This window comes from Nelumbo nucifera, chromosome 4 (assembly GCF_055504915.1).
Source record: "Nelumbo nucifera cultivar China Antique chromosome 4, China Antique-T2T, whole genome shotgun sequence".
In the NCBI taxonomy this organism is placed as follows: domain Eukaryota; kingdom Viridiplantae; phylum Streptophyta; class Magnoliopsida; order Proteales; family Nelumbonaceae; genus Nelumbo; species Nelumbo nucifera.
The window spans coordinates 87,653,391-87,775,670 of record NC_142652.1 but is presented as its reverse complement, the minus strand read 5'-3'; the positions used below and the strand labels follow the sequence as shown (position 1 = coordinate 87,775,670).

Sequence of the window (122,280 nt, the reverse complement as noted above, 5' to 3'; positions counted from 1 at the left end):
AAAAATATAAAAAAAAACAATTATAAGTATCAATTAATATATATATATATATATATATATTTATTTATATAGTGGGACTATGTGATGTATGAAATTTGTTACACGAAAGTTAAACAATTGAAATATATAAGAGTATATAATTATTTTATATTTTAACTTTTTAATAACCAATCTAATCAAATATAACTTGAATTGGTCAGTTTTATAGTATTTTCGGTCACCTTTAGTCTAGGCATTTCCCAATTCAAACAAGTTTGTCAATTTCAATTTGACCATAATATTTTATATTTTAAATATATATATATATATATATTTTAATACAGAAAAGTGAGAAATTTCTCATATTTCTTAGCCTAAAATATTTTATAGCATAAATTATTTTTTAATAATATCATTGTAATTTATTAAATTTAAATTTAGCTTTTAAGTTTAAATCTTGTGAACAAACAAACCAAACCGAAAATAACCCAAACTGATACAATCCAAGTTGTTAGATTTTCACTAATTGGGTGATAAACTCCTTACCTAACCAGATCAATTTGGTTGGCGGAATAGCCTGCAACCGAACTGAACCAATCATTGAACACTCTTAATTTCAACTAAATTAATAATCTAATCTCAAATAAATAAAATTAGTTTAGTCTCCAATAATTATTGAAAATTTATAGCAAAACTACATAATTATTGAAAATAAATTTATAATGAAAATACAATAGATATCTAATAAAAATATAATAATTACAAAAATATAATATTATTTAATAAATAGTGTAATCTCAAATAATAGTTTAAACTCTAATAAATATTAATTAATAAATTATAAAAATACATAATTACTAAAAATAAATTTATAACAAAAATACAATAAATTAAATTTCAAAAGTTAAATAATAGTTGTTTAATCTCCAATAATTATTGACAATTTACTGTTAAATAATAAAACAAAAATAAATGTATAAATAATTATTGAAAAAATATTTATCAAAAATACAATAAATAGTTACTGAAAATAAAAATATTAATTTTAGTATATATATAAATATAGAATGAATATACACTATTATTGCAAAATTATTACTAATAAATATTTTTTTAAAGTTATTTTCTATAATTATTAATTGATATAAGTGAAATTAGTTATTAACAATGCTATTTAGTTATTTAAATAAGATTGTTATTTAACTTTTTAGAATATTAACTATTTATTGAATTTAATAATCCATAAAATTATAATTAGTACTATTATTACATAATTCATCATTAATTTTGTAAAATATTAGATTATTATTAATATGAATATTATGAAATCTATTATAATTATATTTCTATTTTTAAGAATTTTTTTAAAATTTATTACATAATTTCGTTATTTTAACTATTTAGAATTAAGTCATGTTAAATATTTTGTTATTTAAATATTTAAATAATATGTAAAATATTTAAAATTTTTGTTATTTGAATTTTATTTATTTTAGTGTTATTAAGTAATATTAAGTATTTAGCTATTTTTAATGTTTTTTTATTTAAGATATTTAGTTATTGAAATATTTAAATAATGCTTTATTTTTAATGTTACATTTTTATTATTTGAATAGCATTTAAAATTGAATAATTCGTAAAATTATAATTTATATTGCTACTACATAATTTCATGATGAATTTTGTAAAACATAGAATTATTAATAATATGAATATTATTAAATCTATTATAATTATTTTTTGTGTTTTGCATAAATATTTTAAAGTTGGTATATAACTTCGTTATAATATTTAAATAATTCTGAATGTTTTTAATTGTAACTTTCTTTAGATAGATGTAGATAAAAAGTGGGGGAGAGCCGGAGAAGATAAATAAAAGTTATAGATAGTTTAGGAGGGAACCTCTCTACTAAACTAGAGATAATTTAAGAAATAAATAGGAGTTAGGGATAATTTAGGAGATAAATATGAATTAGAGAACATTTAGGAGAAAGTGGGGGAAATTGGTGCCATTACATTAGAAAAGTGAATCACTCTTTCTTTATGGGTTGTTAGAAATAGTTAAGCATATGTTATTTCCTTATTGGTTTAATGGGTAACTATGTGGAATTAAAAAAATAAAAAATAAAAAATAGACAAGAAAATTAGGAAGGGGTTTGGAGGAAGGAGAGGCATGGTGACGTGGACTGTCATGCATATAACAATTTGAACCTTGCTTGTGGGAGAGAATTGCTTGTATTCTATAAACAATATAAAAAAAAAAGAAAGAAATAAAGACATAAGAAACCATCCATTGATCATGATTTAGAAGAACTCAGGATTAGCTAAACTCTTTAGCTATTCAACCAGTTGTGGAACCAATGATAAGACTCTCACATCTAGGGGTGTTAATAGTATTCGAATTCAAGATTCGACATAATCGAATCGGATAATTCGTATATTTAATCGGTCGAAGTATTGAATAGCTAATCAGATTCGAATTCAGATATGACTTGATTCAATTCAATAAATATACGAATTTGATCGATTACTTAATTCTTATATAAAATATTTAAATGTTTTATATAATTAAATTATATAAATAAAATATATTTTATATATTTATTAATTACTTAATTGAATTCGAATTCGAATTTTGTATGATTCAATTCGAATTCGATCAGTTTACACCCTTATCCACATCAGTGATAAAATATATAAGACCCACACTAATAGGTTAAACAAATGTAGATCGCATATATTTTAAGACAGATATGAGTCCTATCATTGGTTCCACAGCCTGCTGAACAGCTAAGGTGTTCAGCTAATCTATCTCGATTTAGAAAGCTTAGAATATACTGAAGGAATATATTAATGAAGAAGCATCAAGGTAATGTAAGGTTGATACGTATCTTGGCACACGGCCTAAGTGGAATGGGTATATTGGTCGATACCCCTCTTATTATTTTATTTGAATTATCTTTTGCCTTTCACATGCCATTGATTCTCATCAGATTCTCCATTCAAATTCAAATTTGCTCCCATATTTAAACTTTTTCTTTTCTCTCTCATTCATCTCATTAAATTCAGTACAAAAATTATGAGTGAGAAGATAATGAACTTTGACCCTTTAGATAGGGGTGCAAGTTGGGCGGGGCATCCCAAGCTTGAATTTGCCCAACCCGGAATTTTATATAGGCTGGGCTTGGATTTTTGGTCCTTGGGCTGGGTTCAGGCTCAAGAAGTTGGGTTTTTTTTTTATTTTTTGGGCTGGACTCAAGCCTAGCCCTTAGGTAGCCTGAACCCAGCCCGAGCCCGAGCCCGACCCAATTATATATATATATATGTGTGTGTGTGTAAATGTTGCATACATATTTACATGCATACATAAATATATATGTATATATATATATTTGCATAAATACATTTATATATGTATAATTTTAGAATGAATTCATTGACCAACCCGAGTGCATCAAATTACAAGGCGGGATGGGCTCGGATTGAGAAAATTGGGCTAAACCTCGAGCTCAGGCCTTAAGCCCAAATTTTAGGGCCGGGCCTGGGTTGACCATAAACCCAGCCCAACCCACCCGACTTGCACCCCTACCTTCAGGTTAAAACTTAAAAGTGAATAAGCCCCCACTACACCATCCTTCACTTGAGTCTGGATCTTCTCCTCACAGCATGTTTCAGTTGTACATCGGGAACATTTCCCTTACTTGTTTGTTATTATTCATGGGAGATATTCTCAATATACGGTGAAATGTGACTGTAAGGGTGTGAGGAACGCTCTGTGAATAGCAGATCCTAATTCCTTTCACTTAGGTACTGTTTAGTACGATCGCCATTTTTTTTTAGAAAAACACTACTAATTGAAAGCTGTCCAATAGAAAAACTTTTTTTATTTGATTGATATTTTATTACTATTTTTTTGAAAAATATTGTCAACATTTTGTCTCAATTTCTGTGACAGCTGTTTTTTTCTAGAAAATGTCATTTTTTGTATTTCTTGTGGGGAGGAATTTTTTTTTTTCTTATGTGGCCCCTATGTGTCCTGAAAACCAAGAAAAAAATCGCATCAATACCAAACATGGCGTTAATTATCATAGTTTTCTTATAATTAAGATACAAATTCATATTTTAATTCTTTTATCATTTTTCAATAAATCCCAAATATGTTATAATAGTTCATACTTCACATAAACTGTCAAAATGTGTTTCTCATGTGTGTAGACTTTATTTGTAGTTATCTAAGACTCAAATTTAATATTATTAATTTTTCTTGGATTTATTTGAGTTTCTCTAATAGAGTCATACTTATCCTAATTTTTTCATGGTTTCCATGTATATCCATTCATTTCTCATAATTGTCTTTCCAATACTTTTAACATTGACCATAAGAGATAGTTAAGTTCAAATAATTAGTACTAGATCAAAAGACATAGGTATAATGATTAGTTGAATGCAATGGTTATTTAGCGGGCTGTGAAAGCAATAATAATGCCTCACACCAGTCATAAATACTATGGCTTCATTTGGATCCGGTGTATAATGTTATCAATGTAAAAGTGCACTAAGCCGTATAATAGGTGATCGTTACATTTTGAAAACCATGATAAAAAAGTATCGATGTAGTATTTACATCGATAATTGATGTAAAACTTTATGCTTGATGAGGTTTTACATCAATTCACGATGTAAAACTCCACTCCATCCAAACGCCAACAAATCCAAACCGGAGTGGAGTTCTACATCGATCTTCATTTACACTCCTTCCAAACGCCAACAAAACCAAACCAGTATAAACTTTTACGTCATTCTTGATTTACATTGATTCCAAACACAGCCTAAGCGAGAGACTGAGTGGTTGTAGGCCAAATGCATTTAATGACCGGCATAGGGCATTAATCATTGATTCTACAGCCCGATATACAACCATTGCATTTAGCTAATCCGGTCTCGGTATATCAACCATAAACACAACCAGGGGCAGAGCCATGGGGGACCCAGGGGAGCCATGCACCCCCCCCCCCTATGGTTCAGAAAATCTTATATAGTTTTTTATGTAAAATTTTCCCTCCCCCACTGTCCAACTCAATGATTGGCCCCCCAATGAGTCCATCTATATTTCATTTAGGCTTTGGCCCCCTTATAAAAATTTCAATCAAATCCCTTGGAAACATTGGAGTCATCATAGCTGATTCTCAAGAGCTACTTAGAAAACTATAAACATGCATATAAAAAAAAGGCCATCCAAGCAGCAAACTTCATCAAGGAAACAAAAACAAGTGCCGTGTCAATAAAAACAAGGGGTTTTTATTGTTTAGTCCACCCCTAAAAATCTTAGCTCCACGGTACAGTTGGGGTAAGTACCAGCTCGGAATTGATGTCAATTCACGGACGGGTATGAGTGTTATAGGTGGAGGTACTTATAATTTTGAATTGTTGTAGGTCTGCAATTAAATTTAGAATTCTGAGGTGGAGTGCAGTCAATTTATCCCTAAAAACAATACATTTTCGCTGACATGACAGTAGTTTGTCTTTAAAAACAAAATCATTCACGCTGGCCAACACCCCTTTAGGGAGCGTTCTAGGTTCTACAACATGATTGTTTTTTGTTTTCATTTATTTATTTTTTTTTTAAATTGTCACATCAATAACAAATAAAAACATGTTTTTGAACTATGTTTTTGTTTTGAAGTTAATTTTATTTAAAAAAATAAAACAAGTTCTTAGAAACATCAAAATAGCAGTTTTTAAAACAAAAACAAATTTTACAGTATAGAAATTATATGATTTATGGGACATCATATTAAATAATCAGATAAAAAATGTTTCCGAAACCAGAAATCAAGAACATGTTTTTAGTTTCAATTTTGAAAACAAAAAACACATACACAACGAAGAACATGTTTCTTCTAATTTATTTTTGAAACAGACAACAAAAAACAAGCAATTCACATTGTAGAATGCTCCTTAATGAGTCAGGATCTACAAGTAATGAAACAACATTAGGTACACCACCTGTTGTTAAAACATGAAAAAAAAAATGCATTTTTGCATATTGTTTTCTTAAAAGTTCACATGTGTTGAAGATAGGTTCCACAAAATGGTGAAGTGCCTAACGTTGTTTCCTTACTAGCAGATCTGGACTACTGAATGCATGGATAGTTCTGATGCTCATATATTTTGTTGGTTCAAGCAGGAGTTCGGCTTCAGTCAGGGCAAAGCCCGTTCGAGCAGCCTTTACTGTCTTGCATTGAGAATATCCTCGTACTTATGTGCTTTATTTCATGGGAAGATATTCCCAATGTACAGTGTGGGCACAGGTTTGCCCTTATGGAAACCGATCTCTTCAAACGGCTCTGTCTATAGTGATGGTGTGTTAATCATTTACAAAATAGCCATTATTTAATGATATTTTAGCTAACAACAAACACTGAATTAGAGGTAGTATAGTAAATCTGTATTTTTCTTTTATCATTTCACAAACCGAACCATAGTGGAGTCTATGGCACTCCACACTAATAAAGACAAGAACGAGATAACTAAGAGAAAAACTAGGGCACAAGAGAGGAGAATTAGGCTTGTTCAATGATCACATGGCCATGGGAAAATTTTCCACTCCTTGAATTAAGGATGCAAGTATCCTTGATAGTACTCCCACTGATGAGCATAAAACCAGTAATGTAATAAGGCTTGAAATTGGGTAAATCAATACCCTTCAAATTGCATATTAGTTTTTATCATTGGAGTGCTCTAAGAAGGCAGCCTTAAAGGGAGAAAACTTTGGCTGTCCACGTTTGACAGCCTGTTTTGTTCATAGGCTCTCTTCAAATGGCATGTCAGTTCATATGATCATGCCTTCAACATCGTTACTGTTGCACAGAATTCATATGGATTAATGTATCAGATAGAACACAAGCTGTCAAACATAGACAATCAAATTTTTTATCCTGTGGAGGTATCAAAGTCGAGGGAAGCTTTAGATATTGTAAATAAAGTCAAGGAAAGAGGCCATCATATTACATATATTTCATTTTTAAGGGAACAGGCCACTTATAGGCAGTGACTTGGTTAAGAGGATCCACATCTCTGTCTCTCTCTCTATGTATCTATCTATTCATCTATTTCCTGCAAATTCTTTAAATTAGTAAAATCATCATCTAAGCCTTGTCCCAAGCTATATGGGGTAAGCTACATGAATCCTGTTTGCCATTCAATTCTGTTCAGTGATAAATTAGAAGTAAATCAAAACTCTTTATTCATTAAAAAATTTCACATCCCATCAATGTGCCTAAAATCAAAATCGAAATTAGGTAAATATCCTTCAACCTTCAAGTGTTTAACAAGAGCATGGAGTGTCTCATAGATCTCATCAGACTGCATATGAGCTGTGTCTTCTACAAGAAAGCTGTGGACAACACCATCTATTTCTGTCCAACTACGACCAGAAGGCTTCTTAATACCCTTCTCCTTAACCAATCTCCTCACTCTTGCAACATCCTTCCACTTGCCTGCAGAAGCGTAGATGTTCGATAATAAAATACAAAAACCCAAATAAGGATCCTTCGATGAAAGCATCATTTCACCAACCTCACTGGCCAATTCAACATCCCGATGGATTCTACAGGCACTGAGTAATGCACCCCAAATTATTGAATCAGGTGGCACTACCATGCCTTTTATCAATTCCATTGCCTCATTTAGGTACCCAGCTCGGCCTAGAAGATCCACCATACAAGCATAGTGTTCAACCTTGGGACTCAGCCCATGCTTGTTAACCATCTTATCAAACTGAGCTCGTCCCTCCTCCACCAATCCTGAATGGTTGCATGCTGATAGGACCCCAATAAATGTGATATCATTTGGGTTCGGTTTGTCCCTCTCCATCTGTCTGAAAACAGCTAAAGAATCTTTCCCATTACCATGGTATGCAAGCCCCATTATCATGGCATTCCACAAGGCTACATCTTTCTTGGTTGTCTTGACAAAAACCAAGCAAGCATCGTCTATGCTGCCACATTTCGAATACATATCAATTAGAGCAGTTGCAAGAATCTCATTTAGTTCCAAGCTGCTCTGACCCACATAGAGATGAACTTCTCTTCCAAGTTCTAGAGCCCCCAGACCAGCGCAAGCCGACAAGACATTCACCATTGTGATCTCATTTGGTTCCACGGACTCTGTTTGCATTGCATAAAACAGCTGGATTGCCTCTTCTAGCAACCCACGTTGAACATACCCAGTGATCATGGCGTTCCAGGAAACCAAATTTTTACAAGGCATCACGTCGAACAGTCTCCTAGCCTTCTCTACATCCTCACATTTTGAATGCATATCTACGAGAGCAGTGCACAAGATGACATTTAAAGGGATCGCGTTAACATCTATGAAAACTGAAATCCATCTACCCAAGGTGAGATTAGAGACGCTTGAACAAGCTGAGAGAAGGCAAACCATCGTTGCCGAGTTGGGTTTGACGTTGTCGTCTGAAACAAGCATCCGGAGGAACACACTCAACATCTGCTCAAGATTCCCTTCTTTTCCATACCCATTTATCAGACTAGTCCAACAAATAACATTCCTTCTTACTGGCATCTCTTCAAACAACTGCCGTGCCTTTTCAACCTCACCCCCGTGAACATACCCAGACATGATTGAATTCCAGGAAACTTCATCTTTCTCTTGCATTTCATTCAACACATGGTGAGCAGAGTTGATACGGGAGCACTTACAGTACATGTCAATCAATGAATTATTGACATAGAGGTCAGATTCAAAGCCGAATTTAACAACATGAGCGTGTACCTGCTCACCTACTTTGAGCAAGGATAGGGTGGAGCAAGCCTTAAAGACAAATGGGTAAGTGAAATTGCTCGGTCTTACGCCATCCCGATGCATTTTAGAGTAAAAACATAGAGATGCTTGAGGAAAACCATTGTTAGTGTAACCTCGAATCGTAGAGTTCCAACAGTAATCGCAAGGGAAAACGATTTGGTCGAAGACAGAGCGAGCATAGTCAACATAACTGAGGTCAACTAGCTTCGCAAAGCTGGTCGTGGAGGTGAAGACTCTGCACAATGATTTGGGCGTGGATTTGATAGATCTGAGTGACAGTGGCGACGCTGCGCAGGAGGGAAAGAAACATGGAAGAGAACGCACGGTGACAAACATATATCCCTTAACCGCTGTAACTGAAAGAATTTCAAGTGAAAGCTAAAGTCAGTTAATGGCTTCGACTAACGACGCAGCTGGAATTTGCAGAAAGACTCAAAAGAAGTCCTTCTTATAATAACTAATAACTTGCCCGGGAAAATTTTAAAATTAAAAAAAAAAGGTCCCAAACGGATCGGAACCAGTAAAATCTAATCCATCGAAAATTTGCATCCGAATCTAATCTCAAATCTGATCCGATTTGAAGGCCTCGAATTTAAATTCTAATCCTAACCAATTTGGGTCGTATTTGGATTTAATCGCTTTAATTTTTTAAATACAAATACAAAATAAAAGATGCAATTATTTTTCACTTTTATATATAATAAATTATGTAAATATAACATATTAAATTTATTATATATAAATTCATATATAATATATACAAATATGTTTTTTATAATTTTAAATATAATTATATAAATTTTATGTATTAAAAATAATAAATATTATAATATATAGTTGAATTCTATTTTTAATTGGATTGGATGGAGTCAATTCTGATATGATCAGACTACATAAACACGTCATCCAAATCTAGGATAATCACATATTTATAGGGCTTCAAACAGATCTGATCGAATTGAATATAGAATTTATTTATATTTGAATTCAAATAAGATTTTATACGTTGAATTCGAATAGAATTTGGATTGAATAGGATATTGAATAGTATTGATAAATTAAACTAAAAATGATTTAAAAAACATTTAAACCAACTTTATTGATACATGCAATATAAATTTTAAATATTTATGAACATTTATATTTATATATTAAAATGGAATTTGCCAGGTTGGCACTTTCCTGCTTTCTTACCGGTGTATTCTAGTCACTTTTTTTTGGTTTCTTCTCAAAGGCACTTATCTTTTTGTTTTTTGTTTTTTGTTTTTTGTTTTTTTTTCAAATTTTTTAATTTTAAAATTGACTAAAATAACTTAAGTGAATTACCTTAACATGTTTGGGAGTGTTTAAGTTAAGAATAAGTGCTTATTCGAATAAGCACTTATTTGCATTTGGCACCCAACTTTTTCAAGTGCTTATTTTTTAAATTAAACACTTATTTTTATATTGGGTGTTTGGTAGTCTTTTTCTCTAATAAGCACTTAAATAAGCATTTGTTACTATTTCGTCCTTCATACGAAAGCACTTTTAAAAAAGTATTTTTGTAAAAATGCTTTTATAAAGTGTTTTCATAAAAATACTTTCATAAAATGCTTTTATATAAGTAATTTCATAAAAGTGCTTACATAAAAGTGTTTTTATAAATGTGCTTTCATAAAATATTTTTATAAAAGTGCTTTCGTAAAATTACTTTTATAAAGTTCAACTAGGGATACTTTTATAAGTGGTATTTTAAAATTCAACTAGGGATAATTTTGAAGGAAAAAAAGTGCTTATTGTATAAGAACTTTAAAAAGTTGGAATTTTGGGCTTAAAAAATAAGCCCTTATTTTTTAAAATAAGCACTTATTTGGTCTTGTTTCCCAAATACCAATAAGTGCTTAATGGCCCAAATAAGCACTTATTTTGAATAAGCACTCCCAAACATGGCCTAAGACTTTTAACTCTCCTCATAAACTCACCATTCTCCCTCTCTCTCTCTCTCCATTAACTCTTTTAATAATGTCTCCTCATTGATTATGCCATTAACTCTCTCCTTTAACAACTATGCCACTAATTTTCTCTCATCTCCATTACTCTATTAAATTTCACAAAATTCATTAACTTTATCTACATCTATATCAACTTCAATTTAACTATAATTTTACATATATTACATTAAATTGTCATTATTAGTAAAGATTAATTATATTGAAATTGAGATATTAAATTATATACTATTACGCTAATCCATTTAAAATTATAATCCATTTATATTCCATTTGAAAATAATAAAAATTAATTAACAATAATAAAAATAATTTAATAAGTTACTTTAATAGAATAAAATAATTGTTAATTATTGTTATTGATAAAAATATTTTTATTAATATAATAAAAAGATTTAATTAATAAAATGAATAAGATAAAAAAACTAATATCAATTTAATTTTAAATATAAAACTGATATAAATTATCTAACAATTATTAGTTTTATAATTAATTTTTACTAATTTAGAACCAACTTAAGTTCTACTAAGAAATAAAAACTTAATATAGTTAATTAAATTTCATAAGAAATTTAAACCTAACAAAAACTTAATATACTTAATTAAATTTAATTTTTGCTAATTTCAAAATTATATAAAATGTTAATTTTAAATATATTTCAAATATTTTAAAATCAATTTAAGTTTCATTTAAAAATAAGGGAAGTTATAAAAAAACTCCTTAGGTTTTCTAACAATCCTATGAAACTCCCTGGTGTTTTGACCTTAACAAAAACCTCCACTATTGTTTTGAAAAAAGTTGCATATATCTTCTTTTCTTCAACATTCCTAACAAAAGGTGTTGATGTAATGCAGTAATTTTACTTCATTTCAGCCTTTTTGTCTTACTTTGTCCAAAAAGACAAGGAGAATTATTTTTTGAAAGTTGTTTGGCAAAATATATTAAATGAAGGGTAAAGTTGAAACTTTAAAATGTGTATAATAATGCATTAACAAAGATAAGAATATTTTGGCAACTTTAATGTTTTTATTACTGAAAAGCCAAGGGAAATGAGGTATTTACACTTTCTTTTCAAAACTATAGGGGAGGCCATTGTTAGGATCAAAACACAAAAGTGGGTTTATCGAATTGTTATTTAGATGTTTTTTTATAATTTTAACTAAAAATATTACAATAATAATAATAATAATAAACCAATAAAATTTTCTTTTTCAAAAAATATAAAAATTAGAATTAACATACAAAAAAAATAATACAAATTTATCTAGAGAATAGGAAATTGGCCTCTCATCGCAACTTAGATTGTGATTAGATAAACTAGACATAACCCAAAAAATAATACTTGAATTGAACTTATATGGGCACCACTTAATTGGAAATTTCATAGAGCTCCATCCTCAATTTTGCTTATAAATAAAGCCCATGCATCGCACAGGTCCTAACTAGTATATATTTAAATCAAATCGGATAGGATATTATTGGATCAGTTAGGGGTGGATCCATATTCGATCCAATGATAATCAGATCTAATTCCAATTCGGACATCGAGATACCGTTTGCGACCCTAAGATCTTAAATGCTTCGCCAACAAAGAACATTCATATCAGAAAGCTTGACTCAAAAAAAAAAAAATGCTTAAACTGGAGGATCCTAACCATCTTAATAACTTTATAGTAGGGTCTTCTGGTTTGCACCTTGTGCTCTTTTAAGCTGCACATTACGCTCATAAGGTGGAACCTTATGATTATATTGGCTTTGTAATCCATGGTGTTGATTGATGACTTAGTGATTTGGTTTCATTGCAAAGATCAGGTTCACTAAGAATGGGCAAAATCAGGAAGGCAAACATTTTTGTGCAGTTCACACACAAAAATGTTTGCCCTCCTGATTTTTCCCATTCTTGTGCAGTTAAAGATAAAAATTCATTTGCCACTTATGGAATTTGTGCTTTCTCTCGAACTTTTTTGAATGTATATTTTTTATTTAAACCAAGGTCAAAGACTATCTGTGCGCAAGTGGCTAGTAAAGCCAAATTGTTTAGGACTAGATCTTGTTGGTGGGGATCTCCACTGGGCTGGTTGAACTCTTTTGTAATGGTTTCTCTCTCTAATATATCCTCTTTTCAACTATCAAAAAAAAAAAAAACAAACAAACATTTTTGTGCAGTTTATTTAACAGAGTTTGTATACTTAGAAATCTCAAAATCACATAATACATTTAACATGTCAAGTTTTCAACTTTGATCTTTTCTCTCAAAGAATATAAAAACTAAAACCAGCACAAATGCAACCAAAATACAACTAGTCCACCCACACCAATTCATATGTAGTTGGGTTCATTAGGCAGACGGGCAGAATATGGGCAAGCAATTCATGCATGGAAATAGTAATGAGAACTGAGAAGCATCATACGGCTTGGTGGTACAGAGTAGAGAGCACCATATAGTCCTTGTTATGCAATGGGATCTCCTGCAAGCAAAAACTTTGCATGGACATCCAGCTGCACATTAGGAACATCTCCCCATAAATTTAACATGGGCATCCAGCTGCACATTAGGAACATCTCCCCATAAATTTAACATGCAAGACTAAAGTAAGGGAGATATTCTCGATGTGTGGTTGGATGCCATGTGTGCAGAGTTTTTGCTTCCAATAGGCCCGGGCTTCTTTGTTACTGATTAACAAATGACTTGTCTGCTCTGTAATATAAAGGACGTAAAACCAACAAATAAAATGAGTGAAAATAAAAAATCAGAATGTTTCTTCCTTTGTCCTGGATAAAACAACCCCAATTACACTGTCCTTTTCTTTGGTATACATTTGCATTTACAGTTATCGGATCATCTGATAATTGCCATCCCTAGGATTAGTTGATTACCACTTTCCAGCCTTTTGTTGTAATCAAGCTTTAGCCTCCATGTCAATTTGAACATGTAACTTGAATATGAACAAAGAAATCGTAGCTCCTTTCCATATTCCTTTGCAATTTATTTAGAAGAACATCCACATTTTCCTGTATGGAGAAGAAAAGTTACAAGCACTCAGGATTCCGTTGGTTTCCTTGAATCCAAACACCAACACCTGTAGCTTGATCTTGAAATCTTGAAAAGTTCATCTGGGGACATCTTCTCTAGTTGCTTGGGCTTCCATGAATCAAAGCTTTTTGTATAGATCTGAGTATACTGAGTTAAATCAGGTGTCAAAGTTCCTTCCATTTGATGATCTTGAGCACTCATCCTCTTGTAAAGCCTCATAGCAGCCACACAATCCTCGTATGGGTCATGTACTCCAGACTGAATCTCAAATCTGTAAAGCCATAGATCCATGATTAAGAATCTATTAGGAACTTTAGTAGCAAGAACTTTCATGCATAATATTTTTATTTGGCATGTAATGGTCACTATGTTCTATATTTAAGAATGATAGAAAAACCATTTATGGCTAAACATTTTAAGAATGATAGATTCTTCCCATTAGAACTGGTGACTGATCACTTGGGTGGAATCAGAAACTTATTTTTGAATGGAAGAATTGTAAAGTGCATGAGTACAAGGACACATCTGGGGAATGGACAATGGCAAGCTACAAAAACTTGTAAGGTTACCAACTAATAGGACTCGATTTAAATTAGCAGCTTCATGTCTTCTTCCTGTTGTTTATCTGGTGATTTCTTCTAACCCCCTTATATGTCTGACTTCCTACATTTTTATGGAATTCTTTACCACTTTCATTCCTCACATTTTCCCCCTTAGATGACCATGAGTTTGGTTGCTACAAAAGTTAAAATCTGGTAAGTAAAGAACAGATGAGAAGAGTGACTTGCCCTAAATATGTCTTTGTGAGGTACTTGAGTGAGTGGCTGACCAGATTTGTTTTCATCAATGGACGGTATTTGGCAGTATCCCTGCATAAAAGTTAAGGATGTCTTAAAAGTAAGAATAAGACAAAAAAAAAAAAAAGAAAGTAGATCTGGTAAAAGGAACACCATTCCTCTAAAAGATGCTATACTAAGCCATGAACTAAAGAACCTGAATAATGCACAAATCAGGCAAGTTCTTGTTCATTTAACAACTTGTATAAAATGTCACATCCTTCTTGTTGAGAAATGGGTCACTTGTCTAATGATAGGTATTTGAATTAGGGGCCAATATATGTACATGAAAATAAAGGTCTATTGATGATGGTAAGCTTCATTTTCATTATCAATTCTATAAAGACCCAATACATTCTCATTTGATTGGACTTGCCCAATCAATGCTGGGGGTAGTGTTTACCTCAATAAGTGGTCAGGGTAGTTCATTCTCAGGCAATCCAAGTCATGTTCTAGATCATGACCCACAAGAAGTCTGGCTTTCCCCCCTTCCATTCGCATTCTCCATATGGCCTCCCCATTGTACAATATCTCCTGAATCTTCTCTTGCACTTGGTTGAGTGGCATTGCATCTCTTAAATGCTCTTCTGTTAGGCCAGTTATGTCATATCTGATGGTTTCAGCAGGAAAAAAAAAAAAAGTGAAATGAGATTGATAAGCAGACCTACCAAGATTATCACTTGGTGGAATCAGACATGATAAGATACTCATAAAAAAACAGACATGACAAGGGGGGGAAACCTATAATTGGTGACAGGAATCAAAGGTTGCACAAAAGAATGGAAGATCACTTTCTCATTTTCATCAATGAGGCACACCCTTGCACAAAGATCAAGTGATCCATCACTTCCACCACCGACCATCTCACAATCCATAGCAACCACTTGAGGACCTTGGCTCGTATTATCAACACTGGGCAATCCTGAATTTTCCATTTCAGAATCCACGGAAGGCATTCTGAGAGGCCCCTATAAAAATTTGAAAGACTTTAAGGGCATTGACCAGTTTACCAAAATTGAACAATAATTTAATACATAAATGGTCACATCAAACACACATACATATAGGAATACTAACCATGGGGATTGGTCAAACTCATCTTTGAATATGTCACATCATGCAGGACACAATATTTAATGAAATAAATTCTTCCACACCATAAATTGTTGAAGAAGAAAATCAAATCCATCCCCAACTAATTTAAGTCCTTTTACTTCCATCTGTAAAATTTGTAATCATTGTACATGTGATGTGCTGCTGTTAAATCCATGGTTTTCAAAACCAGACCAGACTAGAAAACCCAGGAACCGGTCAGGTAACCAGTTCCATTTCACCCTAAAACTGCTTTTTCTGGCCAAAACCATTGATTTGGTCAGCGACCCGCTGACCTGGATGGTCGAACCGTCAACCCGGACAACGGTTTTTGGCCGTTTTTATTTTTTTATTTTTTAAAGTCAGAATGGGTCATCCATTCAAACTGGACGGTAGACCGTTCGACCAGGAATCGGTCCCCAAAACAGTTCCCTGTCCAGTCTGGTTTTAAAAACCTTGGTTAAATCTTTAAGTGTTGTACTTTCTCTCTATTTCTTTTGGCAAATATTTTATAGTTCAAAATAAAACAAATTTTTAAGAAGCATAAAAAACTAAAATTTTCAATTAGAAATTTGTGATTTTACTCATCAACTAATAATCTATCTATTGAACTTACAATGGGAGCAGGGGAAGAAAAGATACACATCTCTTTATGTGCGTTGAGAGCATCAGGGCTCTCAAAGATGTTCAAGCAAATATTACAGCCTTGGGCAACGAATAACCTCGAACAATTGGCTTTTGGCAATGGACCTTGACAAGATATGAAAGAAATATAAACAAAAGACATGAATATAACAATTAGAATTATTATGCCCATGACAGGCATTAGTAGTTCAATAACTCTAAGGCTGCATGAAGACAAATAATAACAATAGTTACTTTTGTTTGCCATTAGCATTGTTATTATGTGGCTGCAGCAACCACCAATCAGATTATAAAAAGGCAATCAGTTCTCACCTGTAAGATGCTCCCTCAATGATTCCAGTGATTTGCAGTGCTTTTTACAAGCCCCACACTTGGGCTCATGGATTGAGTGGTATGACACCTTCATGTGCTCAATGAGATGCTCCTTTTTCTTGTATTGCTTGAAGCATGCTGAGCATTTGTGCCTGTAAAAAGCCATTGGAGTGAGGGATCTACAGATAATCACATTATTGCCCAACTGTTCAGTTAGGGAAAAAAGAAAATAAATAACCTTTCAAGAACCACCCGACTTTATGGATGCATGCTTGTACAATTTAAGTTGGAAATACATCACAAACAATGGTTTTTGATGCAAAGAAACAGAGGATAAGGATAAGCAGAAATTTTTTTACCACATGAAGCCTCTTATAGCATGCACAGGGAAACATACATAGACACCAGGGTAAGTCCCAATTGACATGTGTGTCTATGGAAACTTCTTCCCCTAGTTGTCATACAAGGGTACCCACTAAACATGAAATCAATACAGAAAATGTTGAAAGATCATTATATTAAATAATATACCACATCTCTCAAGCTTGAGCAGCTACTGAAACAAAATAAACAAAAAGGGAGAAACGAAAGACAAAAGTGTGGCACAACTGTTCTAAAGGAATACTTTAAATAAAAATAGGTTTAGACCCAAATTACTGTTCTACACACAAACAAGTTTGCTAGGATGGAGACTGATGAAGGATGATTTGGCCCGACCTATAAAACGGCGACACGTGGACACTGACTCAGCATAAGCGACAGCTCAGCATTGTGGTCCAGTATGGCTAAGTGATAGGCCCATAAAGCAGCTCACTACATGGTAGCGGGGGAAAGGAGGGGCTCGCCACAATGCGAGCTCCGGGTCCCCCGAGCTACCTCAAGGGATATTCCGAGGCAAAACTTAACTTGCGAGCTAAGAAAGCCAGCTCGCCCGAGCTCCCGAACAAGGCAAGTCATCCGAGGACCAATTCTATTAAGGGTACTTCTGAAGTATTTGAAGCTCGTTGCAAAGTAGCTCGCGAATGGGCCACACGAGCATTCCTCAGGAAGCTTCTATTTAATAGGCCGTACCAGTCAGACTGGGCCACGTCCCTAACTGACGGCGCAGTCCCTATCCTTTCGACAGTCTGCGCCCACGTCTCTCAGTAGACGGAGGCGTGCCTGTCACTTTGGGGACGTGTCACTCGCCCGGGTAAGGAGTACGTCACAACGGCCACCTGCGCAGCCCTGGTAGGTAACGGCTGTGGCAGGGACCCAGTGGCGGTTATGCCCGATCTCGCAAGAGCGCTCTTATAAAAGCCCTCAGGGCAGAGGAGAAACTTCTTCTTGAGACCTCCAACCTCTCGAATATAGTGATAAAGCGCGACCTCCACTCTTAGCTTTCATTTCTCTCTTTACTCCCCATACACAGTACTAACTTAAGCATCGGAGTATTCCCACCGGGCAAACCCCCGGGAATCCTTCCTTTCATATACTCAGGTGCCTCTCGTTGCCAACAAGGAGCCAGTCAGCCGCCAACTAGGAGTGCCCGGATCGCGCCACATCATTTGGCGCCGTCTATGGGAATCGCTTCAAAAGGCCTTCCCCTTTAAATTCTTTCAGTTACTTCTTCTTCCTTGAAACAACCCAGCGCTCATGGCTTCCTCTAGCAACGTCGGACGAAGCACGGAAATGGGTAACTCCAGGGAGCAACCCCAGTCTCCTACTATCTGTATCGGACAGTTCACCATCCCCCTCTCAGCGGACGGAATCCCCAGCTTGAACGTGCCTCTCACAATGGCACCTGTCATCGCCCCACTCCCCGCTACAGTCAGAACGATGTTCACCGAACCCTTGATCGTGCCCCCAACGGCTAGCCCGAACCAGCTAGAGGATCTGATGCAGTGCATGAAGGCCATGCAGGCCCAAATGCAACAGTTCCAACAACTTCAGCTCTATCAACAGCACGTGCTGCACCAGGTCTCCCAGTACCAGTATCAGCAGCAGTTCCCCCAGCTGCCCCAACCCCAGCTTCAATAGCCTCAGCTCCAGCCTCAGCACCTGGCCTCGCAGCAAGCCAAATCTCGCCGCCAGAGCGAGCACTCCGGCTGAGGAGAGGCCCCCCAAAATCTCCCAAAAAACCAGGCCCCCCCCACGGCAGACGGGAGAGACCGGCTACCCCGATCTCGCCGTAGGTGGACAGGTCGGGAGGGCCCCGGCTCGGCAGGTCAACGTCGCCTCGACAGTCAAAGTTCGGAACCCCAATCCTTGAAAACCGGTTCGAGATCCTGGCAACAGACTCTAAGCAGGCCCCTTCTGTCCGCAGCCATCACCAGCGGACCGGGCTACTCCCGGTGCAAACCATTCTGGACAGCGCAGAGGTGAGCAGCACGAACGCCAAGCCCACCAAGAAGCAAAGACGCCACCGCCGAGCTCGCCGATCTATCACCCGCGATTTGCCCGAGCTCATGGGCAAAGAAGAGGTAGGCTCGGCCGAAGCCAAGGCTCCCCTCCTCTCGGTTTCATCCCCCCTGTCCTCCGAACTCTTGGTAGTCCCGATGCCCAAGGATTTCAAGCTTCTCCCTCTTGACAAGTATGACGGGTCGTTCGACCCGAATGATCATGTAGACGCCTTTCAGTCACAGATGCACCTGGCGCGAGCCAGTGAGTCATGCATGTGTGTGGCCTTCTCCACTACTTTCAGGGGAGCAGCCCGCACATGGTACCGAAACTTGGCACTTGGGTCGATAAGAAGTTGGGCGCAGTTCGCACAAGCCTTCACGTCCCACTTTGTCACCAGCAAACGGTGCCCGCGGACTGAAGAAAGCATCTTCAACGTAGCCCAAAGAGAGGGAGAGTCCATCCGAAGTTATATCAAACGGTTCAACGACGCTTGTATGCAGATACCGCGCCTGGACCCCTCTGTACGCCTAGCAACGGCCAAGAAGGGCGTAAAGCACAAAGAGTTCAAGTGGCACATGGTCGTCGACCAACCCGCGACCATAACCGAGTTTCTAAAGCTTGCGGATAAGTTCATAGCCACTGAAGAGGAGATCAACTAGAAGGGTGAGGGCGTACCCAAAAAAAGAAAGAGAGAAGGGGAACCTTCCAGTCAAGGGGACACCCGAAGAAAAAAGGAAATAGTTCGGGGTGCAAAGCCGGGTCAGTTGTTCCGAGTTCCCGCACCAGACCGAGATGACTACACCCCACTGAACGCAAAGCGGGCCGAAATCCTGATGGCAATCAAGGACGCCCTGTACGTGAAGTGGCCGCCCCGTCTGAGGGGGAATCCCAATGAAAGAAATAAGAGTTTGTATTGCAGTTTTCATAAGGACCACGGTCACAGTATCGAGAGTTGTAAAAACCTCCGCAATGAGATAGAGGAGCTCATCCGTCGCGGATATTTGAGAAACTTTGTACAAAATAATAATAACAATAATAATAGTAATAGAACAGGTCGGCAAGGGAAGAACGGTAAAGACGCTTCCGAGTCCAGTGGCAAGCCGGCCGAACAACCACAGAGATAGCCTCCAGAGGAGAGGCCAGTTCGGGGAACCATCCACATGTCGGTCGTTGCAGGGTGCACCTCAGCGGCAGCTCGGACGTCGGTTTGCGAGGTCACTCGGGAGGAGCAGAACCCCCCAAAGCGGCCGAGAACAGAAGAGCCAATTTTCTTCACAGAAGACGATGCGTGAGGGGTCCATTACCCCCACGACGACACGTTCGTAATAAAGCTGAGAATCAACGACTTCGAGGTTAGGCGCATACTCGTCGACTCGGGCAGCTCGGCCGACATACTCTTCAAAGCCGCGTTTGACCAGCTTCAGTTGCAGAGAAGCGATCTGAAGCCCGCAGACACTCCTTTGGTAGGCTTCAGCGAAGAAGAAGTCCGGCCCCTTGGGAAAATAACATACCTGTAGAGATCGGCACATGGCCTTGTGTGGTCAGATTCGAACACAACTTCCTAGTGGTAGCGACCCCCTCTCCCTACAATGCCATAGTAGGTCGACCGATCACCCATGTCCTACGGGCGGTGGTCTCCACTTACCACTTGGCTATGAAGTTCCCAACAGACTTCGGTGTGGGAGTAGCGCGACCAGCTCGAGTCCCGCAAGTGCTACGTTGCCGCCCTAAAGGGGAAAACCAAGGTGACCGATTACCTTGAACTGGAACGACCCAAGGAGCAAGGCGAAGAACGAGCCGCGCCCACGGAAGAAACGGTCGCGGTCCCGACCACAACAGCAGACCCAGCTCAGACGCTCCAAATCGGCGCTTCCGTCCAAGAGCCCCTACGATCCGAACTGGTAAGTTTTTTACTTCAAAATTTAGATATTTTTGCATGGTCTACGGCAGAAATGCCCGGTATAGACCCCAGACTCATAACTCACAAGCTGAACACTGATCCTGTAGTTAGGCCCGTTAGACAGAAGAAACGCAACCTAGCCCCGGAACGGTGGAAAGCAGTCGACGAAGAAGTCGAGAAACTCCTCGCGGTGGACTTCATAAGAGAAGTCCACTACCCAAGCTGGGTAGCCAACCCGTCCTGGTAAAGAAGGCCAACGGCAAGTGGCGCATGTGCGTCGACTACACCGACCTGAACCGGGCTTGCCCGAAAGATTGCTTCCCGCTCCCCAAAATCAACCGTTTGGTGGATGCGACCTTAAGGCATGAGTTGCTAAGTTTCTTGGACGCCTACTCGGGCTATAACCAGATCAAGATGGACTCGGCGGACGAAGAAAAGACTGCCTTCATCACTGAATTCGGTCTGTACTGTTACAAGGTTATGCCCTTCGGGTTGAAAAACGTAAGGGCAACCTTTCAAAGGCTTGTAAATAAATTGTTTGCGTCGTTAATCGGCAGAAAAGTAGAATGCTATGTAGATGACATGGTCGTCAAAACCCAATTCTCACATGAATTAATATAAGACTTGCATTCTGTTTTTGGAATTTTGCATAAGTTCAATATAAAATTGAATCCAAACAAGTGTGTATTCGGTGTAACCTCGGGTAAGTTCCTAGGATACATCGTTAACCGGCGAGGCATTGAAACCAACCCGGATAAGGTTAAGGCCATCTTAGACATGAAACCGCCCCGGAAGCCGAAGGAGGTTTAGAGGTTGAATGGCCGCATAGCCGCCCTAAGCCGTTTCATGTCTAAGTCGGCGGACCGCTGTCTGCCGTTCTTTAAGGCAATAAAGAGCAAAGGGTTCGAATGGACCCAAGATTGCCAGCTCGCGTTCGACGAGCTCAAGGAATACCTTACTAGCGTGCCGACCCTAACCCGGCCCGATGAGGGCGATGTTTTAGAACTCTACCTCTTGGCAAGCGACGGGGTGGTCAGTTCGGTACTAATAAAGGAAGTAGATCGGGTCCAACGACCCATCTATTATGTTAGTAAAGTATTGCAGGGAGTAGAAACGAGATACCTGGAGATGGAAAAGCTAGCATTCGCATTGATAATTGCAGCTCGGAAGCTTCGCCCGTACTTCCAAGCTCATACTGTTATCGTTCTTACCGACAAACCTCTGAGGCAAGTATTGCTTAAGCCCGAGGTCTCCGGTCGGTTGACGAAGTGGGCCATTGAGCTCAGCGAGTACGACCTCCAATACAAGCCGCGAACTTCCATTAAGGCCCAAGCCTTAGCAGATTTCATAGCCGAATGCACATTCAGCTCTAAAGTTCCCAGGCCGATTGAGCGCGAGGCTCCCACCTCGGGTGAGCCCGAAGCTCCCGAGTCGGTCGAGTCCAAACCCCATGAAGTAGTAGCCAGTGTGGCACCTCTCCTAGCTCGGTCAACCGCGAGCTGGGATGAGGAGCCCTGGATCCTTCACGTAGATGGCTCCTTGAACCAACAGGGTAGCGGTGCCGGAATAGTTATGCACGGCCCAAGCGGCATGAAACTGGAATACGCGCTACGCTTCGAGTTCGAGGCATCTAACAATGAAGCAGAATACGAGGCGTTGATAGCCGGACTAGCCTTAGCCAGAGAAGTAAAAACCAAGCACATCGTTATCTGCAGCGACTCCCAGCTCGTGGTCAACCTGGTCACGGGCGAGTATGAAGCTCGCGAGCCAACCATGGTCGCTTATTTAGCCAAAGTCAGAGAGGCCCTGCTCAACTTCCAGTCACACTTCATCAGACAGATCCCTAGGTCGGAAGAACACCGAGGCCGATGCCCTGTCCAAGTTAGCCAACACTAGCGACATCACCATGAGAACCGTGTACATAGAGGACCTGTCTCGGCCTAGCATTCTCGGAGGGGCAGAGGAGGTCGCTCCCGTCGTTCAAGCAGAGCCGAGCTGGATTGACCCACTCATGAGCTTCTTGTTACACGGGACCCTCCTTGCAGAGCGCAATGCAGCCAGAAGGGTGCAACGTCAAGCAGCTAAATACGTCATGATAGACGAACGGCTATACAGGAGATCCTACACACTCCCCTACCTGCGTTGCTTGCGACCTACCGAAGCCGAACTCGTACTCCGCGACACCCATGAGGGTCTATGTGGCGAACACTTGGGGAGCAGGGCCCTCGCCCAGAAAGCGCTTCGACAAGGGTACTATTGGCCAACGATGAAGGCAGATGCCATTGAACTAGTTAGAAAATGTGATAAATGCCAGAGACATGCCAATGTTCACCACCAACCCGCTGCCGACCTCAAATACCTCACCAGTCCGTGGCCCTTTACACAGTGGGGCATTGATCTACTCGGGCCATTCCCGCCAGCAACGGGTGGAAGGAAGTTCTTAGTGGTAGCAGTGGACTATTTTACCAAGTGGGTAGAAGCCGAACCCCTCGTAACAATAACAGCCCGAAATGTCCAAAACTTCTTTTGGAAGAACATCGTATGCCGCTTCGAATTACCTCGAGTATTGATCTCCGACAACGGCAAACAGTTCGAAGACATCAAATTTCAAGACTGGTGCCGAGACATGGGGATCCAACAGAACTTTACTTCAGTCGCGCACTCTCAGGCAAATGGCCAGGCAGAAGTCATGAACAGAGCCATCCTCCGTGGACTAAAGGCACGGCTGGATCGAGCTAAAGGATTGTGGGCAGATGAACTACCCAATGTCTTATGGGCCTACCGGACCACGGAGAAAACCGCCACGGGAGAAACACCCTTCAATCTCACCTACGGCACCGAAGCAGTGATCCCCGCAGAGATCGAAGTACCTACGTTGCGCCTAGAAGCATACAGTGATCAAACAAACAAAGATGAGCTACGCACCAACCTCGACCTACTCGATGAAGTAAGGGATCTCGCGTACATTAGGACCGCAGCCTACCAGCAGAGAGTAGCTCGGTACTACAACGCCAGGGTCAAGAAGTGGAACCTCCGCATTGGCGACCTGGCCCTTCGTAAAGTTATGGTACCTGAACCCGGCACTGGCAAACTCGGGTCCAACTGGGAAGGTCCTTACCGAGTGAAACGAGTGCTCGGGGAAGGAACATACGAGCTCGAGACCCTCGAAGGGAAACAAGTACCTCGAGCATGGAATATTGTCAATTTAAGGCAATATTATCTGTAAGAAGCGAGTAGGCCACGAGCTACTCCCAAAGCCTGAGGGCTAGAATACCGAGCTAACATGACCTCGGCACAAGAAGACCCCAATCGCCACTTCCGCTTGGGAGAATCCAAGAGCGGACTACGGGTCCCTCCCTAAGCCTAAGGGTCAAAACACCGAGCTAACAAAGACCTCGGCGTGAAGAAAGACAGCTACCTCAATAGCGAAGGCAAAGTATGAAATATTAAAGGCGTAAGTAGCTCGGGTTCAAACCCTACGAAGCATAGCTTGTCTCGATACGTCGGTCGAACTAAGGGATAACCAACCAATGCTTAGTTCGGACATACGTAGTAATCACTTCGCGGTATGCCACGGAGGCCCTAAACATGACCAATAGGGAGAACGCCTACCGAAGAGCCCTACTTTGGGTAGGTAACTTCAATAACCCAAATGATGAGATCGCTTTAGCAAAATAAAAGGAGTTCATCATACTCAGAAGAGGGGAGAGACTTTCATTGTCAAAAAAAAAACAACCAACAACAAACAACAAACAAATGCAGTAAATGAAAATAACAAGTGCAGCAACCGAGCTAAACAGCTCGGGAAAGGTTTGATCATCATGGGGCACAACCGCCCAACCGGAAAACTGGTGAAAGACCGGGTTTACGGCACCCGGAAGCCATAGAAGCCCAGAGAAACGCCACCTCAAGGATCCGCCTCCTCATCCTCCAGAGAATCAGGCTCCTCTTCATCCGCTTGGTCTGCTGTCTCGGGGGACAGACCCTTCATAGTAATGTCGTCGAGGTTAAGCCCGGAGAACTTCTTCCAGCCACCGACAGAGCTTAAACCCTGAGCGGTACGAACCCGAGCCATACTCCGCCTGGAGGTCATGAAATTCCTAGGAGTCTTTAAAATCCCAGATTGCTTTCTCTCGCTCAACCTCCACCATCTGATCAAAGTTTCGGGTCCGATTCAGAAGAGTGGACTCCAGGTCCCGCACCTGTTGCCTGAGGAGCTCCCTCTCCCCCACCATCCTCGACGATTCCTCCCTATAGCGTGCGCTCTCTTCAGTAAGCCGAGCGATTTGAGCCTCCTGGTCATGAACGAGCAGCTCCTGAGACTCGCTCCCCTTGCGAGTGTGATGGAGCTCGCCCCGGATCCGGTCGAGGGCGTCAACGCGATGGATGCGCATCTGGAGAGCCATGGCATGGATGGCGGAATTTACCTATCGACGAAAAAGACGATCAGAAGACAGCGAAAAAGGGCAAAACGAGAGGGAAAAAGGGAAAAAGGCCACTTACCACCATGCAGTGGGCAGAGGCGAACGCAGAGAGATCCCCGGGCTCCATGTTTCCCCACTGAGCTATCTCGTCATTATTGATTCCCTTCCGACTCCTCCGGCGAGCTACCAGATAATCGTTTACCCCTTCCCAGTTTCCCACTGGGAACCGGGGGTAAGGACGGGGTTGAAGGGGGTTAAAGGGGGCCTCCCCCGGCAGAGAGGGCTCGCTTCCCCCAGAGTTGACCCCACAAGTCCCCACAGGAGGGGGCATCGGAACCTCAGGCGGAGGAGAGGGCAGGACCGGCTCGGCAAACCCGAACTCAGTGCTTCCCGAAGGAGGGGTCCGATCGGGGCGCGTCCTCTTCACCTGGCGTCTCTGGCTACCCGAGAGAAGGCGGCGCGAATCGGCACTAGACATGATGGCTGCCAAAAGACCACAAGATATTAGTCCAACAGGAAGCAAAATGCATGTGTACACAAGTCACAAGACACTACGCGACCTAAAAGGCCGACCTACCTGGGCTCAAGCCTGCCTGCACGAGCTTCTCCTCGGCCAAGTAGTCCGAGAAAAGGAAGCCTACCGACGCCCAGGACAGCATCGTTTTCCGAATCTTAGGGTTCAGCTCGGCCCCGGGGTCCTGGATGGCGCCCCTCCAAGCGGTGGGAAAAGGCCACCCTTCGGGGTTACAGACCACAAAGTAGTCCCGCTTCCAGGCGGGGATCTTATTCGGCAGCTCGTACAAGAGCTTGTATCCGCAACGGGGAGAGAGGTAGTAAAAGCGCCTCTCCGGAGGAACCCCAGGAGCAGCATTCTTTATACAAAGGATAGAGGCGAAAATGTCAAGGTCCAAAGGGAGGCAGTACTCGTGACATAGGGATATAGTCCCAACCATGTTTCGAACAGCGTTGGGGTGAAGCTGGTCAATAGTGATGTTGAAATGGTTCAGCACCTTCACTATCAAGGGGTGCAGGGGAAGACGCAGGCCAGCCTCGAGCTGTTCCTGAAAGATCACTATGTCATTGGGACCATGCTCCCAAGGGAAGTTGCCAGTAGGGAGGCTGTAAACCAGGTCCCCAGGAAGGCGAAAGTAGCGGATCAGAGACCTGAGTCTCTCCGCTGTCATTAAGGAAGGGCCAAAAGTATCAGGCTCCCTCCCCCTAGAAGTGGACGCCATGTTGCCAGAGGCCTCCCGAGCCTCCGGGATATGCTCCCAGGCTCCCCCCGAGCTCAAGGGAGCATCATCATCTTGGCTATCGCCCCTGTGGTAGGTATGGCGTGGGTACCCAGACATGGCTGACGGCAATTGGGACTCACCAGAGTAGACGGAACAGAGCGGACTGAAGAACTCGAGTAGACTAGGCGAAGTACGCGACCTCAGAGTCCAAAGCAAGATGGCGTGGACGGAGATAGGGCCGAGGGGGGCTCCCCATTTATAGCCCTCGCCCTCTCAAACCGACGGCCCGGATCAAAGCAGATCCAACGGTTAGCGGGCGCCCTAACCGCACGCCTTCTGAAAACCAAAGGCGATTGGCAGTACATCTTCCACGATTAAGGTAGTCGCAGCCGCACGACATTCGGAATTAAAGGCCACCTCAGCACGTCTTCGGAATCCGAAAAGTCAAAGAAGTCAGAAGATCTCCTAATTCCCGCAAATGCATTTATTGAAGACAGTCAATCAAGTTTGAATTTCGGTCAAATCAGTCCATCGCGCTTCATAAACTCCCCGCGCTAAGGCGGTACTCTTAGCCCAAGGAGTGGGGGGCAATTGATGAAGGATGATTTGGCCTGACCTATAAAACGGCGACACATGGATGCTGACTCGGTGTAAGCGACAGTTCAGCATTGTGGTCCAGTACAGCTAAGTGATAGGCCCATAAAGCAGCTCGCTACATGGTAGCGGGGGAAAGGAGGGGATTGCCACAATGCGAGCTCCGGGTCCCCCGAGCTACCTCAAGGGATATTCCGAGGCAAAATTTAACTTGCGAGCTAAGAAAGCCAGCTCGCCCGAGCTCCTGAACAAGGCAAGTCATCCGAGGACCAATTCTATTAAGGGTACTTCTGAAATATTCGAAGCTCGTCGCAAAGTAGCTCGCGAATGGGCACACGAGCATTCCTCAAGAAGCTTCTATTTAATAGACCGTACCAGTCAGACTGGGCCACGTCCCTAACTGACGGCGCAGTCCCTATCCTTTCGATAGTCTGCGCCCACGGCTCTTAGTAGGCGGAGGCGTGCCTGTCACTTTGGGGACGTGTCACTCGCCTGGGTAAGGAGTACGTCCCAGCGGCCACCTGCGCAGCCCTGGCAGGTAACGGTTGTGGCAGGGACCCAGTGGCAGTTATGCCCGATCTCGCAAGAGCGTTCTTATAAAAGCCCTCAAGGCAAAGGAGAAACTTCTTCTTGAGACCTCCAACCTCTCGAATATAGTGATAAAGCGCGACCTCCACTCTTTAGCTTTCATTTCTCTCTTTACTCCCCATACACAGTACTAACTTAAGCATCGGAGTATTCCCACCAGGCAAACCCCCGGAAATCCTTCATTTCATCTTCTCAGGTGCCGCTCGTTGCCAACAAGGAGCCAGTCAGCCACCAGCTAGGAGTGCCCGGATCGCGCCACATCAGAGACCATTAGAGAAAGAATCTTTTCCTACACTTTCTCCTGGCTTTTCTCTCTTCTGATCAGTTCAAAGGTTTCAGCTATTCTGATCTTGAAAAGAAATTTATTAGAGATTGTACACTCCTCTCACTTTGACAATCAGCTCGGACAATCCAGCACTCCAAGACCAGACCTAGATTTCTTACTGAAGTTTGATGGCAGAAGTAGATCATCTCCCAACCAACCACTAGCGGCTGGCACTGGGGGAATTTTTTTAAACAGAGACGGTTCTGTGATTTGGGCTTTCAGTGGCCCAGTTGGTTCTGTAGATGCTTCAGAAGCTGAAATCAGAACTTTGGTGATGGGTCTGAGAATGGTTAAGATCTCTTCATCTGAACTCTGTTCTCATTAAGGGGGATTCCAGAAATGTTATTAATTGCGCTTCCCACCCAGAAAAGGGCCCTTGGAGGTTGGGTCATTTCCTCATTGAGATCAGAAATAACCTCTTCTCTGCATTGCGACTGGCTTTAGATGGATTTCTAGGGAGCTGAACTTAATTGCGGATCTTTTGGCTAAATCTGGGGTGGATAGAATTTTTTTGTATAGTGCTAATGGTTTGCCCCCTTAAGTGGGGTGATTTTATAGTTGTGAGACCCTGATGGTTGTTTGTACATCCCCCCCTTTGCCCCTTTTGAATATAATAGTTATCTTTTCTCAAAAAAAAAAGGCCAAGGTGATAGGATAGACACTTGTACCCTGAAATAAGTATAATAATTGATACCTAATCTATGGTTCTCAGCTACAGACAGGGCTTATGGGAACAGATGGACATAAGGGAACTTTAGCCTTTTATGATATAGTTATCAATTATTATATTTATATTATAATGAAAGAAGAAAAGGGCATAAAAGATAATAAGGAGGTGGAGCAAGGGGAAAAGATAACCCACCAGAAAGATAGACTATTAGTACCATAAAAACAGAAATTCAAGATAACCCAGAAAATTAAATCCAGCCCCCTGCCCCTGGCCCCCCTTGTCCAAAGCCCGTAGGTCAAATTTTCACTTTGAAATTAAGGAATCAAGGTTTCAAGTTTCAACATGCTCCTTTGTAAAAAAAAGGTCATTATCAATGTTGATCCTACTTAACTGGGGTCTTTGCCTCTTTAGGAGGGATGGACTGGATACAGACCTAACCTTTGGGTTTTTTTTTTCACAAAGTGGCTGCTCACGGATCAAACCTGTGCTCTTATACTTAGAAGCCAAAGATTTTACCATTGCACCAAACAATGACCCCTTCAACATATTCCTCATCGCCATTAATAATAATAATTTCTGCATCTTCAACATATTCCTCATCTCCACTAACAATAACAATTTCTGCATTTGATTCCTCATCTCCACTAACAATAACAATTTCAGCATTTGATTCCTCATCTCCTAATGACATAATTGCTTGCCTTCCTTGTTGCAGCCTGATGCTCCTCTTCCTTTAACAAATGAAAGTATTCCTTGGATTTAGCATCTCCCAAGGAAAAAACTACCAATTTCTTTGCTAGAGCGACATGCCTATCTAAGGCCTCTGAGCTCTCATCCCATTCAGCAACTTTTCTCACCCTATCCACCTCCACCACCTCTTCTTCCTTATGCATCATTAAACCAATGGTATTAACTTGATTAGATATAGTGCTCTCACTTTATCGTTCAAAGTCCCCAGTGGGTATCAATTACTCCTCTCAAATTAACAAGCTCCTTCTCGTCTGAAGTATATCAAATAAATATACTGTTTAAGGCCTCTGGGTTCTCAATCATCCAGCTGAGTAGCTTTACTGGATTAGAGCATTTCACAATCAATAATAAATTTTGGTTAAAGATAGAGATAATAAAGTGAAAACAAGGAGAATAGTAAATGAGGAGATTAGTTGAACTACAAAACAAAGAAAAACAAGTCTCGAAGTTAAGCATATAGCAATTCTATAAGCAAAAAAGAAAAATGAAGACTATAAACGAGCATAAAAGTGGTATTGAAAAACCAAGTAATTGACAAAAAAAGAGAGAAAGAAATAAGAAGTCCGATAAAATTTGAGTAACAGAAATCCTAACCTTACAGTTACAGACAGGGTTTTGGGAGGATCTTCTCCGGGACCCAGATCCATGAAACCCAAAGCAGCCCTGCAACCACCTGAATTATAAAACTGGAAATGGCGGGAAGAAGAACAACGTCCTCGTTAGGGTTTTTATGATTTTTATATTTATACTACCACAACTGGGATCACCATTTGCCAATGCCACTCCCATACTAAAATATAATAATAAAAATGGTTGATGATATCAGAGAATCAAAACTGAATAAACGATTTAGATACCGATTAACGTACATTTTTATGTGGAGCACTAGAGCACTTGAGCTCTTTCTCTGAGTCATCACGTAATACTTGTAGCGTTTTACATCGCTTTTTTTGTCATCTCCTGTTCGATGCGCGTAGGGGTGGATTCGAATCTATCCGAGCCGAATACTTGTTTATTTTAGCTCGCTCGTAGGAATAGAATCAAGCTCGACCTCGAGTTCGATTCGAGTTAGAGCTCGCTAGTTTGAGCTCAGTTCAATTCGAGTTCGACTATAAGTGAAGTTTTTATGAAAAAATAAAAATTATATATATATAATTATTATTTTTTTTTTAGACAAAAAATTAAGAATTATAAAAATTATTTAATATTATATATATAAAATAATTATAAAATTTATTTTTATTTTACATACAAGAAAATAAGAAATATAAAAATGATTTACTATTATACATAAAAAATAAAAATATTATATCAATAAAAATATTATTATATATAATAAAATTATTTATTATATATATATGTATGTATGTAATAAAAATTATTTATTTAATACTAGGCTCGCAAGCCTCATGAGCCGAACTTTATTGGACTCGATTAGCAAACGAGCCTATATATCGGGCTCGAATTCGACTCAAAGCTTGGTTTAAACCGAGCTGAACTGAGCTCGAATAGCTCATGAAAGGCTTAACTCGTGGGCACCCTTAGATGTGCCTCCTTAACATCGCTATCTTACCATGGGATCACTATCAGATCGCTTAAAGGAGCAGAAAGGAAATAAACAAAAAGGGTGGTGACGTGGGCTAAGTCTAGGAATTGCAACGGGGTGGGGTAGTGATAGATAAGTTCCAAGCTTTCAGCGATTAAAGCACTAGTAAAATAATAACAAATCAATTAACAATTATAAACAATTTATGTTTCATGTCTCAAAATGCAAATTTCTCAAATAATTCAGATAATCAACTATGAAGAAAGAAAACATGTGAATAATCATCCATATAATTGGATATTAGATTTATGGTCATTTAATAGTTTAGAAAAAAAGAAATTAATTTTGTTAAGTTTTTTTATCACTAAAATAGCATTACTATTATAAGAAACATCTACATCCAAACAAAAGTCCAAATAAGGAGGTGGAACTCCCTCCCACAAAATGAGCAGGCATATTACTTGTTCTAATAACATATTTTACTTTTAAAAACAAAAAAAGACCAATAATTTTGTCTAGTAGGGCTGTAAGTTAGACTGGGTTAGGTTGGGTTGAGGGCAACTCTAGCCCAACCCTAAGTTCTAAACCCCAACCCAACCAACCCTAACCCTAACTAAATTCCTTCGACCCTAATCCAACCCAATCCAACTCAAAGTCAATTTCGAGTTGGGTTGGGCTCAGGTTGGGCCCAACTCAACATTCTTCCCATCCTTTAAAACCTTATAGAATTTCTCAATTTTAGATCTTAACTCAACTTTTACTACATATATTAATCCTATGTTTCATTAGTATTTGTTTATTGACGTTATTTTTTTTTGTTCTTTTAGTACAAAATTCAGAAAAACAAGTGTTAGAAATGACTATAGTTTATTATGAGTTATGACTTACGATAGGTCTTTCTTGGGCGGCAAACAACATAGAGGAGATGAAGAATAAAATTTTCAAAAAACATAAAATAATGTTATTAAGGTTTTGATATTTTTGATTAGGATTAAGTGGATTGATTATCTTAAAAGAAATACATGATATTATGTGGTGGGGGCTATACAAATATCATGCATCTAAACAAATCAATGTATGTTATATATTACATATAACATATATTTATATATGACATGTACTATAGAGTCGGGTTCAGGTTGGGTCGGGTTGACTAAGGGGTCAACCCTAACCCAACCCAAAGTAAAGTCAGGTTCATGAATTTCAGCCCTAACCCTAACCCGAACATTATATCCAAGAGAAACTAAGAATTTGCATTGAACTCTTCTAAAACACTAAGAGAAACTAATAGAACTTTATTTTCCTTATTGGTTTTTCATTTTTACTCTTTTTCTATTTGTTGGGCTCATAATTATTGAAATGCTTATTTCATATATTTTGAATTATAAAAATGCATATATATATATATATTGCATGTAATCACTAGATAATCATTGATACTTGAGGCTTATGCCTTTTTATGCCTCACACCTTGAGGCTTAAGACTTATGCTTCATTCTAACAAAGTCTTAAGCCTCACACCAAAGTTATGAGGCAAAATATGTGCACCTCACCTCAAGGCCAAGCCTTTTAAAACAATGGATTGGATTAAATGGGATGTGAGCCAAATACAAGTTTGATTTGTTAGTCTTAGGATCCAATTCAAATTATGTGTTGAATTAGAGATGTACAACGGAGTGAATCGAATTCAGCAAGGTTTTAAAAATTGAAACGGAACCGCTGTGGCCACTGGTTTTCTGGGCCAATAGTTCGACCATCTAGGTCAAGTGGTTCAGGTGGGTTTATTATATTGGAATATTAGGGAAAATATCCATTGCTTGTTTAGTCTTTTACATATGTGGTTGTTGGTAGTGGCACTTGACTAAGAAAGAAAGAAAGAAAGAAAGAAAGAAGAAATAAAGGAAAGAAAAGAAAGAAGGAAAGGAGAGAAAGGAAAGAAATAAAGGAATTAAGGAAGGAAGGAGGGAAGGAGGAGGAGGAGGAGGAGCATCTGACGTTCACCGGTGATGGCAACAAAAAAATGCAACTTCAGATATCTCTGGTCTCAAATATGAGATCTGAGAACTAAGATTTGGCCTCTCTCTCTCTCTCTCTCTGGGATGATCTTAAATCTGAGATCATTTTGTCTCAGGCCCTCATATCTCAATCTCCTCTTCTTGTTAAACTGTGAACCATTGTCTAGGTCGAATGGATCAATGGTTTGATCACCCGAGTCAATGGTTCTTTGACTAAATCAACAGTTTTCTGGCCTGTTAACAGGTTAAGGGTAAAATAGAACCAGTTGCCTAAATGGTTTCCAACCAAATGGTCTGACTGTTCAGGTCAACAATAGTTCGAAAACATTGGAATTCAGATAGGAGTATATCTGATTTTGATTCAATAACGTACATCCTATATCCGATCCGGTTTGATGTTCGAATAGATCTCACAAAGATTAATCCAAATTTGAATTCGTTAAGGATGTCGGATATGTAAGTCTGGTTTGATTCGATTTAATTACCCATAGGTCTATAAATACTAACAAATTATTAATAGAAAAAAAGGAAAAACAGTGTACACAAAAGAAAAATAAAAAATCAAATGGGGTTATGCATGTCTTTTTATAAACACCATAAATTGTATAAAAATCAATATATATATATATATATATATATATATATATATATATATATATATAGGGCTGATTCAAATTCGATCCATTTTTTTTGAACAAATCATATTTTCTTTTCCAATTCAATTTGAAAATCCAACCTGGGGATAAAATAGATTCAAATTGCATTGATCCATTTGCACCCTACACTCATGGAAGTAATTATCACAAATATTAAATTGAAATTAACTTATATTATATATAATGAATAAAAATAAAACAAATGATTAAGCACATAACATTTAAACAAATTTTATTAATAGATTATATATAAAGAACAATCAAATCTAATTATATTATATTGGGTAGGAATGGATCCAGAATCAAATTCAAACAAACAAATACCATTTGCAAGTTAACTTGGCACATCCATTCCTTAAAAGAGCAGGATCATATTCCAGACAGAAGAGTTACAAACACTATGAAAACCAATCAAGAGCTAACATGCGATTGTAAACTGAATTGGGTTGGATCAGGTTCGGATTGGACCCACCCAAGTTGCAGCCCAAATTAAGGTCAAATCCATTTGATAATTTTTGTAGAAGAGAAAAATGGGAAGGAGTGCAATTTAATAATTTTAGCAATAATTTTAATTGTGAACAGATTCACTAAATCATGCTTTTAAATCCTTGACCTATCACTTATATAGATGTCTCATGAGTTGTCCTCCGCCAATGCTCAGATTTATATAGAGGTGCAATCGAATAGTTGGGGTTTAAAGTTTGAGGGCTTGGTTCAAGTTTGATTCTAATCGATTTCAAATCTTAAGTAAATTCAATTAGTTATTCAAACTCAAATTTAACCAACATAAATTTTGGCTCAAAAACCTCATAGGCCTGACTGGATTATATATTACAAAATTAAATTTTATATTATAATTTATAAAACATAAAATATATTAAATTTTTGAGCTTTTGAGCCGAACTCAAACTCATCACATAGCTAGTCAAACGAGCTCAAACTGAAAAATAGAGTTTGAATTAAATTCTCAAACATATTTGTATTTTAATTGAACCGAGCCAAGATATACCAAATTTCGGCTCAACTTGATTACACCCAATCTATATATTTCTAGCTTCAGAAGACTGGTCTACTCTGGTGTCTAGATTAGCATTTCGTTTGCTGATTTTTTCTTAAGGCTGCATTTGGAAAAGATGCAAACGGAGTGTAAATCTCGGTTCAGGGTAAATTTGCACTCTGGTTCACTTTTGCTTGTGTTTGACAACACTGCATTTTTACATTGACAAATGACAGATCAATGCATATTTACATTGATAATAAGATGTAAAAATACACCAATAAAAAAGAAGCAAATTTGCATTTAAGTGGGCTTTTGATAAAAAAAAGCATATGCTTTATTGGAATTCGTGTTTGCATCCATTACAGCTAAAAGTCTGTTTGGTAAGAACGTAAATTTGTCAATGCAAAACTAACCCAACTTTGCAATTTATATGAACCGTTTTACACTCTACATATATGCATAGTTTCGAAGCGCAGCCTAATGTTTTTTCTGAGTATCACTGAATGAGTTTACAAAAGAAAAATAAATAAATCCTTGATCTACCCTTTGCAACCCAGCATGTATTGTAGGTGGATGACATTGTTAATCAGAAAATCTATCAAATAGACAACTCAATTAATTACCCGCATTTTTAAGTGATTAAGATGATTTTGGGCAGGCCATATGACCAAAAGCAGAGTTCAAATAGTCAATATCATCCAATTGCAGTATTTATCCTGTGCATTTGGGTCCTCTTTTTCTGATTTGGTTTGAGCCAAATCTCAGAAAATTTAGAAGGTATATCATACTCGAGGAAGAATTTAAAGAAAATTTTACAGTAAGTAGTCATTACAAAATTTTGATGCCTTGTTAGCAATCTCTTCAATAACTGGGGAGTAGAATCCAAGGGAAGATTCAAGACTAGAAGTCTTCGTCCAGTTTGAAAACATAGTTTCCTCCATCTTGTAGGCTAGACATAACAGAAGACTTCTGATAGTCACCCACCCTTCTCTCAAAGAAATTTGCTTTTCCTCTGCGCAACCAACCAAATAAACCAAAAGATGAATACCAACTTAGAAAAAAGTTACAGTGAAAACAAGGGCACACTGGTGCATCACTACATATAACCAGCAATTGAAATAACAAGAAAAAGAAACTATACAACAGTTGTTGGGCCAACCATACAACCTTTTCAACCTACAATTATACTAATTGTGAAGCCTTCATCGCTTGACATGGAACTAATTCTTGAACAGCTTAAAATATGAAGCCAAGTCTTGAAGAAGCCTGCAAATCAGGAGCTTATGACTGTCCTATTGGTAGAAGGCCATCCAAATGGTGGTCCACCAGTTTAATGGCCATATCAAGATTCAAGAATCTGATCTCTAAGCATGGTATAGGACATTGGGTGAAGCCATCTCAAACCAAAAAAAAGCCAACATAACCACTATGCCTATGTTATAATCTCCATCAAATCCAGGGGAAAACTATAAGTTCTCATTACATGACTGCAAATAAGCTTCACCAGGAGTTTGAACATGATGTAATCCCATGTATATGCAAACATAAAAACAGATGATTCAGATATTAATTTAGTGGTTTAAAAATCTATATTACCCAGATACAGAAAGGACGAAGCTGGACATGGTATCTGATACAGAATTTACACCAAAAATTGAAATATCCAACATGAGTCGGCACCCTTGTACAGGTATCATAGTCAAAAAATCAGAAGACTATACAGAAGATATATTTGAAAACTCAATACTCACTGCAAGGAGATAAATTCCATCCAATCAAAAGGATTTTCTACATTGTACTTTTTCTGGTACCCTAATGCAACCTGAAACATTAAAAACAGTTACAGCTAATACATAACAGGGAAAAAAAACTCCAAGTCAAAAATCAAAGGTCAAAATATATGTGAAAAGATTACCAGTAGGCGATCGGCAACAAACTTTATATAATGGCTCATGAGAACTGAGCTCATGCCAATTAATGCACATGGGAGAGCTTCACAAACAAATTGAGTCTCGATTTCTACAGCTTCATGCACAATATGATGAACTCTTTGCGAGCTTAGTTGCTTCTGTAACAAGCTGTAAGCAAAAGGAATTAATTTTTTATTTTCATTTTCTTTTTTGGTGGGGAAGCTGGGATTGAATGCATGACCAGAAAGAACAAATAAGCACCGCGTAGAGCAAGCCATGTAGCAAATGTGAAAGGTAAACAAAGTCCACCTGTACAGAAGGCAAGCAAAGTCGCAGTGGAGACCCTCATCTCTGGAAATAAGCTCATTTGAGAATGTCAATCCTGGCATGAGTCCCCTCTTTTTCAGCCAGAAAATTGCACAGAAGCTGAGAAGAACAATAAAAACACAATATCCTTGTATTTAAAAAGGTAGACACAATACAAGGCCATTAGTTTGTAAAAGTAGGAGATATCATGAAGGAGAAAGAAGCTTACCTTCCTGAGAAAAATATTCCTTCAACACATGCAAAGGCAACAAGTCTTTCTGCAAATGAAGTGGAGCTGCACATCGGAAGTGGCACAATGGGAAAAAGGAAAAAGGTTGAACTCACAAAGTTTATCAAGCCAGTTAACCAGTACACAAAAATTTGATGCAAATAAAAGACATAAATGGTCCAAACCTAGGCTCTTGATAGAGCACAATGGCAGGACAAATTTCATGTAACCCCAAATAGTTGGGATTAAGGCTGAGTTGAGTTGGATTAAGTAATTCCAGATCTATTTGGGGGACTCTTTTGCAGGCTCAGTGCAGCTTACCTACCAAAATGGAACAGGAAACACAAGTTGAGTTTCCAAATACCTAATGTGATGGTATAAATAACATTTTATTAGAATGAAATGGAAGCCACCATGCAAAAGTCTTGATGAGATAAAGTGAAGTTTATTTGATCATTTCTTCCTTTTTTTTTTCTGCTACAAGGAATAGGAATGTTCTGCAAATGTCCTCTTTGATGTAAGATAAAATGTCAAAAAGAACACTCAGAAACTGATCATAGTCCAATGTTCTGACAAGATAACAACCTCACTGTTGCATGAAATTTAGGCGTTAGAATAGTGCTTCTGATTCTTCTGTTTGGCTATATGCCATATATTAATATGTTATGTTTGTGCCTTGAATTCTTTGTGGCGACCCGCTTGATGAATTCGCTCTGAATTAATTTGAGAAAAACCCGAAGGCAAATTTTCATAGTGGTTTGTGGTGGATGCGTAACCACAAATCACCATTGGGGGTGCGGGGGGCGCAGTCCCCGCGGCGGTATGGACCCGACCCATATTCATCTTATAGGTCCGAACTGAATACGAAAAGTTATGTATTTCGGGGGTTTTCTCTCTTGTACACAGAGTCTGAGTCTTGGGTGTATTTAGGGCTTAGGGTTTTTCTGTGAGAGCACAACTTTATATTTCTTCTCCATTACCTACTTCATAGTGGATTTTTGTTCCTCCTTCGCCCGTGGACGTAGGCTATAAGCCGAACCACGTAAATCTATGTGTACTCTGTGCTTGTTTCTCTTTATCTCTGTTTTACTTTCATTTTGAGTGCCATTTCGAATTTGTTTTCTTGGGTTTTTCTGCAACATAATATATAGTTGAGGGGAGATTTATGGGTATACAGTCCTGGCAACTCTTACTAGAGAACCAGAATTTAATGAAGCTAAGTTAAAACAGTTTTAAATTTTAATCCAAATGAAAATTGGAGGACCTACAGTCAAACACACACACACACACACTCAGACCCCTGTGTGCAATTGGGATTGACATATAGTATTTAAAGGGACATGAAATGCCAAAGAGGAAAATCCTGGAAGAATGAACTGCCTGAGGCATCTATCTGAGCATTTGCCTGTGAGTGGATTAGTAACCTCAATAATATTATACAAGATAATTTCATCTAACACTTTGTAGATGTTATATGCAACAGGACCACACTTTGCACAAGCAAACACACATGCATATAGAGAATGCTGATAAGGAGGAAATGTATATACAAAATATACAGAAACTCAGAAACTCAGAAAAATAAAATAAAATCAAGATGAAAACAACAGAAAAAAAAAACTTTATTTAGAAAAGATTAATTTAGCACAAATGACAGAACAACATGGATATTAACTCAGTATACACTACAGTAAAAATGAAGAAACAAACCATCCAAAAAATTTGATGCAAAAATCATGCAGATAAAATATTCAAATTTGACTGCAAGAATAAGGTTCTAAAATCAAGAATATCATATTTACCATCACTAAGGTTGACTTCTTTACATCCTTTTCTTTAACCATATCAATATTTACAATGTGAAAATACCTTTGAATCCAATCCAAGGCCCACTTAGCCTTTCTAGCAACAGAAGGAATGTTTTCAATGGCATTGAACAACCTGTGCTTCTCCTTTGGGTCCTTGATGTATGTCTCCAAAAGTAAGCTGTACATCTCTGGAGAAAAAAAATCATGAAAAGGATCCAAAATCAAAATTTGAGCATCCTTGACAGAAAAGAACCCACTCACATCACTTACAAATCACTACCAGGATGAATGTTCTCCATGGCAATTTGAAACCCATAAAATGCTCGAGCCTGCAGAAGATGAGAGGTATTGCCATTAGCTTGTTTCAAGCAAGAAGCACAGAAACTGGCATCCACATTCAAGAATAAAATAAACTTTTTATGGAGAAGAACAAGCTACCACAATAAATTATAGTATATGACATAAATATTAAATACACATTATTTGTATTTATATTATTGTATAAAGAATAAAATGCTATTCCTTGTTAATGGCCAAGTTTTTCCTATTCAATAATTGAAAAACTAAAAGAAAGAGAATTCCAATTGCTATTGTCCCAAAAGAGAAACTTGTTTTTCTGCTTTTACATCGTTTCCTTCAGAAATGACTGTATGATCACCAAATTTCATATTGACAAAAGAAAGAAATCCAAACCTCTAATGCTCCAAGATGTAAATTTACAGAACATAAAATTGAACTGGTCAAACATGGAAAAATATGGCATTATCATTCTACACTTCAAAACGTTGTAAATATTAAGGAAGAACACTGATCAAGATATAGTTATCTTATCGACTATATATTAAAAATATAAAAACTACCAAGGTAAAGAGAGGTTGCATGGGCAAGGAAATGGCCTCTGGAATTTGAACATCTTTTAGAAATCGAGCGGCCAAGTTCTCCAACACGATGCCATCAGATGCAGCAAAAAATGCTAGTACATGGCTTATGAAGTGTTTCTCAGAATCAGACAGAGCCTTCCACTGTTGAATATCATGGGAGAGGTCAACTTCTTCGGCTGCAAGCCCATTAACAAATTATCAGCAGAAAATTTTGAATGATATGGAAATAAGGAACGTGCAAGGACTGGCACACACACAGAGACAAAGATATCTTCCAAGAATAGAATTCAGTTAATCATGAGAGTGAGTGACTGGAGAATCCTAACTTCAAATGGGTTGATCACTTTCTCAATATGATCTATGAAAAACATGCTGGCCATAAAAGGGACAAAAGTATAACAGAAACATTTGAGGTGAGTGACTGGAGAATTCAGTTAACCATAAGGTGAGCGATTAGAGAATTCAGTTAATCATAAAACTGAGTGACTGGAGAATTCTAACTTCAAATGAGGTGATCACTTTCTCTACAAAATGTATGGAAAACATGTTAGCCATAAAAGAGGCAAAAATATAACTGAAACATTTCAGGTTGAAAACTTTCCTTCTCTTTTTACATAGGAAAAAAACCAAGCTTCAAGGAATCGAAATTCTAGGAGCCCCAAGTCGACAGAACTGTGAAAAGACAAAATCAACCAACAAGAAAGGAAAGAGAAGTATGAAACGAATAACAAGCTAAGAAAATCAGAAGGATGATCGTCACTATGGCATGAGAATAATCATAAACACAAAGGTCTTGGCACCGTCGTGACAGGGGATTCAAATTATGAAAAAGAAGGACAAGTTCTAACTAATGAAATAGATGATAAACAAGAACAGAATAGTACGAGAGAGAATAAACCGGAACAGAATAGTCCTAACTTATGAAATAGATTTCCCTTTTGTTGTTTTTAGGGAAAGTAAAGAATATACAAGAACAGAATAGTACATAGTTTGTTACGCGAAAAAAAAAATAAGTACAAAAGGAACGAAACGGATAATCAACAGAAACGTCTAGGACGAGAGAGAGCAAGGAAGACATTGACCATTGACAAAACATAGATGGACTCAATTCCCAAAACAAGAAATACAGGAAAACACCCCAAACCACAGAATGTTATACGTGTGTGCAAGTGAAAGAGAGAAAGTAGGGAAACGAACAGATTATGAGATTACGGAACGAATTCGAAATACATTAACAGATAATTAAAAGTGAAATTGAACAGAAGAAAGATGAGAAAAGAAGCCCGAATTCCCATACAACAAAGATAGAACATTGGAAGACAGACAAGGAGACAGGGATAAAGAATACCAGTCCAAAAACTAGCTTCAGCTTTCTTGTACATCTCCCAGAGCTGTTTGTATCTAACAGGGAACATACAAAACCTCTGAGACTGTTCCATCAGAATTAGCTCCTCTTCTTGTTGCTCACAGTCTCTTCCTCCAGTTTCCAGGGAACCCATCTCCCAGAATTTCGCAAATTTCTCAGAATTCTATCCCTCTCTGTACCTCTGTCTCTTGTAGTAAAACGGAGCAGTAACTCTAACCCCTACCAAAACCCAAAAAACACAAACACCGATGACAAATAGGTAGAACGAAGATGCGACTCGTGAAGTTGAGATCTTTTATTTACGAGGAGAGAGGTCCCCGTCCTCCCTTCACAACAATCGTGCACCTTATTGGATAATCTATTACTAATCTCGGATAATCGCTTTTTCAGACGCGCCCGTGATATCACTCGCTCCAATGTGCAGCTAGCTAAGTAGTAGCTATTGACGACTCGGCTAAAGATAAATAATGAGGTGGCCATGCAGAATTCTAATTTCCGTGAGCAATCAGCCCCCCACCAGATTGCCCTCCACAAGTGTGTGGTGCCACGAGTTAGCACTGGATAGCGAGTGACATGGGCGGAGTCTGAGCGCGATTGTCACTTGCCATTGGTTAAGAAGCATCTCTTTCCCTGCTTCTCTTCCGTCAATTTTACTGAATAGATCACTTGCGCAGGCTGAAGAGTGACGAGTGAGTGATGTAAATTGGTTAGACGAATCGTGTTAAAAGCGCCACGTGTTTACTACATCACCCTCTATTCTACTTCAAAGCAAGTTTTGATACATCAACGACGGTAGGAATGCAAACGGATCGGATCGGATTTGAATCGGGGTATTCGAATCCCATCCGATACTGTTCATACCAAATCCGATCGGATTCGAAGACTGATAAGATTCAATTTGAATTCGAATCTTATTGGTAAGTCGGATTTGGATCTGATCCGGTCTGACTTGTTTTCTTTAAAAAATAATAAATTATTAAAAAAATAAATAAAATATACTAATTTAAATAAAGTAAAAACAAAAAAATATAAGTATTTTTTAATTATTTTTATCATATATATATATATACATATTTTTTGTAAAAAATAAATAATATAAAAATATATTTATAAATAAATAAATAACATATATATGTGTATTATATATATTTATATTTATAGTATATAATGTATATCAGATAGGATAGGGGGTGGTGATCTGAATTCGATCCAATTTTTTATGGGATCATATTATCCAATTTGATCTAAAGATCCGAACAAGGATGATTCGAATTCAACCAAATAGGATTGGATATCGGATCAAATCAGATCATGATCTGATCCATTTGCACCCCTAAAATGACCAAATCCCTTTTTGACTAAGATAAAGCAAGTAGGGCTTTTGCCGCATGACCCATCATGTGTTGTTAGCAGCTTTTTGTTGCGGTGCAAATTTATATTGATATAAATGCATGAGAGTGCAAATACACTCAATGTAAATTTTGGTTTGTTTTTGCTTTAGATTTGATCTTGTCTTCTTTGTTTTTAAAAAAGTGAATAAGAAGTAAAATGGTGGATTTCCCTCCTTATATACAAGAGAAGATAGTCCGACTATCAACGCCTTATACTCAGCTTTATTGTTCGAAGTTCGAAATGTGAATTGGAGAGTGTACTCCAGTTTTACTTAGCTAGGTCCATAGAGGATTAGTCTAACTCCACTTACACGCTGGTTGGAAGAGTTGTCCACATAGAGGATCCGGGGCTCCTCGTTCCAGGCTAGGTCGGGTGCCACACTGGTAGTAACCTCTGAGGTGGTCACAGGCTCCACAACTTCAAAGGTCGTCGTGCTGAACGCACACTCAACGACGAAGTCTGCCAGGACTTGTGCTTTGATCGTTGGGTGCGGATCAAACCAGATGTCGTACTCACTGAGCTCGATTGCCCATTTTGTTAACTTTCCCGAGACCTCGGGCTTCTAAGAAACTTGCCTCAGAGGTTAATCGGTTAGGATTACAATGGTGTGGGCTTGGAAGTAAGGGCGTAGTTTGCGGGCTGCTAGCACTAGCGAGAAGGCCAACTTCTCAATATTTGGGTACTTCGTCTTGGCAGCATGTAGGACTTTACTTACGTAGTAGACAAGTCGCTGCACCCTGTCTACCTTGTGAATTAAAACCAAGTTGACTACCTCATCACTTGCTGAGAGGTAGAGTTTTAGATTGTCTTCGAGTTTCGGCCTAATCAACAAGGGCGGTGAACTTAGATACCTTTTTAGCTCGTCAAATGTGAGTTAACACTCTTCGGTCCACTCAAAGTTTTGCTTCTTTTTATGGCTTTGAAGAATGGAAGGCACCGCCTAACCGACTTAGACATAAACCGGTTTAGGGCAACTGCCTGTTAGCCTTTGGACCTCTTTAATCGACCTAGGGAGTCTCGTATTTAGGACGACCTGGATTTTGTCTAGGTTGGCCTCGATGCCACATCGATTCATTATGTTCCCAAGGAACTTGCCTGACATGACCCCAAAGATGCACTTGATAGGGTTGAGCTTCATGTTGTATTTTCTTAAAATATCAAAAACATTGTTTAGATTGGAAATTAAAGAATTTGAAAACTGGGTTTTCACAACCATGTCACCAGCATATGCTTCTATTTTATTTTCAATTAATTCAAAAAGCACTTTGTTTACAAGTTACTGGTAGTCGCTCCAGCGCTTTTTAAACCAAAGGGCATAACTTTATAGAAGTACAAGCCCGTTCTGGTCTTGCCCCCCTGTGACCGCTCCATTAGCACGTACGTTGTTGTTGACAGGGGTGTTGTTGGAAAATGCCATTAAAGGTGTAGCTAGGGAGAGGATGTGAGAATACGACTTTTGTGTAGCATTCCCACAGATGGCGCTAATTGATGATGTACGATCTGGTGCTCCCAACTGTCTAATAGCTCGGACGCCGGGCTGAGTAGGCCCTGTAAGAGAGAAGTAATCAGAGTGTCCAAGTTGCTTGACTTGGGGTGGGCACTCCAATGCTTAAGTTAGCAAGCTGGTATTTGATTGCAAGAGAGCTAATTCGCACGTACCTTGTGAGGTTAGAGGTTAGGCCCTTATATAGGTGAACTGACATGAGCCTCATGAATCGCATCCGGGATCTCCGACCTATTTGGTTCGGAGGTGGTTTCATGCCTGGAGGTGGACTCCACGTAAGCGAGTAACGTTTGTCTAATCCCGCCCAAATCGGGTGAGGGTACAACCAGCTCTTTCAACGTGGCATCGTGATTTCAAGGAATTTGGAGGTGATTGCCCACTTAAGAGGGAGGTCACTTAACACGTCAGGCAAGTCGCCAACTAGAGTCATGACAGGTCGGTGGAAGCAAGTTGCTTCTTACGCAGACTTAAGGTCTTGCCTGGTTGTTCGTAGTTCGGCTTACCGAAGTTGTACCGAGGTCGTCAGGGCGGTTGTGAAGTGTCCAATATGCACCTGGGGTCTACTTACGTGGTGTCGAAGTGTCACTCTACAGTTCTGCAATGCCACGTGTCATGATATTATTGGAGGACCAAATTACCCCTCATCAATTACAAAATTCATTTTCATCCATTCTTATAGAAGCATTTAGCACCTATTTAAAACTATTAAAAAGAACTAGTTTGTTGAATTTGGTAGGCAATTGTGCAAATGAAGAGCTTAGAACTTCAAAATAGAAATGGAATCTAAAATTAAAAATATCTAACAATCTCATTGATAATAGTATATTCAATAAATATAATATATTAATAAAATCATAAAATATAGTAAAACATCACAAAATCGTGCGTTATACTGTTTATTTTCATTTTTTAAAGAAACTCTATGCAAGTAGTCATAAACTACTAGCCTAGGTCTCAAAAACCGTTAGCATAAATTTTCATCAAGTGGCCAGTAGTTAATATCCATCAGCATATGTTCTCATAATATATTGTTGGCCATTTGCTGGTAAAAACTGACTGCCAACACAAAGTTTTCCTAAAGAATGAAAACGAATAATATAAGGCACCATTATGTTTCATTAACTGAATTTTTATGCCATAAAAAAGCTCTCGTATGACTCATTTTTCCTCATTCTTGCTTAAAGTGACTACGAATTAAAAGAATGAGGCTTGCAGTAGCGAACCAAAGTACCAAACAAGTCATGGCCCAATGCTACAAAAATTGGACCAGACCTCAAATCATCAAGCATAAGCATGAACCCCTTTTGAATCAACTCTCGGTACAGATGGATCTACTTTAATCCGATTTAAATTCAAATCCAATTCATTTAAGTAAGATTCAAATATTCATTTAGCCATACTAAAGATTAAATTCTATTAGAAAATATGATCCACTTATCAATCTTGGCAATTTCAGATATTGCATGCTCCGATCCAATTATAATTAAATTTTAATATTAAAATTTTATAGAATTAAGTTGGATCAGTGGTTCAAATAATCTTATTTTTCCTTTATAGTATATAATTTTTGTTATATTTTTAATTTTATAAATTTATGCTAATTCTATATAAATTTATAGAAACTTTTATCATGTTTTGATATATAAACTGATCAAATTCAAATCTATGTTTCACATATCCATGGGATATCGAATCAAATTTGGATCCCTCGGATTCTTATCAGATCATATTCAAACATACCCCCTATCCAAAATTCAATATCAGCCCTGATTCCATCAAACCTATCATATTCAGGCTCCAAATGATTTTCTAGAAGGTGCTATCTTGGTTGCTTGTAAGTAGGGGTGTCAATTGGACTGGATTTGGTCCAATCCGATCCAGTCCAGTGCAAGTCCATTATAAATGGATCAGGTCCAATCCAATCCAATAAATATTTTGGACTGGTCCAATTCAATGTCTGGACCATCTAATATGTTCAAATTCATTTTAATTTAGATTTGTTTCAACCCAAACCCGGTCCATTGATACCTATATTCTTATCTTATGGACAGACCAGGTACAATCCAATCTAATATTTTGGACTGGATTGGTCCAATTCAATATGTCTTGTTGGTCCGTCCAATCCATCCAAATTGATTTTAGAGTGGACCGGGCCATTGACATCCTTACTTGTAAGGTTTCCAGCTGGCTGTTGCAGAGACTTTCAGATCCAACCTTCATTGTATTGGGATTTGGGGTTGGGGATGACCACTCCCTTTGTATGCCCCAAAACCCCATTTGCCTACCAAAAAATAGCTTCTCCCTCCACAGACCAAGTATTGGTAAGTGCAGTCTGATTCCTTGCTGAAGCTGACACCCTAAAAATGAACAGAATGCAATTACATTTTATGTTTCATGGTCCTTCCAAGTAGGGGTGTCAATGAACCGGTTTTGGGTTGGATCCCATTTAATTAAACGGATTGAACAGATCAATAAGACTATGAATTGGACCGGCCCAGGCTTAATGGTCTAAAGTATTTATTGTATTGAGTTGGACCTGGTCCACCTGTAATGGATTTATATTGGATTAGGTCAGATTGAACCAATATTTGGCTATTGACAGAAGATAAAATTACAGGTGTCAATGAACCAGGTTTGGATTGGAACCAATCTAAATTAAAACCAATTTAGACAGATTAGACGGTCCCAGACATTGAATTGGACTGGTCCAAAATGGTCCACAGTATTCATCGGATTGGATTGGACCTGTTCCATCTGTAATGGACTCACATTGGACCAGATCGGATTGGACCAAATTCCAATTGACACCCCTACTTCCAAGTTCCAATATTAGTCCAAAATCATGTGTTATATGCCCATTCCATGAAGGCATAATAAGAGCTTGCCTTGAACACATCAGACTTCAATGTTGCATATTACCATTTACCAATTATCTCTAGAACAAAAACGCCACCCAGAAATAAATGCATAGTACCAACGGAACCACCTCTTAAGAAACTTCTAAGAGATCTACGAGTCCAGCAGCAATTTACTTCTTATCTCAGCATCTTTTCTAGTGTGAGACATACCAAAAGCATGGACATGAAAAGGCTGATGACACTCAAAATCTTATCCAGGAAATGTACGCCTTCATTAGCATTGTCACGGTGTACGCCAATAACCCTTTCAGTCTCTACCAATTTGGCCTCAAGATCCTTGTTCTCTCTCTTAAGCTGTAAAACCACAATAGTAAGTGGGGCTTTGCTTGAAAAGGTTTGAATTCTCTAACTGAGATCAGCTTTTGTTCTTCACCTTGTCAACAGTTCTTGTAAGCTCGTCCAGGGCTTGGTGCAATGAAGAAACTGTACGAAAAGTAACATCTTCATAAGCTGATTCAATTTCTTCAGCTGAACTAAGATCAGAGAAGATCCCCTCTATTTTAAACAACTCCTCCAGTAACTTCACATCTTCAGCCTCTAGTTTCTCCCTTAACTACCCAAAGAATAATTTCTCCTCTTATTGAAAGGAAGAGTGTTCTTGAAATTAGGAAAAATAGAAGTTCATAAAACAAATTAAGTAATTTCACTTTACCTTCTTCAGTATCATCTCATATAACTCATCTTTAACAGGACAGATATCCAGATCCAATTGCTTCTTTTCACATTTATCTCTATTATAGTTAGCCCGTGGTGATGTCTTTATGTGTTTTGCCCTTCCCAATTGCCAGCACATCAGACATTCCATTTTGAGTTATGAAGATTGTAATGGTAAATTTCCAATGGAATTGAATAACTGACCTTGCACCAAAGCGAAGAGTAGACAAACTTTCTGATGCATTCAAGGTGCTTGGTGAGCAACAACATAGTAATGCTGTTCTGGAATTGCCACCCTGCCAGAAGAGAAAAAGGTGGCCTTCAAGAGAAAATTTGTCACAATTTGGCGAGACAGGATTGAGGTGAAGGACTAACAAGAGCATCTTGTAGAATTCGTGTGAGTTTAGAATCACGATAAGGAATATGGTTAGCTTTGCCTGGTGTTCCGCTAGTCAGAGCATTGATTACATTGCCAAGGGCTGAGAGGGACTTATTGATGGTCTTTGCTTCTTCAAGGACTTTCCCTTCAGCTCCAGTTTTCTCTACCTTTTCGGAGCCAGCCAAGTCAACAAGAATTATCTTTCCAGTTTTCAGCCTGTTAGCAATTGAAAAGAGCTTAAATCAGAGCTATCTAAATCTCAATACTAAAAACAGAAACATTAAGATCAATATTTTAGAGACAAACCTCCTCTCTCCAGTGCATTCTTGCTGAATTGTAAATATGTAAACACAGTGACTTCTGCTGCTGGCCATGTTCATTTCTAGTATGTTAAGGTCTCATGGCAGGACTTGAATTCTATTAGTAACCAATCATAAACTGTGTGTTTAATCTCCTGGAAAGAGATATTATTTAAAGTTTAAATGAAAAAAAAATAAAAACAAAGGATACGTGTCTCTCCAACTGCCCTATTAGCAATTCCATTCTGCATTCACAAGATTTAGATTGAGGATCAATAACAGTACACAGAGAACTAAGATTAACAACAAAAATGTAGCTTGCATCTTACACATAGGTTTTGCAAGGCTTCTTCAGGGTCTAAAACAGAAACCTGAAAGTAAGGAAAGTTAGAAATGCACTAAAACTAAGGTGTCTTATAATCCTATCACTTTTACAGTACTAAAACTTCATTCAAAGGACTTGCTTAGTCAATCTCAGTTTCATAGTTGGAAATACAAGTAGTTAGGTAAATTACTCAGCTAAGTATAAAATTCAAATTAACTTGAGAAAACTAGAGAAATCAATCAGTGGTAACAAGTTTTATCAATTTTGGTGTTCACATAGGTTCAACCCTGTATCAATATTTAGAAACAATTGAGCACCATATCAAAACCAAAACACAAAATACCAGCTTTATCACTACATTTCATATTCACTATCAAACTGCTATTAAAATATCAAAGCAATACTTTAAGAAGCTTTAAATGATACAAGTGACACTCATTCTCTAGACTTGCTCACCTCAGTTACCCCTGACAAATATATTCCTTGAATTTTATCCTCCTTAATCTGTAAATTGTCCTTAGATAAATCGAAAAGATCTCTGTGAAAAGAAAACAATCATGATCTAGGAGATGTCAATAGACTACATTATGAATGAAAAATTAAAATTTGTTTCACATGTTAAGGAACTGCAAAAGAGGAAAATTCATTCAAGAAGATGGAGATTGTTACAAGATCATCTTTTAAGAATAAAGATCTCTCAGATATACAAACCTTACTTTCTCCATATAGATCTCCACCTAGAAGAGCCAGAGAAAAGGTTTATTAGTTACTCGGTGTGATAGGTGATGACATTAAAGCATCAGCGTGTTTCAGCTTATACCATTGACAACTTGACCGTGTATACTTTTTCAGAAGATCTGAGACAATCAAAAAGTCCCTCCACAACTCGTGGAAGTAGTCCTTTCTTCTTCTCATTGCCCTCTAGGATGTTCGGCCCCTGATCAAGCAGGGAAACATTGCCTAGTATCAGCTTAATCTCACAGCACAAACTGCAATCTGTTGAAAACATCCATGTTTATGATCTGATAGCATCACCTCCATACTATATGTCTTCCCTGCTCCAGTCTGTTTTAAATGCATAGTTCAAAGATAAAGTCAGTAATTGGAAGATTATATATTGCTCAGTTTCCTATGATCGGAGTTATGAGAAATGCTAAGAAAGTAAGAAATATGTTCTACTAATATGAACCATCTATCCCCATGTATGTTCATATACTTGGGGAGACAATATAGCAAAAGTTAGAGAGTGAACAATCTTCAACTTTATGCAAATAAAAGACAAATATTATATATATACACTTTGAAAATTGATATATGAAATTCTTTGGGATCAAAATTATATTCTTTATGATGAAATACTATGACTAGAGAGAAACCATAGAAAACAAAATGCAGAAAGACCTGATATACAACCAGGCCTGCTACTTTCTATAGCTGTGTTTTATCTGCAGTAGAGAATAAAATGCAGGATTGAAATGGAAACTGGAATCCACAGCCTGGCCGCAAAAAGTACATTGCACAGAATCTGGAAAATTGGTAGATTGTTAGGCACATTTTCCTTTGATTTGGCAGAAACAAGTTTCCATAGTGGAGCTAATCATTTGGTTTCTGTTGATTTCAGGCAGGATGGAAACTGGTTTTCTTATCTGGCTCCCCAAATTTATACACAGCCCAAACAATTTTTTGTTCCATAAAAAATGGTTCTAAAGATGACTTGCAAAATCTTTATATATCTAATACTCTATTCAGTTTTATTAGGAAAAAGGAAAGTAGAAGGGTTTATTATCACAAAATATGTTTCAGTTTTTTTTTTTGGTCCAACAGATTGCAGGATGAGTGGGTGACAATGTAGAGGATAACATACATAAAATCAATAATTTTGAGATAAGACGCATAAATGCATTTACTTGTCTCTACAAGTCTTTTGCTTCTTTGTATGACATGTGCATGCATGCATGTAATGCAATAAATTTGATTTAAGCATCATGGAAAACTGCACTTTACAAACAACTGCAGACCAAAAGTGGATAAAGGGAAGCAAGCACCACAATGAACAATTTCTGCTCAACAAATTGTATAATACCTGTCCATAAGTAAGGATTGTTCCATTAATTGCATTAACAGCATCTGTTTTGTGAAGATGAAGTTGAAAGAAAAAAAAAATGCACAAATAAGTTGAGCTGCTTCAGGATCAAGTTAAAAGAATTTCTCTTAATCAATAGAATCAAGTCAATGGATAAAAAGAGAAAATTTTAGTTCTCATGGTCCATGGTTAAGAAATTGATCGTCATAAGATCAGATAATTGGAGGTAAGATATATATTACCAGTTAATACCTTGGATTATAGGCAGAGCAAGGAATTCATACACATCCGATTGCTCAGACTCCTGACAGAACACCCTGTCAAAACAGAATAGATGATCTTCTTCCTTCTCATCCTAGCAGATATCAAGCAATTGTCATAAGCATTAAATTGCATAAATGATAAAAATGAAAAAAAAAAGAATGAACGTTCTGGGTTCTGGCAAAGGGCAACCTTGAAAATTAAAGTTCCGGCATCCAGAATATGGATGCAAATAGAGTCGTTGTGATCTCTTTTCTCTTTTGAACTTAAAGGCCTGAAGCGAGCACAGACAGTTATACTTGACATATCTCTATCCTTCCCGAAAACTCGACCTCCGGGGGAATTGTCAAAGCTATGACAAAATCAAACAAAATGCTATATTAGCGAAGACACTTCTCAGCAATGAAAATAATATTATCAGTATGGATTTTTAATATTTTCCCAACCCTGTATACCAAACACGCAGCCTTTCATTTTTCTGATTTTTCTGCTCTTCTATCATCATCCAGGCATTTCATTACTGGGATCAAAATTCATTTCCAGAACGATAACATGATTTCAATTTCCAGATTTACAAGCTAGAAAGAAAGGAATTTCCCAATGCCACCACATTGATATGTAAACGTTAGATTTGAGTAGAGGTATAACATCCAAATTTGAAGAGAATACTGTTAACAGGAAACCTTCATAATCCAATGGCAGCATAAAACATATAGGTTAGGAATTAACTTATGACTCTTCAAAACCAAGCGCAGAAGTCAGATCGAGTACGATAAACGAAAAGCTTCGATGACTCAATGAACATCTGAAACACCTCATTTCAGATTGTTAAAATCCTGTATATCACAATAATAATTCATAAACGGAAACAAGACTAAGAAACCTGATCAGGTCGCTAGAAAGCTCAATCTCCGCTCCTATAATGACGTTAGGGTTTCGCGGATTGTTAAAATCTGAGTTGGCGGGAATTAGAAGACGAGGAAGAAACAGCTAGTGAGAGTGAGAATCTAACAGTGAAGTTCATATTTGTACTTTATTTATAGGCAACGGAAAACATTCGACTGTCTACGCTGCACAGCCTATGCTGCCCTAAGGCCTCCTCCCTGTTTGACACGTTAATTCATAAACTATGAGCGAGAGCTTTGGCCCTGGCCAGGCCATGATGGTGGATGTCCAACTTGGGCAGGCCCAACCCGAACCCGGACCGACCCAACCCGCAATTTTATACGGGATGGGCTTGCATTTTGGGTCCTTGAGCTGGGCCTGGGCCCAAAAGTTTATGCTTTTTTATTTTCTGAGCCAGGCCCGAGCCTAGCTCTTAGGTAGTTCAAGCCCAATTCTACCTTATCCTAAGCCGAGCCCAACACGCATATGTGCATATTTGCGTTTCTTTTGGGAAATCATAAAAATATATGCATACATTTATATTGAATTCTTGCGTGGATTGATTGACCAACTTGAGCCCGGCCCAGGCCCGAGCCCAACCCAAGTCTATACAAATTTCAATTGAGGCTGAGTCTAGGTTAGACAGTTTGGGCTTGACCTCAGGCTCAAGCCTTAGACCCAATTCTTAGTGTTGGGCCTGGTTTGAACTTAAACCCTGGACAGCCTATTTGACTTACATCCCTAATATTAAGCCACTTCGTCCAACATTCATAAAATTAACGAAAAAACAAGGAGATGCTGCCTTGTCATCCACACTGAAAGTTTTTTTCACCTTCAGCATCACCGTTACTTTGGCATCGAGTACAAATGGTCCAACATGTCATGTAAAAGTACATATAAGCATTTCTTTAAGCACAAAAACAAAGGCTCAGTTTGGAAGCAGTACAAATACAAATTTGTAGAGTGAAAAACCTTATATTTTGTATTTATTTGTATTGTAAATATTTGTATTTGTACTCCTTCCAAACTCGGTACAGGAATGAATATTTGTGATACATTACATCTCGATGTTAATCAATCACATTAAATATTAAAACGTTTTTTAATGATTTTTATTGATTCGCATTTACAGGGTGTATGCAAGGTTCAAAGTATCGACACGTATCGGCCAATATGTATCGTTATGGGATCCCTCCGATACGCCCCTATAGTGGGTGTATCGGGGGTCTGACCGGTTCAGTGTGTGGAGGCGACCTAAACTAGGACTGTTCACGGGTCGGGTTGAGTCGGTTTACTAATGTTTTTCCAACCAACCCGACCTGGTCGGGTTACCTAAAACTGAAACCGAAACCGACCCTGTGTTAAGCAAAACCGACCTGATCGGTTTGGGTCGGTTTCGGCTCTACTTAGTGGTGACTTAGTTGCTGTAAAGTTAGGTTGTAATTAGGATAGAGACAACTTAGTTAAGTAGGAAGTAAGTAGGTTGTAACTACTAACTAGGAACTAACTACTAAGTCGATTCAGTTCAGGTTGATTTCAGTTTTCACACATGAAAACTGAAACCGAACCGAATCACCGGTTTATGATTTTTTATAACCCGAAACTGATCGGTGTTGAAAAAAACCTGGCCGACTCGAGTTGGGTCGGTCTGAGTTGGTCGGTTTGATCGGGTTGGGTCTTCTTATGAACAGCCCTAACCTAACTGCCCCCCACCCCTGAACCTATTTCGAAAAAAAATAAAAAAAAAAGTAAAAAAAAAGGGTATCGATTTGCCCAATACGCCCCTACCGGTGTATCGGACGTATCGATATTTTGAACCTTGGGTGTATGTACTTACTAATCATATTAAACATTTTAACAACAAATATATCAACCCTAATATATCACATTGTCATTGATTCGCATTTCTTTGCTTCACGGTACAATATATGCACTACAGACAGCATTTGCTAAAAAAATATGATTTTGTATGACTTCAATTTTCCATACCAACCAAGGATGATGTATAGGGGGGCAACTTCGGCAGATTGGACTGAGTTAAGCAACCCAACTCAACTTCGGTTCATGCAAAACTCGATTTACAAGCCACTTCTGAGATTTTAAACACAGGGTTTTTTGGTTGGTTTTTGAATTTTGACTATGTAAAAACCTAAAGCCGACCTATATACAGAATTGGTCCTTGAAAGCTTGAACAAGTCACTTGCTTCAGCTATTAGTATCTCAGCAGTTCTGTTCTACGGTTAAACCCAAATTGCATGGCTTTAGGCTAACAAAGGGTTTTCTATTTTTTCGATGGTAAAGGTTTCCTACCAAGTTTTCGGCCTGAATAGCGCAATGACTTAAATCTTAGGGCCTTTTTGATTTATGAGAATAAGGGTCTAGAATCAGAATCAGAACCAACTGTTTGGTTGAGGAAACAGCCATTCCCTCCTCCCCACCCCCACCCCAACCCCGAGCTGATTCAAAATTCCCATCTGAATCAAACAGGCTATGGAAAAAGATTATTCTGATACTAACTCCGATTCCGATTCTAGAAATGAACCAAACGGACCCTTAGATATTCTTCTCCCTACCTCAATTATTTATGGGAAGAGATGAATATCATGGGTCCTCAGAGACCCACAAACAAAACAAGATTCTAGAAAATACATGATTTGGTTTACAGTTTACACATCATCTATACATGATCCATTTCCAGTTGGCGTATTGCCAATGTGTTGGGTATTTTGACCCAAATCATGGACCTGCAATCAGTGGGTCCCCTAGCCTCTATAGAGAAGTGAATTCCTCACCAACAACTGTTACATTCCTATTGGCTATTACAGTAACACCCTTGGAAAAATAACAAAAAGAAGCTCCTTGAAGTGAAGAATCTATTCATATGTATGATCTCAGCAATTAATAAGTCTACAAGTATAATATCAAAATCAAGTGTCAAACAAACAAACAGAACCACCAGGGGAACGTCGCATCCCTCCCTTTCCTTGTGCATGGCATAAATGGCACTAGGAAACAATCAGCCACCACGAGCTTCTCTCCTTGTCGCATCGTGAAGCAGATCGATATCAACTCCGTCTGGAGGTAGTTGAACATATCTAACCACCGATCCCCTTATGAAGCAGTTTCTTACTGAAAGCTGTGAAATGAGATACCAAACATAATCAAACTTCACCCAATACAGCTGGCAGAGATTGGTAAGACAAAGAAACAAAAATACCCAAACTTCAAGTGCAATGAAGTGACATACTTCGCGTAGGATTCAAATTTGGGAATCAAATAGTAGTCTTGTAATCTAAACAAATCCATGCTTCTCAACCCGAGTCTATCGAATCTAGTCTGCTAAACTCAACCAGTTTTCCATGTAAAGACAGGTAGACAAGGGTAGCACTTGATCTACATCCAAGGCAATATGTTACCTCTTAATTTTGTTCCCTTTTTCTTCTTTTCCTATTTTTAGTGTGGGGGCACAACTGTTTAGTTAGGTGCTAGTTTATGGCATTATATACCCATTGCCCGCCACTGAAATACATTTATGAGACTTTCTATTTCCCAAAGAAATGACACTTCAAATCAAAACTCTGTATCACATCAGCTATATATGCATGCATGATTGAATACATAGATGTAAATAGATAATGTTAGACAGTTTTGTATGCCCTTAGCTTCAATCAGAATGATGTACTTTATGAGTTTATTGTAAATAAATAAAAGTGCATATTTGATTCATGTTCCCTTGGTATATTTTTGTGTAATACCCTTAAATTGGACACTTAATGAAACTCGTGTTAGTTTAGAATGTTCACAGCCAGTGGATCGGTCTGGGGAGACCTATCCTGACAAGGCTGACACTGTGGTGCCACCAAGTCAATTGGGGTGGCCTGTCTCAACTGCCAGGGTGAGACCCTAGGCACATACAGTGTAAGATTAATTGAATCTTTGAACTGGACCAGATTTTCAGTATTGCCCTGGACTTTGGAGATTGATGGGCAAAACTAGAAAGTTACACCCAACCCCTAGACTCGATTATGATACTGCACTAGGTGTCGGATTGGGCTGTCTTTGATATACCATTCAGTGAGATCCTTAGCGGGGGTCAAAACCTGGGTATGTTGAGATTGTTTGAGAATTCATCTGAGTGGGTGATCATAGTGACAGGATCAACCCCTTTGTCGGACAAAGGTAATGATCGGGAAAGCACTCTCACTGATGGAAACCAAGACTACCGGCAACCGATTTCAACCGTTGAGATTTGTTTTGCAAAGTATATTTTATGAGATATAAAAGTATATATATATATTATGGTTTCTCAAATGTTTGCAAAAAAGTTTTAATTCCCGGGATCCATATAAGCAGAGAGTGCAACACTATTCCTTGCAGCCGAGGGAGAGGTCCTCTCTTGTCGGGCAGTGTATGATGATTATGGGCTGAGAGGTTAAGTGTAAAGACCATTGAGGATAATACCTGATGGGCTAATCTTGCATCTGCCCACAGTCCCTGGGTGTTACAAGGTGGCTTGGCCCAGAGACCACTTAGGGTAAGTGTTGGGCCCATAGAGCCCATTCGATGGGTTTCAGAGGTGCACTGTCTTTAACAGTGTATTCAGCCAGGCCTTGTAACAAAGGTTGGGCCGAACCCATGTGGCTGATGTGTAGATCAATGCTTGGGTCCCACGCCATACAAGGAAGCCCAACTGGGCAGCAGTTAGGAAGGTTAAGTGAGTACATAAGCTTAATGGGCCTAAAGCCCATTTCAAACTGGGCTATTTATTTAGTTAATTAAAGGGGCAAATTCTGAGATAGAATTAGCAGATAGTCCAGATCTGAATGTGATTCAGATCTAGAAACCTCCTAATGAGATTAGGAGAAAGCTAATCTAATCTACAGATAAGATAAGGGTTTATTCCTATCACCTAAAAGGGGTCTTATCCAAATATGATTTGGATAAGCAGCTCCTAATTGGATTAGGAGCTGATCCTTTTAGGTTAACAAAAGGAGGGGGCGGCAGCCTTGAAGAGACACACAACATCAGTCTTTCTTCAGTGCTGAAATCACAAGAAGAGAGATCTTCTGCACCTTGCGAATACTCTCTTGCTGCCTCCCTGCTCTTGCTGCCCTGTTTGCCAGTTCGATCTCCAGTTGTGGAAGAAGTCAAGATTGGATCTTGACATCATTCTGCTCCATCCTGCACTGCGCCATCTTCAGTGGGAGCAGTCTTTGGATCCTTCCTTAGGCGTGAACACCTCCATTGGGAGATACTACTTTTCCGTATCAGGTATAATTCTCTCCTACTCCTTTTGGTTCAAATCTGGTTCAATTTAAGGTTCAAGAATAATCCTTGAAAATATGATTTTCTAAATAGGGAATGTGATTCTCTATTGAAGGGAGAGAAAAATTTTTGAAATTCGCCCCTTATTCCGCAATCTTTGGGCGTCCATGGGATGGATCTCTCATCCCTTCGGATAATTCAAAGAAAAATAAAATACAGAGACTTAAATCAGCTCAGTAAAGCCTTGACCCAATTAATTGGGGTTTGGCTACACAAGTCCCATTCTGCCATTACACTCCATAAAGTGCCAAATCCGTTGTTATTTTAAGGGCCCTCAAATCATTTCTCAGTGCTTCAAGTGGGGACCGCTAGTTCTCAATTTTTTAATTTGACTTTTGACTCCTTAGGATTAAGGATCAGATACAGCAGGTGATATAAAGAATCTTTCGGACAGGAAGTGCAGTAAGATAGGGTGACGTCACTAGCTATATTATAAGAGATAGATATTGGGAGAGAGAGAGAGAGAACAAAAGGAGTGACATCATACCAATTATTTTAATTCTATAAGACTATAACTATGGTGGGAAAGGAACAATTATCTAAAGTCAGTACAAGGAGGGATGAGATGATAATGACATGCTTGCAATAACACTGCAGGAGCAAATGGCAAAAAAAAAAGGAAGAAGGAAAAGACATTCTACTAGAGGGTGATAGAGAGGTCACAACTCATGAGAGGGGAAACCTTAACCCCTGTTAACCATGCTTAGCCTTGTTAGGGGAGGTAGTCTTCAATGAGCAGTGCTTATTAGTTTGCTGTATGGGCTGTATTTTTTAAACAGTAACTTCATTACTACAAAACTAAGATACAACTGTCAACCCCTAAAATAGGTGTTGAGCCCAAGTAATCTGAATTACAAAACTGCCCAGAACAAACTTTCCTTCGTTGTCCTTATCTGGCTATGTTTATGGGCTGTAATTTGGGTTGTCTGTCATCAGTTGCTATTAGGGGGGTTTGGGCTTATTACATTAAGTGCAGTGTCTGGTTGGGGCCTTCTTTGTGGTTTCAGTTTTAGATCACATCTTTGGGGATACCTTGGTTTTTTGTATATCCTTAGGTTTCAAGTCCTTTAGTAGACATAGGAGTTTAGGGAACTTTTTTCTTTTACATTCCCATGCCATATATATACTCTTTCTTGAATCTTGATATGCATTCGTTGCACATTCTATCTTTCAAGCTTTTTTGGACACCCACATACACATGCCTTCTTTGTATTTCCATAATTATAGATCTTGACTTTGAAGATGCCTTGGTGGGGGTTCTTTTGGGCGTGGGTGTCTTTTGTTTTTCGTTGCCTTTTTTTCTTGATGTATATTATCTTCTTTCAGTTTTTTGGGACACACACACACACACATCAAACCAGTGGTTTTGGAATAAAGGGGCAAGTACAAATATGAAATACCACCAAAAGTTGGCACATAAATGGTTCTCACTCAGGACAACCAGACTAACATATTCAGCTCCAGACCAGGTGCCCGGTGCCCCTTAAAGTAGCTCATTTCTAGTTACTTCTGATCTTGCTAAAGCATCAACCAACTGAAAAGCCTGAATCTAGTCATCTTGGACTTAATACTGGGTGGACTATCTGACAATCAACCACCAAATGGAACAGCATCATAACACTAAAATTCTGAAGTTTATTATTGAAAATTACGAATGCAAATGCAGATTAGAAGACAAAGGCAAATCTGTTAATCAGACCAAGCTTCCTATTAAGGAATAGAGAGATATGGACCCAAATATTGAACAAATCCAAATATCTTTGACCCGAAGACAAATAATCAGAGCTGGGACATGCCAGGTAACGGGTTACGAAGTAAGACATTGGCACTCCTATACAGAGGAGAAAGAGGGTGTTCAAGGTAAAGAAAATGATATCCACAGAATCATCCAATTAAAAAGAACAAGAAAAAAAAAGATCTATCTTCATATATTAACATCTAAGCACCCAGTTTTCAAACAGTTCCACGATTTTCTGAAAATTGCAAAAGCCATTTTCCAAATACCAGTTGATTTCAGATATTGGTTGGTGCATTTTGATTTTTGACAGATACTAACCATGAATTGACTTAACATGTAGATTTACACAATAATTGTCAGGGCAGGCAACAGTGGAACACCGAACACCTAGTCGCCTAGTCACTAAGGCAGGCACCTAGGCATCACCTAGGTGATACAAAGCAAAAACTAATAACTAGGTTAATTCCCTAATCTCACATGCCAATCAGCATGCATATAAATTGAAAAAATAGAAATGAACAATACGAATAACATTAACTCCCAAAATATAGCAAAGCATCACATCTTAAGACGATAGCATTTTAAATATTAAGCAACAACACTTCGACATAATGAGTATTTAATAGAGGAATTGTATGTCAAAAAATTATTAGCAACCAAAGAAGGTTATAAATTTATACTGAAAAAAAAATTAAGAGAGAATAACAAAAGGGAAAATAACAGAGTTTGCTCCTTTTTCTATGTAATGTAAGAGAGAGTGAAAGAAACTGTAGAAAAAAAGAGGATAACTCTTTCCTTTTCTTTCTTTCCGTTTCCCTTCTTAAAACCCTTTTTATCAATTCCCTGGACTCATGTATCGCTATGGTAGTTTGGGACAGTGTTGTGGACCTCAGATACATGGAACTTGATACTCGTGAATGGCTAAAATGTGTAAAGGCAAGCCTTGGTCCATAAGCGGGCTGCGGTCACTCAACATGGTATGTGGATGAGGATCTGGTTACCAATCGCAGCATACAAAGAATGCTTTCATGGACCACAGCACATCACTTATTCGCTTTCAAGTAAGCCCACAAGCAAGAGACACACAACCCTCGTACAACATGTGTGATCCATCAGGGCCTTCTACGAATGACACATAGAGAGATCGTGAGGAGGTGACAACGGCAACCTAGATAGGCTGGTACCTGCTCCCCACTCTACAACCTGACGTTAGACCTGTTCATGGGCCAGGCCTGGCCGGGCCGCGTTCGGGCCGGGCTTTTACTAATCATTAATGGAAATACGCTAGGCCCGAGCCCGACCAACAGGCCTATAACTTGGGCCCGAGCCCGGCCCTGATAAAAAGCCCGAAGCCCGAAGCCCGACCTAATAAAAAAAATTACAATTTTCCCTATTCAAATTAGAATTAAAAATTCAGATGGTTTTTTTTCCTATTTAAATGAACAATGGGCCTACAAGATGGTTTTTTTCCCTTTCTTTTACGTTTTAAAACATAGTTTTACATTCTTAAATCAAAAAAAATATTCAAATGGACATAATCACATAACCCTTTTAAGTCTAATTTTAGGTCGGGACGGACCGGACTCGGGCCGGGCTATTTTGACAAAACCCAAGCCCGGCTCGAATTTATTGCGGGCCGGGCTTTTTGGCCCGAGTTTAAGCCCGCGGGCCTATAAACATGTTCAAGCCCGTCCGGGGGCCGGGCCAGGCCAGGCTGACCGGTCGGGCCACCCGGCCCATGAACAGGTCTACCTGACGTGTATCCATGCCAAATAAACCTGAAGATTTGGGCCTTAAGGCCCTTAACCGACTGAAGAATGTTCTGGAATTCCCTTCTCCATCAACGCATGCATAAACCTTCCTGTCTATAAATAGAGTAGCCCTCCCCTTTAGAAGGAACTCTAACATCTTATCTTCCCCAATCCTTAGTATTTCTCCTAAGTTCATATGCCTTCTTCTTCCTCCAGCCAAGACTTTGTCTCCTTGAAACCCTAATCTCTCCAGTTACCCATCTTCTCAACTTAGACCTATCTCACCACCACCTTACATGCGTTGTAAAAGCTCTTAGTAGAATGGTGAAAAGGGCTGTTTCAGGGAGTACATAGAAGGTTTTACAGTGGGTAATGAAAGGGCGGCGGTAGCATTACTGCAATATGCAGAAGACACTCTTATTTTGTGATGCATCTCAAGAGCAGCTGCAATACGTCATGGATTGAAATGACTTTTACAAATCCATAACAGAGAGAAAATGCAAATAAAAAGGGAATAGTGAAAACCAAAGTAGAATTCTTCCCATGCATTCAATATTAACTTCCATATGCCAAGTTATAATCCCTTGAGATTCTCACTAATAACGAACACCATAACCCTCAATTAGAACATCCAAAATAGTCATGCCATTTTTTTTAACTGCCACCCAAACAGATAGTCTCATCTAGTTACCAAACCGAAATTGAAAGCCTAGTTAATACCTTAAAAAAGCACACTGACAATGTAACAGAAAAAGCGAGATAGCAAACTTCGAGAGCCTAGCTCCACTGCCAGGATAAAGCACTCATCTAATCAAACCCTAATAGCCCATCCATAGGCATGTATCCTCCTTTTTAGGAACTGGGGAGGTATCAGTATCAGGATCCAATGGCTGAAGCCACAACCACACGTTCCTCGGTCAAGTGCTTTTTGCGGCGCTGCCCTGTACTACAGCTTCTTCTTACTGTTTGAAAAACACTTGAGAAATACCAACCCAAGCTCTCAACCGCAGACCCCCATGTCTTCTCATCCCTTATCGCGTTTCAAGTTTGACTCCACTAAATCTTTCATATGTTAAATTTATAACTCTTTACATTATAAAAATACGATAACCCCAATTCCCAATCTTCAAGATTTCAAAAACCCAAACCCTAAACCCTAGCTTTTCATATTGCAACCACCCAAGACAAGAACCCTTCTAATTATTTTTCAAAGCCGTGTTTCTGAGGTAAGTTTCAGAAACTCAATCAGAAAGAAGTATTGTCAACTACAGTCATAACAAAATTCATCAAAAACAACCCAATTGGACGAGAAGGAAACAAGTAGAAATACTCAAAAGACCGAAGAGCAGAATATACCATGTGAGGATACTTGTCTTGATCAACCACTCTAGTGTTCTCGAGCTTTATATTCAGGTACTGATCGACGGAATGTAGAGTCCCCCTTATTGCGAGGTCATTCTTCAATTCGACAGTAACTTCTCTGCCCACCAAATCCTTGAAATACGAGAAGAACAACTGCGAAAGAAATAGAAACAAGAAGAAATTAAGAACCAGAAACCCAGAGAATAAAACTCATAAAGAACGTTCAACAAATCAGACGACAAACTTGAGAAGAAAATAAAAGACTACAAAATAACAGCTCGAAGAATATTGACAGAAAAAAAAAGGAAAAAAATGAAAATGGTAGAATAAAAACGTTGACGAAGAACTCAAACAGAACACAGATAAATAAGATTCAAGAAGCCTTGCCATCTTTCGCTCTTGAAACTTTGAAAACGAAGAAGACCTCTCTGCTTGCTTCTGCTTCTTTGTTCTCTGCTCCAAAACCGCCCAAAATTAAGAGCCTTCGAGTGGGGTTGGTTACCGCCCGATCAAAATTATCGTTACCGTCAGATCATCAAACTGCAACCTGCTGAAGCCAATCCGAGCCACTGAGCTTTTGCACAGGTTGGAGTTAAATTCTCGGGCTCTGGATGGGCCTGGGCTTGAAAACTTGAAACCCTGACCCAAATTTGGATTGAATTAGAGTTGGGTTTTGCTGGGCTTTGTCTAAGATCGGGCTATTTGATTAATGACAACTCAACCCAAGTTCAACAGTTTAGCCAAGGCCCAGCTCGGACTAATTGAAAACTAAATCCCATAAATGGCAATTTCTACTATGCCCGATAATTGATAATTAATGTATTTTTTATATGTTTTAATCAAACAATTAGAAACTTTGATGCTTGTTCGTGTTATTTTACTTGTTTATTGCTTATATATAAAAGGAAGTAAAAAAAAATTAGAAGTGGATTTTGATAATGTGCGATGGCAGCTGGGATGCCGAACTGGTGAGTTCGTTAGGTCGATCGGCAAAAAGATAGTATCAGATTGCCTGGGTTGCTTTACCCAGGGAGGGCACTCTGATGTTTAAGTCAACGAACTGGAGATTTTGGAGAGAGCTAAAGAGCGAAAGAGCAAGAGAGTTGCGAGAGTTAAATTGTGCATACCTTATGAGGTTGGAAATACGACATTTATATGGGCATTGTTTGGCGTGAGCTCCACACACTGCGTCTGAGATCTCCGGGAAGACGTGGTTGACCGATCTGAAGTTTTCAGAGGTAGTTTCGCATACAGATTAGGCTTTTGTGCCTTCCTTCAGAACATTCGGTATGGTAGTTGACTTCAAGAGGACCCAATAATGATGTCAGCGAGCACGTCTTGCAGGTCGCCACCTGAACCTCAGTCAGGTTGGCAAGTTTTCAAAAGAGGTTGCTCCCCCACGCCAAGGTCACTTCGACCAGTACTGACGAGGTACTATAGGTCAGCAAGTCCTCGTGGAGGTCGCTCCTCACGCCGAGGTCCTTTGAACCGATAACGATGATGTACCACAGGTCAGCCCTGGACGAAGTGTTCGAGTTGTGTATGAAGTGCCTTGGATTGATTCCAAGGTGCGTCTCTTTGATTCGGCAAGATACACGTTTATCCGCATGGCGTTGAAGTGTCAAGTGGCGAAAATGGATGCCACGTGTCACTAGGTCAGCTAAGGCCAAATCACCCCTCATCAGACTCTACACCCATTTGCCAATCTGATTCATCCCACCCTCAAATATAATAAGGGTAAGGTCAGAGAAGGTTTTGCATTTTCATGTAAAGAGAGAATTTAAATTTTGAAAATCAAAGCAACTACAAGTTTTGGGCAGGATATAGATTGGGTGGCGGGAGTTATTCTAAGCTAAAGCCTATCTAAACTCACCTGATTGCCATCCCTATTACTCTTGACCTAAATTCCTGTTGAAACTGGGTTGGGTTAATCCAAGTAAAAGCCCATCCAAACCGGAATTGGGTTGGGTCCAATTAAATTCAAATTTGCCCAATCTTATATAACATATCTATTGTATACATGCAGATCGCGAGTGTGTGTACGTATAAATTCATAGTGTATAAAGTATAAACATATATAAAATTTATGCCAATCAAATCCCATGAAATTTGATAAATACCACGGATATTACTATATTACAAGTTTTTTTAATATAATGTCTTTCTGGTAACATAGTTAAACTCATATATTTGTATATAGAGAGAGATGGATAGATAGATAGAAAGAGAGAGATGATGGAATTTGTAAATATCTTCTTCTAATCTATCAATAATTTGATAGTAAAGCCCAAATGAAAGGTAGAAATGAAAATAAAATGAACAAGTAAAATAATAGAAAGGTAATAAAAAAACACTTGGGCAGAGTTTGGGAGTACTTATTTGAAAAGCAAGTATTTATTTATTATAATAAGCACTTTTTGAATAAATACTTAAAAATAAGCCTAAAGTTTGCGTTTATCGAATTAATGTTTATTCTCAAGAATAAGCATTTGTTCGGGCTTATTTCCAATAAATGCTTATTTGTGTGGTCCTGGTTTAAAATTACTGTTTATTTCAAAAAAACACTTAGGTTCCGCTTGGTTTATAGTCAGAATTAGAATCGAAATCAGAATCAAAATCCTCAGGAGTTGGAATCAGAATTAAAATTCTCAGGAGTTGGAATCGGAATGGTCCATTCCCATAGTCTGTTTGGTTCAGATAGGAATGAAAATGGGAATTAAAATCTGCAGGAATGGGATTTCATTTCCAAGGGAGGGGCAGGGAATGGCCATTCCCTCAAATAGGGGAATGCCATTCCAGCAGGAATGGGAATGGGATTCCGATTCTGCCCAATCAAACAATTGGAATCGGAATAGCCCATTCCGATTCCAATTCCAAACCCCTATTCCCGCAAACCAAACAGGGCATTACTTTTAATAACTCTCAAATTTAACCTTAAATTTTAAAGTATTTTTAATATATTTCTTTAAATGCATTATTTTTTTTTTCGTTTTTTGAAGCCAAGAGGCACATTCCATTCATCAATAAAGATTACATCTCATGCAAAATGATAGCCCTCAAGAAATTAGGGATGGAGAGGACCAAGTTTTGGAGCAATTATGTTTCATGGCATACCGGGCAGCCCTATTACAAGAACGAGATGTATGGGATCAAGAAATGGATTCAATGGTGAAAGCAACCCCCACACAGTTCCTACAAATCAATGTTTTTGAATCGTCGTTGATCCAAATGGTCGGACCATTCGGCCTGGAAATCGTCCAAGCAACCGGTTCTGTTTCACCCCTAACCCATTCCTGGGTCAAAAACCGTTGACTTGGTTAGAAAACCACTGACCTGGATGGTCGAACTGTCGACTCGTTTGACCCAGACAGCGGTTCTGACCCAGGAACTCTCTTCTTCGTCAAAAAACATATGAACTCATATCTGAGTTCGTGTCTCAGTTGTCTCAGATCTGAATTCGTGTCTCAAATCTAAGGAAGAAGAAGAAGAAGAAGAAGAAGAAGAAGAAGAAGAAGAAGAAGATCTGAGAACTCAGATTTGTTTATGTTGCCGCCGCTTCACCGTCGTCGTCGCTATCGCCATTATCGTCGCTGGTGAGTGTCGAACCACCCTCCTCTTCCTTCTTCTTCCCTCCTTCCCTCCTCCTTTTCCTTTCTCTTCTTTTCTTTTTTCCTTTTGCTTCTTTTCTTTTTTCCTTTCTCCTTTTTTTCTTTTTCAGCCAACAACATCTCCTTTCCTTTCTCAAATCTCAGAACTCATATAAAAATAGTTGCCTTAATATGTGAACCGTTTGACCTGGACGGTCGAACCACTAACCCAGAAACCGATAGTTAGAACAATTCCATTTCCAGGTCGACTTTTAAAACCTTACTACAAATTGCATACATATAGAAGCCGAAATGTTATAGGTGGCCCATATGGTGGAGAGGCAAAGCTGAAAGAGTGGATTTGATCAGAACACTTGTCCCCGCATGTGAGAGCACTTTAGATTTCCATCCCTGTAATTTTGCTTTAACTCTATCAACTATAAACTGCTAAGCTGAGATTCTCAAGGACTACCGAGGTAGGTATCCTCCGTAATTTCAGGAACTCCCAAAGTGTTCATAATTTCAGTTCTAACATTTTTCTATAGTGGCAACACTAAAATGGATAGCAGATTTATCAAAATTAATGATCTGACAGAAATGATTCAGAATTGTCTTGAGATTAAGTACTTCATTGATGTTGGCCTTTCTCATAGTCAGCAATTAAGTATGTCTTTGGTATAGCTTTTATTTATTCATTAAACATTTGTATTTAATTTGTTTATAAAATCGGGAAAAGTAATAATGAAATCATTTATGTCTAATAGTATTAGACACCAAATCAGCGCGAGTCTATGCATATGAATCAACATGATGGGTTAAATGCTGAAATAATACCTATATAGCAGCATTTATTGAAAAGTATCTACAGTTCCAAACACGGCCTAAGTGTGGCCGCTGAATTACCCATTTTGAACCCCTTAAGTGTGCCATTAGATAGGGCTTCCATTAACGTCCTAGAGAGGAGTTCAAAGGTAATATGGTGATGATTCTCATGGATTGGGATGCTACAGGCCCGAACAAGAGAGCAGAAATTTTCAGAAAAGACTAATAGGTAATAGCGTCATACACCGTAGCAAAAAGTCCCATTCAACACGGTATAGGCTTTGGAAAGGTCAATTTCTAAAATAAAATTCCCACCACCAGTCTTGAATTTGTGAATAGAATGAACAACCTCCCTATCTATAATTGTATTGTCTGTAATCTGCCTCCCCAGAGTAAGCATTTTGGGTGGGGGAAATGAAATTCTGCGACAATGGTTGTTTAAGTCGAGAAGCAATTATCTTGACGATCGACGATCTTGTAGTTGTATGTAACATTGGATAGACCGATCGGCCTAAACTCAGAAGCCACTTCAACTTCTCCCTTTTTGGAATTAGCACAATATGAGTAGCAATGTAGCATTAACAAAAACTATAGGAGCTGGATTAGCAAATAAATTTCTGAGAAAAATGCAAAGATTATTTTCAATTAGATCTATTCATGGATCGGGCTTTAAGCCTAATTTTACACGATTTTGGGTTCAGACTTCAAGTCAAATGATTCAGATCCATTAAAATTTTGACAAAAGTCAAACCTAAACATGGCCCATAAACAGGTCTATTTCCAATGATGTCCCATCCATTTTGGTAGAACATAACATGAAGCCCATCAGGCCCGAGTGCTTTTAAGAGAGCGATGTCAAACAGAGCTTGCTTGATTTCCAAATCACTAGGCAAGACACACAGACCAGTATTCACATCTTCAGAAATAACGGGGGGCCATTATTTGTAGACATTGACTTTATATAAAACCATTAAAATATTCCGAGTTAAGCAAGTATCGTCATTATATATTCAAGATATTTAAAGGAAAAAAGATTGTAAGCTAGACATAATTCAGAAAACCCACCATCCAAAATGCCAAACAATTTCACTATGTCCATAATTTAAATAAAGAAAAACAAGAAGAAAAAGTTGTTCTTAACAATTCACTATTCAAAATTGTTTTATTTCTTTATTTTTACCTTTTCTTACTTTTTTTTTTTTGAAAAAGAAGTTCATATTTACCAAACACCAGCTTGCCCTGAAAAGCAAAATCCCAAACACCTCAAAGGTGGAACAAAATCCCCAAAGACCGATCCTTGTAGTACGAGGATAGTGGGATGTATGGGGGAAACACAAAAACAACCAAGAAAATTGAAAAGGATCCTCCACCAAAATGAGACCTGGTTTCATGATTTTAATCAAAATAAGAGTTTTATTTTTGGATATCCACATAAACACAAATTGGTCCTCATTTTGGTATAATTGCTTAAGCAGACGTGAAAGATCAAATACATTATTCTGGGTTTTCCACTATATTGCTAACTCAAAAAAATTGACATAAATGTATGGTAAAAAAATGAAAGCAAGAAGTTAGTGCACTCTTCTTTGCCTTTATACATTTTGAAATGAAGCCACCTACTATATGATGTAAGTTCTTGAGTTACAAATTACAATATGAAGATCCAATGTAGGTTTGATCTTGCAAAAAATTAATAAACAAGCCAATGGATAGTTGGTTGTCGGGGTGTAAACGGATCAAATTTAAATTCAATCAAGTAATATTAGAATGGAACCGTCGACCTGTTGATGCATTGATCCGGTCCCTGGCCAAAAACCATTGAATCGGTCAATGATTCATTGACCTGAATGGTCGAATCGTCGATTCATTGACCTGTTCAATATTTTTGGCCTTTTTTTTTTAATTGGGAACCATCCAGGTAATCGATTCTGTTTTATCCTAATCTTGATCCCTGGCAAAAAATCAATGAATCGGTCAATGATCCATTGACCCAGGCAGTCAAACCGTTGACCCATTCAATGGTTTTTGGTCATTTTTTATTTTTTAATTTTTATTGTCAGAGCAGGCCATCCGTTCTAACCGAACAATCGAACCGTCGACTCGAAAACCGGTGGCCAGAACGATTCGTTTTTAGGTCGTATGAGTCACACGCTTGAATGACAACATGTTGGTACTGGACCTCACACACTCAATTTCTTGCCTATAATTTTTGTTGTCAAAATGGGTTGTCCTTTTTTTATTTTTTTAATTGGGAACTATCTAGGCAACCAATTCCATTTTACCCAATCCCGGTCCCTAGCCAAAAACCATTGAATCGGTCAATAAACCATTGACCCGAGTGGTCGAACAGTCAACCCGTTGACCCGTTCAATGGTTTTTGGCCGCTTTTTTATTTTTTTTAAATTTTTATTGTTAGAACGGGTTGTTCGTTCGAACCAGACAATCGAACCGTTGACCAAAAAACCGATGGCCAGAACGGTTCCATTTTCGAGTTCTATGAGTCACATGCACAAATGACATAACATCATGGTTTTTAAAATCGACCCAGTGACTGAACTGGTCAGGGGTCCGGTTACTTGGTCGAACGGTCCGACTGTTTAAACTGGACGGTCGAACTGTCGACTCGAAAACCAGTGGCCAGGACAGTTCCATTTTCGGGTCATATGAACCACACGCTCGAATGACATAACATCATGGTTTTTAAAACTGACCTAGAGACCAAACTGGTAAGGGGTAATAAAAAATGGTCAAAATTGTTCGAACGGTTTGAACGATTCGATATCTAGTTATTAACAATATTTATAATAACTATTATATATTTGTATAATTAGATAATTATATAAACAATAGTTAGATAATTATAACAACAATATTTATAATTATATATAATAACTATTATATATTTATATAATTATCTAAGAATTTATATAATTAATAGGAAGTGGGTGCTCTCACGTGGGAATCTACTCGCACGAATAGATTCCATTTGCTGCACGGAGAGACCATCCCAGTTGTATTAATATATATATATATATATATATATATATATATATATATATTTGAATTCGATTCAATATCCAATTTTCAATTTTATTAAATATTCAAATATTTGATTCCACTTGAATTGGATCGTTTAATTATCTTATGTAATATATATAATATAGTATATAAATATATAAATATATAAATTATTTATGTTATTTAAACATTATATATATGAATTATATAATTGATTGAATTTGGATATTTTGTTGAATCAAAATCATGTTATATCTGAATTCAATTTAATTATGTTAAATCTTAAATTTGAAATTGGATTTTTGGATACTGTTGATACCCTAATTGGTTGATCAACACTAGCAAGGACGTTTTAAATGCCCATTTTTCGCTTCAAAGCAGTAAGAGTGCAAGTCAGGTTGTCCAAATTGAAGAATTTCAATTAAATTAGCCCAAGCCCATTCAAATTTTAACATATTCTCAACCTAGCTCAACCCAAGGCTTTGCAAATCCTCTAGGACCATGGACTTAATGAATTTACATATGTGCCCCACAAGGCGTGTCCCATGATGGTGCATGATCTGGTGCTCCTTGTTGGAGGACAGTTCGGACGTCGGGCTGACAAGGTCGCCTGGTTGAGTTGCAAGAAAACAATCAAAGTACTTGGGTGGGCACTCTAATACTTAAGTCAGCGATGAGTGCTGAGAATGCAATAAAGCAAGAGAACTAGAAAGCAAAATTGCGCGTGCCCCCTGTGGTTGGAGGAGGTGCCTTTATATAGACACAAGTAGTCATGAGTCTCATGTTGTGTGTCCGAGATCCCCGAGAGGATGTGGCGTATCGGCCCGCCACGCTTGGAGGTGGTTTACGCAGATAGCAGATAGACAGGTCGGGTATATACCCTACAGTGTCTATCCACCTCGGTGTACAACAACATAAAGTTAATCCCACCTAGAGTCCAACTCGCTAGTCTGGCACTTCGGGATAACCAACACTTAGAAAAATTTTTACTTAGAAAGATTTTTGCACATATAAGACCTTTTTGAATCATTATATTTCAATAACAAAAAGGTTCTGAATACATGGTTACTATAACCGGGCTCGGAGGCCCGGGACATACACTATATGGGGGGGGGGGGTCCAAGAAAGAGGAACGTTTAAACATTAGATTTTCCAGAATCTCCTCCAGCAGGTAGGTTGGCCTCCATGTGGTCCTCCTCCACGTCATCTCGACCCACCTTCCCTGACGGTGTCACCTCGAGAAGTTCGTCATCGCTTTCTCCCTCGGAGGAGTCAGGTCCCTCATCAGCCTCCTTCGCCATCTCCGGAGTAACGGTGGACATGGAGATGGATCCGAAATCGAGCTCGGGGAACTTCTGCCACATCAACCACTTGTAGAGCTTGAAGCCCGATCGGTACGAACCAGAGCCATACTCGACCTGGAGATCGTGAAACTCGGAGGACTCCTTGAACTCCTTGATGACGCGATCTCTTTCTTGAATCCTCGCCTCCTGAATGGCGGTGTCGAAGATTTCGGTGCACTCCTTGATCATCACCTCAAGGTTTTCATTCTCCCAGAGGAGAGCTTCCTTCTCCCCCTTAAGCTTCTTCTTTTCCTTCGTCAGCACTAGGATTAGCTCCTCCTAGCTCCGAGCTCCCTTCTTGGCTCTAAGAACTTCACCCCGATCTAAATCCAGCTAACGGTAAAGCTTCCGAGCGTTCTCTTCGGCCTCTCGATCTCGCTTCAAGCAGATCTTAGATTGGTAGACTAGCGAGTGGATAGTGGAGTTCACCTAAAAAACAGAAAGCAAGTGTAAGTATCATTGACAGAAGAATAAGAAAGTAAATGAAGGGGCAGGTTACTTACCACCATATAGTAGCTAGCTACTCTCCCTCTGAGCTGACTTGTTGGCATGTCAGCCCACTCCGTGGCCTCCACAGGAAACACGACATCCTTGCTCTTAAGAAGCCCGAGCCTCAGAGTCATTATTTCCTTTGCTGAGGGGGGTTGAGGCTCAGGCATCGAAGTACCTTCGGGCTCGCGAGGTGGGGTTCCCTCATCCTGATCCTCGTCCAGGTCAACGACCAGAGCTTGGGGGCGAACCACCTCCCCTGGGAGCTTCGCAGAGGGTGGCTCTGGCCCTACGACCTCAGGTTCGGCAGGAACCGAAGAGGTGGCCTCCTCTCGATGGGACCTCTTCGAGGCCTTTCTCTTCTTCCCCTTCTGAACACTCCTTAAAAGGTTAATGGCGTCGACACCTTGAAGAGATGAGAGATCCATCCTATGGACGCCCAAAAGATTGCGGAATAAGGGGCGAATTTCAAAATTTTTTTCTCTCCCTTCAATTGGGAATCGTATTCCCCATTTAGAAAATCATATTTTCAAGGATCAATTCTGAACCATAAACTGAACCAGATCTGAACGAAAAAGGAGTGGGAAGGATTATACCTGATACGGAGAAGTAATATCTCCCAACGAAGGTGCTCACGCCCAAGGAAGGATCCAAAGATTGCTCCCACTGAAGATGGCGCAGTGCAGGTGGAGCAGAATCAACAGTGTTCTTCTCCAAGAACTCCGTCCTTCGCAAGAATCAGCAAGATGGTACGTGAGCACAGCTTCCTTTCAATCCTTTCTCAAAGGACTGATGTCAAGATCCAATCTTGACTTCTCCCACAAGTGGAGATCGAACTGGCAAATAGGGCGGCAAGAATAGGGAGGCGGCAAGAGAGTATTTGCAGAGCAGAATTCTCTCTTCTTGATTTCAGCACTAAAGAAAACCTGATGATCTGTGTGTTTTTTTAGGCTGCCGCCCCCTTCTTCTTTTATAGTCTTAAAGGGATCAGCTCCTAATCAGATTAGGAGTTGCTAATCCAAATCACATTTGGGTTAGAAGTCCCTTTAAGTGATAAGGGATAATCCTTATCTTATCTGGAGATCAGATCAGCCATCTCCTAATCTGATTAGGAGGTTTCCAGATCTAAATCTTATTTAGATCTTGGACTCTCTAAGTGGATAGGGTCTAAGCCCAATCCTATTAGCTGATCCACTTCAGATTTCGCCCCTTTATTAACTAAATAAACAGCCCAGTTCGAAATGGGCTTTAGGCCCATTAAGCTTATGTGCTCACTTAACCCTCTTAACTGCTGCCTAGTTGGGATTCCTTGTATAGCGTGAAACCCAAGCATTGATCTACACATCAGCCACATGGGTTCGGCCCAGCCTTTGTTACAAGGCCTGGCCGAATACACTATTAAAGACAGTGCACCCCCTGAAACCCATCAAATGGGCTCTACGGGCCCAACACTTACCCTAAGAGGTCCCTGGGCCAAGCCACCTTGTAACACCCAGGGACTGTGGGCAGATGCAAGATTAGCCCATCAGGTATTATCCTTAATGGTCTTATACTTAACCTCTCAGCCCATAATGATCATACACTGCCCGACAAGAGAGGACCTCTCCCTCGGCTGCAAGGAACAGTGTTGCACTCTCCACTCATGGATCCCGGGAATTAAAACCTTTTGCAAACATTTTAGAAACCATATATATACTTTTATATCTTATATAAAATATATTTTGCAAAACAAATCTCAACGGTTGAAATTGGCTGCCGGCAGTCTTGGTTTCCATCAGTGAGAGTGCATCCCCGATCATTACCTTTGTCCGACAAAGGGGCTGGTCCTGTCACTATTATCACCCACTCAGATGAATTCTCGGACTGTCCCAACATACCCAGGTTTTGACCCCCGCTAAGGATCTCACTGATTGGTACATCAAAGATAGCCCAATCCGACACCTAGTGCAGTATCATAATCGAGTCTAGGGGTCGGGTGTAACTTTCCAGTTTTGCCCATCAATCTCCAAGGTCCAGGGCAATACTGGAAATCTGGTCCAGTTCAAAGATTCAATTAATCCTACACTGTATGTGCCTAGGGTCTCACCCTGGCAGCTGAGACAGGCCACCCCAACCGACTTAGTGGCACCACAGTGTCAGCCTTGTCAGGATAAGTCTCCCCAGACCGACCCACTGGCTGTGAACATTCTAAACTAACACGAGTCTCATTAAGTGTCCAGTTTAAGGGTATTACACAGAAACATACCAAGGGAACATGAATCAAATATGTATCTTTATTCATTTACAATAAACTCATAAAGTACATCATTCTGATTGAAGCTAAGGGCACACAAAACTGTCTAACAGCTCCCACTTGCACTTAGGTCCAATCAGGTACTAGCCGGAGTCCCATGCTTTCCACGTGTTTCTCAAACACTTTCTGTGATAGTGGCTTTGTCAATGGGTCTACCACATTCTCCGCTGATGCTACCCTTTTACACTATCCTCCCGTAGGTCCAGCGTTGTCATACAACAATGGAATGGGTGATGTGCTGAATTCCAAATTCAGGAATGAACACCTTCATTCATGAGGCAGCCTCACTTACGGCAATGCTTTCGGCTTGGGTTGTGGACTATTAATTTGCTACTTAGGACCCCTGTTTGCTGACATTCAGGAAACAACACATGATCCTATCATGAAAACATATCCAGATGTAGACTTTATATCATCTGGGTCTGACTGGAAATCGGCATCTGTAAACCCCTGGATCTGTAGTGAGTTACCGTCGAACACCAGACAAAACTCTTTTGTCCTTCGAAGGTACTTAAGTATGTTTTTCACAGCAGTCCAATGCTCCTGCCCTGGGTTGGCCTGAAATCTGCTTATTACGCTCACTGCCTGAGCAATGTCAGGACGAGTGCACAGCATGGCATACATGATGCTCCCTACGGCAGAGGCATAGGGAACGTCTTTCATGCCATCAATCTCCTCAGAAGTCTTGGGAGACATCTTCTTGGAGAGAGTGACTCCGTGCCTAAAAAGAACATTTCCTTTCTTGGAGTTTTCCATGCTGTATCTTTTGACAATTTTGTCAATGTAAGTAGATTGGGATAATCCTATTATCCGCTTCGATCTATCTCTATAGAGTCGAAGACCCAGTATATAGGAGGCTTCTCCAAGATCTTTCATGGAGAATTGCTGCGAAAGCCATACTTTCACCGTAGTTAACATTCCTACATCATTCCCAATGAGTAGAATGTCATCTACATACAGAACCAAGAAGGTAACCTTATCCCCACTATACTTCCTGTAGACACAGGGTTCATCCGGATTCTACTCGAAGTCAAACGATTTGACAACAGAGTTAAAACGGATGTTATAACTTCTAGAAGCTTGCTTAATCCCAAATATGGATCTGTTAAGTTTACATACCATGTTTTCCTGACCTGCAGCAATGAAGCCTTGCGACTACTGCATATAGATATCTTCAGTAAGATCTCCATTTAGGAATGCAGTTTTGACATCCATCTGCCAAATCTCATAATCATGGTATGCTGCTACAGCTAACAGGATCCTAATGGATATAAGCATGGCCACAGGCGAAAATGTTTCCTCATAATCGATGCCTTCTTTCTGAGTGTACCCTTTCGCCACCAGACGAGCCTTGAAGGTCTCAACTTTACCATCGGGGCCCTTCTTCCTCTTGTAAATCCATTTGCAATCGATTGCCTTTACCCCGGAGGGCGGATCTACTAGAGTCCAGACTCCATTGGTCTCCATTGAGTCCATCTCTGCCCTCATGGCCTCCACCCACTTCTGGGAGTCTATATCCAACATAGCTTCTGCGTAAGTCACGGGATCCTCCTCACTAGTCAAGGTTTCGACCAGGTAACTATCCTGATCATAACCATAACGGACTGGTGGCCTGGATGCCCGAGTGGATCTTCTAAGTTGGTCACTACCTGGAACTTGTGGGACATCTCCCACAGCTCCTGAGTTCTCCTCATCAAGAACAACTTTCTGACGATGGGTGTCCAGGATATAGTCGGTTTCCAAGAATTGCGCATTTCGACTGCAGAACACTTTCTGCTCACTTGGGTCATAGAAAGGGTAACCTATAGAACCTTTTGGGTAGCCTACAAATAGGCAACGGTTGGTCTTAGATTCCAACTTGTCTGCACTCGTTCTTTTAACGTGTGCTGGACAACCCCAAATCTTCAAGTGTCTGACACTTGGTTTCTTTCCGGTCCAAAGTTCATATGGAGTATTCGGAGCCGATTTGGTTGGAACCCGATTCAGCACGTAAATCGCAGTCTCTAATGCGTAACCCCAAAAGGATGTGGGTAACTCTGAGTGTATGAGAAGCGACCGGACCATATCTAATAAGGTCCTATTCCTCCTCCCTGAAACACCGTTAAGTTGTGGTGTAGTAGGAGGAGCTAATTGTGACACTATCCCATTGTCTTTTAAGTAGTCCCTGAATTCGTCAGAGAGATATTCGCCATTTCGATCTGATCGAATGGCTTTAATTTCTCTCCCTAACTGTTTCTCGACCTCTTGTCTAAACTCTTTGAACTTTTCAAAGGATTCAGACTTGTGTCTCATTAGGTACACGTAACCATATCGTGAAAAATCATCTATGAAGATGATAAAATACACGTGTTGATTTCGTGTCCTAACACTCAGGGGACCACATACATCAGTATGTATTAGGTCAAGTGTGCCTGTACATCTTTCAGGCTTACCGTTAAATGGCTGTTTCGTCATCTTGCCTTGTAGGCAAGGCTCACAAGTGGGAAGATCTTCTACAGCTAGAAAATCCAAAGGACCATCCTTTACCAACCTTGTGATTCGGTCAACACCGATGTGGCCAAGCCGGTAATGCCACAGACACGTGCGATTAACTGTATCACGGTCTCTCTTCTTGGGGTTTTCAATCGACGTAGTTTCGGTTACGTTAGTTTCTAGAGAAGGATGTAGAACATAGAGACCATTCTCTAGTTCCCCGTATGCGATGAATCTGTTATTTCTTTTAATAGTAATCGTATTACTAAAGAAGACAGAATAACCATCTGCACACAGTTTTGAGACAGAAATCAAATTTCTTCTTAAATTTTGTACATAAAGACAATCTTTCAGTACAATTATTCCTTCTCTAAAATATAATTCCACGGTTCCTATGGCCGCGGCTGCAACAGTTGCAGTAGTCCCCAAGTAGAGTGTGACTTCTCCTTCACTCAGCCTTCTGCTTACCTTGAACCCCTGCAGTGAGTTACACGCATGAGTTGAAGCCCTGGAGTCAATACACCAGGACGCAGAAGCTACCAACAAATTGGTTTCTATAACACAAGTTTCGAAATTACCTTTCTTGGATTCCAGGTAGGCAGGACAATTCCTTTTCCAGTGGCCGGTCTTCTTGCAAAAATGACAGGCATCTGATGCCTTGTCCTTCCTCTATTTCTTGGGTTTGGCAGCCTTTTTCTGGGGCTTTCTCTTCGCCTTCCTTTTCTTGCCCGATTTGCCAGTTTCAACAAGCATGGCAATGGGCTCATCCTTTTTAATCAATTCTTCGGCCCTCTGCAACATATTGCTAAGTTCCTGCAAGCTGACGTTCAGCTTGTTCATGTTATAGTTCATGATGAATGGATTAAAGGATGGAGGCAGAGAGTTGAGAATAGCATCGATCTGAGTTACCAGATCCAGCACGGATCCAAGAGCCTCTAGTTCGTTGATATAGCCCATCATCCGGAGACAATGGTCATGAACTTGTTGGCCCTTGGTCATCTGCGCGGTCATGAACTGTTTCAAGACTTTCTACCGAGTAGAATGATTCTGCTCTTCGTACATTGTCCTAAGACTGTCCAATATGTCCTTAGCAAGTTCGATCTGATCGAACTGCCTCTGAATTGGATTGTCTAAGGAGGCAATGATATAGCAGCGGGCAAGGGAGTTTTTCTCCTTCCATTCTTGGTATTCTCTTCTTCAGGCCTCAGAAGCCCTATCCCCCGGACGATCCGGGGCAGGATTCTTGGCTACCTTGTCCAATTTCTCAGAGGTTAAGACCAACATAAGGTTCCTGTACCAGTCAGCATAGTTTGGGCCTTTCAACTTGTTGTCATCAAGTAGCTTTGCAAATGATCCGTTTGCCATTTTCTGATAAAAGAGCAAACATCAGTCCACGACCTAATTTGATTCATGTTCATTTCATAGATATGGATTTTAATCTACAATCCATTTCCATTTATTCGTCTCTGAGATTTCCCTCCTTTCTCAGTGATGGAGACTACGGGTTGTCTCTGGAAATGTGGGAAATCACATAGGGTGCATGAAGCCAACTGTTTCAGCTGCATAACCCCACCACCTTTCTGTGAAGGATCATATCCACTCATCATATGAGTTTTCCCTTTGGCCTCTGTCAGATAAGGTTCAGAGCCGTTTTCAGGTAAACCTTTCTGTCCAGTGAGTGCTTACCCATCATATTCGTGAACGCCAAGGTACCGTGAGAGAGTTCCCATTTTCTGGTGAAGCCCCTCCCACATCGGTCTATGACGCCCCTATCATCTTATGAAACACTTAGACAAGCTCAACAGCAAATGGATAGCCTATTTTCTGGTGCGTTTCCTCATTACTGAATGACCCATCCTCGTGCTAATGATGGAAGGCCTTTAGGGAGTTCATCATATGAATCTCCCTATCACATGCACTCATATCATCTGGAGGGAACAGATAATTACGCCCTAGTTCCATCTTTAGGTCAAACCAAAGTGGCTCCCACTGACTTTCATAAAGCCAGATTTTGGTGGGCCTAAATCGGCTAGGGTTCCGCACGAGACCTCATGATGAGGTATGGGGCCCACCACTGAGGGAGGTCATTCAATGACCAAAAGGGACACCATGGCAATGATGTGCATTCAGCCATAGTGTGCGAAAGAGCCACTGTCGATTGAGCATGGGCCAAGTACTTATGGCCCATGTACGTAGCACATCATACATCCATACATCACATGCAGGGATAAATTGATCCAATCAATTAATTATCTGTAAAGCCCATTTGAAGCCCATTTTAAATCCATAATATTAACCATTAATATTATCTAGGTATATGGGCCGAACGGTTCAACCCATATAGCTTTATGTGTTAAGTGGGCTTTTAGCAGTTTTAACTATTTAAAACTGGGCTTTTACAGGTTGGGCCGAATTAACCATTTAATTAAATATCATTCCTTAGGCCCATCAGTGGGAAATTAGGGCTGACTTTCAGCCTTGATTAAACCCTAGATTCGGTCCAAACAGTTTGAACCAATCTTGGTTCGAATGGGTCTAGGGTTTGATGTTTAATTAAATCTTTAATTCAAGAAAATAATCTGAAATTAATTACTGATAAAAGAAAAACAACAATTAGTAAATCAGGGCTGTTCGCACAATCCATCCTGCAAAACAGAGGTTAGATCACAAAATGCAGTTTCACAAACTGCAAATCGCAGATGGCGATTCTCCCATCTGCGAAATCTTCTTCTCTGCGAAATCTCCCTTTCTGTGCCGCCATCTTCGATCCATAATTAAAATAAATAGAAATCCTATTTCTATTAATAATTACAACAGATCGAATACCTATACATTGAGTCTAGAAAAAAAATTATTTACAGACCAAATGTAATAAATAAATCAAGAAACTGCAAATCTTGTAGGTTCCCTGCGCAAACCAAGATTTCGATCTCCTCTTGTACCAACAGCCCAAAAATCAAGAAAATCATAAAGAACAATTCTAAATAATAATCAGATTTATAAAAAATTAATTTCAGATTATTCGCCCATTAATTTTGGGAACAAAATTTCCCAAAACCCATATCTGCGCAAATCGGGTAGAACACCTTCTGCCCATTTGCGCAGGTTCAGATCTGAAACAAACTGGTTCAAGATTTGAACCATGGCTCTGATACCACTGAAGAGATGAGAGATCCATCCTATGGACGCCCAAAAGATTGTGGAATAAGGGGCGAATTTCAAAAATTTTTTCTCTCCCTTCAACTAGGAATCGTATTCCCCATTTAGAAAATCATATTTTCAAGGATCAATTCTGAACCATAAACTAAACCAGATCTGAATGAAAAAGGAGTGGGAAGGATTATACCTGATACGGAGAAGTAATATCTCCCAACGAAGGTGTTCACGCCCAAGGAAGGATCCAAAGATTGCTCCCACTGAAGATGGCGCAGTGCAGGTGGAGCAGAATCAACAGTGTTCTCCAAGAGCTCTGTCCTTCGCAAGAATCAGCAAGATGGTACGTGAGCACAGCTTCCTTTCAATCCTTTCTCAAAGGACTGATGTCAAGATCCAATCTTGACTTCTCCCACAAGTGGAGATCGAACTGGCAAATAGGGCGGCAAGAATAGGGAGGCGGCAAGAGAGTATTTGCAGAGCAGAATTCTCTCTTCTTGATTTCAGCACTAAAGAAAACCTGATGATCTGTGTGTTTTTTTAGGCTGCCGCCCCCTTCTTCTTTTATAGTCTTAAAGGGATCAGCTCCTAATCAGATTAGGAGTTGCTAATCCAAATCACATTTGGGTTAGAAGTCCCTTTAAGTGATAAGGGATAATCCTTATCTTATCTGGAGATCAGATCAGCCATCTCCTAATCTGATTAGGAGGTTTCCAGATCTAAATCTTATTTAGATCTTGGACTCTCTAAGTGGATAGGGTCTAAGCCCAATCCTATTAGCTGATCCACTTCAGATTTCGCCCCTTTATTAACTAAATAAACAGCCCAGTTCGAAATGGGCTTTAGGCCCATTAAGCTTATGTGCTCACTTAACCCTCTTAACTGCTGCCTAGTTGGGCTTCCTTGTATGGCATGGGACCCAAGCATTGATCTACACATCAGCCACATGGGTTCGGCCCAGCCTTTGTTACAAGGTCTGGCCGAATATACTGTTAAAGACAGTGCACCCCCTGAAACCCATCAAATGGGCTCTATGGGCCCAACACTTACCCTAAGAGGTCCCTGGGCCAAGCCACCTTGTAACACCCAGGGACTGTGGGCAGATGCAAGATTAGCCCATCAGGTATTATCCTCAATGGTCTTATACTTAACCTCTCAGCCCAAAATGATCATACACTGCCCGACAAGAGAGGACCTCTCCCTCGGCTGCAAGGAACAGTGTTGCACTCTCCACTCATATGGATCCCGGGAATTAAAACCTTTTGCAAACATTTTAGAAACCATATATATACTTTTATATCTTATATAAAATATATTTTGCAAAACAAATCTCAACGGTTGGAATCGGCTGCCGGCAGTCTTGGTTTCCATCAGTGAGAGTGCATTCCCGATCATTACCTTTGTCCGACAAAGGGGCTGATCTTGTCACTATGATCACCCACTCAGATGAATTCTCGGACTGTCCCAACATACCCAGGTTTTGACCCTCGCTAAGGATCTCACTGATTGGTACATCAAAGATAGCCCAATCCGACACCTAGTGCAGTATCATAATCGAGTCTAGGGGTCGGGTGTAACTTTCCAGTTTTGCCCATCAATCTCCAAGGTCCAGGGCAATACTGGAAATCTGGTCCAGTTCAAAGATTCAATTAATCCTACACTGTATGTGCCTAGGGTCTCACCCTGGCAGCTGAGACAGGCCACCCCAACCGACTTAGTGGCACCATAGTGTCAGCCTTGTCAGGATAGGTCTCCCCAGACCGACCCACTGGCTGTGAACATTCTAAACTAACACAAGTCTCATTAAGTGTCCAGTTTGAGGGTATTACACAGAAACATACCAAGGGAACATGAATCAAATATGTATCTTTATTCATTTACAATAAACTCATAAAGTACATCATTCTGATTGAAGCTAAGGGCACCCAAAACTGTCTAACACACCCGTCATAGCTTCTGCAAAAGAGAAGAAAAAGAGTTAGTTAAAAATTGAAGTAAGTGCAAAAAGGAAAAAGGAGAAGTAATGTGTGTGCTGAGGTGGGGGCCAACAGGAGGAATCAGTCCAGCTCGTACAAGCTTCTCCTCGGCCAAGAAATCTTCCATCTCAAGGCCGAGGTCCCTCCAAGAATGGATGACCACCCTGGTCTCTGCATCCAGCCTCGCCTCGGGGTCCTTAATGGCCACTCACCAGTGAGTCAGGAATGGCCATCCTTCAGGGTTCCGAACAAACATGTATCTCCTCTTCTCGGCCGATACCTTGTTCAGGTTACCGAACAGAACCTTGAACCCGGGGCGAGGTGAGATATAGTGGCTCTGTCAGGTGTCCCCGTGCAAGCAAGAAGAGTTCTTCTTAATGGAACAGATTGAACTAAAGATGTCTAGGGTAAGAGGTCGGTTATACTTGTGGAAGAATGAGATCGTACCAACAATGGTACGGATGGAGTTCGGGTGTAGCTAGTCAATAGTGACGTTTAAAAACTTAATGATTTCTACGATGAAGGGGTAGAGCGGGAAGCGCAGCCCAACTACGAGCTGCTCCTCAAAAACCGTGAGTTTGTAATGATCGTGAACCCAAGGGTACTAACCCAAAGGAATGTTGAAGACAAGAGTGTTGGGGAGACGATAACGAGCTATCAAGGACAACAATCTGTCCGAAGTCATCGTAAAAGGGCCAAAGTTGTCCGGATCTCGACCTCGAGAAGAAGACAAGACCCCCTCTCCAAAGGTTGGCCACTCTACTTTAGGTTCAGGTTCCTCAAGTCGAGATGGCTCGACGTCAGGTAAAGGCATTTCTCCTAAAAGGTGTAAAGAGGAGCTTTCTAGCGAAGAGCTGGCCTCACCAGTGGGAGCTAAGGACCGCACCTCGACACCCTCTGGCTTGCTAGAGTCACTAAGTAACCTACCTATGCTAGCACTAGACATATTGGATAGGAAAAGAAAAAGGGAACAACTAGTGAAAGAAGATGAACTCACCAAAGAAGGCGATAATGACCTCGGACACAAAGGGACAGAATGGCGAGCTGAAGGACTCTGATGCAACCTCATGAGAGCTTAGTTACATGACTTATGGCGAGGATAATGAGCCCTTCGGCCCCTATTTATAATCCACCACATCCAACAACCGACGGTTGAGATCTGTGCGATCCGATGGCTCTCATGAAAACTGGTTGCACGCTACCCGAGGATGAAATCTGTTGAGCGCGCCCTTTGGCATCTGTGAAATTTATAAACAGTGTGACATTCGCGAGTAACCGAGACGCGACCTGGGTTATTTCATGATTGAGCCAGATGATTGAACAGGTCCAACCAACGGTTCGCCCTCCAAGTCGCCTAGACTTCGTGTCAAATCCACCTGGACTCGTCATGAACTCCTTGCACCGGGTCAGGACCCCTGGCACGAGGAGTGGGGGGCAATTGATGAAGGATGATTTGGTATGACCTAGTAGGAAGGGGTCATGTGGACGCGATCTACTCGAGGGGTGACAACTCAGCCGAAAGAACCTAGTTCGCAACATTCGGAGCTCGGATGTTCAACCACCTCAGCATAGAAACACTTCGACACCCAATCCAGTTCGGGACTAAAGAACCAAAGTACCAATTCGGGGCTAAAGAGTCGAAACACCACGTAATCGACTCCAAAGGCCTCCCCAACGGACCCCGAATTTCTCGGGATCACGACGAGACTCATCCTAGCTCTGCCTGAATCGGAGGAAAATGATAAACCTTATCAACTAACGCATTGCTCTTCTTCAAAACCAGAGCAGATCTTATCCGCACAGCCTAGAGTTCCCGGAGATCTTTCGTAAGGCCCACGACTACTCCACTATATAAGGACATCAAACCCCAAGGCAAAGGTACGCGTGATTATTTCACTCACTAGCATTCAAGCATACAAGTATTTAGCTCGCATCTATAGTATAGTACTGACTTAAGCATCGGAGCGACATCGCCGGGTTAGCCACCCTGGGTTCTCTGATCTACTATTTTGCAGCTTGGTCCAGCTCGCCACGCAACAAGAGTTCAGATCATCTTCTAGCTAGAAATATGTAGATCGCGCACCATCAGATTGGATTCCAATTCGATTCTAAACCCCTATTCCCACAAACCAAATGGGCCATCATAATGTTGAATGTGATGGCTTTAGTATCCACAATAAAAAAGCAGATGCACAAGCTTTCGTGATGGTGCCAAATAAATCTCATACCTCTGAAAAAAAATAGACTGGAACTCGAATCTAATAACAAAATACCCCTTTCTCTTCATTCCTCTAATGGAAAAGTTTTGAGTTGCTTTCCTTCACAATGTCAAAGGGGAGGATCGATGGATGTTCCTTCATGGTCGTCAAATGTAAAGAACTTTACCAATTTTATAATACTCTCGATTCCCATCGGCTATCACTTTAGTACTTTTTTTATTGAAGGAATCAATTCATGTTGCACTTCTACAGAGTTGTTTGTGGTTGGAATTGGTGCCTTTATTGAGAAGCTAGCATGTGCTTTGAGTTGGATTGTGCTGGAGTCCAGTCGCAAGCAGACGATTCATAATAGACATGTAGGGCTGTAAATGGGATCAGTATAAGAATTTCATCTATATTGGGCTTGGGCTTGGGTTAGGATTATGTTTTATTAAAATTTGTTAAAATTTAATAAATTCCTAATCTCACCTAACCCAAATTAGGTGAGATTAGGATCAGTTGTGAGGGACATGGCCAGGTTGACACATGGAGCATTCTCATCTCATCAATCATCAATTTTTGAAGGAAAATTGTTTAAAATTTACCATACGTTTTTCACATTTCTCTTAAACTCATCACATTTTTTCAAAATGTCTAAAACTCACCATGTACGTTAAACAGACTAACGAGTGTTAATATATTACTATTTTAATTTTCATAGATAAATATATGTATATACTTTAATATTTAGACACGAAGAAAGGAAAAAGTTCAAACAATATTTTCAAATATAAAATACATAAAAACATAGAAATTACAAAAATATAAAAAATTATAAAAATTGCAAACAAAATAAAAAATTATTTTCAAATTATAGAAACTATAGAAAGTGAAAAATAAAATCAGAAAATAAAAATTGTAGAAAAAACATAAAAAATTATAGAAAAACACAGAAATCGCAAGTAAATAACAAAAAATACAGGAAAATTTATATATATATATATATTGTAGAAAATAAAAAAAAATGTAAAAAAATAGAAATTATAAAAAAATATTAGAAATTATAACAAAACACTAAAAATGCAAAAGAAAATTGAAAACTGAAAAAGACAAAAAAAAATCGAATAAGTGCACCCTTTTCCTCTAACTCGCCATTTAAGGGTAATTTGGTCATAAAAATTGTTATTTATGCTGACATGGACACCTCTATTAAAAAGCATTAACAGTGCACTAACAGAATGTGAGTTTTGGAAAATAAAAACACAATGACATTGTGAGTTTTAGACATTTTAAAAAGTTGTGGTGAGTTTAAGAAAACTGCAAAAAACTCTTGGTGAGTTTTTGACAATTTCCCATCTCTGAATCAATCACTGCTTTTTTTTTGTTTTTTTAGGTATAGAAGAATCTGGGGGTAGAGCAGAGCAGGATGCATAGGTTTAATCTCACACCTCCTACATGGAAGGGGTGACATGCGATCATATTCACTATTGGGTCATCGGCATCTCTGCTTATTTCTACACCTATTAATCAATCTAACCCAAATATATCCATCCATCCATGATACGGAAAAGATATGATATGACCCACCCATGAAGTCGAACCCTAATAAATAATAACAAACAATCGAAAAACTACTTTTTAAGCATAAAAAATGGGCCACCATTTGCATTTTGGGTGAACCGGTGAAGGAGCCCATCACAGTCCGCGCCTAGAACTCTTGAATATTGATCATACTAACCACGCAGCCTGTCATCGCTTTTGGACAAGGAGAAATAATGGAGTCACATAGCGGCATAGCGCCATATGTGTAGAATTGGATATAAGACGCCAGAAATCACAACTGGTGCCACCTACCGTGCTATTTGGGTCGGGTTATGTACTTGTGCCGGGAATTTATTAATTTTTTAAAATTGGGGTAAATCTATGATGAAATAAAGGTATGATATCTGAAGAGGTTTGATCAATCTGCAGTATTCAGTAAAGGTATGATATCTGAAGAGGTTTGTTCAATCAATAACCACTCCTAGGTGAATTTTGATGAAAACCACATTTGATTGATTATCACTTTTATGATATTGGTTGATTGGTTAAAAGTTTTTCCTATCATGTGAAACATAATATCCGAAGAGTATTTACCAATCAAAACTTCATGTGAATTTTGCAGGTGGTTTCAATAATGTGGTAGTGAGTTTTATGTGTTATATATATATATATTCTAAAGGGCTACACAATGGCAGAGGTAGTCCATCCCCTAACCCAACCCAGGTGCAGGGAGATTCGATCCTAAGCTTCCACTACAACCAGCAGGAGACCTTACCAACCAGTCGGTTGGAACCTTGCAGCTTTGTGTGAAATATAAATACCTATTCTACCAACTCAATATAGTCTCTTCTTCCTCTCCACCCCTTTTCTACATGTATAATTGTACAAGATAGCGCTATGTTTATTAGTCCTACATTTTTTTTTGGGCATTACATGTTACACATTAAGGGAATTTGGGGTGCGACAAAACAGGGTTCATGTGAGTCCCACTGGTCATACCATGAAGAGCCTGCAGTTCTACGGGTTTAATCCTACGCCTCCTAGGAGGGGTGCCAAGTGACTATCTCAACAACTTTATCATCGACTGGTCCTACATTACAAACTTGGCATTTCACATTGTCTCCTCTCAATGAATCAACAAGCTTGGAGCACCATGAGGTGTCTAGTAGTGTAGCTTCTTTGTGAATCAGTTGGTTTGGGAACATGTCATACCTATTCGATGTTCTTTTAGTAGCTTACACATTCTAAGGCTATTTACAATGGTTTTGATCTATGCAACTATGGGTTGAATAGCATTGCATAGTGTATTTGGATTAATCACACTTAACTGGGACCACTCAAAGGATTAATTAAACCCTAGCACATCTCTAAGAGGGCATTCGGTAGTAACCAAAAAATTTGTGGATCCTCCAATTTTATATTGTGCCACTAGGCCTGGACATGAATTAAGTTATTCATGAGCTATTCAAGCTCAACTTGTGAAAAACTTGATTCAATTTGGTTTAAATCAAGCTCAAGCCCAATGAAACTTGTAAGCCTAATTGAGTTTATCTTATATATAATACTAGTGGGGACCCGTACGATGCACGGGCTTTGTTAAACAGAAGTGAAATAATAGAAATACATAATAGTAAACATATTGTTAATATTTTTTTTGTTATTTTCTTGATTAATTCTGTTAACTACTATTGTTTTTGAATATTAATGATAATTATTTATGCTGACTTTTTGGTAATTTATCATATTTATTGGAAATAATGTTAATTCCTTTTTAGGATTTTTTTGGACAACTTTTGGTAATTATGACTATTTTTCTTAAACATTGGTAAATTTTTACTATTTCTATTAATTTCTGGAGATTATCATATTTTTCTGGTAATATTGGTAATATTTTTGTTATTTTATTGATTAATTTATTTTAATTACTACTATTTTTGAAGATCAATAATAATTATTTATATTGATTTTTGGTAATTTATCATAGTTCTTAGAAATAATGTTAATTCATTTCTGGTAATTGCTTGGATAATTTTTGGTAATTACGGCAGCTTTCTTAAATAATGGTAATTTTCTATTAATTTCTAGAAATTATCATCTTTTTTTTTTCTGGTAATATTGGTAATATTTTTGTTATTTTCTTCATTAATTCTGTTAATTACTATTATTTTTTAAAGATTAATGATAATTATTTATGTTGATTTTTGATAATATATCATATTTATTGGAAATAATGTTAATTCATTTTGGTAATTTTTGGACATTTTTTGTAGTTATGACAGTATTTCTTAAATATCGGTAATTTTGTATTGTTTCTATTAATTTCTGGAAATTGTCATATTTTTATAGCAATATTGGTAATATTATTGTTATTTTCTTGATTAGTTTCTGTTAATTTATACTAATTTTCAAAATTTATTGGTAAATCTTTTGTTACTTTTTACTATTTATAGAAAATATCATTTTTTGGAAATATTAGTACTTTATTTTTGGTTAATTTCTATTAACCTCTACTAATTTATGACAATTTATGGTAAATCGTCAAAAAACAAAATGATTTTCAAAAGACAAAATGCATAAATTTAACTGAAATAAACTCAATTACCAACAATCACCAATCATTTTTATGAACATATATTTTGGAAATATATTAAATAAATAAATAACTAGTGTAATCTCCAACAATAGTTTAATCTATAACAAATAAATACTAAAATATAATAAGTGAAATAATATTTGTATTATTAGTATAATAATATTTATAATCATTATTCTATTTTTCAATATCTATAAAAATATATTTTTTGAAAGTTATTATATAATATTAAATAAATCGTTATATAATTATTTTGTTACATAACTTAAATATTTTTTGAATTTATTAAAAATTTATATACAATTTGATTATTTTTACATATTTTTAATTAAATATAATTTAATTTAGATATTTTAATTTATATAAAAATAATTAATATATTTTTAGTTAGTGAATTTATTTTTAATTAATTTAGTATAATTAATTAGTTAATCCTTATCAAATAATTAAATTTACTATATTTATATAATTAATAACTTTAATTATCAGTAATTGAAATGTCTTATTAGTAACCGTGTCAATAGTGCTAACACGTGTAACCAACTAACCATGTATACACGGTATACACGTTTAACCATGTTGAATTATTTTGTTATTTACACACGAGTGAGGCCGACCCATCATATGATAATCGAAAATGGGTCCATACCGACCCGTATTCTCTCATCATTTTCACCCGATTGTTAAAACGGGTTGTTTTTACAGCAAGTTTTCATTTTTTTTTCTTAAATATTTTCTTCATAATCACACCTATGATGTTTCGCGGTGTTTTTTCGTCCAAAATAAGAGTATCGAGTTGGGCGAGTTGGGGGAGTTTGGTCGTAAGTCGAATTGAATTCAAATTTGTGTTTTTAACTTGAATTAAGCTCAAGTTTTAACTCAAACCTCATGTTTTTCTACTCAACCAAATTTGAGTATATAGCTAAATATTTGGTTCCGCTCAACTCAATTCCTCCCCAACGCACCACATCAATTATATGTTATTTTGAGGGTTTGATGTGTTTCAAAATCAACAATAAATAGCACAAAAAGAATAGTTTTCCGATGAAGTAATGTCAATCCATCCGTACAACCATAGTGCAGATTCAATCACACCAAATTTGAGCATGCTTTCTATTGAACACCCCTAAATGTACTCATAGTACTACAAGAAACTTCAGTTTAGCCAGCAGTTTCCCTCCGGCGGTCTTGTGCAATTGCTAGGTTTGCAATTTGGCTGGGTCCAACCCAAGTTCGATCCAATCCAAACTGAGTTTTTGCATGGATTGAGACTAAATTTTCGGGCAGCGGTTTGGACCTGGGCTAGAAAACTTAGACCCGATTTAAACTTGGGTTGGGCTTGGATTGAGGCGTCAGATAGCATGAGCGTGGTCAACCCAATTTAGGCTCGAGCCCACCTGAAAAAATACATATATATATATATATATATGTATTTTATTTATATAATTTTTTTCTAACATATAATATATATTACATTGGACCATAAAGCCTAATAAAAGATGAGTATGTAAGAATATATATTTATATTTATATAAATTCTTTTAAACCTAACCGACCTGTCCAAGCCCTACTAACTTTGATTCATCTGAGCCCGAACCCAACCCAAGTTGTGCTTAGTTAAGCTCGGATTGGGATTGGATTGATAACTTAGACTCGACCTCGAATTGGGCCAAGTAGGGGTGAGCCAAAAAAAAAACCCAAAAATCGAATTGAAAAAATTGATCAAAACCAAATTGAAAATTGGTTAATCAAATCAATCGATTTCGGTTAATCAATATAAAAAACTGGCAGTTAATCGAACTGACCGGTATATATATATTTTATATATTATAAATTAATAAATATGCATTATATATATGAATACATATATACTTATAATATAATATATATTATATATTATTTAAAATATAATATTTTATATATATTTATAATATTATATTGTAAAAACTAAAAAACCAAAAAACCGACAAACCAAATTGATGGTTAACCAATCTGGCCAACCAAATTAACCGACTGGTTTCGATTTGATTCCATTTACTGATTTTCTAAAAACCGATACTAGACTTGTTCATGGGCCGAGTAGCCCGATGGCCCGGCCCGCACCCCGGTCGGGCTTGGTCATGTAATTAGGCCCACGGGCCTGACCTCGGGCCTAACATAGTAAGCCCAACTGTGTTTTGGGCCGGGCTCGGGATTTGTCAAAAAAGCCCGGGCCGAGCCTAACAACATCATATATTTTATAAAATATATAATATGTATTTTATATATTATATAAAATATATAAATAATAAGATTTATTAAAATATATATTTATAATTTAATATATACATTTTTTTATTCTTTTCTTTATAATTTCTCTTTCTCTCTCTCACTCTCTCTCTCTATTCAGCCGTTTCAATAGTAGTAACAGTATGGGTTAAATTTCGGGCTCGGGCCCAGGCCCGGACTTTAGACTTTTTATGAGGGTCGGGCTCGAGCCCAAGTTATAGGCCCAAAGGTTGGGTCGGGCTCAGGCTTGGGCCTTAGAAAAATCTGTTAATACAGAATGAAAGCCCAGCCCGGCCCATAAATAGGTCTAACCGATACTATGAGTTCAGTTCCAGAAAATGCCCCACGGTTCGATTAAGCACCCCTACGGCCAAGCCTGAACCCAAGATTTGCAGACAACTTTTGACGAGAAAAAAATTCACTAAGTGCATTGTGGTTGTGGGTCTTGGCGGTTGTTTTTTTGCCAAAAAATAATGAATTCGGTTCTCCGGTTATAGAAAATAGGTTGACAAAATAGGTTTAGTGGGTCCGGCTAAAAAAACTAAGTCATGCCAAAGCATACTTGTTAGTTAAATGTACAAAAGAAAAGCCATTAGCAGAGAGATTCAAGGAACATGAGATTTTGTAAGTGAGGGATTCGTCATTCGTCGACGGCCGCCAATAGCAACTCCCTACTTGAATGATGGTATTATTTTCTTGGCCCGACCGACTAACCATTGAAAGTGCTCAAGTTGAAATAACAGCTTTTGATTGCTTCAACTTATTTTGATGGCTTCAATTAGGCCCACTAACCATCAAACTTTCTGGCTTGGCCATCAAAGAAGTCACGAAAAGTTTGATTTGGCTTGACTGGACCCATTAACCATCAAAAGAGCCTATCTTTAACTACTTGGTTAGGGGTGTAACCATAGTTTTCAAAACCAGATCAGACCGGATGATTGGATCAGAAAAACTGGGAATTGGTTCGTTTTTCTTCAAAATCAGATATTTGAAAAAAAAATATTGATTTGGTCAACAAATCACTGATCCAAGTGGTTGAATCGTTAAACTGTTTTTAATTTTTTTATTTATTTTTTGTCAGAATGAGCCAATTGTTCAATTTGAATGGTCGGATCATTCGACCCAGGGATCGGACCCCTAACCAGTTCGTTCTCTGGGTTGGTTTTAAAAACCTTAGGTGTAACGGATTGAATTTGAATTGAATCAGATAATATCTAAATTTAAATTTGATTAGAAAATTGGATATCTGAATTTGATTCTATATTTGATAGATATTGAAAATTAATATTTGAATTTGAATTTGACTAATTAATTATTTTAAGTAATTAATAATATATAAAATAAATATTTTATTTATTTAAAATATATAAATTATTTATATAATTTAATTATTATATATAAATTATTGAATTTGAATTGAATCAGATAATATCTAAATTTAAATTTGATTAGAAAATTGGATATCTGAATTTGATTCTATATTTAATAGATATTGAAAATTAATATTTGAATTTGAATTTGACTAATTAATTATTTTAAGTAATTAATAATATATAAAATAAATATTTTATTTATTTAAAATATATAAATTATTTATATAATTTAATTATTATATATAAATTATATAAAAAATTTAAATATTTTATACACTATATATAAATTTAAATAATCAATTGAATTCAAATATTTATCGAATAGAATCAGGTTATATCCAATTCGACTGATTAGATATTTGAATTATTCGAATCTGTTCATACCCCTATACTTCGCCTCAATTCCTTCACTTGGAATTAAGAATAGGTTATCGGAGTAGTTAAAAGTTGAAACTTGGTAGAATAATTTCAAGTTGGGGCCAATTAACCAAGTGCGGCATTCTTTGTCAATTGAACTGGATTTGGTTGGTAGTAGATGGTGCTGGCAGTGGTGCTGAAACAATGCATGGATTGGGTCAATATGTGGATCCCACATTCTCCCATCTAGATCTATTAGACAAAAAAAAAAATTCAACAATATAAATGAACAGATCATCTTGGTGTAGCGAAGACGCATATTGGGCTTATCGGTAAGTTTCTTTTCAAAAGATATTCTCGTAATTTTAACAATTAAAAGATACATTGAGCTTTTGTATTAAGATCTGAGCAGCCTAAAGCTGCTTTAGCTACCACATGTCTTCCTGGGCGTCTTTTCACACAATAATAAGTCAAGAAAGACGCGAAAAACTCCATTTGGAGTTTCCTGAAATTCACCCATTTTAGATTTCTCACGTATTTTCGATACATTAGCTTTTGGCGGCTAGATCTAATACGAACCAAACAGAAAAAGACCGTGACTTGATCTACCTAACTTGTAAACATCTAAAGGACCACGTGGAAAGATATGCCAAACAAGGCCTTAATTTCTTTCTGGAAGGGATAGGATGCTAACTGGTCACCTAGACTATACAAGTATACAACCATTGATAACGGTATTTTAATATGCATTCTCATGCTTGTCAGGCCAAGATTCTATCACACTCAACAGTAACCCCTAAAAGATTGGATTGGCACGTTTGGTAAAATTGATTGAAATTCTCTTCATGGTTATGTTAGGGTTTATTTAACCACTAATTATCGAAACCCCACATTGGCCATGCACCCAAAGTGATAGATTGGAGTGGTTTGTGAAGTGTATTATACACTTATGGTTGATGTGGACTGTTATCAAACAGCCCCTAACACAGCCATAAAGTGCAGTTAATTCAGACTCATGATTAAGAGATTAGAGAGCCTAAAATCTTTGTCACATTTTTAGAATTTTCTATTGGTTTTTTCTTCGTAAATAACCATTCTTTAGAGTTTCTACGACTAGATTGTATCACGCATGATTATCAAAATCGGACTGGATTGGACGATCGAACCAGAAAAACCAAGAGGTGATCGGTTTCGTTTTACCCCAAAATTGTTATTTCGCCAAAAATCATTGATTTGGTCAGCAAATCGCTGACCCAGGTGATCAAACTGTTCGAACCGTCCAACAATTTTTTAATTTTTTGTCAGAACAAACCATCCGTTCGATTTGAATGGTCAAACCATTCGACTTGAGAACCATCTGACCAGTTCGATTTTAAAAACCTTGGTGTTATGCTTCTCCAACTTTAATCATTGTTTTCTTGTGGTTTTAGAAATTTGAAGTAAAAAATCAATGAAGTCCCATGCATATTTTTGTTTGATTTTCGAAGATATTAAGTTAGTGTTTGGTATTGTTGTAAGGTAGCGTGTAGCTCGTGTTGGACCGAATTAGTATTTTACAATGCTTGAGGCTCAGGCCTTTCGACTTGATTCATTCAAATTTTACAAAAGTCCAACCCGACCTTACCCAAATTACACCCATCTCGTGAAGTGTGGTGACGTGATTGAGGATGGGAAAGAAACACTACACCCCATGCATAGTGTCTGTTAACATTTAGTGTGGATGGATGTTGATTAGGCATTGTAGGAAAACTTCTACTTGAATCACATCTTTAACCTGCTCCATAATATGCCAAATAACTGTCATATCATTCACATTCAAATAATTGGAGGAAACTAGGGTGGACACAAATCAAGTAATTCGTAAGCCATTCGATTCGAGGCTTTCGAGCTTCGCTCACGAAAAGTTTGATTCCGCTTGGTTCAAATTGAGTTTCCAGCAAAATATATATAGGCCCAATTCAAATTCAAATAGCTTGAAGCTCGTGTTGTGAAGTTGACAAACATAATTGAATTTGTCTCACTGTAAAGCTAAAGCCGAGCAGAACTCAAACATATGAATGTTTTAGTTCTAGCTCAAATTGAGTTTGAGCTCGACTCAGAGTCTTATACTTTTATGGTAAGACAATCTTGAATGGTCTAATATTTGGCTCAGTTCATATTCACCCTTAGAGGAAACATGCATTTAATGTTTCAGCTGGTTGAATTGAGGCATGGCTATTGTGAATTCGGAATGCTTTAATTGTTCAACAGGTTGTGGAATCAATAATGAGGTTTTGCACTAATAATAAATTCATGGGTCCTACTGTAAAAGATGTGAATCCCATATATTTAATACTGACCTGAAACTTTATCATTAGTTTTACAGCCCACTAAACAGCTAAAGCGTTCAACTAAACCTTACTCGGCATACTTTCAAACGGTCTAATCAATTGCATTTTACTTGTGCTTTACTGCAAATGTGACACTAATGTAATTAATTTTTTTTTATATTTTTACTAAAACACACATTTACATTATATAAATCAAATAGTTCCCTTGATTTTGTGTACCTCGTAAAAACAAATTTTAATTATATAACATTAACTTATATATTTAACCTTTACTGCTACACATGCTATCCCTTACACTAGTTTTTAGATGAACATAAAACATGTTTTAGAGCTTCAATATCCATTTTTACCTCTTGTTTAATTTTTTTAGCCAAAGATCACTCCAGGACAAATTCTTATTTTTGCGGTGTCACATTTCACTGAGAATGACAGAGATTCCAATGACAGGAGCACGAAACAAAAATCTACGTTACTAAAATATGAACCACAACTAGGTCATAGATGGGTCACAGTGACAGATTCTGAAAATGCTTTTCAAATTGTGGTTCAAATCGTCACGTACTCGACGAGTCCACATTGAATTTCAGTATGCCTTATTTCCAAATCCGATTCAATAAATAGAGGAATATCCGAATATGTACGTATTGTTTTCCGCAATGGAAATCCTTTGGAATTAAAATTGGAATGGTCTATTCTTTATAGTCTTATAGTCTGTTTGATTCAAACAGAAATTGGAATAGAAATTGAATTCAGTTGGAATGAGATTTCATTCCCAAAAAAAGAGTAGAGAATGGCCATTCTCTCAAATGGGTGAATATCATTCCAACAAGAATGAGAATAAGATTCTGATTCTATCCAACCAAACAGTTGGAACTGGAATAATTCATTCCGATTCCGATTTCAATTCCAGATCCCTATTCCCACAAACCAAACGGGACTTAATATATGAACCATGAGCCTGGATCTGTTTACAAACTAATAACATTGATCAATTTATTAAGTTTCACCAGTCCTATATTTTTTAAGCCCTTTGGAAACATGTCGATCTAAATTGGAAACATCTACAGCCGGACCCAAGAGACTACAGCCACAGCCGCACATGGAAACATCACTTAGTAAATCTAGTTTCATCTTTTCTATGGTGAATATTGGAATCACATCATCAACATTATAATTATAAATAGAGAGAAATATGTTAATAAATAGTTGTGTCATTATAGACTCATTGTTTACTAGCATTCTCTTTACAATCATCCTGAGAATTTGTTACATATAGGGATGTCAATTGGACTAGATTTGGTCCAATGAGAGTCCATTACAAATAGACCTGGTCCAATCCAGTCTAATGAATATTTTGGACTATTTTGGATCGGTTCAGAGACTGTTCAATCTGTTCAAAGTTATGTTAATTTAGATTGGTTTCAACTCAAACCTGGTCCATTGACACCCATGTTCTTATCTTCTATCAATAGACTAGATATTGGCTCAATCCAATATAAATTTAATATAGACGGACCAGGTTCAATCCAATATGTCATATCGATCCGTCCAATCCATCCAAATTCAATATGCCTTATTGATCCATTCAATCCGTCTAAATGGATTTTGATTTGGACGGAGTCCAACTCAAAACCGGTCCATTAACACCCCTAGTTACATAGTTTGAACTAGTGTGAGTTTGTCCTACATAGCCCAGATAAAGGTTGGTAGTTGGCATTAACACTTCTGTCAAAACTTTTATGAACATAGATTTGAAATTGACTTAGGCTGCATTTGGCATTCTTTAAGGACTTATCTCCTATTTGCTGTTAAAAATTCAATGTTCATAAGGGGCATTTTCACGGCAAATAGCTGAAAAAAAAAAAAGATAAATCCTTAAAATAAAAAATGCCAAATGCAACCTTATTGTACTTGTATCAATGCATTTAAGTAACATGCTACATTTTAACCCGAGTGTGATAAAATATGGATAAGGCATGATAGGGTGTTTTTCATTTAACAACGGGTATGACATTTAAGACTTAACAAAACAAAATGGTGAAACAGGAATTTCTTTTTTATTATTTTTAACGAAAGGATTCAAATAACCAACCGCATATGTTGGGACAAGGATTAAATGATGATAATGAAATGTTGTCTACAAAACTTGCAACCCTTGAAAATGATGTATGCTTCTATTAAAAAAGAAGAAAAAGAAAAAAGAACAAAGAAAAAAAGAAAAGAAAAAGGTAAAATATGTAGAACTACATTCTACTTTAGAGGGTAGTGACGCATGGTTTACTGAACTTTCATTTGAACTACTATGAGATCATTTCTATATTGTATCTCCAAAATCTAAGTTTTGAACTTTTCTTATCTTTTTCTCGTTTGTTTTTTCTTTTCATTCAAAAGAGAGACAGATAGTTAGAAAGAGGTAGGGATTTTGCCATTATTGTTTCCAACCCACAATAAAAAAGGGCAAAATGGTCTCATAAAAGTTCAAAACCAACAGAATGCTAATAATGGAACCAGAGTGTTGGAAGTTGAAAGTAAAAAGTGACTGTGTCGCTAACGAAAGTTCAAGAACTTGTTAGTGTCACTACCCCTAAAGTACAGGGTAGTTCTGTATATTCAGCACCAACAGATGGGATTGGATCCTATAGGCACAACATATGAAACACATTCCATGAGCACTTTATAAATATTCTGACAACTGTTAAAAGTTATCTTTAATCTTTTTCAAAGGTTGATTGGGGTATTTCAAGAGACAAGTATCAAAAAATTTTTGAAGTATTCATTTAACGTACTTACAATGACATGTCTACCTGATCTGGACTGCCAATAGACCACCTAAACTATGCAGAGCTAGCTTGAGCATGTCTAATGATACTATAGAATCTCTATGACCAATACCTCTGGCTACAAGGTATTCAGACATTTACAATAATAAACAACAAGATGAATTTAGTAAAATATAGAAAATAAAAAAAAATTCCTGACCCAAAAAAAAGAAGAAATAAATGCTTACAAAAAATAAAATATTAATATTTGCAAAAAAACATGAAATAAAAGTGAAAAGCAACTAATTCTACCTCTATTGTCTACCATCAATAGCCACCTTAACTAAAAGACCATCATAAAAACTTAAAGCAAGATAAAAAAAATAAAAAACTAAAGCAAGCTGAGCCAAACACTTCCTTTTCCAACTTCTTTTTGGTATTTTGTGGATTGGTTGGTTTTGAGACATGCCACACTCATTATGTTCTTTTTAGGGGTATTTCTTGTTTTGAAACCACGTTGCTTTGTTTGAAAACATAAAAGTATCACCATTTTTTTTCACACCAAAATCTATGGATTAGTCCACTCTATGGTAAATTGGATGATTCCTATCAATACATCCACACCATGATGTAGAAAACCTTATTGATAGAGGTAGGGGTGTCAATTGGGCTGGATTTGATCCAACCCGATCCAATCTAATGTGAATCCATTACAAATGAACCTGGTCCAATCCAGTCCAATGAATATTTTGGATCATTTTGGACCGGTCCAGAGACTATTCAATCTGTTGAAATTCCTATTAATTTAGATTGGTTTCAATTCAAATATGGTCCATTGACACCTATATTCTTATATTTTATCAATGGACTAAATATTGATTCAATCCAATATAAATTCATTATGGACGGACCAGGTCCAATCCAACATGTCATATTGGTCTGTCCAAATACAATGTCTTATTGGTCTGTCCAATCCATTCAAATGAATTTTGATTTAGATGGAATCCAACCCAAAACTGGTCCATTGACACCCCTAGATAGAGGTGATAATTTTCAGCCTCGCCCATAAATTTTGGATTTGGGCTTGGGCAGAATTTTTCGAGCCAAACTTGCTCATTATTATATGTAATATATATTGTCTTATATTTTATATTTTTATTTCTAAACATTAAAATATGACACCTATAGCACATGTTAGGGGCCAGGTCAGATTAACCCCTATGCTATAACCCTTATCAAATGTGTAAAGCCCGATCTGCCCTAATCCATGTATGAAGCATGGTGTGATTTAAATCATGTGAGTTCAACCACACCAAAGTAGGGCATAGTGGATTCCAACATAACACACTTCATAGTGAAAATAATAACAAATGTCCAAATCATCTTTTTAAACTATCACAATCTTTACAAAAAATAACAGTAAAATTTATTTGCAGAATAATTGTTAAGTAGTTAATGTGGTTTAAATCATCTGATTTCAACCACAGAAGAGTAGGGCCCTAATTCAAAGGAAATTAATGGTTTGTTCCCTTTCATAAATTTTTATTAGCTGTCTAAATGTATTGTCCCAAACCTCACCTATGTTACAATACTCGTCTTATATTGTAATAGATTCTCTATCTGTCATTGTCCTGGTTATACAAATTTTTAATGTGGAAGAATGAGGGATCTATAAAAGCCCCTGGATTATTCAAACATACCACACTTAACCGAACATTCCCTTACTTTTTCACAATCTTCATGGAGTCCTACACTCCTACTAGGGCTAGCATGACACAATACAATGGAGTGGGTCATGCTAGCATGGCCCGTGGCCCCGCTTGGCACCACATGCCCCATCCTCACCTCCCACCCACACAAATAATTGTATAAATCAAAATTCATATAGAATAATTTTTTGTCTATATTATTAATTTATTTTAATCTTTTTTTTTATTTTTTTAAATTTTTATCTAAAAAAAAGTGCCATCGATGGCCTGGCACAGCCCGCTTGGGCTCGTGTCATGAGTCATGCCAAGCTTCCCTTTGAGGGATTCCTGAGTCCTGACCAGGTAGGAACAGCCCACCAAGGCCCACATGTCGGTTCCACATGGCCCACTATAGTGCAAACAACCTGCAAAAATGGGTCATACCAACCTAGCAGAGTCCACATTACAGCTCTGCATATGTCATGATGAAAAAATTTATTTGCAAAAGTCATATCAAGTAATTAATGGGAGTGGTTGGCCATTTGGGGAGTGGACTTCAGGGAATGGATGATGAAACTCCTCTATGGGCGTGGGCGTTACGAGTCTTTTAGCATGCCCAATGTCTCAAAGAATCGTGAGATTCGTGACCAATCAATGCTTGTGTTAGTCTGTCAGGGATGATAATTTTTCCCATGAAACTAGGGTCTGCCTCGTCTCAAATGGGATAAGCTTTTCCCGATTTTAAATAGGGATGGATAGGGATGGGACTTGTATATAATTCTTCAAATATGTGATAAATTATTAAAATATCTTTTTAAGTTTAATTTTAATTTTAAAAATGCCTATGAATTTTTATTAAATTTTAAAAACCCTAAGATCTCATAATTCTATTTCTAAAATACTCTCAAATCCTCATAATGCTATTATCATAATACATCCAAAGTTTGATGTATTTTTAGATGATTACACAGAGTGAAAAAATTCGGGAATTCCTGATCCCCAATGGGGAGAGGGGAAGGGTGACCGGGTCTGCCATTATTAGAGATGTCAATGGGTTGGTTTTGACATGGTTACCAAACCCGAACCCAACCCAAAACAGTAACCCGAATCGAACCCAATCCGACTAAATGTAGAGACGCTACCAAACTAGCACCACCCTACCTCATCTATAGCATACTATACCTATATCCAATTGATATTATATATAAGCATCAACAGGTCGGGTCAATGCAGGTTCTCCCCAACCCGACCCTAACCCAAAACCTGATTATAACCCGATAGGGTCAGGTCAGTGTGGGTTTACCTACGAAAAAAATGCAGGGGTTCTAAAACTACAGAAGTACAGATAGTGTGGGACGGAATGCACTAATGCTAGGGTGGTAGAACTTTGTAGTTTGCACAGGTGAGCTGAGCTGATATATGACCCATCTGATGGTGGATTCCGACGCTCTAATCATGAGATACGTAGCAAATTTAGAGTCCCAGACAAGGTTCTAAGTATCGATACAGCCTTATATGGCTTGTATCGGTACTTTTTTAAGGTTTTATTTATTTTTTAAAATCGGTCCAGAGGGATTAATTTAAGGCCTGGCTATCTTTTAAACCAGTGTTTGACTCAATGCAACCCCTGAAAGGGCGTATCAGAAACCCATCATCACGAAACATATTAGCTACGTATCGATACTTTTGAACCTTGGTCCCAGACTCACTCCATTTAACAATGGCTGAAGGCTCCTCAAAGTGAAGGCTCCACAGCACTACTTTTCAACATTCTAAAATAACAAGTAATTAAATTATTGGATCTAGCCATCATTAACAGAGCTCGCATATGATTAATCACTTTTTATTGACTAGTTGGAACCCGTGCGATCCACGGGCATTGTAAGGAAAATTGAGGGAAAATGAACCTTATAATAGGTAGAACGACTGATTATACATCTTGCTAATTATTATGGCCTAAGTCTATTTTGTTTCTTTCTTTACTTCCTTATCCCCATGTGACCATTGCCATTACAAGAGGAATTACTAAGGTGGCATTTGATAAATATGAAAAGTTAAAAAGATATTAAAAGGGTCTGAAATATGAAAAGAGACATAATTGTTTTTTGACTTTTTAGAGGCTCTGATTAAAGAAGGTTGTTTGTCTTGGATCAAACCTTCAGCATCTGAAATTCATTAATTTTACTATTTTACCTCTAAATTAGACTATTCGGTTGTAGTGGCGAGAAAAGAAGAAGAAATGGGAGAGAGAGAGAGGCCGAAACTTGTTGCCGCTAATTTGTCGGAGGAGTTGCAATAGTGAGAGAAGAAGAAAGGATGGAGGGAGAGAGAGAGAGAGAGGGTATTTTGGACATTCAGCCAGGTCTGAAACACATATGAACGTGTTCAACACCTAGCCCATGTCTTATTATTTTAGATCTGAAAATAATTTTCAGACCCAAATTCATATACACTTCCAAACACCTTTGACGTTTGAAAAACAATACTTTCAGACTTCAAAGGTCTTTAAAGTGTTATCAAACGTCACCTAAGAATGCAAAAGAAAAAGATTTAAAAAAATGAGGGAACTCTACTGGAAGGGAGGTCTAATAAAGAAGCTATGAAATCATTAGTCAAGCTAGAAATAAGTTGGACTACCAGCTTACTAATATAAAGCAAGAGAAGGGGAGTAAGTTAAGAAACAAACTAATTCATATAAAAAAAAAAGGCAGTAAGAATTAGCAGTTGTATTGATATGATGATTGGTGAAGTTGTTAGATATAAACCCTCTCATGAATCCTATAATAAACCTAATGACATCTCAATTCCCTTAGTTTTCTCTGTAAATCACCAGCAGAAAGCTGGCGTTTAGCCCCTTTATTGGTTTTGTTCTATGGGTAAATCAGAGTAGGATTTTCACCTGTAGTGGAGAAAACATGTAATAAATCCAAAGACAATTTAACCTGTAGTGGAGATTCATTAGCATATGCTTAAATACTTGGATTAATCCCAAAGTATGAACTTTGCCTGCCTATGCTGAAAACAAAGAAAAGTCCTCACCACTGTTCCCACTGCATCAAACTCTCCAAGTGGAATAGTCCTGACCACAGTTTTATCAATTATTAAAATTGTGCATTCCAACTGAACAACTAACTATATTACTGATACTTGTTGAATATGTCTAACATCTACTGCTGATACTTATTTAACTATATTTTCCAACTGATGAAATTGTATATTCCAATTGAACAACTCTAATACAGATACTTCAATTTGATGCAACTATGAAGACCTGATTACATGAAAGCCCTATCATAATGAAATCTTATAGTTTGTTTTGAAATAAACATAGATAAAAGATAGGTATAAGCATTGTTTCTTCACAAAAATAAGTATAGTAAATTATAAAACATATAATGTGTTTTGGGGATTTATAGGGTGGGGGAATTGCCACTAAAAAGCGCGTCCAGAAGTACCTACAATATGGTGAATATCAAATCAAACAACCTTGTATTTAGGAATAGCCATGGTAATAGTGCAGATATTGTATTAGTATCATGTACATCTCGGAGTAGTTGATCACTTGATCTAATTCAGGCCACAATGATCCTCGGTTGCAATAGAGATTAGGGAATAATATTTGAAGAAAATAATATATATAAAGCATAAAAGATTCATTAAAATACAGATCAACATAAATTACGAAATAAACTACACAGCCCCAAAATTTGCATGATGAAATAAAATGTAAGTTTAAGTTGCTTGGCTGAGAAAATAAATCACCTAGTGAAGCTTCTTAGTATTTGTTTGGTTCCATTTATGTTTTTCATTCAATGTTTGTACTTTATTTGTTGGTAAAACCGAGAAAAGTAATAATTACAATCATTTATGATAACTAGGCACCACTAGACTCTGGATCTCTTGTCCACGAGAATTCTGCCCACACCTATCCACAATACACTACCTCCCGTGAATTGGGAATATCTCCCCCTGCATGATATTATGTAAAGGACGAGACGTTCTCCATGTGTGGCTGCGATTAACGTGGGCAGGAGATCCGGACTCATGCCACTAGGTTTCACATCAACGTAACATTGAAAAAAATGTCTGATCGTTTGTGGAAACTTTAAAAAATAACTTCCACAAACGATTGGCATGCACAAAAACCAAAGTTCACATTTTTCATTCTCAATGCGTACGAAAGAGCAAGAGAAAGAAACTATTGAAGTGGCACTGACACCTATGTGACAACGTTTATTGAATAAATGCCCACATAACCAAACACCATGTTAATCAATGCTATGAGCTTCCTCATCAAACCTTGGTGAACCTTATAAAGCAAAAAATAAACAGCAAATTAAATCAAACAGGAAAAAAAAAATATGAAGTGACCAACTAACTCACCATAAAGCCCCCATCATGTAAGTTCCCATCTCCAAAAATTAACCCATTTCAACTCCAAAATGTTTGATTGTTTCACTTTTTTTACTCTTTTGTCTAGCCAATTTCCTTACTTGTTTGTAGCTCCATTGACAACCAATCTATCGTTTAGTTGAAATCTATAGTTTCAGTAAGTTCAAATACAATGAGAAAGATAAATTAGTAAACAATGTAAAGAAGGAAGAAGGAAAAAAGTTATAGCTAATGTTACATATAGAGAGAGAGAGAGAAAATGCACATTTCAACCAAGTATTGACTTTTTTATCCATTTTAATGGAGATGCAAAATCAGAAAATTAGCAAAGGTAATTTAAGAGAGATACTCTTACAAATCATGATACTTAGATTAAAGTTGCAAAAGCCATCGAAGATAAAGAATAATAATGAGAGACAAATCAGGAAAGGGAGACATGAAGGGAAGAAATTGTTTAATGCAATGATATAGAAAAGATATGATATGGAAAAAACAACCGATCAATAATTAATAAATAATTACAATAAACCGTTTACCCAAAAAAAAAAATACAAATTTAACTTAAAAACCAGGACCTCTTAAAATTCAGTCTTCATTTTCATTGAGAATTTACTCTCTCTCGCTCTCGCTCTCGCTCTCGCGCAGTGCGGCTCCTCTGCCTTTTCGCTTATCGCTTCCTTCACTGTTTGACTTCATTTTTGTTGGAAATCTAAAGCAGACTCTGTTTTCCGCTGTTCTTTGTTTCTCTTGATCCAGTTTATCCAAATTCAGAGATTTTTTTTCGGTCTTCTGATTCCACCTAAAAACGTAAAAGAAAGTATTAAATTTGTATAGAAAAGTAGCAAGATTGAGTTGCAGGTTAGGGATCATCGCCTGTTTGATCATCTTAGGTTCGCTTTTCCAGCTTTTAGTTCTAGCAGGAGAAATTAGAGGTTCACACTTCACTCTGATCTGGAACCTGTTGTTACCAGCTACATTCAGCTCCAGGTTTTGAGATTTCGTCCTCTTTTATTCATCCTTTTTGCCTTCTTGAATTAGTTAGTTCAATTAGGGCTTTCTTACTTCATTCCCGATCTAGCTGCATCTACTTGTACTAGAGAAATTGATTGTTTTCTCTCTCAAATTGGATTGTTTTATTGCTATAGAAGTGATATTCAGGCCTTCTGCTCTCTTCAGATCTCAGACTTGGAACTTTGAGCTGATGTACATTCCAAAAGATCTCAATATACGTGTTCTGTAAGCGAAGCTCGCTTGTGAAGTAAAGGTTGTATCCACCTTCTGATTTTGTTTAAGTACGAGTTATCTGAAGATTCTGGTTCTAGTTATTTCGGTTCGTCGAATTTGTGGGATGTTCCTCTTGATTTCTCGCTTTGGAAGATTTTAAGCTTTCACTTCTAAGATGCAACCTGATCAGCGGAAGAAGGTAAATGTAATTTTCGTTGTTTGTTTACTTATTTGTTTTTTCATTTTCTTTCTTTTTGAACATCTTTGATCCAATTAGATTGTTTTGACCATGGAGCCCTCTTCATGCTTTTATCATTATTGTTTCCAAGTTTTTTTGGTCCTTCCTTCGTTGCTTCCTCTTCTTTCAAGTTCACTTTTCCTTCGATACCGATTGGATTTGGTTCTTGTCTTCTCACTTCCTCCAGAAATCTTCAACCCCTTCCCCCTAAGTACCTTGAAACTTGCCAATTTTGTAATTTTAGCAGATCCGTGTTTTTATAATTTTTCTTCTTGGTGGCAACCTTTATTTGGTAAGTCAGGCCTGCAAGTTCCTCTGGTATTGGATTAAGCGAAACAATTCCTGTACAATTTCTTTTGGAAATAATCGGCATTGACTTTGTATAATAGTTACTTTTTATGTCAAAAATCAATGTCAGCTATCTACTGTACATAAGTCAAATTTTCTCCCGTCATCGTGCAAGGCGTAAGACAAATCTTTCCACCATATACAGTGCAAGGTTCCATATTGAAAACTAATTCAAAAGAATATCACCAGGATGTATTACTATGCAGCTTCCATATCACGACCATTCATTTTCTTTTGCATTGAATTGAATATGTAAATTCCGCTTAATCTTTTTAGCTTTTCTCTCTTAGGGTATGTATATTTATTTATTTATTTGTAATGTACTTCAATCAATGTTTCCAGTTTAGTTAGTTTGGAATTACAACTCTATATCTGTATTAGTTTCATATTGGTTATACTGAACTCCCACTGGTGGCGATCTATTTCCTGTTATGTTCTTTTATGGGTTCTGTCAAATCATCTATGGTATAAGCTGAGAGTGAGATATTGATGCCTGCCATGTCCTGTAATTTGGTGATGCAGGCATCTGCTGAGGTAGATTTTTTCACAGAGTATGGTGAGGGGAGCAGGTACAGAATAGAAGAAGTAATAGGTAAAGGGAGCTATGGTGTTGTTTGCTCCGCATATGATACTTACACTGGGGAGAAAGTTGCAATTAAGAAGATCAATGATATCTTTGAGCATGTCTCTGATGCTACACGCATTCTTCGTGAGATTAAGCTTCTTAGACTCCTCCGTCATCCTGATATTGTGGAAATTAAGCACATCCTGTTGCCTCCTTCAAGAAGGGAGTTCAAAGACATATATGTTGTTTTTGAGCTTATGGAATCTGATCTGCACCAGGTTATTAAAGCAAATGATGATTTGACACCAGAACATTTTCAGTTCTTTCTTTATCAGCTTCTTCGAGGCTTGAAGTACATACACACAGGTTATTTAGAACTACCAATTTGTCTGTTCGTTCAGTTATTTCAAAACTGAGCTAATGCCTTATGAAATATAGCATGATTAATTCCTTCTTTCTCCTTTTTCTTAATTAATAGTTCACAATTCTGTAATTATTTTGCAGCTAATGTTTTTCATCGAGACCTAAAACCAAAAAACATCTTAGCAAATGCTGACTGCAAGCTTAAGATTTGTGATTTTGGTCTTGCAAGGGTGGCTTTCAATGATGCACCTACAGCCATATTTTGGACAGTAAGTTTCTTGCCAATCAAAGGCAGTATGCACCTTAATTTTTGTTCTCGATGCTTACTTCATTTTGGTCTGTTCTCTGTAAAACATGCACTTACAGGATTATGTTGCAACAAGATGGTATAGAGCTCCAGAATTGTGTGGATCCTTCTTTTCAAAGGTGCATGAGAAGTTCCAAGTTTGCCATTTCTTGGAAGTACTTTGCTATGACCATCTTATTATCATGATACTTATTTTGTTTGAATGCTGGTAATTTGTTATCGACTTTTCTATAATTTCTATTTATTTTTTATTCCAGGGAAGTTTTGGAAGGCTTTGTGTTCAGTATGTTCATATTACACCCACTGCCTTTGCTTTAATTGGAATATGCCTTTCATGTGCTTAGCATATCAAGCCTTGGTGCTTGTGTCACTGCAATGTTTTGCAATATCTCACTACATTTGTCATTCTTATTTATTTTACCTTTTTAATCTGGATGTATAATGGCAGGTGAACTGTCAGTATTCCACCTTCCTAGGAAAAGGTTAATGTCTTATCTAAGTGTGTTCTAGGGACAACTTGTATGGTCTATGGTGATATACTTCTCCCTATTTTTTTATTCTCCTTGAGTAGTCTTTTCTTTTCCACACGTGCTTACATGTGTGCACACAAACAAAAGATAAAAAGGGAGAACATTTTCTTGTGTACTAAGAAATTACAAATAGAAAACAGTATTTTTTTTATTATTTTTTGTGAACAGAGTCAAAGACGGTCCTACAGGTATGTCTAGCTAAAGTTACAACATTGAATAAAATTTTACAGGAACCGGGGTGTGTAGTGATTAAATTTCCTTTTCCTCTCTGTAGTTCTTTTCTTCCTTCTCTGCTAAAATTCTCCACAACTGATATATACACTATCAGCTAACTGGATTATATGTGGACTTTTTTCCTATTCTAGAATTCCCATATTGGATAAGTTGTACAGGTATCGAGATGTATTATACCTGGATATCTGTACATTCCTAGAATACCAGTGATAAGCACAATATGTAACTAATACCTGATATGACACCAAATACTGCATCAAAACTTATAGATATACTCTATCATCTACACTTTTAAAATGTGTAAAGTGGTATGCTTTAATAAATTATACTATAGGTATACATTTTAATTAAATTTGGCAGGACATACATATTGAGAACTGAAACATAGCTACAAAAATTAGATATAGAAGCATGATAAGGTGGACCTTGGCACAATGGTTAGGTTGCTCCATTGTGACCTGGGTGACCAGTGTTTTAAATCTTGGAAACAGCCTCGCTGTATGTGCAGGGGTAAGGCTGTGTACATCTGTCCCTCCCCAGACTCCCCATTGGTGGGAGCCTCGTGCACTGGGCTAAGCATGATATAAGCTTATTATATGAGATACCTGTACCTTTATTTCTGTCCTGGATCTTAGGAAATAAAGAGTCAATTCCCTGTTTCCCATATCCATGTCTGTCAGTATCCATACCTGCACATCATAATGGGGTTGTAGATCTTACCAGAAATCCTATAAGTCAATAGTTTATGTTCGGGAGCAACTAGGTAAATGAAACACCATGAAATGGCTTTTATTTTATTGCCACAATAGTACATGTATGAACTCCTGAGAAAGGGATGGCATATTTGTAGTTTATGGAAAGTGAGAAGGCTTGCATCCATAGAGATTGGGGCTTTCTTGATTGCATGATGGGAAGACTGATATTTGGATAGTAGTAGAGAATATTATAGTGTTCCAACTTTTTATGTCATGCTTCTCAATGATGAAGTATTACACATTGCTTTTTGCAGCTTCAAAGTAAGATACTATTTCATGTTACTGTCTAGTGACTGGCTGATGCTTTTTTAGTCGTCCCAAGCACATAATACATGTTTAATGGAAAGGGATTATGATGCCCATATTCCTTCTTTAGTTCTTCTGATAATGTGCTGTCATCTTCCTTACCTTTTCTTCTCTATTTATTCTTTCTCTTTCAAATGGGTGAACTTGGTGGCTACTATGTTAGTAGATTGATGACCTTGAGGTTGTTACAGGATAGTAAGATAACCTTTTAAACAGTATGGACCATAGTGATAATTTTTTTTAATCTTTTTAAGTTTTTATTGATCAGTAACATGAATAAGAGCTTATTGATGATGACCTAATAGTAAGCACGAAGTACACACCCTGGACCCAACAATACAGCCCAACTGACCATCGGAAGCTGCAAAAACGGGGGCAGTAACCTGGAATGGTCATGCCCTAATACGACTATACAGGGAGCTTCTCTCATCCCTCTAGTTATCAAGGAAGTTGTCTGTTCTTAGTATCTATCTGAATGAGTTGTTAATACTTAATTCTCAAAGCAAACTGTCTGCCTCCCTTCTGAAGTGACTTAGAAACCAAGCTGAATATGAGGGCATCTAACAGGCCACCACTTTATAATCTCCCTCATCCTCAACTCTCTCCAGATCACTTTCAAAATCCATAGTAGGACCTTTTTTGTTTTGCTAGATGCAGTAGGGCCATGAGCTACTGCCTCATACAGTTCCTTCCCCTTATTTTCCCTGATAATACCGCTATGATTGGTGAAACTTAAACATGTTCCATCATCCGTGTCAACTTCAAACCATATAAAACAAATTTTCTGGTGAAGCTCTCTTTGTACAAGTACCCTCCATAAGACTATTTGTATTTAAGTATGGCTCTGACTTTTAAACTCTGAATTTCTTTGTGACAGCATTTCAAGATTTTATGGATTTGGAACATTCAATTGAACATAAATGTCTGATTAGTGTTTGTTGAAACCTCACTGTCTTTGTGTTGAATTCAATGACTTGTTAGAGATTACTAGCTTCTAGCAAAACCACTGATGCTAGAAAGCTTTCCATTTTTAGGTATTGGTAAAAACCAATGCACAATTAAGTTAAATAGCACAAATTGTTGTATGGATGTAGTCCTGATTGTGCATGCAGCAATTCTTTGTTTTGTACTTTCTTCACTTCATGAAAGACTCATTTTCTCTCTGTAAATGTTGCAGTACACACCGGCAATAGATATTTGGAGCATTGGATGCATCTTTGCTGAAATTTTAACAGGGAAACCTCTCTTTCCTGGAAAAAATGTGGTCCACCAGTTGGACTTGATCACAGATCTATTGGGAACACCTTCTCCTGAAGCCATTGCCAGGGTCAATTTCCTGTCATGCAACTTGATGTGGTTGCAAATGATATTTTTTGTTTATTTATTAATCATTTACTACGTGAGTTATTTTGGTTTATTTTCCATGTACAGGTACGTAATGAGAAGGCACGCAGATATTTAAGCAGCATGCGCAAAAAAAAGCCTATACCTTTCTCCCAAAAATTCCCAAATGCAGATCCTCTTGCTCTTCGTTTGTTGGAAAGGATGTTAGCATTTGAACCCAAAGACCGACCCACTGCTGAGGAGGTACTGTAGATATGTTTCGTTTTGTCTATTTTAGTTGCATAACATGTGTGCTCTAACAGAAGAAATTTGTACTGCAAGGTATCAGGCTTTAGCAGATCCCTATTTTAGAGGCTTGGCCAAGGTTGAGAGGGAACCTTCTGCTCAACCTGTAACCAAGATGGAGTTTGAGTTTGAGAGGAGGAGGATAACAAAGGAGGATGTACGAGAGCTCATTTACAGGGAGATTCTTGAGTACCATCCTAAGATGCTGAAAGAGTTTCTGGAGGGAACTGAATCAACTGGTTTTATGTATCCAAGGTATTGATGCCCTACATATCTAAATTTAGATATTGGACTTAAAAGATCTTGATATGTTAAGTTAGTCCAATGAAATTCATGACATTTACATAATTCCCGTTTGGTCACCTTTTTCATATACATATACATCCATTACCTCTCATTTTCTTTGGGTTAGATTCCCTAGATTGTTTATCTGTTCGTTAGTTTATAAGCAATAACATGAATCTAAACAACTCTGCAGCTTTCTTTAAATAAGAAACTTAAAACCGAAAACACTAAAGCTATCCCAGCAGAGGATTGCACATAAGCTGGGGAAAAAAATCAAATAACCAAGTCAGGCCATTAAACTTGGACTGGGCTTTAACTTGTGAAAATCAAATAACCAGGCTTTTAATGATTATATCAACCGTGGCCCAGCTAATGTGGTCTGCAGGGGTGTCGCTCCATCTGGGTTGGCTCAGTTTAAGATCAATTTTAAATTTTTAACCCAACCCAAGGTGAGAAGCCCTCAACCCTAATCCTAACCCAACTCATGCATCAACCTGAATCACCCAACTCAAAATGTAACCTAAGCCTAAAATTAAAAAAAAAAGAAAAGAAATCGTAACCAAACCCTATCAACCTGATTTCAAACATTTTTATGGAAAGTTACAAAATAGACTTGGATGTAGAAGTCGAAAACAATTATATACCCAATTGGGAGACATTCAAACAAGCTTCTGAAAAATTAAATCATCAACACCCAACTTTTTTCTAAGAGCTAAAATAACTATTATATACTCCATTGGGGAAAGATCAATATCCAAGAAACAGGTTTGCACGTAGGAATGGCCGGGGTAGGGTGGGACAAATTCAGGGGTCCCCATTCCCCACGGGGACGGGGATGGGGCTGGGATTTTCAGCCCCACCAGGGTAATGGGTGGGGACAGGGTGCACCTTGTCATCCCATTGCCCCATTGGCATTCCCAGGCCTGCACCCTGTTGTCCTTATGGAAGAGGACTACTTAATCCACCTTGATGTCATATTGGGTTGGCATTTTCCAACACTAATTCTAACTCAATGTTCAGCCCAATCTAACCCTGTTTTTCATGGATGTGTGTTCAGGCTGGTCTGGCCCAAGCTGCATCCCTAGCAGTCTGTGCTTCATTCAGTACAGATTTGGCCAGCACCTGTAGATGATATTTCCAATCATGGAGTGTATACAACATGAAGGGCAACTCCCACAATTATAAAATCTGAATCTTCAAACTGAAAAAATAGTATGTCAGCTGAAGTGATGTAATTCTTATTTTAAGATTTCTTTTGGAAAAAGTTACCGAAGCCCAAATTCTCAAATCTTTTTCACAACTGAAACCTGAACTGGTGATTTCATCTTATAAAACACTAAGCTAAGATACTCAAATCTTAACTTCTTCATTAAATTCCTAAACAACCAATGCTTACATTTACATCATTTGTACAAGACTCCAGATAGCTGGGACAGACATTGGGCAATGGCCTTTTAAACAAGAATATCTATTTTTCTGCTTAACCACCAATTTTGAGTCATTTCATTAGCCTTCTAAAACAGTGGACTTCCTAGATAAATTCTTTACCAGAACTCTTGATCATACTATTGTTGTTACCATTATTTACAGTGCTGTTGACCAATTTAAGAAGCAATTTGCATACCTTGAGGAGCATTATGGAAATGGTGCAACAGTTGCTCCACCTGAGAGGCAGCATGCATCATTACCCAGGTAGATAGATAATGTCATTCTTCTCCATCTCTTTGCTAGGGTATCATCTTGGTTACTGATGGAAATATGGATGCAGACCTTGTGTATTATACTCAGACAATACAGCACAAAGTTCAGCAGAAGTTACTGGGGATCTCTCCAAATGTAGCATCAAGGAAGTTGAGAAGACACAACCAGACAGGGGTTGTGGGATTCCTACAACAAGGGTTCCTCTACAAGTACCTCAGAGACTCCAAGGTGAAATCAACTCCTTTTCTAATGTTCTCCACAATGTCTTACCGCACTATGTAGACAATCAGTTATTTCTTCATTTTATGTTTCCTTTGTTTTATCTTTTCCATCTTTACGTTAATCCCTTCCTGGAGGTTTTGCCATGATTTTCTCCAAAGAAATGTTTCTGTTCTAGCTTTTTTTTTTAAAAAACTTCACAATCTGTTCATTGTAATCTTCACTATAGTAATAAGAACAGAGCTATGCTATTGTTATTGTCTTTTTTTGGCTGTTTGAGACTGTTAATTAGACCCAAGATAGTGAGTTAAACATTGTTTTCGCTCTAATGATAACGAATGGAGATTGACCTTCAGCTGAGTGAGAATGGGTAGAGCCCTATAGAAACACAAGAAAAGCCTTTCTAAAGGGCAACCCAGTGCATGATGCTCATGCCAACACGGGGTCTGGGGAGGGACACATGTACGTAGCCTTACTCCTGCACATACAGAGAGGCTGTTTCCAAGATTTGAACCCTGGTCACCCAGGTTGCACTGGAGCAACCCAACCGTTGTGCCTAGACCCACCCTCAAGAAAAGCCTTTCTGCTATGCTTGAATTGAAATATGCCATCTTTTTTACTTACTCTTCAAAGGAACATATGATAATGGTTTGTGTGAGTCAACAAATGCTCATCCAAATCATGCCTTTTAAAGGAAAGAAAGCAACTAAGTATGCAATGACTTTCACCACTTAATGTGCTTTGTAAATGCAATACTTTAATTCGTATCTAAGATGAAGCTCAGCTATTCTTAGTCAGACTCAACCAATCTATAATCAATTTTAGACATGGATCTAGGTTGAGAGTTTAAACTCGTGTGCGCAAAGAAGCCTATGTGTGTATATTTTCGATGATCTCACTAGATCATGATGGGATGTATTACATAAGGGCCATATGCCCCTATGTTACTGGAAATATTCTATTTGCTGCCTTGTGGACTCTTGGAGCTCTCTTTGGACTCTTGGAAATAATAAAATAAATTTACTGATTGAAGTACTGGAAAATAAAGGTATAAATAAGCTAGCCAAGGTGAATTGTACCAAGTGATTTTATACCAGTGATAATATTGCATATTTTTGAACTTAAGCATATTTGATAACCAGTATTTTTGTTATAGTAGGTGCGAAGCCTGGGAAAGTTGTTGGCTCAGTGTTGCGGTACAATAACTGTGGAGTAGCGGCAGCAACAGAGGCTCTTGAGCAGCGAAGAATGGCCAGAAACACTGCCGTCACAGCTCAGTGTGCTCCTAGTTGTTCATATCCAAGAAGGAACCCTGGCTGTAAAAATGAGAGTGGAGAAAGTGAAGGACTTGAAGGATCCAATTCGGTGCAACCAAAGCCACAGTTCCTTGCAAGGAAAGTCGCTGCAGCTCAGGGTGGGCCTGGAAGTAACTGGTATTGATTACATGAGGCGTCTTCAGTGGGTAGTCAGCAATATTTCTTCTGCTCTACATCGAGTCATATCAGACAGCAACAGGAACATAGCTCGGCACGAATCATGGTTTCTAATAGAACAAAGAATGTGCTATAAATTGCTGATAATGCAGTGCACCATGAATTCCATATTTAACAGTGTCTCAGCGGCAGAGCTTGCACAATGGTGGCAGTTCTACCTTACTGTTGGGGATGATGGTTGTTAGTTCCGTTGTGCGAATTACTGAGTGAAGTAGATAAGATATGGATGGATTGGCCATGACCTGATTGCTGCTCAGTCAAAATCAAAGCCCAAAATAGCATTTATCAATTTCATACGAACGATACAGGGAGGAGATACTGTTATTTTAACCCCTATTAACTTACTCTTTCATTTTCACCATCTCCATTCTCCAGATTGCAATGCCAAAGGAGCCATGACCCATGAAGTCCATCTCTCTCTCTCTCTCTCTCTCCCTCTCCTCTTATGAATGTTCCCCTTCACAATAATTATGTGGACTCTGCATCTTTGAAAATATGGTCATTTGCAAAAATATTTTTTTCAGTTGACATTTGAATATCATAGTATTGAATATAAAGCCATTCCAATGTTTTGTACTCTATATTCAGTTTCTGGCTTTATGCGTTGATTTAGCCACCGCCATTTGCTTCTTATTTACTAGCCCTCGATGCCTAACACTTGTTGGATACCCAGCGAATCAGGGCCTACCGTGACTGCTTAGCAGCATAAGCGTTGCATTAGAGAGTTGACATTTAGATCTAACAGGCACCAACATCAACGATTCTCTCATTGATTAAAGTGAGAAACTAAAACAGAGATCAGATCTAACAGGCACCAACATCATCAGCATATTACTACTAGTAATATAAAATGGTAAAAAAGTTGTAAAAGGACAAGATCCAAAGACATGATATCTGAAAAGTAGCCACAGTTTGCCACCCCCTCATCAAATCATTCATGCAAACTCCCTTAAAATCCTGTCACTAGTGCCCAATGTGCCACCCTAATCATTGTTAACTCTAACACCTCTTCAATAGACTTTCAATTTTCCTCAAACAGTCTTGCATTTCTTTCACCACACAACCCCCACAAAATTGCTCCTCTGATTCCCCACTCTTCAACCACAACACACGCACACACACGAGGGTGATTCTAGGGTTTTCTTCTCTCTCTCTCTCTCTCTCTCCCCCCCTCCCCTTCCAGTTCCTCCTTCTAGCCTTCTATTACTGTTGTTCATTGATTTGGTACTAACTAAATTAGGTTTTGTCATTTTCGTTCATTGACAGTAGTCTTGGCTTTTATGAATTCATTGTTTCCGGTTGTTGTTTAGTCATGTTTCAAGTTTTGATGGTTATTAGGTCAGTTGGTAGAGTTCCTTTCACTTTCTGTATGCAGGGACAATTAAACAAATACTGTGTACTGTGCTCCATCCCATACATTGAAGGCTAAGAATAGTTCTTTGTGTCTAGTTTCAAAACAATTATTTCTCCACAATCCTTTCCAGGTGTTGGCCATATTATACATAGATATTTGGTCTCCAGAAATCTTCACTTTCTTACACTAGAATGAATAGTTCGACCCCTAGATTTCTAATCTCTCTTATCCAATATTTGTCCTCACATTTTCCAATGAAATACTAGCCTTAAAACCCTAAATTTTTCGAATTTTTCATAGATTTTTTTCTTATGTTTTGTCACGTTTCTGCATCACACTTTCTATTAAAGCAACACCGAAAAGAACTAAGAGTCACATTTAGGCAGTGACAAATAACTTCCATAAATTTTTCTTGGAGCAAATCCACTTCCATAGCCAAATCTGCAGAAGCATCTTCTATTATCAAGGAGTTTGTACTTGTTTCAATGGTCTTCTGTGTAATTTCTGGATTCTGCATATATGTTGATTTATGTCTTCCTGTCTCCTGAGTTATCTACACATTCTGCGGATGATTTGGCAGTAGGATTGGAAATGAAGATATTCTTGTCCAAAGGCAAAAAATGAAACCATAAACCGGAATGGGAATGGCATTCCCTGGGAGGGGGTCGGGAATGGCCATTCCCCCATACGGGGGTTCCAATTCCACCTAGAATGGGAATCTCATTTCCATTCCAGTCAACCAAACACTTGGAATGGGAATGGGCCATTCCGATTCCAATTCCAAACTCCCATTCCCTCGAATCAGACAGACCCTTAGAATTACAATTTTCAACCACTGCATTTAATCAATTCTCCTGAAGGAGGCATCAATAGGCAATAATCGAAAAAAGAAAGAAAAGACAAACTAAGGCTGCGTTTGGAAACAATGCAAATAGAGTGTAAATCCTAGTTCAGGGTAAATTTACACTCTGGTTCACTTTTGCCTCTGGTTGGCAACATTACATTTATGCATTGACAAATGACAGAAAACACAATTTCCAATACATATTTACATTGATAATAAGATGTAAAAGTACATCAATAAAAAAGGAAGTAAATTTGCATTTAAGTGGGTTTTTGATAAAAAAGACATGTTTTATTGGAATTCGTATTTACATCCATTACAGCTAAAAATTTATTTGGTGAGAATGTAAATTTGTCAATGCAAAATTAACCCAATTTTACAATTTATGTGAACCGTTTTACACTACATATTTGCATCGTTTCCAAATGCAGCCTAAAGGAAAAAGAGGATTTTGGTTTGGAGACATTAAAGCAACATCAAAATAAACAGGAATTACTAAAAATTTTCTTTAAGAACCTAGATAACACCCTAATTGTCTTCCTGACATGTTAGCTAGCAATCAATGTATTCGCAAAGAGATGCATGTATAAGCATTGTTTTGTCTTCTCCCCCGTCAAACTCATTTACAAAACTTAAGTGTTAATAAGAAATTTATCATTATTTTTATATTTTTTAAGGATATCCTAGATTAATATTTAATATGTATACCTGTTGACACTTACATTCAGGAGAAGAGCAATTTGCAGAGAACATGGTTCATAGAAAGTCACAAAGCCAACTGCAATTGGTCTTCACTTCTGAATTAGCCATCAGATATATAGCAAAAGCTTTGATTGGGCAAAAAGAGCAGTATAATCACCTGTATGGTTAGATCCAAAGCACCAATAGATCATAGCTTCTTTTACAGCTTGCTTCCCAATCCTACCTTTGCTTTCCATGGTTACTCTTTATGCACTAATACATTGTTGGCTTTAGCCACCTACACAAGCACACTACATTTTTGTTTTATCCTCTAAATTGGATTGTACCTTCAAGAAACAAACCCAAAGAGGCCTGCCTGAATCACAACCAACACGATTTGTTTAGGGCCTTAACATTTGATTGGGTTGGACCTACATACACTTGCACTATGGCCTCTTTCGTTTTCCAAGAAGTAGGGGAAGATAAGTTGATATGTCCCATCGGAAAAAAAAAAAACTCACATTTGTTTTTCGGTATTAGTGAGTCCTCCAAAAAGGAACAATTCTAGAGCGGCTCATTTACCCGAGGAAGTTACAATCTCCTCAGACTTGGGGTAAATTACTACCCATATGTGCTGTTATCCAAAAATGTTTCAAACACTTGCCCAGATAAGTGCACTTACCCTACCTTAACGTGAATGAAGCCTACATGGCCCTAAACAATGAGGAAAAAGGAAAGCTTGCTGATTATCGATATTTCCCAAAACCTGATCTTTCCAGAAGTGGTGTCAAGTACCCATATGAAGATCTATATTGGAAGATCGGGTACATATCCTATCGTTGCCTCTTACTAGTATAACTTCAATCTGGAATTGTATTTGCTATTACAGTGTAGATGCAGGTAAGGAAACCCTAAAAAAGAAAATCGTGGGAACAAAACATACTCTATATAGACAGACTATAGTTAAGAATGCATAGCCTTGGCCTCTCAAGGCCAGAAATAAATACATTCCATTTGGCCAAGGAACCCTTGTAGGGTTCCATTGATGACATTTGACCTCCACTACTTCAACTAGCGGAACCACTAAAAAGCCTATAAAGGATAGAAGCCTCTCGAATATTTAAACGAACTCGAGTAAAAACATCTTGGGGGAAAACTCTTTTACTGGTTTGCTCCACAACCCAGACTCCAGATCACTGGGTAAACTTTTTTTTTGCTGGTTTAAACTTTAAAACAAAACAAAGGGATGCGCAAGACTTCCATACATATGCTTCGGTCCATTAGTAAGTGAGATCGCAGAACCATGGCAACAAAACAAAACAAGAGTTGGTGCAAAGAGGAGTTTTTAACAGTAGAACCATGGCATGGCAACAAAACAAACTACCCACGAAAACCTTGGCATTACAAGACAACCATGGCGCTACATGAACCATTAATTTACATCTCATACAGAATGAGAAACAATCGAAAAATGCCTTGGTATTCCTAGCAAACTTTTCTTTCACTTTCCTGGCTAGTGGCTACATTGAGAATGTGATTGTTGTTATTGGTTCTATGTTCTTTGCTTCACCCGCCTTCCATTGACATCACTGCCATCAAGAATTGCTTCATTCCCATACCTGCAGACAATGACGGAGTGTTCACCAACCCTGGCTACATATTCCAATAGCTCGGTCAGAACAGAGGGGCAACTTTCCTTCAAGTATTCAAACCCATCCGTTTGCATCACAGCTGCAAACAACACAACGATTCAACTTTTTAGCCAAACTGCCACTGTGCCACATTCCAAGAGAATTAGCAAAAGCCAAGAAAAATCATATCTTAAAAAAATAAAACACAGAAAAAAACCGGCTATTAATTTCCAATTCTACTACTTTAAATCAGTGCAAATGAAGTTGAAGAGTAGAACTGTACAATGATAAAACCGAACCGTGTAATCAATCCCAAATAGTAGAGATAAGGCCTTGTAGAGTTGAGTAGAATTGAGTAGAATTGAGTACCATCTGAGCATGCTTTGGTACTAGTACTAATTGGACACTGTATCTTGGAGAGTAGCCCTAGCACTTGGCTAACCAACTCAGACTGCACATTCAACTCTTTATTTATTTATTTTCTCCAAATTACAGGTGCTACCTCTATTACCATGTATTTGGACATTTAGATCTAGAGAGTGAAGATAGAAAGCAAACAAACAACCATATTTACCTCTCAGGTTTTCAGGCTGTGCAACAAATTTGAGACACACAGCTTTAAGTTGGAAACAGTGGTGTTGCTCTGCCAAGGCTAACGTAGTTGCTACAGTGTTGATGGCAACATCTTCACAGAGCTTGGCTTCACAAAGTAATCTGAGCCTTTCAAGTCCATATCGGTCTGCTGCTGCAAGCAGATGCTGCCCCATCAGTGTGGATGCCCATTTTGAGTTCAAACCAGTGAATTCTTGCATGTCTGGTATGTCGTCCCAGTATATGAAATGGAGTAACGCCTACAAAATGCATAGCCATGAAAGAGAGAAAAGTTAGACTCCTATTGTACTCCCTTTCAACTATAAAGGAGTCTACTTCAACATCCCAACCAACCACCAAAATTAATGATAAGAAAATGAAGTTACTAGGCCTTGAAGAATCCAAGTGATAATGTTTTTGATAAAGTCATCATACCAGTAACGACATATTAAAAGCCTAGTATAGGAAATTCTGAAGAAATATTGGGAAAAAAAGCATCACCAAGCTTTTCCTCTCGATATACTTAAACCACCTTTTACCTAGTTGTTTCTTTCTCGGGGTGGTTTACCTTGACAAGTTATAGAAAGGGAAGTGAATCAAGGCTTCCTCCTTGTTATCAGATTTAGCTCAACCAAAAAATATTTTACAAATACAGCACTGGAGGGACTTCAATTATCTCTGTCCTAGATCAACCACAGTCATATAAGAGAGAAAGAGAAAAGGATTTAAAGACAGGAAGGATGAAGGAAGAGGAATGGGTCTGGACAACAAGGAGAGGAAATAGTGGCTATCCAAATAATTCAATAAATTGGATTGGGTCAGGAAGACAAAAATAAATAGATCTATCATCTTCACCACCTAAGACCTTGGCAATTTTGTTTTTTTCCCTCATAGACCAGGAGAAAATATTGACATGCCATCATGGGCTTTGTCCACCCAAATAGAAAAGAAATGAATTTATACAGTCACGGTATTTGAAAAGACAGTAATAGATATCTAATAAAATGATGCAAACCAACAATGGTAGAAACTTGACCAAGTTGAAGAAAGCCTTGATAACCAGTAGCAGCACTTGGTGGCCGAACCAAGAGATCGCAGAGCCAGAGCTGGAACAACTAAAATTTGTGAGCAAGAGCAGATCCTTAGGAGAAGAATCCAGCTATAAACTGGTGGATATGTAAGCATCTTCTATGGCACCACCACCACAACTCACCTAAAAATAACCAACTCAGCCAACTTCCCTATGGGCCCCTAAAATAAATACGAGGAACAAACCTCATAAAAACAAACAACAATTTCCAAACCAAAATTGCACAGAAAAAGGACAGGAAATGTAAAGACACGAAGAACATGAACTTCATTTTAAGTTATAATGTCCATGTTACGGAGATAACTTAAGGCAAAGAGTATATATTGTGTATGGTCAGCTGCATCAAAGAAAAAGGTGTTTCACTCTTCCAAAATAGTCATTTCCCATGATATAGAAAATGCAAACCAGCTCTCCTGCCAAGAATTAAATAAAAATGACATCCAAACTAGAATGCTTACAATTTGCAAAGAATAGAAGGCAAACAAAATAAACAAAGAGAAACGTCATGATGACTACATATCCAATCAGCAAGTCACGTACATAATTGTCAAGGCGACGCCTAGGCGACAAGGCACCCTTGGAGGCTCGCCTCACCCAGTCGCCAAGAAGTTTTGTATATTGTCTTATAAAATACTTTTATATTGTTACTTTTTTGAGATTATAATTATAAAATAGACATTATTAAACAAAAATATTCATTTTTTGTGTTTATAAACTAATTTCTTTTTATTATTTTCTTATTTGTTAGGGTTTAATCAACACAAAGAATTGCTAACTGCTGTGTTGAACCCGCAAAGACTTCAGAATCTGAACCAATAAGGGAAAAACTTAAAGTTTTGTCTAATCAACACATTCTTCAGAATTGCTAACTGCTGTGTTGAACCCGCAAAGACTTCAGAATCTGAACCAATAAGGGAAAAACTTAAAAGTTTTGTCTAATCAACACTTTTCCTATAACAAAAATAGGGGTTCAGTCCCCATATTTTTTGAATTTTCTTTTCTTTCTTCTTTTTCTTCTCATAAATATGTTGATTTTCTAGACTTATAGAAAATTATGGACAATTATTAAGGAAAGATGGTTATGGAACCTAGGGAACTACCTAGGATATGTATTTTTTACTTAAAAAAATCCATCGCCTAGGCGCCTAGGCACCCCCTGTCGCCTAGCCTCACCTTGGCGCCTTGAAAACTATGGTCACGTAGCTTGCCGTGCTACATGATGATGAAAACTATGGTCACGTACCCCCTGTCGCCTAGCCTCACCTAGCCTCACAGGGAGTGTCACCAATCTAGTGCTACATGATGAAAACTTGGAACATGGATCCCATAGCTTGCCGTGTCTATTCATAGGATCAGGACCCCTTATTAAAAATGGTACCATCTGCTCAACTGCCTATGCAAAAATTAGGGGTCCAACTTGGGCAGGGTCAGGTAGAGTATGTATCAAATTTTGAAAGAACCTGGCCCTTTTGAGCTGATTTCTGGTCCAATAAAAGACTCATCAGTTGGTGGGTCTCCTACCATCTCAGTATGGAAACAAGTAGAAAGTCATATGGCCCCAAACCAACCTTTTGTTCCAGGGGTCCGAGACCAAAGCCTCTGCAACAAAAGACACCAAGACACACACTTATATAATAGGCCCTAACAGTGTGCAAACTGGACTCCTGTCTCAAGAATTTAAATCCAATAACAAATTCCCCCTAAATTGGCACACAAAAATTGGATAATCAAAGTGCCACAAGTCCACAAGAATATGGTATATAGAATAACTGGGGAAAACACAAGCCATTTCAAGAGAAGGATAAGCACATTAGCAATTTATCTGAAAAACTAGTGAATGATAAAGAAGTTAGCATTTTATGTGCACACCAAATGATAAAGAAGTTCTTGAGAACTATGGAAGATTTTAAGAAAAGAGTCAAAATATCATTCAACTATTGTTCTATAGTGTTCAAGTAATCATGAGACAGGTGAAATAAATGATGATACATAAATAATTTATATTAAATAAGAAAATTTTAAAAGGAAAAACATCATTTCTCATATATATCCTAGCTTAAGTTTTACAGTTGTAGAGGTATCCAATTTTACTACAAAACCAAAATAAATAATAAAAGGTGAAAAACATGATGAGAAAGCTTCGAAACCTGAAAAATTCACCCATGTCTTAGGTTGGGTTTGGGTTGGCCCTTAACCCAACACATCCCATCCAATTTACAACCCTAGTTGGGATTCACAGTGATTTAAGAAAGAGTAGGCATAGGAGGTGTCTTCAGGAACCATTTAGGAATGGTGGTGGCTATGTATTCAGGGCCTATTGGTATTGGTGAGTCAGTTAGAGCTGAAATAATGGCACTGTTGCAAGGATTGAGGTCAGCAAAACAGCACTTCCAAGAATTGGAAGTAGAAAGGGATTCAAGATTGGTCATATCTTGGACAGGGAAAATTAATTTAGCACCTTGGAGTCGTATGCATGCCTTGTGGGAGATAAGTTACCTATCAAGGGAACTCAATTCCACCTTTAGCTGGGTTACAATAACTGCAAATGGAACTTAATTTAATGAATTTCTTTTGCTGATAAAAAAAAGGAGGAAAGATTAGGGGAAGTGAGAGGTTACAAACATTGACCATTGGAGAGAGTTGAGAAGGATTTTGTTAGAGTATTAAGAATTGAGAGGGTTTTATTGTGATAATTTAAAAATAAATAAATAAACATTTTGTGCTTTCACACCTGCACTCATTTTGCAATTCTAGTTATTCAACATAAAAAAATAAAATGGAATATTAGCAAGGATAATAAAGCTACATTTCCTACCAAAACTTATTGCATTTATAATATGACTAATACCAATGCTAACGTAATATTGTGAAATGAATAGAAAGCACAAAATGGTGCATGAGTATACACGTCCCACGACCATGAGAGAGAAGTATAAACATTCAGAAAGAGTATAAAACAAAAAAAAGCTCTGCTACACCAGGAAAATACATTGGATGACAATGATAAAAGAAGACGGAAAAATTCATCTGAAGATGGAAATCAGAAATGGATTATCAGAAAAAAAGAG

At 38.2% G+C, this 122,280-nt stretch overlaps 6 protein-coding genes and 1 pseudogene across 15 annotated transcripts in view; 1 reads left to right on the top strand and 6 right to left on the bottom strand.

Moving 5' to 3' along the window:
* Window positions 1-7,239: 7,239 nt before the first annotated feature.
* Window positions 7,240-8,865, bottom strand: LOC104612817 (pentatricopeptide repeat-containing protein At1g08070, chloroplastic pseudogene; annotated as a pseudogene).
* Window positions 8,866-13,528: 4,663 nt separating this feature from the next.
* On the bottom strand, window positions 13,529-30,663 carry LOC104612826 (uncharacterized). 2 transcript variants are annotated; one of them, XM_010280419.2, is made up of 8 exons: window positions 30,448-30,663; window positions 30,173-30,241; window positions 16,711-16,862; window positions 16,370-16,503; window positions 15,403-15,629; window positions 15,065-15,271; window positions 14,614-14,694; window positions 13,529-14,096 (listed from the first exon to the last, which is right to left on the bottom strand). In XM_010280419.2, the coding sequence occupies exons 1-8, from the start codon at window positions 30,492-30,494 to the stop codon at window positions 13,832-13,834; spliced, it is 1,182 nt and encodes a 393-aa protein (XP_010278721.1). In that variant the 5' UTR covers window positions 30,495-30,663; the 3' UTR covers window positions 13,529-13,831. The 2 variants fall into 2 exon arrangements, with proteins under 2 accessions (XP_010278721.1, XP_010278725.1); XM_010280423.2 differs by having other exon boundaries at window positions 30,173-30,264; window positions 30,448-30,625.
* A 4,798-nt stretch (window positions 30,664-35,461) lies between these two features.
* RNR2A (ribonucleotide reductase 2A) lies at window positions 35,462-41,711 on the bottom strand. Of its 3 annotated transcripts, XR_016085161.1 has the most exons (10): window positions 41,278-41,711; window positions 39,909-40,105; window positions 39,329-39,377; window positions 39,110-39,236; window positions 37,241-37,306; window positions 37,015-37,131; window positions 36,711-36,873; window positions 36,547-36,617; window positions 35,963-36,061; window positions 35,462-35,807 (listed from the first exon to the last, which is right to left on the bottom strand). XR_016085161.1 is itself a non-coding variant. In XM_010280440.3 (9 exons), the coding sequence occupies exons 1-9, from the start codon at window positions 41,426-41,428 to the stop codon at window positions 35,696-35,698; spliced, it is 1,017 nt and encodes a 338-aa protein (XP_010278742.2). In that variant the 5' UTR covers window positions 41,429-41,709; the 3' UTR covers window positions 35,462-35,695. The 3 variants fall into 3 exon arrangements, 2 of the variants coding, with proteins under 2 accessions (XP_010278742.2, XP_088758589.1); XM_010280440.3 differs by lacking the exon at window positions 35,963-36,061 and having other exon boundaries at window positions 39,945-40,105; window positions 41,278-41,709; XM_088902463.1 differs by lacking the exon at window positions 35,963-36,061 and having other exon boundaries at window positions 41,278-41,707.
* Window positions 41,712-46,621: 4,910 nt separating this feature from the next.
* On the bottom strand, window positions 46,622-52,720 carry LOC104612846 (ATP binding microtubule motor family protein). The gene is made up of 16 exons (XM_010280454.3): window positions 51,994-52,720; window positions 51,303-51,462; window positions 51,102-51,204; window positions 50,850-50,893; window positions 49,802-49,831; window positions 49,587-49,703; window positions 49,478-49,503; window positions 49,223-49,304; window positions 48,771-48,812; window positions 48,653-48,686; window positions 48,449-48,524; window positions 48,139-48,358; window positions 47,968-48,059; window positions 47,762-47,882; window positions 47,483-47,662; window positions 46,622-47,403 (listed from the first exon to the last, which is right to left on the bottom strand). The coding sequence occupies exons 2-16, from the start codon at window positions 51,414-51,416 to the stop codon at window positions 47,227-47,229; spliced, it is 1,458 nt and encodes a 485-aa protein (XP_010278756.1). The 5' UTR covers window positions 51,417-51,462; window positions 51,994-52,720; the 3' UTR covers window positions 46,622-47,226.
* A 2,117-nt stretch (window positions 52,721-54,837) lies between these two features.
* LOC104612860 (sm-like protein LSM2) lies at window positions 54,838-62,716 on the bottom strand. Its single transcript, XM_010280475.2, has 3 exons — window positions 62,559-62,716; window positions 62,166-62,324; window positions 54,838-55,131 (listed from the first exon to the last, which is right to left on the bottom strand). Exons 1-3 carry the CDS (start codon window positions 62,559-62,561, stop codon window positions 55,012-55,014), a joined length of 282 nt encoding a protein of 93 aa, XP_010278777.1. The 5' UTR covers window positions 62,562-62,716; the 3' UTR covers window positions 54,838-55,011.
* A 40,693-nt stretch (window positions 62,717-103,409) lies between these two features.
* Window positions 103,410-113,602, top strand: LOC104612864 (mitogen-activated protein kinase 15-like). Of its 6 annotated transcripts, none has more exons than XM_088902368.1 (11): window positions 103,410-103,811; window positions 104,001-104,247; window positions 105,157-105,565; window positions 105,704-105,831; window positions 105,929-105,988; window positions 108,872-109,021; window positions 109,126-109,281; window positions 109,367-109,578; window positions 111,199-111,300; window positions 111,377-111,537; window positions 112,688-113,602. In XM_088902368.1, exons 2-11 carry the CDS (start codon window positions 104,224-104,226, stop codon window positions 112,966-112,968), a joined length of 1,683 nt encoding a protein of 560 aa, XP_088758494.1. In that variant the 5' UTR covers window positions 103,410-103,811; window positions 104,001-104,223; the 3' UTR covers window positions 112,969-113,602. The 6 variants fall into 6 exon arrangements, with proteins under 6 accessions (XP_088758494.1, XP_010278789.1, XP_088758491.1 ...); XM_010280487.3 differs by having other exon boundaries at window positions 112,685-113,602; XM_088902365.1 differs by having other exon boundaries at window positions 103,412-103,811; window positions 105,929-106,024; window positions 112,685-113,602.
* A 3,555-nt stretch (window positions 113,603-117,157) lies between these two features.
* Window positions 117,158-122,280, bottom strand: part of LOC104612884 (BTB/POZ and MATH domain-containing protein 1-like) — a 7,655-nt gene continuing 2,532 nt past the window's right edge. Inside the window, exons 3-6 of one of the 2 annotated variants that reach the window (XM_088902369.1) lie at window positions 119,336-119,373; window positions 119,159-119,228; window positions 118,106-118,382; window positions 117,158-117,631 (exon numbers count right to left, since the gene is read on the bottom strand). In XM_088902369.1, the coding sequence (XP_088758495.1) occupies window positions 117,453-117,631; window positions 118,106-118,382; window positions 119,159-119,228; window positions 119,336-119,373 (564 nt within the window). In that variant the 3' untranslated portion in view covers window positions 117,158-117,452. The remainder of the gene's footprint in view (window positions 117,632-118,105; window positions 118,383-119,158; window positions 119,229-119,335; window positions 119,374-122,280) is intronic. The other variant, XM_010280515.3, reaches the window with a different exon arrangement.

Excerpts from the sequence above, each read along its gene's own strand:
- LOC104612826 (XM_010280419.2), bottom strand. The coding sequence starts at position 30,494 with ATGACTCAGAGAAAGAGCTCAAGTGCTCTAGTGCTCCACATAAAAAT. Across the intron at positions 30,242-30,447 it reads CTAGTGCTCCACATAAAAAT|GGCTGCTTTGGGTTTCATGG; the intron begins GTACGTTAATCG and ends AGGTGGTTGCAG. Across the intron at positions 16,863-30,172 it reads ACCCTGTCTGTAACTGTAAG|GCACAAATGCTCAGCATGCT; the intron begins GTTAGGATTTCT and ends GGCTTTTTACAG.
- RNR2A (XM_088902463.1), bottom strand. The coding sequence starts at position 41,428 with ATGGGTTCCCTGGAAACTGGAGGAAGAGACTGTGAGCAACAAGAAGAG. Across the intron at positions 39,237-39,328 it reads CATGGAGAACATTCATCCTG|AGATGTACAGCTTACTTTTG; the intron begins GTAGTGATTTGT and ends TTTTTTCTCCAG. Across the intron at positions 35,808-36,546 it reads ATGGAATTTATCTCCTTGCA|AGGAAAAGCAAATTTCTTTG; the intron begins GTGAGTATTGAG and ends TTGGTTGCGCAG.
- LOC104612846 (XM_010280454.3), bottom strand. The coding sequence starts at position 51,416 with ATGTCAAGTATAACTGTCTGTGCTCGCTTCAGGCCTTTAAGTTCAAAA. Across the intron at positions 51,205-51,302 it reads CCGGAACTTTAATTTTCAAG|GATGAGAAGGAAGAAGATCA; the intron begins GTTGCCCTTTGC and ends GATATCTGCTAG. Across the intron at positions 49,504-49,586 it reads ACACGGTCAAGTTGTCAATG|GTGGAGATCTATATGGAGAA; the intron begins GTATAAGCTGAA and ends TGGCTCTTCTAG.
- LOC104612860 (XM_010280475.2), bottom strand. Across the intron at positions 55,132-62,165 it reads AAGACAAGTATCCTCACATG|CTTTCAGTAAGAAACTGCTT; the intron begins GTATATTCTGCT and ends CTCATTTCACAG.
- LOC104612864 (XM_088902365.1), top strand. The coding sequence starts at position 104,224 with ATGCAACCTGATCAGCGGAAGAAG. Across the intron at positions 105,832-105,928 it reads CTACAGCCATATTTTGGACA|GATTATGTTGCAACAAGATG; the intron begins GTAAGTTTCTTG and ends ATGCACTTACAG. Across the intron at positions 109,579-111,198 it reads ACTGGTTTTATGTATCCAAG|TGCTGTTGACCAATTTAAGA; the intron begins GTATTGATGCCC and ends CATTATTTACAG.